Here is a 144179-nt window from a genome sequence, read left to right on the forward strand (position 1 = left end):
TTAGAGCATTGTCGAGACACAATGCTCCCCAAGAAGCCACAAGGGCCACTATATTCTCCTCATGCCCTTACACAATACGAGATGTCATAATTCCACTAGTGGTGCACTTGAAGGCGACAACCTGACCTTTAGAAACAAGGTTGGGGCAATCTCCACAACTCAATTGGAGGCTCCCAACAGAAAAACAAAGCTTTACCATAATGGAATGTGGCTTCCAGGTAACCTCTTCCGTCTAGGGTGCTCAAACACCCAAGAGTAACAAGATCTACAAGGGGTTAGTGGGGGGAATCAAATTTCCCTTGGTGGAAGTGTAGATTGGGGCCCTCTCAAACAAAACCTAAAGTTTCAACAAGATTTATTGGCTAGGGAGAGAGATCGGGCGAAGATGAGCTTTGGGGCTGAAAGTGCATTATATCGACTAGAGGGGGTGAATAGGTGATTTTTATGAATTAGTCCTTAAGAATTTCTGTGTGAGGAAATTGCTGTTGGAAATATGCCGTAGAGGAAATGATAAAATAGCTATTATTATATTTCCTTGTTCAAGATAATCGTTTATCCATGCTAGAATTGTATTGATTGGAAACTCAAATACATGTGTGGATACATAGACAACACACTGTCCCTAGTAAGCCTCTAATGGATTAGCACGTTGATCAAAGATGTTGAAGGTTTCCTGACCATAAACATGAGTTGTCATTTGATAACGGGATCACATCATTAGGAGAATGATGTAATGGACCAGACCCAAACTATAAACGTATCATATGATCGTGTCCGTTTACTGCTACTATTTCCTGCATGTCAAGTATCTGTTCCTATGACCATGAGATCATGCAACTCCCGGACACCGGAGGAATGCCTTGTGTGTATCAAACGACACAACGTAACTGGGTGACTATAAAGGTGCTCTACAGGTATCTCTGAGGGTGTCTGTTGGCTTGGCGTGAATCGAGACTGGAATTTGTCACTTTGTATAATGGAGAGGTATCGATGGCCCCACTCGGTAATACAACATCACAATGAGCTTGCAAGCAATGTGACTAAATAGTTGGTCACGGGATTTTGTATTATGGAATGAGTAAAGAGACTTGCCAGTAATGAGATTGAGCTAGGTATGGAGATACCGTCGATCGAATCTCGAGCAAGTATCATATTGATGGAAAAAGTGAATAGCATACGGGATTGATTGAATCCTTGACACTGAGTTTAAACTGATGAAGATCTTCGTAGAATATGTAGGAGCCAATATGGGCATCCATGTCCCACTATTGGTTACTAACCGGAGAGTGTATCAATCATGTCTGCATAGTTCTCGAGCCCGCAGGGTCTACACACTTAACATTCGGTGACGATATAAGCATAATTGAGTAATTGTGTTGGTGACCGAAGGTTGTTCGGAGTACCGGATGAGACCCCAGACGTGACGAGGAACTCCGAAATAGTTCGGAGGTGAAGATTGATATATAGGATAAAGATCATCAGAGTCCGGAAGTGTTCTGAGGTGTACCGAGGGAATCATGGAGTGCCAAAAGGGGTTTCGGGAGGCCCCGGTAATTGTTGGGGGGCCTCATGGGCCAAAGAGAGGGGGCACTAATACGTCTCCATCGTATCTTCTTTTCCAAACTTTTTGCCCTTGTTTTGGACTTTAATTTGCATGATTTGAATGGAACTAACCCGGACTGACGCTGTTTTTAGCAGAATTGCCATGGTGTTGTTTTTGTGCAGAAATGAAAGTTCTCGGAACGTCCTTAAAATTTACGGAAAATATTTCTGGAAAATATAAAAATACCTGCGCAAATATCCACCGGAGGGGGTGAGCCAGTCGGCCACAAGCCCTATGGCCGCGACCTCCCCCTGGCCGCGGCCACCAGGCTTGTGGGGCCCACGTGGCTCTGCCGCCCCCAATTCCAGCGCTATTTATTCCCTTTCATCCCGGAAAAAAAATAAGGAGAGAAGATTTCATCGCATTTCATGATCCAGAGGCGCCGCCACATCCCGTTCTTGCTCTGGAGGGCAGATCTGGAGTCCGTTTTGGGCTCCGGATCAAGGAGATCGTCGACATCGTCAGCATCAACCTTATTCTCTCTCCAATTCCATGAAGCTCTTCATCGTTCCTGAGTAATATATTTGTAGGCTCGCTGGGCGGTGATGAGTAGGATGAGATCTATCATGTAATCGAGTTAGATTTGACGGGGATTGATCCCTAGTATCCACTATGTTCTCAGATTGATGTTGCTACTACTTTGCCATGCTTAATGCTTGTCACTAGGGCCCGAGTGCCATGATTTCAGATCTGAAATTATTCTGTTGTCACCAATATATGTGTGTTTTAGATCCGATCTTGCAAGTTGTAGTTACCTACTATGTGTTATGATCCGGCAACCCCGGAGTGACAATAACCGGAACCACTCCCGATGATGACCATAGTTTGAGGAGTGCATGTGTTCACCAAGTGCTAATGCGTTGGTCCGGTTCTTTATTAAAAGGAGAACCTTAATATCCCATAGTATCCATTTGGACCCCACTGCCACGGGAGGGATGGACAATAGATGTCATGCAAGTTCTTTTCCCTAAGAACGTATGACTACATACGGAATGCATGCCTACATCACATTGACGAACGGGAGCTAGCCACATATCTCTCCGTGTTATAACTGTTGCATGATGAATGTCATCCAACAAATCACCAATCCATTGCCTACGAGTTTGTCCCACTGCTGCTGTTACTTGCTTTGCTCTACTGCTGTTACTACTGTTGCTGCTACTGTTACTTGCTGCTACTGTTACTTGCTTTGTCCTACTGCTGTTGTTACTTGCTTTGCTCTGTTGCTTCCACTTGCTGCTACTGTTACTTGCTTTGTCCTGCTGCTGCTGCCACTACTGTTGCTACTACTGTTACTTGATGTTGCTGTTACTTGCTACTGTTGCTAGTTGCTACTGCTGTCACTACTGCTGTTCCTTGCCACTGTTGTTACTCGTTACACTGCTGCTACCTGCTACAATACTTTTCTGGCGCCATTGATACAACAGTTAGGAATAGTCTGCCTTGTCAACTAATCGTTTCTGGCACCGTTGCTATCATACTACTTTGCAGATACTAATCTTTCAGGTGTAGTTGAACCGACAACTCAACTGCTAATACTGGAGAATATCCTTTCACTCCCATAGTGTCGAACCAACAAATTTGGGTTGAATACTCTACCATCGAAAACTGCCGCGATCCCACACGCTGGTGGGCCATTGCAAGGCAATTGCAAATTGTTGAGCAACTGGAAGCAACTCTTTTCTGGCGCCGTTTCCGGGGAAGGCATCAAGTCAGGAATAGTTGCACGTCAATAGGCACCGCAACCGACGAGGGGCTGGGCGGAGCCCCTCATCCCAACCCACTTTGGCCAAAGGGGAGTAGGCCACCTCCTAGGGCGCCGATAGCCCAAACATGGGTAACAAGGCACCCAAGAGGAGGAGACACCAACCCTAGCCGCCACACCCCTTGCCCGCCGGCCCCTAGGGGAAACCCTAGGGCGCCCTACCCTCTCCCTTCCCGCTATATATAGAGAGGTAGAGAGAGGGTATCCACATGACAATCTTGCTGTGTCGCTGCACCTCCTCTCCCTCGTAGTTCTCTCCTCCAAACACCCCATGGCAAAGCCCTGTTGAGCTGTCACCACCAACACCTCACCACGCTGTTGTGCTGCCGGAGGGCTCAGGCTGCTACTTCACCATCGCTCGCTGGATCGAGGAGGTGAAGGTGTCGCCAAGATGTATGTGTGTTGAACGCGGAGCTGCCGATCGTTCGACACTTGATCAGGACATCGCGGGACGATGCATTATTGGATCGCCAAGGCGTACCAATACATCAACCGTGTTATTGAATGCTTCCTCTTAGTGATATACATGGGTATGTAGATTCAACCACTCCTCTCGTAGATGGTCATCACCATGGATAGATCGTGTTTCTGCATAGGAAATTTTTTGTTTCCCATGCAACGTTCCCCAACAGTGGTATCAAAGCTAGGTCTATGCATAGATGACATCTCAAGTAGAACACAAAGGAGTTTGTGGGCATTGATATTCAGATTGTTTCGTTCCTTAGTCTTTTCTTGATTCAGTTGTATTGTTGGATGAAGCAGCCCGAACCAACTTTAATCGTCCATGTACGAGAGACCGGTTCCACCGACTGACTTGCAACTTGTTGCATAAAGATGGCTAGCGGGTGTTTGTCTCTCCAACTTTAGTTCAATGGTATTCGACAAAAGGCGTTCCTTGTAGAAGATTAAATAGCAACTTGCATATCACTGTTGTGGTTTTGCATAGGTAAGAAATGTTCTTGCTAGATACCCATAGCAGCCACGTAAAACTTGCAACAACAAATTAGAGGACGTCTAACTTGTTTTTGCAGGGTATGCATGTGATATGATATGGCCAATGACATGATGTGATATATTTGATGTATGAGATGATCATGTTGTAATAGTTCATATTGACTTGCATGTTGATGCTAGGGAAACCAGCAGGAGCCATAGAGTTGTCTTTAATTTTTGAGCGCTTAGTGATGCTTTACTTTATCGCTAAATTAGTAGCAATAGTAGTACAAGCATAGATGGCGCGACAACCTCGATGGCAGCACAATGATGGAGATCATGATGATCGATATCATGGTGTGGCACTGGTGATGATGGAGATCTTACTAGTGCTTTGGAGATGGAGATCAAAAGCACAAGATCATGGCCATATCATATCACTTATGATTTGCATGTGATGTTAATCCTTTTTATGCACCTTGTTTTGCTTAGGACGACGGTAGCATTATAAGGTGACCCCTCACTAAAATTTCAAGATAAAATTGTGTTCTCCCCAAGTGTGCACCGTTGCGAAAGTTCATCGTTTCGAGACACCACGTGATGATCGGGTGTGATAGACTCTACGTTCACATACAACAGGTGCACTACAGTTTTGCACACGCAAAACACTCGTGTTAAACTTGACGAGCCTAGCATGCACACACATGGCCTCGAAACACAAGAGACCGAAAGGTCGAACATGAGTCATATAGTTTATATGATTGTTGGGGAACGTCGCATGGGAAACAAAAAAATTCCTACGTGCACGAAGACCTATCATGGTGATGTCCATCTATGAGAGGAGATCTGGATCTACGTACCCTTGTAGATCCCACAGTAGGAAGCGTTAACAAACACGGTTGATGTAGTGGAACGTCCTCACGTCCCTCGATCCACCCCGCGAACCGTCCCACGAACCATCCCGCGATCTGTCCCACGATCCGCTCTGATCAAGTGCCGAATGGACGGCACCTCTGCATTCAGCACACGTACAACTCGATGACGATCTCCACCTTCTTGATCCAGCAAGAGGGTGCGGAGAGGTAGAAGAGTTCTCCGGCAGCGTAACGGTGCACCGGTGGTGGTGATGATCTACTTCGGCAGGGCTTCGCCTAAGCTCCGCAAAAATACGATCTAGAGGAAAAGTTGCGTGGTATAGGGTTGAGCAGCACGTGGCAAAGTTGTGTCTCAAAAAACCCTCAATACCTCTAGTATATATAGGAGAGAGGGAGGGGAGGAGGCAGCCTCAAACCCTCAAGGTTTGGCCGAAATTGGAGGTGGAGGAGTCCTACTCCAATCCTACTTGGAGTAGGATTCCACCTTCCCACTTGGAAATCTTTCCACCTTGTGTTTTTTCCTTCTCAAACCATACGGACCTTAGTGGGACTTATTCCAGCCCACTAGGGGATGGTTTATCTCTTCCCATAGCCCATGAGGCCCCTTGGGGCGTGACATCCCTCCCGATAGTCCCCAGGATCCCTCCCGATGGTCCCCAGGACCCCTCCCGGCACTCCCGGTACACTACCGATGAGCCCGAAACTTTTCCGATGACCAAAACAGGACTTCCTATATATCAATCTTTACCTACGGACCATTCCGGAGCTCCTCGTGATGTCCTGGATCTCATCTGGGACTCCGAACAACTTTCGGTTACCAACACCTATAACTCAACTATACCGAAACGTCACCGAACCTTTAGTGTGCAGACCCTACGGGTTCGAGGACTATGTAGACATGCCCCGAGGTACTCCTCGGTCAATATCCAATAGCGGGACCTGGATGCCCGTATTAGATTCTACATATTCTCCGAAGATCTTATCGGTTGAACCTCAGTGTCAGGTGTTCATATAATCCCGTATGTCATTCCCTTTGTCCTTCGTATGTTACTTGCCCGAGATTCCATCATCGGTATCCGCATACCTATTTCAATCTCGTTAGTGGCAAGTCTCTTTACTCGTTCTGTAATACAAGATCCCGTGACATACACTTAGTCACATTGCTTGCAAGCCTTGTGTGTGATGTTGTATTACCGAGTGGGCCCCGAGATACCTCTCCATCACACGGAGTGACAAATCCCAGTCTTGATCCATACTAACTCAACGGACACCTTAGGAGATACCTGTAGAGCACCTTTATAGTCACCAGTTACGTTGTGACATTTGATGCACACAAGGTATTCCTCCGGTGCCAGTGAGTTATATGATCTCATGGTCATAGGAACAAATACTTGACACGCAGAAAACAATAGCAATAAAACGACACGATCAATATGCTACGTTCATAGTTTGGTTCTAGTCCATCACATGATTCTCCTAATGATGTGATCTCATTATCAAGTGACAACACTTGCCTATGGTCAGGAAACCTTGACCATCTTTGATCAACGAACTAGTCAAATAGAGGCTCACTAGGGACAGTGTGTTGTCTATGTATCCACACATGTATTTGAGTTTCCAATCAATACAATTATAGCATAGATAATAAACTATTATTATGAACAAGGAAATATAATAATACCTAATTTATTATTGCCTCTAGGGCATATTTCCAACAGTCTCCCACTTGCACTAGAGTCAATAATCCAGTTCACATCATCATGTGATTTTAACGAAGCCAACACCCATATAGTTCTGGGATATGATCACGTCTTGCTCGTGAGAGAGGTTTTAGTCAGCGGTTCTGAATCTTTCAGATCCGTGCATACTTAGAAATCTTTATGTCATCTTATAGATGCTGCTACTATGTGCTATTCGAAAATACTCCAAATATCTACTCTACTATACGAATCCGTTTCACTACTCATAGTTATTCGGATTAGTGTCAAAGCTTGCATCGACGCAACCCTTTACGACGAACTCTTTAGCCACCTCCATAATCGAGAAAAATTCCTTAGTCTATTAGTTTTGACCGCTGCTCAGTGATTCAATCCTGGATCACTCTGTGTACCTCTTAACAGACTTGTGGCTAGGCACACATTAGGTGCGGTACATAGCATGGTATACTGTAGAGTCTATGGCTAAGGCATAGGGGACGACCTTCGTCCTTTCTCTTTCTTCTTCCATGGTCGGGCTTTTGAGTCTTACTCAAATTCACACCTTACAACACAACCAAGAACTCCTTCTTTGTTGATCTATTTTGAACTCCTTCAAAAACTTGTCAAGCCATGCATTTCATTTGAAAGTTGTGTTTAGTATTTTGATCTATCCATAGATATTGATGCTCAATGTTCAAGTAGCTCTATCCAGGTCTTCCTTTGAAAAACTCCTTTCAAATAACCCTTTATGCTTCATAGAAATTCTACATTACTTCAGATCTACAATATGTCAACCACATGTACTTATCAGAAATTCTATACTACTCCCACTCACTTCTTTGGAAATACAAGTCTCTCATAAACCTTGTACAAACCCAAAATCTTTGATCATATCATCAAAGTGTATATTCCAACTCTGAGATGCTTGCACCAGTCCATTGAAGGATCGCTCGAGCTTGCATACTTGTTAGTACCGTTAGGATTCACAAAACCTTCTGGTTGTATCACATACAACCTTTCCTCAAGGAAACCGTCGAGGAAACAATGTTTTCACATCCTATGTGCAATATTACATAAACAATCCAACAACTACTAACATAATTCCAACAGAATTTTAGCATAGCTACGAGTGAGAAAGTCTCAACATAGTCAACTCTTTGATCTTGTCGGAAACATCTTTGCGACAAGTCAAGCTTTTCTTAATGGTGACTTTTCACCATCATCGTATGTCTTCCTTTCAAAGATCCATCTTTACTTAATAGTCTTACTACCATCAAGTAGTTCTTCCAAAGTCTACACTTCCTCTTCATACATGGATCCTCTATCGGATTTCATGCCCTCGAGCCATTTGTCGGAATCCGGGCCCACCATCGCTTCTCCATACCTCGCAGGTTCATTGTTGTTCAACAACATGACCTCCAAGACAGGGTTACCATACTACTCTGTAGTAGTACGTGACCTTGTCAACCTACAAGGTTTGTAGTAACTTGATCCGAAGCTTAGTAACTAGATCCGAAGCTCAATGATCACCATCATCAGTTTCCACTTCAATTGGTGTAGGCGCCACAGGAACATCTTCCTGTGCCCCGCTACACACTGGTTGAAGTGACGGTTCACTAACCTCATCAAGTTCCACCACCCTCCTACTCAATTCTTTCGATAAAAACCTTTCCTCGAGAAAGGACCCGTTTCTAGAAACAAACACTTTGCTTCCGGATATGAGATAGGAGATGTATCCAACTGTTTTGGATATCCTATAAAGATGCATTTATCCGCTTTGGGTTCGAGCTTATCAGACTGAAACTTTCACATAAGCATCACAGCCCCAAACTTTCAAGAAACGACAACTTAGGTTTCTCCAAACCATAGTCTATATTGTGTCATCTGAATGGAAATACGCGGTTCCCTATTTAAAGTGAATGCGGTTGTCTCTAATGCATAACCCATAAACGATAGTGGTAATTCGATAGAAGACATCATAGGATGCACCATATCTAATAGGGCGTGGCTATGGCGTTCGGACACACCATCACACTATGGTGTTCCAGGTGGCATGAATTGCAAAACAATTTCCACATTGTCTTAACTGTGTACCAAAAACTCGTAACTCATATATTCATCTCTATGATCATATCGTAGACTCATCTCTATGATCATATCATAGACAGTTTATCCTCTTGACACGACGATCTTCACTCCGAAATAGCGTTGAACTTTTCAATATTTCAGACTTGTGATTCATCAAGTAAAGACTCGTGTATCTACTCAAACCGTCAGTGAAGTAAGAACATAAAGATATCCACTACGTGCCTCAGCACTTATTGGACTGTACACATCAAAAAATGTATGAGTTCCAACAAGTCACTTTCTTGTTCCATGTGATATTATTTTGCATGTCTCAAGTGATTCAAAATCAGGTGAATCCGAACGTTCCATCCGCATGGAGTTTCTTCATGCGTTTTATAGCAACAGGTGTGGTCTGCATGTCTCAAATGTTTCAAAAATGAGTAAGTACAAAGATCCATCAGCATGGAGCCTCTTCATGCATTTTACACCAACATGACTCAAGTGGCAGTGCCACAACTAAGTGGTGCTATCATTATTACTCTGTATCTTTTGGCACCAATATTATGAACATGTGTAATACGACGATCGAGATTCAATAAACCATTGAGGGTAATTATTCAAGCAAATAGAATAACTATTATTCTCTTTAAATGAATAATCGTATTGCAATAAACATGATCCAATCATGTTCATGCTCAACGCAAACGCCAAATAACAATTATTTAGGTTTTACCACCAATCCCGATGATAGAGGGAGCATGCGATGTTTGATCACATCAACCTTGGAAACACTTCCAACACATATCGTCACCTCGCCTTTAGATAGTCTCTGTTTGTATCGTAGATTTCATTTCGAGTTACTAATCACTTAGCAACCGAACCGGTATCCAATACCCTCGTGCTACTAGGAGTACCAGTAAAGCACACATCAATATCATGTATATCAAATATACTTCTCTCGACTTTGCCAGCCTTTCTGCCAAGTATCTAGGGTAGCTCCGCCTGAGTGACCGTTCCCCTCATAAGAGAAGCACTTAGTCTCGGGTTTGGGTTCAATCTGGGGTTTCTTCATTACAGCAGCAATTGGTTTGTCGTTCCATGAAGTATCCCTTCTAGCCTTTGCCCTTCTTAAAACTAGTGGTTTTACTAACCATCAACAATTGATGCTCATTCTTGATTTCTACTTTCGCAGTGTCAAACATTGCGAATTAGTCAAGGATCATCATATCTATCCTTGATATGTTATATTTCATCACGAAGCTCTAGCAGCTTAGTGGCAGTGACTTTGGAGAACCATCACTATCTCATCTGGAAGATTAACTCCCACTTGATTCAAGCGATTGTTGTACTCACACAATTTGAGAACATGCTCAACGATTTGAGATTTTCTCCTTTACTTTGTAGGCAAAGAATCTTGTCGGAGGTCTTATACCTCTCAACAAGGGAACGAGCATGAAATCTCAATTTCATCTCTTAGAACATCTCTTATGTTCCGCGACATTTTCAAAACATCTTCGACGCCTTGATTCTAAGCCATTAAGTATTGCACACTGAACTATCACGTAGTCATCAAAAACGTGTATGTGAGATGTTCGCAATATCCAAAAACGACGCTCGAGGTGCAGCACACCGAGTGGTGCATTAAGGATATAAGCCTTCTGCGCTACAATGAGGACAATCCTTAGTTTTACGGACTCAGTCCGCAAAGTTTCTACTATCAACTTTCAACTAAATTTTCTCTAGGAACATATAAAAACAGTAGAGCTATAGCGCAAGCTACATCGTAATTCGCAAAGACCATTAGACTATGTTCATGATAATTAGTTCAATTAATCATATTACTTAAGAACTCCCACTCAAAAAGTACATCTCTCTAGTCATTTGAGTGGTACATGATCCAAATCCACTATCTCAAGTCCGATCATCACATGAGTTGAGAATAGTTTCAGTGGTAAGCATCTCTATGCTAATCATATCAACTATACGATTCTTGCTCAACCTGTCGGTCTCATGTGTTCCGAGGCCATGTCTGCACATGCTAGGCTCGTCAAGCTTAACCCGAGTTTTCCACGTGTGCAACTGTTTTGCATCCGTTGTATGTCAACACTGAGTATATCACACCCGATCATCACGTGGTGTCTCGAAACGATGAACTGTCGCAACGATGCTCATTTGGGGAGAACACAATTTCGTCTGGAAATTTTAGTGAGAGATCACCTCATAATGCTACCGTCGTTCTAAGCAAAATAAGGTGCATAAAAGGATTAACATTTCATGCAATTCATAAGTGACATGATATGGCCATCATCATGTGCTTCTTGATCTCAATCACCAAAGCACTGACAAGATCTTCTTGTCACCGGCGCCACACCATGATCTCCATGTCACACCCTGTTTTTGCTATCACTTGTGTGTATTGTGAAATTCTGAGCTTGTTAAAACTTTTTCAAAACTAATGTTGTGAGTGCCATGATTGACATTGTATGCTTGTATGCTTGATCATGTGAGGATTAAAACCCTAAAGTCTTTGGTATTATACTGATTTCCAAAAACCCTTGCTTATTTTTGACCAAGGTAAAACCTACCTTAAGTTACACTACATGTCCTTGATAGCAAGCAGTGCTTCTAATCATATTTGGTAATCTGATTTTAACCTATCTTTATATTTCAAAACCACAAAAATAATTATTTTTGTGATTATTTTCCTAAGTAAATAACGTGTCCATTTCTAAGGTGCGAATTGGTATTCCAACATGGAAAAAATACTTTTTTGCTTTGGAAAAATCTGATTAAATTTAGAGATGATGAGAAGGACATATATTTTCCATACATAGGATTTTAAACCCCATTTTATGTTATATTTATTGATTAAAACGATAAAAGATATTTCTCTCTGTTTTGGCATTTTGAAATATTTCCTTTGGAAATATTCTCAATAAATTCCTAGAAAATTCCAGTGATATCCCTAAGCCTTGTTTGGTGTCCACATAAAGTTTCACTTTGATCATAGGTGAATAAGGACCCCAAATAACCCAAAAACCCTGTCTGTCCAGAATCAAGTTAGAGCAACTCTACATAGCAAAGTTTGTCCAATGATGCTAAAACTTTGCAGGAGTGCCTAATACATCAAATGAGGGTTCCACACCAAAAATGGATTTGTGGGACTGAGTTTGCCCACACTCCCTTTGGAAGGGACAGATCTGGTCATATTGGAGTGTTTTCAAGTTTACAAAGCTAAACTTGTCCTTTGGAGCTCAAAATTGGTGAAACTCCATGGTTTACCACCAAACCCAATCGTGTTAAGTTGCAGCACCACTAGTGGGGTGCAACCACCTTAAGGCACTGTCGAACACCTTCTGACAGATAGGAAAAAGCCACCTTAGCCACAGCTAAACCAAACCCCTTTGCTTCAAACTCATAGATTAAGTGGCCAGCACCTGTGTCTAACCCCAGTCAACTGGCCCCTCAGTGGTTCAAAGTGGGAAGGCCAAAAACCCCCAATTTAGATCTTAGTTCATGACTGACAGCACCAGTATTTCTTGCCTCCCTTGACCAGCCGAAGCTCCCACAAGAACCAAACGGCTAGCCACACCCCCAGCCAGTGCGAGGACATGCTAGACACGTCCAAAGTGCCTCAGAGCGCACCAGCATGCCGTGGCATGCCAAAACTGCGCTTTGGGCACGCTACAGGGAGTCACCGAGGTGGGGGCGATGCCCTTGACCAGTTCCAGCCTCCCCCGAGATGTCCAACCTCTTCCCCGACAACCCTTCTATGTCGAGCAAGCCTCAGGGCCCCTCCTCTCCCGCGCTAGAGCTCGCGCAACGCGTGCCCGCGCGCACTAGAACCGACCAAGGTTGCGCGGCCACGGATGCTCGACTTCCCCCTCTCTCTGTGTGTTGCACATGGTTCGAGAAGTCCAAAACCACATCCTGAGACAGTGGTTTCGACCCGAGCCTCTCTCTGCACCCCCATGCGTGCCACGGTGAGTCACCGGTGCTCCGGAATCTGCTCACCGTCGCGGGCCTATAAATAGCCCTCCCCCTCGCTCTAGCACCCCTCAGATAGCTTCACCACGATCACTAGTACCTCCCTAGCCACCCCAGCAAACCAGCAGAGCCCCGGTGCTCGAGATCGACCGAGGCCCCTCCGTCTCGGAGCTCCGGTCGATCTCCGTCTACACGACGGCTCCTGCGCCCCTCGACCCACCAAACTAACCCTCTCGGTCCCAGGAAGCTTACCCCCAACTCGCCCGAGCTTTTCCGTGTCTCTAGCCACCCCCTCGACTACCTCCCGAAACTCCTCCGCCATGGCCTCCTCGCCGCCGGCGAACCCCTGCCTCCCCGTCGTTGTTTCGACCACCAGCAGGTAGGCGACAGCAAGGCGAACCCATTCCTTTGCTCGTTGGGGCATGAGCGCGTCGGCAACCTCGTCGGCATCCTCCTCCTCCTCTCTGGCCAGAGGTAGTAGACGACCCTGACAGGTGTGCCCCACCTGTCGGTGGCCCAGCCTCCTCCCCCACGCTGACCTCGGCCGCTGACTGCACGGCCCCGCGCGTCAGGTTCAAACCTGACGGCGCGCGCGCCTGGGCAGGCTGTCGGCTAGCCATGGGCCAGGCCGGGAGTTAGCCAGCTTTTATTTTATTTTCAACCATGGTTTCTAAAGATTTTTATAAAAACATTTAACCAGTGTAAAAATATGATTCTTCCACTCTTTTTCTTCTAAAAATGTGTAGTATATAATATTATGTTTGGAGGAATTTTTCCAACAACTATTCTATTTTATATTAATAAAAAGGATTAAATTGAAATAGTTTTGCTTCTGTTTGGTTGATTTCAAATATATTCCATCAAGGAAAATTAAGGCAAATATTTTTAAAATGATACCTTAGATTTATCAGTAATAGAGAACATTTTTAAAATGACTTTGTGGATTGTTTCTGTGTGAGCTATTTCTTAATTACTGTTTTATCGACGATAGAAAATCCGTGTGACGAGGGAATCGGAGCGGAGACCTCGATGACCCCGGATACTTAGCTGACCAAGGCAAGAAGCCCTTTGACCATGACTGAGCATATGTTACTTTGCATGTTAAAATAGAAAGTATTTCCGTTGCATATGATCATAAGTGCCGGTAATCATTTGATATGATTTTACCGAAGGCTCCCTCAGAGAACATGCATTGAGGTTGACTCTACCCCTTGATTGTCATGCTAGTACCATGTTGACAAGTAAAGATAGAAGTAGTATTATCATGAGCATGTTAATGACATAAAGCAAGAGTTTACTAAAACCCCGTCGGGTGCCACTAATGCCCGAGGGTGATGATGAGTAGGTGGTCACTTTTGGGGAAGTGATGCACTCGGTATTTGTGTGAGTATGGTTTCGGAAATGGGAATAGATTTATGATGTGTCGACCGTCCCAACCTTACCAGTACGACCACGTTACCCCTTATGGGATGAGGCTACTTTAATTACTCTAGTCGGTGCTAGCAAAGGGCCACATTACTAGTGGGGGGAGTGATGTGTGGTCACTCTCGTGATGGGGTCGTGCCGGGTAGGACGACTATGCCATTTTTATGAGTTCCAGTCACACCGTTGGTCCCCGCATGGTTGGTACTATCCAGAGTTGGTGCTCGTAAGATGTACAACATGTGGGTTGGGTACCAATCGGGTGGATCTCTTTGTCTAGTATCGTCAGGGGAAAGGCATTGATCGGGTACTTACCTCGGGTATGTGATATACCGCGAGTCGTGGATGACACGGAAGTTTCCCGGATCCCGTGGGTCCAGCATACTACCTCTGCAGAGTGTAAACTATTCGAATAGCCGTGTCCACGGTCAAGGACAGTTGGGTAATCCTGGTTAAACTACGTCCAGTTGTTTCCGCATAAACCAAAGTGTGTGTGTGTGTGGTATTGAGAAAGGTGTTGCTATGATAGCAATGATATGAACAAGTTCGGTGACTTGGCATATAGGGTGAACCCGGATGGATCAGCCCTCGACATATATATTGGTATCTATAACCTATTCTTCAAGAGTAATTCTTTAACTTGATGCGTATTCATGATCCTTCCACCAAGATAAGTTACACTAAAGATGCATGATATTGTTATCCTTCACTTTTGTTGATATTATCATGGGCTGTTTGCGAGTACATTCAAAGTACTCATTGGCTTGCCACTGGTTATGTTATTGACCAGACATGGAGGACCGGAGTTTGGAGATGAGTACGTCTTCGGAGACGCCCCTGCGAACTAGGATGCTTCCAAGTCAGAATGCCTATCGGTGTAGGCTGGATGGCATGGGCACCCGCTTAGCCCATTGTTTTCTGCTATTAGTGTATCCGAGTGATTTGGCCTTAGGCCCTGTCTTGTGAACTTGACTCTTCGGTCATGTGTTGTAATAATCGGTACTTGGATTTAAGACTCTTTTATTCGGTATTTGTGTTCGGTGAGCATTGATCTCTGGGATCACGGAGCACGGCGATTCTCGACTGGTAAGTCAGGGTCCCCATAGAGCTGGTATGAGAGCCATCCTGACTATAGGAAGCCTTAGGTAGCATGGACGATAGCCGAAACGATTAGTGCACATAAGATTGACCCGAGAACCGCACACACTACATATTTCTAACCCTCTCCTCTACACCTTGTAGATGGCCGTCGTACCCGAGATGCTTCTGGAAACGGGCTTTCCTCTGCTTTTGAGTGATACCCTCGAGAAGTGTCAAGTGCGTCGCACGCCCATCTTCCTCTACCACGACCACTGGGTCAACGCCGACACCAAGGAGTATCACATGGACGTGATAGTGAAGGCTAACGACTCCCCAACTAGCTGGTTCTTTGAAGGGCCACAGATGGAGGATCTGATGTTGGTCGTGGAGACTGCAACACGAGAGGCACTCGTGCGACTCCGCGACATCCTTCCTGAGATGGCGGATGAGCCAGCTACTCGTCGCCTACCTTTTGTTAAACATAAGGTAGATGGGAGTTGGACACTCAACCCCACATCCGAGGACGGGATGCCATTAAGGTTTCAGACCTACTTAAGTCTCTCCTCAGACACCTTGACGCATCTTTTACTAAAAGGAGTCGACTAGGATCCGCCAAGAGCTGCACCAAGTCAAGGACCTACTTTGTATGGAGGAGATGAAGAACCGCAATGTGAAGAAAGAAGGAACACCCGTCATATCACATGGCTTTGCTTTCCGAGGAGGAACACCCCCGGTTCAGGCCGTTCCTCTTCAAAGTCGTCATTTAACCGCAGAAGAATACACCGAACTCTTCGCTACCTCGCCAACCAAGACACGTCGAGATGGTCCGCATCCTTCCGCTACTCCCTCAAGGAAGGGAAGCACTAATGATGATGAAGATAGGGAGGAAGTTGAAGATGAAGATCCCACAGAGCCGGCTTGTGAGACCGCGCAGTCGATCACTTAGCAGCGTAGGATGTACCAAGCGTAGGAGTTCTTGTATCAGGATTTTATGACCCTGGAAGTTGTGTGAACCTGTTGGATGCAAGTCGCATTCTGCCTTATGCAGCTTGTGAGCGACTACATCACTTGTTTCAAATTTAATGCAGTAGTTCTTTTCAAAACCATTGTCATAAAAAAATCTTGCACACTAGCATGACACCAGACCCCCCCCCCTCTTTACTAGAACGTCATCCCTTTTGAGTACAACCAGTTTGGAAAAAATTGACCTGTCTGCTCCCCTGACAGGATGGTGCATGCAACTCACAACAGCACCTTTGGCAACCCCGGCTCTGCCTCTTCAGGACAGCAGAAGGGAACCGGAGGGGAAGCTCAAGCTGGAGATCACCACACGCAGCAAGACGATGTTCCACTGCCACCACCTCCCCCTGAAAGCTTGACCATGGCTCAGTCCTTTCAAGCTCTTCGAGAGGAGCGTCAAGCCAACAATGCCGCTATCCGGTAGCTGGCTCAATCCTTGGTAAACCACCCGCCGCAGAACGGGAATGGCAACGGTCGCTCAACTCTCTCTGAGTTTATGCGGACTATGCCACCCATATTCACGGAGACAGATGAACCCTTGGATGCCGATGACTGGATCCGCACTATTGAAGACCTTCTCGTGCAGGTCAAGTGCACTGATGACAATGAGAAAGTCCTCTATGCAACCCACTGTCTCGGAGGCACAGCCAGAGCGTGGTGGGATGGATTTCAGATCATGCGAGCCGGGCAAGTCATCACTTGGGCCGTGTTCAAGGATGGATTCCGCGCTGCTCACATTCCTCCAGGAATGATGACCATTAAGAAGCAGGAATTCCGGGCCTTAAGGCAAGGCAGTGGATCTGTCAAGGAGTATTTGCAGAAGTTCAACCTCCTATCAAGATACACACCTGAAGACGTCAGGACTGAGGCTGCCAAAGTGGAACGCTTTATGGAAGGACTGCAGCAGTCACTCCAGTATCAGCTGGTTGTTTGTGAATGCCGGACCTTGAGTGACCTGGTTAATAAGGCTCTTATGTTGGAAGACAAGCGTCGTGCAATGCACGACACCCGTAAGCGCAAGCTAATGGGTAGTGGAGGACCGATTAGCTTGAAACCACGACCATGGCAGTCAACCCTGGCAGCAGCAACAATACAAGCATCCGACATTTCGCCAGAATTACCAACCTCAGCAGCAAGTCAACACCAAGCCAGCAAGCCCTCCGCCGAACAACGGTGGGGGCAAGACCAACCTTCCAGCGCAAGTTACCAGTTTCGGGTGTGGACAAACATGGCACTATTCCAGGCAGTGCCCCAACAAGAAACCCGATGCTCCGCGCCCCAATGCGCTAAATCCAGGCCAAGGAGCACCAGGCAGGAACCAGACTCTGAGCAATCAGCAGTATCACAGCAAGGGGCGGATTAATCATATTTCTGCAGAAGAGGCACAGGAAGACCCGGACTGCATTCTGGGTACGTTCCTCGTCAACTCTACTCCAGCAACAGTATTGTTTGATAGTGGTGCTTTGCATTCCTTTGTTACACAAAAGTTTGTGGAAAGGTGTGGTCTAGAACCTACCTTGCTTCTTGGGCATATGGCAATTCAAACCCCGAGAGCAGTTTTGAGGACCAACCTAGGGTGTAGGAAGGTCGGGATAGTTATCAATGGGACGAGCTTGTTAGCGGATCTCATTGTGCTTAAGTCACAAGGACTAGAAGTAATTCTCGGTATGGACTGGTTGGCCAAGCAACAGAGTATCTTGGACTGTGCTAACAGGGCCATTACCATGACAAGTGACCAAGGGGTCAAAGTCAAGTATGTCTCTGAGCCAGTACCCACTCGAGTGTCACGAGTTAAGAACCTATCAGAGGAAGGACTCGACCGAGTGTCAATAGTCTGTGAATACCCGGACGTCTTTCCCGATGAGCTACCAGGGATGCCTCCTGACCGAGACATCGAGTTCATCATCCAACTCATGCCCTGATCAAGGCCTATCTATAAGAAGCCTTACAGGATGGGATCCGAAGAGCTAGCGGAGTTGAAGAAGCAATTGGATGAGCAACTCAGGAAAAGGTTTATTCGTCCGAGTGCGTCACCTTCGGGATCACCTGTTCTCTTCGTGTCCAAGAAGGATGGGACAATTCGACTTTGCGTCGATTACCGTTCTCTCAATGAGGTCACGATCAAGAACAAGTACCCACTCCCCAAGATCAAACACTTGTTCAACCAGCTAAATGGAGCCAAGGTATTCTCCAAGATCAACCTCCGATCTGGATATTACCAACTAAAATTCGACCCGAAGACCTACTGAAGACGTCATTTGTGACCCGGTACGGTCTGTACGAATGCACTGTCATGTCCTTTGGAGATACGAATGCCCCAGCTTACTTCATGTACCTCATGAATAAGGTCTTCATGGAATACATGGACAAGTTTGTGGTCGTATTCACTGATGACATATTGATCTTTTCCAAGTCCAAAGAAGAGCATGAGCAACACTTGAGGTTAGTATTGGAGAAGCTTCGAGAGCACCAACTGTATGCCAAGTTCAGCAAATGCCAGTTTTGCCTGAATGAAGTTGGAGTCCTGGGTCATACCATGACAGCAAGTGGATTGGCAGTTGATCCCTCTAAGATTACCACGGTAACCAACTGGGAATCGCCAATCGACGTGAAGGAAGTCAGGAGCTTCCTCGGACTCGCAGGATATTACCGCAAGTTCGTAGAAGGATTCTCCCACATCATGCGACCTATGACTCAGCTCGTGAAGAAAGGCAAGAAGTTCGAATGGACGCCGGAATGTGAAGCAAGCTTCCAAGAGTTGAAGAAGAGGCTAACCACCGCCCCGGTATTGGCCACTCTAGATATCATCAAGGAGTTCGTGATATATTGCGATGCCTCAAGGACCGGGCTAGGTGGGGTTCTAATGCAGGATGGTAGAGTCGTGGCATACTTGTCATGGCAACTGCGCCCGCATGAGGAAAACTATGCCACCCATGATCTCGAGTTGGTAGCAGTAGTGCATGCTCTGAAGACATGGCGACATTACCTTGTGGGGGAAAGATGTGAAATATACACCAACCACAAGAGTCTAAAGTATATCTTCACCCAAAGGTAATTGAATATGAGGCAACGGAGATGGTTGGAGTTACTCAAGGACTACGACCTCAGCATTCAATATCACCCCGGTAAGGCTAACGTAGTGGCTGATGCCTTGAGCCGGAAGACCAACACCTTAAACGTCATGCTTAAGGAAAGGCAGCCCGTCTTATATGAAGAATTGGAGAACTTCGGGTAGGAACTAGTGGAATCTGGATTCCTAGATAACCTCGAAGTCAAACCAACGCTAGAAGATGACATCAAGGGAGCCCAGAAGGGTCACAAGAGCATTGAAGGTATCAAGAAGAAGATTCAAGAAGGCAAGGCCCCAGGATTCTTGGAGGATGATCAAGGAGTGGTGTGGTTTGGGAAACGTTTATGCGTACCCAACAAGGCTGAACTCAAGGATCTAATCCTACGGGAAGCACATGATACACCCTACTCCATTCACCCCGGTGATACCAAGATGTATCAAGATCTCCAAGGAAAATTCTGGTGGCACCGCATGAAGAGAGAGATTGCGATGTATGTGGCCAAGTGCGTTGTGTGCCAGCAAGTTAAGGCTGAGCACCAGCCACCGCAGGGATGCTACAACCTGTCAAGGTACCGGAATGGAAGTGGGACAAGGTATGGATGGATTTCATTACCGGCTTACCAAGGTCTAGCAAGGGCCATAAGTCAACATGGGTTTTATTCGACCATTTGACCAAAGTGGCCCATTTCATCCGTGTCAACACCACATTTGACGGGAACAAGTTGGCTAGTCTCCATATCGAGCGCATAGTAAGCCTTCATGGATTTCCCAAGGAGATTGTATCTGACCGAGGCACGCAGTTCACCTCAAGGTTTTGGAGGAAACTTCAAGAGGCCCTCGGTACCAAGTTCTCTTTCCGCACCGCCTTCCACCCGCAGACGGGAGGACGGACGGAAAGGGTGAATCAGATACTCGAAGATATGCTCTGCGCATGCGTCCTAGCGCATGGAGCCAAATGGGAAGACTGTCTGCCATTCGCTGAGTTTTCATACAACAACAGCTACCAGTCCAGTCTCCAGATGGCCCCGTTCGAAGTACTGTACGGACGGAAATGCCGCACCCCGCTCAACTGGTGTGAAACCGGAGATGGGCTAATTTTTGGACCAGAAGTTTTGCACAGGGCAGAAGAGAAGGTGCAACTAGTCCAAGAAAATCTGAAAGCAGCCAAGTCACGACAAAAGAGTTATGCGGACTCTCACCACAGGGATGTGGAGTTCAATCTCGGAGACCTAGTGTACCTCCGTGTCACACCTCTCAAGGGAACCAAGTGTTTACATGTTAAGGGGAAACTCGCTCCAAGGTTCATTGGGCCATTTAAGATCACGGCAAGGCGTGGAGAGGTCGCTTATCAGTTGGAGTTACCATCGGAACTTTCGGGTGTGCACAACGTTTCCCACGTGTCACAACTTCGCACATGTCTCCAAGCGCCAAGTCGTTCCGATCCTTACAAGGACATTGATCACCAAGCCATTGACCTTCAGTCTGATCTCACCTACCGCGAGAGGCCCATTCGCATACTGGACGAAGCAGAAAGATGCACCAGGAGCCGCACTATCAAGTATTTCAAAGTTCAATGGAGCAACCACACCGAATCCGAAGCTACCTCGGAGCATGAAGACTATCTCCGATCTGAGTTTCCAGACCTTTTTAGCGCCTAGCTTAGGAATCTCAGGGACGAGATTCCTGTAAGGGGGATAGCTGTGTCACACCCTGTTTTTGCTATCACTTGTCTGTATTGTGAAATTCTGAGCTTGTTAAAACTTTTTCAAAACTAATGTTGTGAGTGCTATGATTGACATTGTATGCTTGTATGCTTGATCATGTGAGGATTAAAACCCTAAAGTCTTTGGTATTATACTGATTTCCAAAAACCCTTGCTTATTTTTGACCAAGGTAAAACCAACCTTAAGTTGCACTACATGTCCTTGATAGCCAGCAGTGCTTCTACTCACATTTGGTAATCTGATTTTAACCTATCTTTATATTTCAAAACCACAAAAATAATTATTTTTGTGATTATTTTCCTAATTAAATAACCTGTCCATTTCTAAGGCCAGAATTGGTATTCCAACATGGAAAAATACTTTTGTGCTTTAGAAAAATCTGATTAAATTTAGAGATGATCAGAAGGACATATATTTTCCATACATAGGATTTTAAACCCCATTTTATATTATATTTATTGATTAAAACTATAAAAGATATTTCTCTCTGTTTTGGCATTTTGAAATATTTCCAAAAGAAATATTCTCATTAAATTCCTAGAAAATTCCACTGATATACCTAAGCCTTGTTTGGTGTCCACATAAAGTTTCACTTTGATCAAATGTGAATAAGGACCCCAAATAACCCAAAAACCCTGTCTATCTAGAATCAAGTTAGAGCAACTCTACATAGCAAAGTTTGTCTAATGATGCTAAAACTTTGCAGGAGTGCCTAATACCTCGAATGAGGGTTCCACACCAAAAATGGGATTTGCGGGATTTAGTTTGCCACACTCCCTTTGGAAGGGACAGATCTGGTCATATTGGAGTGTTTTCAAGTTTACCAAGCTAAACTTGTCCTTTGGAGCTCAAAATTGGTGAAACTCCATGGTTTACCACCAAACCCAAACCAGTTAAGTTGCAGCACGAGTGGTGGGGTGCAACCACCTTAAGGCATTGTCGAACACCTTCTAACGGATAGGAAAAAGCCACCTTAGCCACAGCTAAACCAAACCCCTTTTCTTCAAACTCATAGATTAAGTGGCCAACACCTGTGTCTAACCCCAGTCAACTGGCCCCTCATTGGTTCAAAGTGGAAAGGCCAAAAACCCCAATTTAGATCTCAGTTCATGACTGACACCACCAGTATTTCTTGCCTCCCTTGACCAGCCAAAGCTCCCATAAGAACCAAACGGCTAGCCACACCCCCAACTAGTGCCAGGACATGCTAGACACGTCCAAACTGCCTCAGAGCGCACCAGCATGCCGTGGCATGCCAAAACAGCGCTCTGGGCACGCTACAAGGAGTCACCGAGGTGGGGGCGACGCCCTCGACCAGTTCCAGCCTCCCCCGAGATGTCCAACCTCTTCCCCGACAACCTTTCTGTGTGGAGCAAGCCTCAGGGCCCCTCTTCTCCCGCGTTAGAGCTCGCGCGACGTGTGCCCGCGCGCACCGGAACCGGCCAAGGTTGCGCGGCCACGAATGCTGGACTTCCCCATCTCTCTCTCTGCTGCAGATAGTTCGGGCAGTCCAAAACCACGTCCTGAGAACGTAGTTTCGACCCCAGCCTCTCTCTGCACCCCCATGCGCGCCATGCTGGGTGACCGGTGCTCCCGAATCTGCTCACCGTCGCGGGCCTATATATAGCCCTCCCCCTCGCTACAGCACCCCTCAGATAGCTTCACCACGATCACTAGTACCTCCCTAGCCACCCCAGCAACCAGCTGAGCCCCGGTGCTCGAGATCAACCGAGGCCCCTCCGCCTCGGAGCTTCGGCTGATCTCTGGCTACACGACGGCTCCTGCGCCCCTCGGCCCACCAAACTAACCCTCTCGATCCGAGGAAGCTTACCCCCAACTCGCCCGAGCTTTTCCATGTCTCTAGCCACCCCTCGACAACCTCCCGAAACTCCTCCGCCACGGCCACCTCGTTGCCGGTGAACCCCTGCCTCCCCGTCATTGTTTCGACCACCAGCAGGTAGGTGACAGCAAGGCGAACCCATTCTTGTCCTCGTTGGGGCATGAGCGCGTCGGCAACCTCGTCGGCGTCCTCCTCCTCCTCTCTAGACAGAGGTAGGAGATGACCCAGACACGTGTGCCCCACCTGTCGGTGGCCCAGCCTCCTCCCCCGCGCTGACCTCGGCCGCTGACCGCAGAGCCTCGCGCGTCAGGTTCAAACCTGACGGCGTGCGCGCCTGGGCAGGCTGTCGGCTAGCCATGGGCCAGCCCAGCCTCCTCCCCCGCGCTGACCTCGGCCGCTGACCGCAGAGCCCCGCGCGTCAGGTTCAAACCTGACGGCACACGCGCCTGGGCAGGCTGTCGGCTGGCCATGGGCCAGCCTAGCTCTGGGCCAAGCCAGGCCGGGAGTTAGCCAGCTTTTCTTTTACTTTTAACCCTGATTTCTAAAGATTTTTATAAAAACATTTAACCAGTATAAAAATATGATTCTTCCACTGTTATTCTTCTAAAAATGTGTAGTATTTAATATTATGTTTGGAGGAATTTTTCCAACAACTATTCTATTTTATATTAATAAAAAAGATTAAATTGAAATAGTTTTGCTTCTGTTTGGTTGATTTCAAAAATTTAAAATGATACCTTAGATTTATGAGTAATAGAGAACATTTTTAAAATGACTTTGTGGACTCTTTTCTGTGTGAGCTATTTATTATTTACTGTTTTATCAATGATAGAAAATCCGTGTGACGAGGGAATCGGAGCGGAAGACCTCGAAGACGCCGGATACTTAGCTGACCAAGGCAAGCATCCTTTGACCATGACTGAGCATATGTTACTTTGCATGTTAAAATAGCAAGTATTTCCGTTGCATATGATCATAAGTGTCGGTAATCATTTGATATGATTTTACCGAAGGCTCCCCCGAAGCACCTGCATTGAGCTTGACTCTACCCCTTGATTGTCATGCTAGTACCATGTTGACAAGTAAAGATAGAAGTAGTATTATCATGAGCATGTTAATGACATAAAGCAAGAATTTACTAAAACCCTGTCGGGTGCCACTAATGCCCGAGGGTGATGATGAGTAGGTGGTCACTTTTGGTGAAGTGATGCACCCGGTATTTGTGTGAGTATGGTTTCGGAAATGGGAATAGATTTATGATGTGTCGACCGTCCCAACCTTACGAGTACGACCACGTTACCCCTTATGGGACGGGGCTATGTTAATTACTCTGGTCGGTGCTAGCAAAGGGCCACATTACTAGTGGTGGGAGTGATGTGTGGTCACTCTCATGTTGGGGTCGTGCCGGGTAGGACGACTATGCCATTTTTATGAGTTCCAGTCACACCTTTGGTCCCCGCATGGTTGGTACTGTCCAGAGTTGGTGCTCGTAAGACGTCCAACATGTGGGCTGGGTACCAATCGAGTGGATCTTTTTCTCTAGTATCGTTAGGGGAAAGGCATTGATAGGGTACTTACCTCGGGTATGTGATATACCGCGAGTCATGGATGACACGAAACTTTATCGGATCCCGTGGGTCCAACGTACTACCTCTGCAGAGTGTAAACTATTCGAATAACCGTGTCCACGGTCAAGGACAGTTGAGTAATCCTGCGTAAACTATGTCCAGTTGTCTCCGCATAAACCAAAGTGTGTGTGTGGTATTGAGAAAGGTGTTCCTATGATAGCAATGATATGACCAAGTTCGGTGACTTGCATATAGGGTGAACCCGGATGGTTCAGCCCTCGACAGATATATTGATATCTGTAACCTGTTCTTCAAGAGTAATTCTTTAACTTGATGCATATTCATGATCGTTCCACCCAGATGAGTTACACTAAACATGCATGATATTGTTATCCTTCACTTTCGTTGATATTATCATGGGCTGTTTGCGAGTACATTCAAAGTACTCATTGGCTTGCCATTGGTTATGTTATTGACCAGACATGGAGGGACCGGAGTTTGGAGATGAGTACGTCTTCAGAGATGCCCCTGCGAACTAGGACGCTTCCAAGTCAGAATGCATGTCGGTGTAGGCTGGATGGCATGGGCACCCGCTTAGGCCTTTGTTTTCCGCTATTAGTGTATCCGAGTGATTTGGCCTTAGGCCCTGTCTTGTGAACTTGACCCTTCGGTCATGTGTTGTAATAATCGGTACTTGGATGTAAAACTCTTTTATTCGGTATCTGTGTTCGGTGAGCATTGATCTATGGGATCACTGAGCACGGCGATTCTCGACTAGTAAGTCGGGGTCCCCACACTCCATCATCATGATCTCCATCAACGTGTCGCCATCGGGGTTGTTGTGCTACTTATGCTATTACTAGTAAAGCTACGTCCTAGCAATATAGTAAACGTATCTGCAAACACAAACATTAGTTTAAATACAACCCTATGGCTCCTGCCGGTTGCCGTACCATCAACGTGCAAGTCGATATTAACTATTACAACATGATCATCTCATACATCCAATGTATCACATCACGTCAGTGGCCATATCATATCACAAGCATACCCTACAAAAACAAGTTAGACGTCCTCTAATTGTTGTTGCATCTTTTACATGGCTGCTATGGGTATCTAGAAGATCACATCTTACTTACGCCAAAAGCACAACGGAGATGTGCAAATTGCTATTTAACCTCTCCAACGACCGCCTCGATCAAAACCAATTCAACTAATGTTGAAGAAACCTACACCCGCCAGTCATCTTTATGCAACGAGGTTGCATGTCAATCGATGAAACCAGTCTTTCATAAGTGTACGAATAATGTCGGTCTGGGCCGCATCAATCCAACAATACTGCCGAATCGAGAAAAGACTAAGGAGGGCAGCAAATCGAACATCACCGTCCACAAAACCCTTTGTGTTCTACTCGAGATAACATCTACGCATGAAACTAGCTCATGATACCACTTTGGGGAATGTCGCATGGGAAACAAAAAATTTCCTACGCGCACGAAGACCTATCATGGTGATGTCCATCTACGAGAGGAGATTTCGATCTATGTACCCTTGTAGATCGCACAGCAGGAAGCGTTAATAAATGCGGTTGATGTAGTGGAACGTCCTCACGTCCCTCGATCCGCCCCGCGAACCATCCCACGAACCGTCCCGCGATCCATCCCATGATCCGCTCCGATCTAGTGCCGAACGGACGTCACCTCCGCGTTCAGCACACGTACAGCTCGATGACGATCTCCACCTTCTTGATCCAACAAGAGCAGGCGGAGAGGTAGAAAAGATCTCCGGTAGCATGACGGCGCGCCGGTGGTGGTTATGATCTACTTCGGTAGGGCTTCGCCTAAGCTTCGCAGAAATACGATCTAGAGGAAAATTTGCGTGGTATAGGGTCGAGCAGACCGTGGCGAAGTTGTGTCTGAAAAAACCCTCAATACCTCTAGTATATATAGGAGGGAGGGAGGGGAGGAGGCAGCGTCAAACCCTCAAGGTTTGGCCGAAATTGGAGGTGGAGGAGTCCTACTCCAATCCTACTTGGAGTAGGATTCCACCTTCCCACTTGGAAACTCTTTCCACCTTGTGTTTTTCCTTCTCAAACCTTATGGGCCTTAGTGGGAACTTATTCCAGCCCACTAGGGGCTGGTTTATCTCTTCCCATAGCCCATGAGACCCGTTGGGGCGTGACACCCCTCCCGATGGTCCCCGGCACCCCTCCCGGCACTCCCAGTACAATACCAAAGAGCCCGAAACTTTTCCGGTGATCAAAACAGGACTTCCTATATATCAATCTTTACCTACGGACCATTCTGGTGCTCCTCGTGACATCCTGGATCTCATCTGGGACTCCGAACAACTTTCTATTACCAACACCTATAACTCAACTATACTGAAACATCACCGAACCTTAAGTGTGCAGACCCTGCGGGTTCGAGAACTATGTAGACATGCCCTGAGGTACTCCTCGGTCAATATTCAATAGCGGGACCTGGATGCCCATATTGGATCCTCATATTCTCTTCAGACCTTATCGGTTGAACCTCAGTGTCAAGGATTCATATAATCCCGTATGTCATTCCATTTGTCCTTCGGTATGTTACTTGCCCGAGATTCGATCGTCGGTATCTGCATACCTATTTCAATCTCGTTACCGGCAAGTCTCTTTAGTCATTTTGTAATACAAGATCCCATGACTTACACTTAGTCACATTGCTTGAAAGGCTTGTGTGTGATGTTGTATTACCGAGTGGGCCCCGAGATACCTCTCCGTCACACAGACTGACAAATCCTAGTCTTGATCCATACTAACTCAACGAACACTTTCGGAGATACCTGTAGAGCACCTTTATAGTCACCCAGTTACGTTGTGACGTTTGATGCACACAAGGTATTCCTCCGATGCCAGTGAGTTATATGATCCCATGGTCATAGGAACAAATACTTGACACGCAGAAAACAATAGCAATAAAACGACACGATCAATATGCTATGTTCATAGTTTGGGTCTCGTCCGTCACATGATTCTCCTAATGATGTGATACCATTATCAAGTGACAACACTTGCCTATGGTCAGGAAACCTTGACCATCTTTGATCAACGAACTAGTCAACTAGAGGCTCACTAGGAATAGTGTGTTGTCTATGTATCCACACATGTATTTGAGTTTCCAATCAATACAATTCAAGCATGGATAATAAACGATTATTATGAACAAGGAAATATAATAATAACTAATTTATTATTACCTCTAGGGCATATTTCCAACAATGATCAACATGAAGATGTTCACCATTGAAACCAGCTCATCTCACGTGATGATCGGACTTGGGTTGGTTGATTTGGCTCATGTGTCACTCGAATGACTAGAGGGATGTCAATTTGAGTGGGAGTTTTTAGTAATATGATTAACTAACCTCATTATCTTGAACAATAGTCTAAGTAATCTTTGCAAATTTTGTAGATCAATGACTCGCGCAGTAACACCTCTGAATTTTAATGCATTCCTAGAGAAAACTAAGCTGAAAGATGATGGGATCAACTTTGTTGATAGGGCCCATAATCTAAGGCTTGTCCTCATGGTTTCCCAAAAGAGCTATGTCCTTGATTCACCGCTAGGTGATGCACCCCTCTTCCCGGCGCCTGAAGACGTCATAAATGTCTGGCAGTCGCGTCTGGATGACTACTCAGTAGTTCAGTGTGCGATCTTGTATGGCTTAGAATCGGGACTTCAAAGACATTTTGAACGTCATGGAGCATATGATATATTCCATGAATTGAAATTTATCTTTAAGAAGAATGCCCGGATCGAGAGGTATGAGACCTTCGATAAATTCTATGCTTGCAAGATGGAGGAGAACGGGTCTGTCAGTGAGCATGTACTCAGAATGTTTAGGTATGCCAACTGTCTCGCTGAGTTGGGAAATGTTCTCCCGCCCGAGGCAATCACTAACAGAGCTCTCCAATCACTGCCACCTAGCTACAAAAGCTTTTTGCTGAACTACAACATGCAAGAGATGAATAAATAAGTCGGCGAGCTGTTTGCGATGCTTAAAGTTGCTGAGTCAGAAATCCAGAAGGATTATCAAGTGTCGATGGTCAATAAGACCACCAGTTTCAAGAAAAAAGGCAAGGGCAAGAAAGGTAGCTTCAAGAAGAGTGTCCAAGTTGTTGCCCCTCTCGTGAAGTAAACCAAGGTTGGGCCCAAGCCAGAAACAAGATGGCGTCCAACGCCAAACGAGGTATATATGGTATACATGTTATTGATGTGTACCTCACCAACTCGCGCTATAGTGCCTGGGTATTTGATACCGGTTCGGTTGCTCACATTTGCAACTCAAAACATGAACGGTGGAATAGATGGAGGTCGGCAAAGGATGAAGTGAAAATGCGTGTGGGAAATGGTTCCAAGGTTGATGCGATCGCCGTCGGCACGCTCTCACTTCAGTTACCATCAGGATTAGTGATAAACCTGAATAATTGTTATTTTGTGCCTGCGTTGAGCATGAACATTATATATGTATATATTTTATTGTGAGATGGTTACTCATTTAAATCAGAGAATAATGGTTGTTCTATTTATATGAGTAATATATTTTATGGTCATGCACCCAATGTGAGGGGTTTGTTTCTATTGAATCTCGATAGTAATGGCACACATGTTCATAACATTGACCCCAAAAGATGTAGAGTTGATAATGATAGTACCTCTTGTCGCACTGTCGCTTGGGTCATATTGGTGTAAAGCTCATGAAGAAACTCCATGTTGATGGACTTTTGGAGTCACTTGATTATGAATCACTTGACACATGTGAACCATGCCTCATGGCAAGATGACCAAAACTCCATTCTTTGAAACAATGGAGCGAGCAAGTGACTTGTTGGAAATTATACATACTGATGTGTGCGGTCCGATGAGCACTCAGTCGCATGGTGGATATCGTTATTCTCTCACCTCCACCGATGACTTAAGTAGGTATGGTTATATTTACTTAATGAAGCACAAGTCTGAAACGTTTGAAAAGATCAAGCAATTTTAGAGTGAAGTGGAGAATCATCATAACAAGATGGTCAAATTCCTACGAGCTGATCGAGGAGGAGAATATCTGAGTTATCAGTTTGGCATCATCATAACAAGAAGGTCAAATTCCTACGATCTAATCGAGGAGGAGAATATCTAAGTTATGAGTTTGCCACTCACTTAAAACAATGTGGAATTGTTCCATAGTTGACACTGCATGGAACACCACAGCGTAATGGTGTGTCCGAACGTCGTAATCCTACTTTATTGGATATGGTGCATTATATGATGTCTCTTGCCGATTTGTCATTATAATTTTGGGTTTATGCATTAGAGATAGTTGCATTCACTTTAAATAGGGCACCATCAAAATCCACTAAGACGATGCCATATGAACTGTGGTTTGGCAAGAAACCAACGTTGTCATTTCTTAAAGTTTGGGGATGTGATGTTTATGTCAAAAAGCTTCAGCCTAAAAAGCTGGAACCCAAAGGGGAGAAATGTGTCTTCATAGGATACCCAAAAGAGATAGTTGGGTACACCTTCTATCTCAGATTGAAGGCAAAGTGTTTGTCGCTAAAAAATGGAACATTTCTTCAGAAAGAGTTTCTCTCGAAAGAATTGAGTGGGAGGAAGATTGAACTTGATGAGGTTGTTGAACCTTTATTTCAACCTGAGAGTAGCGCAACACAGAAAGTTGTTTCTGTGGAGCGTACATCAATTGAAGAGGAAGCTAATGAAGATGATCAAGAAGCTTCGAATCAAGTTGTTATCGAACCTTGTAGGTCGATAAGGGCACGCACCGCTACTGAGTGGTTTGGTAACCCTGTCTTATCAGACATGTTATTGGAAAATGATGAACCGACGAGCTATGGTGAAGCGATGGTGGGCTGGATTCCAACAAACGGTTAGAGGCCATGAAATCCGAGATGGGATCCATGATAGAAAACAAAGTGTGGACTTTGTAAGAATTACCTAAAGGTCGAAAGGCCATTTAGAATAAATGGATGTTTAAGAAGAAGACGGAAGCAGACGGTAATTTCGATGTCTATAAAGCTCGATTTGGGGCAAAGGGTTTTTCATAATTTCAAGGAGTTGACTACGATGAGACTTTCTCACCCGTAGCGATGCTTAAGTCCGTCAGAATCATGTTAGCAATAGCTGCATTTTTCGATTATGAAATTTGGCAGATGAATCTCAAAACAACATTCCTCAATAGTTTACTTAAGGAAGTGTTGTATATGATACAACCGGAAGGTTTTGTCGATCTAGAGAATGCTAGCAAAGTCTACAAGCTCCGGCGATCCATTTATGGACTGGTGCAAGCATCTCGGAGTTGGAATCAGCATTTTGATGAGGTGATCAAGGCGTTTGGATTTATGCAAGTTTATGGAGAAGCTTGTATTTACAAGAAAGTGAGTGGGAGCTCTATAGTGTTTCTAATATTATATGGGGATGACATATTGCTGACTTGAAACAATATATAATTTTTGGCAAGCATAAAGGATTATTTGAACAAGAGTTTTTCAATGAAGGACTTAGGAGAAGCTGCTTACATATTAGGCATCAAGATCTGTAGAGATAGATCGAGACTATTAATAGGACTTTCACAGAGCACACACCTTGACAAAGTTTTGAAGAAGTTCAAAATGGATCAGTCCAAGAAAGGGTTCTTGCCTGTGTTGCAAGGTGTGAAGTTGAGTAAGACTCAATGCCTAGTGACTGTAGAAGATAGAGAAAAGATGAGTGTCGTCCACTATGCTTCAACCATAGGCTCTATCATGTATGTAATGCTATGCACAATACCTAATGTCAGCCTTGCCATAAGCATGGAGGGAAGGTTTTAAAGTGATCCAGGAATGGAACACTTGACAACGGTCAAGAATATTCTGAAGTACCTGAAAAGGACTAAGGAAATGTTTCTCGTGTATGGAGGTGATCAAGAGCTCATCATAAAGGGTTACGTTGATGCAAGCATTGACACTGATCCAGATGACTCAAAGTCGCAAACCGGATACGTATATATTCTCAATGAGGGTGCGGTAAGCTGATGCAGTTCCAAGAAAATCATTGTAGCTGATTCTACATGTGAAGCAGAGTACAAAGCTGGCTCGGAGGAGGCTGAAGAAGGTGTGTGAATGAAGGAGTTCATGACAGATCTAGGAGTCGTTCCAAGTGCACTGGATCCAATAACTCTGTTCTAACACCGGTGCCATTGCTCTAGCCAAGGAACCGAGGTTTCACAAGAGGACCAGACACATAAAGCGACGCTTCAATTCCATCCGCGATTACATCAAGGAGGGCATAAATATTTGCAAAGTGCACATGGACCAGAATGTTGCAAACCCGTTGACTAAGCCTCTTCCACGAGCAAAACATGATCAACACTAGAACTGTATGGGTGTTAGATTCATTACAATGTACATCAAGTAGTGATGTGAGCTAGATTATTGACTCTAGTGCAAGTGGGAGACTGTTGGAAATATTCTCTAGAGGCAGTGATAAAATAGTTATTATTATATTTCCTTGTTCAAGATAATCGTTTATCCATGCTAGAGTTGTATTGGTTGGAAACTCTAATACATGTGTGGATACGTAGACAACACATTGTCTCTAGTAAGCCTCTAATGGACTAGCTCGTTGATCAAAGATGGTCAAGGTTTCCTAACCATAGACATGAGTTGTCATTTGATAATGGGATCACATCATTAGGAGAATGTTGTGATGGACAACACCCAAACTATAAACGTAGCATATGCTCATGTCAGTTTACCACTACTGTTTTCTGCATGTCAAGTATGTGTTCCTATGACCATGAGATCATGCAACTCCCGGACACCGGAGGAATGCCTTGTGTGTATCAAATGTCACAACGTAACTTGGTGACTATAAAGGTGCTGTACAGGTATCTCCGAGGGTGTCTGTTGGGTTGGCGTGAATCGAGACATGGATTTGTCACTCCGTATAACGGAGAGGTATCATTGGGCCCACTCAGTAATATAACATCACAATGAGCTTGCATGTAATGTGACTAAGGAGTTCGTCGTGGAATTTTGTATTACAGAACGAGTAAAGAGACTTGCCAGTAACGATATTGAGCTACGTATGGAGATACCAACGATCAAATCTTGCGAAAGTAACATAACGATGGACAAAGGGAATAGCATATGGGATTGATTGAATCCTTGACATTGAGGTTTAACCGATGAAGATATTCGTAGAATATGTAGGAGCCAATATGGGCATCCAGGTCCCACTATTGGTTATTGACCGGAGAGTGTCTCAGTCATGTCTACATAGTTCTCGAACCCGTAGAGTCTACACACTTAACATTCGGTGACGATACAAGCATAATTGTGTCATTGTGTTGCTGACTGAAGGTTGTTCAGAGTACCGGATGAGATCCCGGACGTGAAGAGGAACTCCGAAATAGTCAGGAGGTGAAGATTGATATATAGAATGAACGTCATCGGAGTCCAAAAGTGTTCTGAGGTGTATCGAGGGAATGACGGAGTGCCGAAAGGGGTTTCAGGAGGCCCCAACAATTGTTGGGGGGGCTCATGGGCCAAGAGGTGGGGGCACCACAACCCACCAGGCGGATGGGCGCAACTCCTCACACTAGCCCACTTCAGCCGAAGGGGAGGAGGCAACCTCCTAGGGCGCCGCCAGCCCAAACTTGGGTGGAAAGGTACCCAAGAGGAGGGGCCACCAACCCTAGCCGCCTCACCCCCAGGCTGCCAGCCCCTAGGGGAAACCCTAGGGAGCCTTCCCCTCTCCCTTCCCCCTATATATAGAGACGTAGAGAGAGGCCAGCCTGATACCTCTCCAGCATATCTATAATTTTTTATTGTTCCATGCTGTTATATTATCATTCTTTGATGTTTTACAATCATTTTATAGTCACTTTATATCATTCTTTGGTAGTAACCTATTGACATAGTGCCTAGTGCCAGTTGCTATTTTCTGCATGTTTTTTACATCGTAGGAAATCAATACCAAACGGATTCCAAACGCAGATAAACTTTTTGTCGATTTTTATGGGCCACAAGACATCCAATGGGCCAGGAACGCACCTGAGGGGAGCTCCGATGGGAGCACAACCAACCAGGGCGTGCTTGGGGGCCCAAGCGCGCGCCCGTGGGTTCTTCCCTCCTCATTGGCCTCCCAGACCCCCTCTTTTCTCTATAAATACCCCAATATTCCAGAAACCCTAGGAAGGGGGACGGAAATCAATTCCAGCCACCGCAAAGTCCAGAAACACGAGATCCAATCTAGACACCATCACGGAGGGGTTCATCATGTCCATTGGTGCCTCTTCGATGATGCATGAGTAGTTCTTTATAGACCTGCGGGTCCGTAGTTAGTAGCTAGATGGCTTCCTCTCTCTCTCTTGATTATCAATACAATGGACTCTTGGAGATCCATATGATGTAAGTCTTTTTGCGGTTTGTTTGTTGGGATCCGATGAACTTTGAGTTTATGATCAGATCTATGTTTTTATCCATGAAAGTTATTTGACCCTTCTTTGATCTCTTATATGCATGATTGATTATAGCCTCATATTTCTTCTCCGATATTTGGGTTTTGTTTGGCCAAGTTGATCTATTTATCTTGCAATGAGAAGATGTGCTTTGTGATGGGTTGGATCTTACGGTGCTTGATCCCAGTGACAGAAAGGGAAACGACACGTATGTATCGTTGCTATTAAGGATAACAAGATGGGGTCTATTTCTACATACATATATCTCGTCTACATCATGTCATCGTTCTTATTGCATTACTCTGTTTTTCCATGAACTTAATACACTAGATGCATGCTGGATAGCGATCAGTGTGTGGAGTAATAGTAGTAGATGCAGATAGGAGTCGGTCTACTAATCTTGGACGTGATGCCTATATAATGATCATTGCATGGATATCGTCATGATTATTTGAAGTTCTATCAATTTCCCAACAGTAATTGTTTTCCCACCGTTTTGCTAATTTTCTCGAGAGAAGCCACTAGTGAAACCTACGGCCCCGGGGTCTCTTTTCATCATATTTGCCTTTGCGATCTATTTTCCTTTGTTTTTATTTTCAAATTTATTAAACCAAAAATACAAAAATACATTGCTGCAATTTATTTGTTCCACGATCTATTTATCCTATCTACCACTTTTACCTTATGTTATTTGCCTATCTTGAGGCGTCGTACCTAAAAGGGATTGACAACCCCTTTAACATGTCGGGTTGCGAGTATTTGTTATTTGTGTGCAGGTGTTGTTTACATGGTGTGAGGAGGTTCTCCTACTGGTTCAATAACCTGGTCTTGTCACTGAGGGAAATATCTACCATTGCTATACTTCATCATCCCTTCCTCTTTGGGGAAATACCAACGTAGTTCTAGCAGACATCACAGTCACACGACAATATTGCCGCGACGTTGCACCTCCTCTCCCTTGTAGTTCTCTCCTCGAAACACCCCACGGTGAAGCCCTACTCAGCTGTCACCACCAAGACCTCACCACACAGTCGTGCTGCCGGAGGATTCGGGTTGCTACTTCACAATCGCTCGCTAGATCAAGGAGGTGAAGGCGTCACAAAGTTGTACGTGTGTTGAATGCGGAAGTGTCGTCAGTTCGGCACTTGATCGGGAGATCGTGTGACGGTTCGTGATTGGATCACAAAGGCGTACCACTACATCAACCGCGTTCTTGAATGCTTCCTCTTAGTGATATACATGGGTATGTAGATTCAACCACTCCTCTCGTAGATGGTCATCACCATGGATAGATCGTGTTTGTGCATAGGAAAATTTTTGTTTCCCATGCAACGTTCCCCAACAATTGCAAAGTCACGAATAGCTTGCATTGGAATAAGTACTCACGGGTAAGCGTAACATGGAAAAAAGCATGGTCATCATGACGAAATGATGAAATGGAAGGGTTGAGGAAATAGAACCACATACTCAGTGAAGATAGTGATTTGATGACCGAATTCCAACTATTGTGATAGTCATACGTCTGGTTTGGAGCGGCTTGGTATTTAAACCAAAGGACACACAGTCCCAGGACACTAAGCCCTTACTGTATTCTCCTTATTCTAAGGACACACAGTCCTCGCCCAACACTCAAGCTAACTCTTCATCGCAGACTTCCAAACCCTCACAAACTCGGTTAACGAGCAATCAACAATTTACTGTTGGATGCTCTAGACCAGTAACGTCTATCCATCTCAAAGATGCACAGTCTTCAAAGGTAACAAGCGTCGGTTCCACACAGGAACAATCTCCTCAGTGATGCTCAATCACTTTGAGTTTCTGGGTTTTGGTTCGGGTGTTTGGGTTTTTTCCTGAGTGATGATTTTCTCTCAAAGCCTTTGAGGAATGGGTTGCTCTCAAATGACAAGTGTTAATTTCTCTCATGGAGCAGCCAACCAGCTAGTGGTTATGGGTGCGGCCGTTTTTATCCTGGGAGCAAACACGACATGATTTGACATAAATGACCTAATGATATGACCGTTATGTGGATAAGGTTTGGGGACAGCTCGCGCGTGGCGCAGTAACAGTCAAAACTTTCAAGCTATGAAAGTCCTCATGTCTCTCATATTCCTCAGTTATAGGTAATTCAAACTAGCAAAATCCTAATCCTCGGTTAGAGAAATTTCCTCAAAGACCAGAAGATCTTCGTCTCTGTCACTGAAGAAATTGACTAAAGTGCAAAAGGTTTCCAAAGGCTTCACTCGAAGGATTGGGTATGTGTAGGCTTTGAGATGAACATCACTTGGAAACTTTTCCTCAGTTTTGCCTCGACCCCCTTTAATAGTACGATGTTCCTGTGACTCAAAAGAAAGGAAATTAAACAAGGAAAACAAAAGTCTTCATACTTCAAAGTCCTTGCATCAATATATTCAAACACACACCAATTTCCTCGCTTTCAGAGTCTTCGAGGAATTATGAAAGTCTTTAGTCGAAGACATTCATTTTTAGGGGTCGAAATTCTTCGAATAACTCAAACTCCTCGGGCGACTTATAGAGCATGTGTACACTCACAAACACATTAGCCTCTTAACCTATAACTCTTCAATACACCAAAATCACTAAGGGCACAAGATGCACTTATAATCTCCCCCTTTTTGGTGATTGATGACAAATAGGTTGAGTTTTCAACCAGGATAAATATATAAAGTGCAAGTACAAAGTTTGAGGAATTTGATTGCAAGGAAACTCCCCATGAATATTTGCATATTTGAAGAATTTACTTTGGACTACAAATGCACATTATAGGTTTATGCCATGGATACGTCCCCCTATATCTTGAAATCCATGCACACATTTAACATATATCATGAGGAAATTGAAATGCACGATGGAAAGTGGTGTCTCATGAATTTCAGCATGCGTGCATTAATCAACATGAGGAATAAGCATCCAGAGAAAACGGTTACAAAGTGTCAGACCACCATTTGATTTCAATTTACACCTCACACAGTCAAACACTTTAGAAGAATGAGAGTTGCAACTTAACAAAAAATAGCACATAAGGTAGGCTTGCTTGAAGACTAACTCAGATTTCTCCCCCTTTGTCATTAAGTGACGTAAAGGGATGAAACTAAGGACTAACACCCTAAAGAATTTCAACTTGTTGGTGGAGGAGCGCCAGCATTGTCGGCGTCGTTTCTCGTTGAAGGTCCCTCATCAATGTCGTCAGGATCCTCACCTTCATCCCTCGAGCACGACGAAGAAAATGAACTAGTCACCAACATAGGAGCTTGAACCTTCTTGAATTTCTTCTTGGGCGGCCACGACCAATCAATGTCTTGCTGAAATTCCATCTCCTTGAGTTCTTCACGGGTCTTGAGATGAGACAAAATGGCCCATGTGCAATCGAAGATTTCATGAAGATAGTAGTGATTCTTGCGCACATCATTATGCCTCACAGTCATATCAGGCACAATGGCACCAAACTAACGCTTTACCAAGTTGTGATTGCGATCGACCTTTTGATGAAGACTTAGCGGAAGTTCCCAGTCAGTCCTCACGCACGGGGTAGTTTCACGAGGAATATGAGATGAGGCTTTTGTAGTAGAGTCTTGTGATGGAGTGTCATCATTTGTGGAGTAGGATGTTGCTTTGAAAAATTGTTCATCAAGGGGATGAGATCCTTCATCAATAACAATTTTCCCTTGCCTTCAATCATCTCGAAGGATTTCTTGAGGACTTCGAGTGGGGGCAGATAGCTGAAGTGATTCTTGAAATCAGCTTTGTAAGGAATTTAGGGTTTGGTCGTGATGAATTTCAGGATCCATGGCGCATAGGGCTTCAATTCAAAAGGTGACATAGCAATATTGTCCAAAGTCCTCATGAAGAAGTCATGAAGATTTATGGGAAACCCATGAATGATGTTTAATAGCAAATTCTTCTTGATTTCCACCATGTCTTCTTCTTCAGAGTTGTGACCCTTGATGGGGTCGAGGGTTTTGGTCAAAACATGGTACACAGTCCTTGACACATATAGTAGATAGTTGACAAGGAATATGTTCCTTGGTGGCTTGCCAGCAGCCAAAGGCTTCATCAGACCTTGCATCAAGTGATTAGACAGCTCAGGTACATCATAGATGCATCTGGATCCTTCTAAGGGGATTCCAACTAAGACCACACGAAGCAATTCCGCTGCTGGAGCAGTGTAGTGTGTGTATTCGGTCATCGATTCAAGAACCCAAGTGTTGACATCTTGTGCTTCACTAGAAATGTGCAAAGTGGCATAGGATTGAAGAATTAGCTCTTCATTCCAGTCGCATCTATCCATGCAGAACGGCAATATGCCAGCATCATGAAGAATGTTCAGCACTCGTGTGAACCAAGGAATGAATTCATGTCTACATGAGGAATTTGACAATGTTGAAAAAGCTTGTTCTTCCCAAAGAGCACAACACTGTAGAAGTTCATTTGAGTGGTAGCCTAGAACCTCTTGCGCCTAATCCTTGGAGAGTCATACGGATTTGCACCATGAAGAAATGATGTTCATCAAACAATTTCTCCTTGAGGAATTTGGGTCTATTTGTACCTCTAAATGGCTGAAGAGTCGTGGGTTGAACATTTGGCTTATACCTTCCCACAAGTCTCTGGAGCTCTTCTTCACTCGAAGGAACTTGAGCCACAACAACTGCTGACTGAGGATTTTTAACATGAGGCTCATCAGTAGTAACCTCACCTTGAGGAGGACTTTTTTCAGCCACTATTTCTTCTCACTGAGGAATATGCTTTACAAATTCATCAATGACACGAGCAGGAATATTTTCAGTGGCGGTTTGATTCTCTTCAGCTGATGTAGTTGTTTCCTCCTTCGGAATTGATTTCATCAGAGTGTGTGTGTCATCAGACCTAGTATGCATTTCTTTAGTAACATCACGGGACTAAGGATTTTGAGGAAGTGGGGTGGCGAGCAATGAGTTGGGATGAGCTTCTTCCTAAGAATCATCATTGATAACACATGATTGGCAGCCAATATCAACGTCTTCATCCATTTCTTCAACGCCCACCTCTTTAGGAAAGAACTGAGGTGGAGGTGATGATGCTTGAGGAATTGAAGTATTTGGTTCCACTTCAATTTCTTACTCGATCGACTCTATGGAAGCAGTAGATTAATTATCTTCAATTTCTTCATCCCCTTCTAGGATGACATGTTCTACACAAAATAGCACCATCTCGTAAGAGGCTACCGTTCTAATTAGAGTAACATAAATTGGTGCACTTGAGGAACTTGACAAAGTCCTCAAGCATTTGTCTTCTGAGGAATATGTGCTTGTTGATGCTTTCCGCTTCTAAGGGGCTTCCTTTTCAGCAGCCTTTGTTTTCTTCACTTCTCATGTAGAAAGAAGTGTCAGGTTCTTCACTTTTGAAGATTTTTAGAGGAGCAGATTCTTCAGGTATAGCTGATGCAATCGTCCTGGTGGGAGCATTTTCTTCAGGCACATCGGTTTCTTCAATTGGCCTCACAAGTTCTTCACGTGCAATTTCTTCGGCCGTGATAATTTCTTCAATCGGCTCTATGGAGGAGGTGGCCTGACGAATTTGTGGTTGCGGTCGGGCTGCAACTTTGGCGTTATGATCTCTAGTGAATTTGGTAGCAACGTTGACGAATCTGACCTTGGCTACTTTCCAGCCGGCATGATAGCGATTGTATTCTTCACTCAGGTTTTTTTATCTCAGTCCCTGTGTTGGGGATATTATATTGCCGTATGACCCGCCCTGAGAGGCCGAGTTAAGATGATGGAAGCTCAACATTCATACTCAAGATGGGCCCGGACTTACGAAGTAGAAGGCACAAGGCGGTTTACCAGAGAGAGCCTCCGGCGGCCCAAGATACGAAAAGGGCAACTCTCAGCCCACAAGGAAGAAGGTCGCCCAGAGTTTCCTTACTTAAGGAGTAAGGCGGGTTAGAGACATAACGGGTCACGGATCATAATGTGACCCACACTCTTGTAAACCTAGGGTCTCGACTTGTATATAAAGGCGAGTCTCTAGGGCTAGTAGACTTAAGTTACAATCAATCGAGAGCTAGGTTGGGTGAATACACACCCTTGTAATCGATTTCATCATCAGTACACACAAAGCAGGATGTAGGCTTTTACCTCCATCGGAGGGGCCGAACATGGGTAAACTCGTCTCTCGTTCCTGATCAACCCTTTGAGTCATCACCTAGTCGCGATGGCTCCACCACTAAGTCCTTTCACAAGGACATCTGCCGTGACAAAACCACGACAGTTGGCGCCCACCATGGGGCCAGCGCACGGTGGAGTTGAGTTCTCAAAGGGAGCCCTTCCAGGGTTTGGGAGCTATGTGGATGGTCTCCTGACCAAGAGCCGCCGTGGAAAGTGCTACATCGACAACTCGAGTTGGGGTCTCGAGGCCGGTTCAATTGAATCTGGTTACTGGGTCCCCTTCGGCAAGATTCACGTCTTCCTCGCCAAGATCGATGCACCCGTTCCTGAGCCGGACTTCTACACCGACATCGTCGAGCCAGCTCGGTTCGCCCAACCCGCCAAGCATCAGATCAGGCAGCATCACGTCTTTGTTGGCTTTACGCAGGGGGTCATCCTCCCTGATGAGCCGGCGACTAATGGAGACACCCCTGTCAACTCAGACGGCAAGTCATCCATGGGGGACACCGACTCGATCTGCCCTCTCTATGAGCAAAGGCTTGGGGGCTTTCCTAAGGTGGCAATCTCTGAAGGTCTGCAAGAGCCACCTCGCCAGGTCGCCATCTACATGGCAGGGGAAGCGCCTGCTTAGAATCAGCCAGATGAGACGGCCGCCAATGGAGGGAGCGGGTATGGAAAAATGTTGGCCCAAGCCATGACGGATCTGATGGTCGAGATGTCAAAACTCGTGGCAGTCGCCATTACTGCTGACAACCAGGAGAAAATCAACGCCGAGCTGGCAAAACTACATGAAGAGATGCCCAAGATACAGTGTAAGATTGACGCGGAGAACACCCGGATGGTGGATCAGTAGGTTCAAATTAATGAAGAGGTGGAACACTTGAAGGCTGAGGCATGGCGGCTCGAGTGTCAGCGAGTCGCCTCCGATGCGGAGCACCAGAGGAGGCATCAGAGTCGTATCCCAACCAATCTTAACCCCACTCGTTTATTTGACAGCCCACACATGCCTGGTGTGGAGCATAACCCGCCTCGACAGACTAATCAACAGGTTGAGCCGGCTCCTCCGTCGGCGACCCAGCGGCTGGTTCAGCCTCCGCCGGTCCAGCCGTCGGCTCAACGTTTCCAAACACCCCAGGGCCACTTCTCCAATCCCGTAGACAACATGTTCGCTGCAACCCACAACTTGGAGTCTCTCCCCATTCATGGAAACAACCTAATCGAGGTGGAATCAAGGAACGCCATCGAGATGCTGAAGATGGTTGTGGTTCAACAGGCGCAATTTTCTTAAAGTCATGATTGGTTGCACTCTACACCCCACGCTAGTCACCCCAAGAGCCGCCATGATGATCCCCCGGCGGTTTCTAGGAGCGCTCGCTAACAGCAGCCTCACGCCAACCTTCCCGGACTGCCAATGTCGAATGCTCAGGCGCTTGTGAATGTGTCTCGAGACACCCGTGAGGCACACGCACAGGCAGAGACGGCGGTGGCGGGTCAGGTGGTTCTGACTTACATCCAGCCGACACCTGCGTACAGTGCATCGGGAGGAAGGAACATAGGCATCTTCTGCTTGTTGTTTTCTCTTCGCAACAAGCGCATGCCCAAAGATTTCAAAGGCCCTCGCAAGGTGCCCAATTACACACCTGATCTTGAGACAAGTGCGTGTATTGAGAGTTACGAGCTTGCTATCGGTATGCTTGATGCCAACGATGCAGTATATGCCAAATATTTCACGGTGATGTTGGAAGTACCGGCTCGCACGTGGTTGAAAATTTTACCACCCAACTCCATCAACACTTGGGTGTTCATTAAAAACTTCCGAGGAACTAGCAAACGCCCAATGATGATCATAGATCTGCAACATTGCATTCAACGTATGGATGAGTTAGCCCACCATTTGACGCGACGGGTTGCGGAGATTATCCACTCGTCGGGTGGCATCACGGCGGCTCAAGTCGTGCTGACCTTGGAGAAGAAGTGTCACTTTCAACCTCTTATATTAAAGCTTGGTCGTCTTAAGTGGAAGGTGCAGGATATGGGCGAGTTGATGGACACCCTCACTAGATATGCCGAGTCGGACGACACGAAGCATGCCGGCTCAGATGATGATAAAGCCAATGAAGTCAAGAAAGGAGATGGAACCAAGAGTCATCCCCAAGCTCATGGACGCAATGACAATGAGGGAGGTCAAGGAAACAGAAGGCAGCAAGATGGTGTGTCACATTTTGTTGCCAATACCAGCGTCGGGACAAGAAACCAGCGTCAGAATACTAATCAAACTCGGGGCTATAGTGGGAGAAAACCACGTAATTACAAGGAGATGCTCAAGGGATCCTGTCCTAAGCATAGTACCCGGGATACCCCGTCTACCCATTCTTGGGAAAATTGCTTTGTCATGCAGGAATTTCGTCTTCAAGCGTCCAGGCACCACCAAGGGGGGAACGGTGGTCGATATTCGGGTCAGTTTGGTCCTCGTGGATTACAAGGGGTCTCATTCGGTGGGTTCCCTGGTTCTGGTCCTCATGGCCAAGGCGGCTCGAATAATGGCAGTGGACAACATTATGGCCAGGGTATCCTGCAGTACAACAATCATGGTGGTTTTAGCAGCAGAACAACCAAGGCGGTTTTCAGCAGTCGAACAACCAGGGCGGCTTTCAGAGCAACCCTAAGCAGTTGAACAGTGGTCAGTACCATGTTTTCATGTCACACCCTGTTTTTCACCCCAAGTTTTCTGTGTTGCAAAAATCAGAGCTTGTGAAAACTTTTTCAAATAATGTTGTGAGTGCAATGTCATCCATTGTTTGAGTGTATGCTTGCTTGTTTGATGACTCCAACCCATGAAAAACTTATTATTTTGCTCTCATCAAAAACCCTTTTTCCTTTATATCAAGATCACCTTCATCATGTTGGGATACACTACTAGCTCATGAAGCCAAGTGGCACTTCCAACCAAAGTTGCCGATCTGATCCTAATATCATTTTCATTCATTAAAAACATTATTTGGTGATTTAAAATATTATTTTCCTATTTTATATCTATGTCTATTTCTAAGGCCAGTAATGATATTTCCACAAGGAATATTACTTTCCTGCCTTAGAAAATTCTGAGTAAATTCATGGAAGCTCCGAAGGACATATATTTTCCATATATAAGATCTTCAACCCTATTTTATATTAATATTATTTGAGTAAAACCCTGAAAAACATTTCTGTCTGTTTTAGCTTTTTGAGATGTTTCCAAAGGAAATTATCTCAGTAAATCCCCATAAAATTACAGGAGCCCTCCCAAACCATATTAGGTGCTCACCTAAAATCTCACCTTGATCCAAGGTGGGGAAGTGCACTTAAAGAGCCCAAAACTCTCTTTGTCTAGAGTAGAGTTGGAACAACTCTACATTGCAAAGTTTCTCCAGTGGAGCTGAAACTTTGGAGAGGTGTTTAACACCCCAAATGAGGACTCCACACCAAAAATGGGATTTGTGAGACTCTGTTTGGCCACACTTCCTTTGTAAAGGACAGTACTGGTCATTTAGAGACATTTTCAAGTTTGCAAAGCCAAACTTGTTCAATGGAGCTCAGATTTGGTGGAACCCCATGTTTTTACTCCAAGACCAAACCTGTTAAGTTTCATTTACAGTGGTGGAGTGGAAGCACCCCAAGTCACTGTCGAACACCTACTGACAGGAAGGTAAAAACCTTCCTAGCCACTGTTTTACCCAATGTCAAGGCCCCAAACTTGGTGGGTTAGAGCACCAGAACACCCTGAGCACCCAGTCAATCAGCCCCTCCCCAACTCCAAGAACAAGTGACAAGAACTCCAATTTGAGCTGCAGGACAGTACTGGGAACACTAGTGTTCCTTGCTCCCTTGACCAGCTCGAGCTCCCACTAAACCACAACGGCTAGGCACACTCCCAACAACACTCAAGACATGGAGGACATGTCCCAAGTGCCCTAGAGCGAGCCAGCATGCCGTGGCATGCCAAAACTGTGCTCTGGGCGCGCTGCAGAGAGCCACCCGCAAGGGGCCGAGGCTACGGCCGGTCCCAGCCTCCCCAGTTATGTCCAAGCGCTCCCCCGACAACCATTCAGTGCAAAGCTACCCCAGGGACCCTCTCCCCCTCGTGCAAGAGCTCAGGCGACGCGTGCCCATGCGCGCCCGACGCAGTCGAGCATGCACGGTCGCTGCAGCTCGTCCCCACTCGCTTTCCCTCTGCGACCGTTGCACCAGGAGGCCCTAAACCACGTCCCGAACCCGTGGTTTCGCGGCCAGCACCTCACTGTGCTTGCACGCTTGCCACGGTGAGTCACCGGCGTGCCCGAGTCGGGTCACCGTCGTTGGCCTATAAATAGGTCCCCCCGGCACTCCAGCACCCTCCAAGCAGCCTCAGCACAACCAGTAGACACTCCCTACCCGCCCAATCGAGCTCGCAGAGCCTCGGTGCTCGAGATCGACCGAGGCCCCTCCGCCTCAGAGCTCCGGTCGATCTCCGGCTACACGTCGGCTCCTGCGCTGCCCGACCTCTCATTACACTCTCCTCGACACCAGGAACATTTCCGCTAACTCTCCCGAGCACATCCATACCCCTAGCCCCTAGTTCAACACGAACCAGAAACCCTTCCGCCACGAGCACCTCATCGCCAGCGACCCAGACCACCTCCGGTGACGTCCCGACCACGAGCAGGTAGGCGGAGGCACGAGGAACCCGTTCCCGTTCCTAGCTAGGCCTGAGGACAACGGCAGCCTCGCCGGCGTCCATCTACACCTCTCTGGCTGGTGATAGGAGAAGGACCCGAGAGGTGGAGCCCACCTGTCGGTGTCCTGGGGCAGCCAGCGCGCGCAACCGTTGACGCTCACCCCAGGGGCTTGCAGGTCAGGTTTAAACCTGGCCCGCGCGCGCCTGATGGCCAGGCCTGCTGGCTGGGCCGGTTGGATCTGTTTCCCCTGGCCTTTTTCTTTTGTTTTAATCCAGAAACTAAATGATTTTTATAAAAAGATTTAGCGAGTAGAAAAATATAATTCTTCCACCAGTATTTTTCTAAAAATGAGTAGTATTTGATTCTGTAATAGTTGACATTTATCAAACACAGAAACTATTTTGGTATAATAAAATGATATTAAAAAGCACTTGTTTGCTTCTGTTTGCTTTTATATAAATATGCTTAGCTAATAAAACAATAGGAAACATTTTTCAAAATAATATCCTGAATTTATTCAAGCCTTGCAACATTTTTAAAAGCACTTTGTGATCTATTTTAGTGAGAGCTAGTATTTATTTATTCCTTTCTCGATGGTAGAGTTACCGAGTGAAAGAGGATCCGGAGCGGAAGACCTCGAAGACCCCGGATACCTAGCTGACCAATGAAAGCATGCCCTTTTGCCATGACTTAAGTATATAAAATGATGCATGCTAGAATAGCAAGTATTTCCCGTTGCATGTGATCACGATGTCGGTTCATCATTGATGTGATGGTACCGAAGGCTTCTTCGAAGCACTTGCATGTTGATAAGGATATTCACATGGCTCCTCGGAGCACAAACATGATGAGCTGACCCTACCATCTACGAGGATCATGCTACTGTCATGTTGACTAGTAAAGTAGAATCACTGCATTGAGCTTGACCCTACCCCGTGAGGGTCATGATATTATCTTGTTGATAAGTAATAATAGAGCATTTTATCATGAGCATAATGACGAGTTAAATAAAGAGTTTATGAAAACCCCGTCGGGTGCCACTAATGCCCGAGGGTGATGATGAGTTGGTGATCACTTTTGGTGAAGTGATGCACCGGTGATTTTGGTGTGAGTATGGTTTCGGAAATGGATTAGATTTATGATGTGTCGACCGTCCCAACCTTACCAGTACGACCACGATACCCCTTTATGGGATGGGGCTTTGTTGATTACTCTGGTCGGTGCTAGCAAAGAGCCACATTACTAGTGGCGGGAGTGATCGGTGTCACTCTCGTGATGGGGTCGTGCCAGGTAGGACGACTATGCCATTATTATGAGTTCCAGGCACACCGTTGGTCCCTGCATGGTTGTTACAGTCCAGAGTCGGTGCTCGTAAGACGTACAACATGTGGGCTGGGTACCAATCGAGTGGATCTCTTTGTCTAGTATTGTCAGGGGAAAGATGATGATCGGGTAGTTACCTCGGGTATATGTGACATACCACGAGTCGTGGATGACACGGAAGTATTCCGTTTCTCGTGGGTCCAGCGTACTACCTCTGCAGAGTGTAAACTATTCGAATAGCCGTGTCCACGGTCAAGGACAGTTGGGTGGTGCTTCTTAAACTACGTCCTAAGTTTCCGCATAAACAAAGTGTGTGTGCGTGGTGTTAAAAAGGTTTTGTTATAATCGTGATAATCACATTAATATGATCAAGTTCGGTGACTTGACATATAGGGTAAACCCGGATGGTTTAGCCCTCATTAATATCTTGAGGATATGACAAGTCCGATGACTTGGCATATAGGGTGAACCCGGTGTGTTCAACCCTTGACAGATATGTCAATATCTGTAACCTGTTCTTCAAAAGTAGTCCTTTAACTTGTTGCATACTTGATCATACCACCACATTGCATTTCACTAAAGATAACTGTTACTGTTATTCCTTATCATATATACATCATGGGATGTTTGCGAGTACATTCAAAGTACTCACTGGCTTGCCACTGGTTATGTTATTGACCAGACATGGAAGGACCGGAGTTTGGCGATGAGTACGCCGTCGGAGACGGACCTGCCATCTAGGACGCTTCCAAGTCGGAATGCTTGTCGGTGTAGGCTTGATGGCATGGGCACCGCTTAGCCCTTACGAGTTTTTGCTACTCGATGTATCCGTTTTATTTGGCTTTAGGCCTTGCACTTGAACCCGACCTTCTGGTCATTTGATGTAATAATTTGGTACTTGGATGTAAGACTCTATTATTCAGTATCTGTGTTCAGTGAGCATTGATCCTTGGGGTCACTGGGCACGGCGAACTCGACTTGCTAGTCGGGGTCCCCACAGAACTGGTATCAGAGCCATCCTGACTATAGGAAGCCTTAGATAGCATGGACGTTAGCCGAGAACGTTAGAACGCCAGCCTTGCACAAGATTCTTGCACATACAACCTCCTGACTTCTCTCCTATGCCTTGTAGATGGCTGCCGTACCTGAGACGCTTCTGGAGACCGGCTTTCCACTACTTCTGGTGGATTGTCTCGAGAAGTGCCACGTACGACGCACGCCCATCTTCCTCTACCACGAGCACTGGGTCAACGCCGACACCAAGGAATATCACGTGGACGTGATAGTGAAGGCTAATGAATCCCCGTCTAGTTGGTTCTTCGAAGGACCACAGATGGGAGAGCTGATGTTGGCAGTGGAGACGGCTGCACGAGAGGCGCTCATGCAACTCCGCAGCATCCTCCCTGAGATGGCTAATGAGCCTGTCACTCGTCATCTACCTTTCATTAAGGAAGGAGTGGATGGAAGCTGGACACTCACTCCAGCCATGGAGGATGGGATGCGACTAAGGTTTCAGACCTACTTCAGTCTCTCGTCAAACACCCTGACACACTTCCTGGTTAAGGAATCAGTCAAGCTTCGCCAAGAGCTGCACCTAGTCAAAGGCCTGCTCCACACTGAGAAGATGCAGAACCGCAAAGTAAAGAAGGCAGGCGCACCTGAAGGGAGGGCAGCTGTTGCCACTAGGGGTGGTGTGTTACCCATCCAAGCAGTCCCTCTTCGGAGTTGCCGCCTGACAGCGGAAGAGTACACTGAGATCTTCGCCGCCTCGCCCAAGAGACGCCGAGACGTGCGGATTCTTTCTTCCACTCCTATAAAGGAAGAGGATGTCGATGGAGATCAGGATCCTGTTGAGTCCGCCTTTGAGACCGAGCAGTCCGCCGCGTAGGTTTTCGCGTTGGCGATTCGGAGTACCCCAAGTATAGGGTATCCATGTATCCGTTTTTTTTAATTTGTGTATGTGTGCTTGATGTAAGTGACCTATTGCCTTGGGCAGCCTGTAAGTGACTACGTCACCTAGTTGTCATGAATGCAACTTCTAGTTTGTCAAAAACTTTGGTTTTAAAGACTTGGCACATGCACGTATTGGACCCCCTCTTGCTAGGAGCAAATCCTTGTACTCCCGAGCAAGGTAGCATTTTGACCTGTCTGTTTCTATGACAGGATGGTGAACGCAACCCGCAACAGCACCTACGGCAACCCCGGCGCCGGCTCCTCAGGGACGCCGCAGGGAACCGAAGGAGAAGCTCACGCTGGAGGTCACCACGAGCAGCCTAGAGACCTTCCGCCACCACCTCCTCCTGAGAACTTGACGATGGCTCAGTTCCTTCAAGCTCTTCGAGATGAGCGTCAAGCCAGCAATGCTGCTATCCAGCAGCTGACCCAAGTCCTGGTGGACAACCCGCCGCGGAATGAGTATGGCGGTGGTCGCTCTACTCTTTCTGAGTTCATGCGGACTACGCCCCCCATATTCACGGAGTCGACTGAACCCCTGGACGCCGATGATTGGATTCGCACCATTGAAGACCTCCTTGCGCTGGTCAAGTGCACCGATGATCATGAGAAGGTCCTTTATGCTTCTCACTGTCTCGGAGGCACCACCAGGGCATGGTGGGATGGATTCTAGATCATGCGGGCAGGGCAAGTCATCACGTGGGAGATGTTCAAGGAAGGATTTCGCGCGGCTCACATTCCTCCTGGACTGATGACCATTAAGAAGCGGGAATTCCGAGCCTTGAGGCAGGGCAGTGGAACTGTTAAGGAGTACCTGCAGAAGTTTAATCTCTTGTCAAGGTATGCACCAGAAGATGTTAACACTGAGGCCGCTAAGGTGGAACGCTTCATGGAAGGGTTACAGCAGTCCCTGCAATACCAGCTGGTGGTTTGTGACTGCCAGACTTGCAGTGAGTTGGTTAACAAGGCGCTTATGCTGGAAGACAAGCGTCGTGCAATGGACGACATCCGCAAACCCAAACTGATAGGCAGCGGAGGACCCGGTAACGCAAGACCAAGACCGTGGCAGTCAGCACCTGCAAGACCCAACTTTCAGCAGCAACAGTCAAAGTACCCGGTGTTCCGCCAGAATTATCAGCCTCAGCAGCAAGTCAAGCCAGTAGTCAAACCATCGAACAACGATGGAGTCAAGACCAACCCTCCGGGGCAAGTCACCTGCTTTGGGTGTGGTCAGACTGGGCATTATTCCAGGCAGTGCCCCAACAAGAAGCCCGACGCACCGCATCCCAATGCACCCAACCCCGGTCAAGGTGCACCAGGGAGGAACCAGGCCCCCCACAACCAATAGTTCAATGGTAGGGGCCGGATCAATCACATCACTGCAGAAGAAGCACAGGAAGACCCGGACTGCATTCTGGGTACGTTCCTCGTCAACTCAACTCCAGCAACAGTGTTGTTTGATTGTGGTGCCTCGCATTCTTTTGTTACTCAAGGGCTTGCGGAAAAATGCGGTTTAAAACCCACTTTACTCCGCGGGCATATGGCAATCCAAACCCCGGGAGCAGTATTAAGGACCAACCTAGGGTGTAGAAGGGCCGAGATAGTTATCAATGGGACGAGTTTCTTGGCAGACCTCATTGTGCTTAAATCACAAGGTGTGGAAGTAATCCTCGGTATGGATTGGTTGGCCAAGCACCAGAGTCTTTTGGACTGTGCCAACAGGGCCATCACCATGATAAGCAACCAAGGGGTCAAGGTCAAGTTCGTCTCCAAGCCAGTATCGGCTCATGCACCTCGAGTCAACAGTCTCTCCGAGGTAGAGCTTGATCGAGTGCCTATAGTTTGTGAATACCCGGACGTCTTTCCTGACGAGCTACCGGGAATGCCTCCTGACCGAGACATTGAGTTCATCATTGAGCTTATTCCCGGATCGAGGCCTATTTATAAAAATCCTTACAGGATGGGTTCCGAGGAGTTGGCAGAGCTGAAGAAGCAGCTGGATGAGCAACTTAGGAAAGGGTTCATTCGTCCGAGTGCGTCACCTTGGGGATCACCTGTTCTGTTTGTTTCAAAGAAGGATGGTACCATTCGATTCTGCGTCGACTACTGTTCCCTTAATGAAGTCACAATTAAGAACAAGTATCCACTCCCCAAGATCGAAGACCTGTTCGACCAGTTAAACGGGGCCAGGGTATTTTCCAAGATCGATCTCCGATCGGGATACTACCAGTTGAAGATCCGACCAGAAGATATACCCAAGACTACATTCCTGACCCGGTACGGTCTATATGAATGCACAGTCATGCCCTTCGGTTTGACAAATGCCACAGCCTACTTCATGTACCTCATGAACAAGGTCTTCATGGAATATTTGGACAAGTTTGTCGTCGTGTTCATCGATGACATACTAATCTTCTCCAAGTCCGAAGAAGAGCATGATAAACACCTGAGGCTAGTTCTGGGAAAGCTTCGAGAGCACCAACTTTACGCCAAATTCAGCAAGTGTCAGTTCTTGCTGAACGAAGTTGGATTTCTGGGTCATACCCTGACGGCACGCGGTTTAGCCGTGGATCAGTCCAAGATTTCTATAGTGACCAACTGGGAATCACCCAAGGACGTGAAGGATGTTAGGAGTTTCCTTGGGCTCGAGGGATACTACCGCAAGTTTGTCGAAGGATTCTCCAGCATCGCTCGACCTATGACTCAACTCTTGAAGAAAGGTCGGAAGTTCGAGTGGACACCGGCGTGTGAAGCAAGCTTCCAGGAGTTGAAGAAGAGGCTAACTACCACCTCGGTATTGGCTACTCCGGACATCAACAAGGAATTTGTGATATATTGTGATGCCTCGGGAACCAGGCTCGGTGGAGTCCTGGTGCAAGATGGCAGGGTCGTGGCGTACTTGTCATGGCAATTGAGACCGCATGAGGAGAACTATGCCACCCATGATCTCGAGCTAGCAGCTGTAGTGCATGCTCTGAAGACGTGGCGACATTACCTTCTGGGAAAGCGATGCGAGATATATACAGACCACAAGAGTCTGAAATATATCTTCACCCAGAGGGAGCTGAATATGAGACAGCGGAGATGGCTTGAGCTAATCAAGGATTACGACCTCAGCATTCAGTACCATCCCGGCAAGGCGAACGTGGTAGCCGATGCCTTGAGCCGAAAGGCACGCTCCTTGAACGTCACGCTCAAGGAAAGGTTACCCGTCTTGTGTGAAGAGATGGAGGGCTTAGGACTTGAGATAGTCGAACCAGGGTACCTGGCCAACCTCGAAGTCAAGCCTACTCTGGCAGACGACATCAAGAAGGCCCAGAAGGGGCACAAGAGTATCGAAGGCCTCAAGAGGAAGGTGCGAGAAGGCAAAGCCCCAGGATTCTCGATTGATGAGCAAGGAGTATTGTGGTACGGGAAGCGCTTATGCGTACCCAACAAGGCCGAACTTAAGGACTTGATCCTACAGGAGGCACATGACACACCATACTCTATCCATCCAGGTGGTACCAAGATGTGCCAAGACATCCGAGAACGATTCTGGTGGCCTGGCATGAAGAGGGAAATTGGCTCCTATGTCGCTAAATGCGATGTATGTCAGTGAGTCAAGGCGGACCACCAGCGACCCACTGGATTGCTACAACCTCTTCAAGTGCCGGAATGGAAGTGGGATATAGTCGGCATGGACTTCATCACCAGGTTGCCCCAGTCGAATAAGGGTCATAACTCCATTTGGGTCATAGTTGATCATTTGACCAAGGTGGCCCATTTCATCCCCGTTAACACCACTTACGATGGCAGCCAACTGGCCAGTCTGTACATTCATCGAGTGGTGAGTCTCCATGGAGTTCCCAAAGAGATCGTGTCCGACCGCGGCACGTAGTTCACCTCAAGATTCTGGAAGAAGTTTCAAGAAGCTCTCGGAACCAAACTCTCCTTCAGTATGGGTTTCCACCCGCAGACGGGCGGACAGACCGAGAGGGTAAACCAGATACTTGAGGACATGCTCCGCGCTTGTGTTTTGGCCCATGGTGCCAAGTGGGAAGACTGCCTACCATTTGCTAAGTTCTCTTACAACAACAGCTACCAGTCCAGTCTTCAGATGGCCCCATTCGAAGCATTATATGGGCGGAAATGCCGCACCCACTCAATTGGTCCAAAACCGGTGAAGGACTAGTTTTCAGAACAGAAGCACTGCAGGAAGCAGGGGACAAGGTTCAGCTTGTCCGGGAGAACTTGGAGGCAGCTAAGTCAAGGCAGAAGAGCTATGCGGACCCTCGCCGCAAAAACGTGGAGTTTGTTCTCGGAGACCAGGTGTACTTGCGAGTCACGCCTCTCAAGGGGACCAAGCGTTTCCACGTCAAGGGGAAGCTAGCTCCAAGGTTCATTGGACCCTTCAAGATCACAGCAAGGCGCGGGGAAGTAGCTTATCAGTTGGAGCTACCTCCTGAACTTTCGGGTGTGCACAACGTGTTCCACGTGTCACAGCTCTGGAAGTGTTTGCAAGTGTCGAACCGTCTCGATATTTACAAGGACATTGATCATCAAGCTATTGACCTTCAACCGGACCTTACCTACCGCGAGAGACCGATCCGCATTTTGGACGAAGCAGAGCGTTGCACCAGAAGCCGCACCATCAAGTTTTTCAAGGTTCAGTGCAGCAACCATACCGAAGCAGAAGCCACATGGGAACGTGAAGACTATCTCCGATCAAAATTTCCCAAGCTGTTTAACGCTTAGCTTAGGAATCTCGGGGACGAGATTCTTGTAAGGGGGATAGGTCTGTCACACCCTGTTTTTCACCCCAAGTTTTCTGTGTTGCAATCCGAGCTTGTGAAATTTTTTTCAAATAATGTTGTGAGTGCAATGTCAGCCATTGTTTCAGTGTATGCTTGCTTGTTTGATGACTCCAACCGATGAAAAACTTATTATTTTGCTCTCATCAAAAACCCTTTTCCCTTTATATCAAGATCACCTTCATCATGTTGGGATGCACTACTAGCTCATGAATCCAAGTGGCACTTCCAACCAAAGTTGGTGATCTGATCCTAATATCATTTTCATTCACTAAAAACATTGTTTGGTGATTTAAAATATTATTTTCCTATTTTATATCTATGTCTATTTCTAAGGCCAGTAAAGATATTTCCACAAGGAAGATTACTTTCCTGCCTCAGAAAATTCTGAGTAAATTCATGGAAGCTCGAAAGGACATATATTTTCCATATATAAGATTTTCAACCCTATTTTATATTAATATTATTTGAGTAAAACCCTGAAAACCATTTCTGTCTGTTTTAGCTTTTTGAGATGTTTCCAAAGGAAATTATCTCAGTAAATCCCCATAAAATTACAGGAGCCCTCCCAAACCATATTAGGTGCTCACCTAAAATCTCACCTTGATCCAAGGTGGGGAAGTGCACTTAAAGATCCCAAATCCCTCTCTGTCCAGAGTAGAGTTGGAACAACTCTACATTGCAAAGTTGTTCCAATGGTGCTGAAACTTTGCAGAGGTGTTTAACACCCCAGATGAGGACTCCACACCAAAAATGGGATTTGTGAGACACTGTTTGGCCACACTTCCTTTGTAAAGGACAATACTGGTCATTTAGAGACATTTTCAAGTTTGCAAAGCCAAACTTGTTCAATGGAGCTCAGATTTGGTGGAACCCCATGTTTTTACCCCAAGACCAAACCTGTTAAGTTTCATTTACAGTGGTGGAGTGGAAGCACCCCAAGTCACTGTCGAACACCTACTGACAGGAAGGTAAAAACCTTCCTAGCCACTATTTTACCCAATGTCAAGGCACCAAACTTGGTGGGTTATAGCACCAGAACACCCTAAGCACCCAGTCAATCAGCCCCTCCCCAACTCCAAGCACAAGTGACAAGAACTCCAATTTGAGCTGCGGGACAGTACTGGCAACACTAGTGTTCCTTGCTCCCTTGACCAGCTCGAGCTCCCACTAAACCACAACGGCTAGGCACACTCCCAGCAACACTCAGGACATGGAGGACACGTCCCAAGTGCACCAGAGCGAGCCAGCATGCCGTGGCATGCCAAAACTGTGCTCTGGGCGCGCTGCAGTGAGCTACCCGCAAGGGGCCGACGCTCCGGCCGGTCCCAGCCTCCCCAGTTATGTCCAAGCGCTCCCCCGACAACCATTCAGTGCATAGCTACCCCAGGGACCCTCTCCCCCTCGTGCAAGAGCTCACGCGACGCATGCCCGTGCACGCCCGACGCAGCCGAGCATGCATGGTCGCTGCAGCTCGTCCCCACTCCCTTTCCCTCTGCGGCTGTTGCACCAGGAGGCCCTAAATCACGTCCAAACCCGTGGTTTCACGGCCAGCACCTCACTGTGCTTGCACGCATGCCACGGTGAGTCACCGGCGTGCCCGAGTCGGGTCACCATCGTTGGCCTATAAATAGGTCCCCCCGGCACTCCAGCACCCTCCAAGCAGCCTCAGCACAACCAGTAGACACTCCCTAGCCGCCCAATTGAGCTCGCAGAGCCCCGGTGCTCGAGATCGACCGAGGCCCCTCCGCCTCGGAGCTCCGGTCGATCTCCGGCTACACGTCGGCTCCTGCGCTGCCCGACCTCTCATTACACTCCCCTCGACACCAAAAACGTTTCCCCTAACTCTCCCGAGCAAATCCATACCCCTAGCCCCTAGTTCAACACGAACCCGAAACCCTTCCACCACGAGCACCTCGTCGCCGGCGACCCAGACCACCTCCGGTGACGTCCCGACCACCAGCAGGTAGGCGGAGGCACGAGGAACCCGTTCCCGTTCCTAGCTAGGCCTAAGGACACCGACAGCCTCGCCGGCGTCCATCTCCACCTCTCTGGCTAGAGGTAGGAGAAGGACCCGACAGGTGGAGCCCACCTATCGGTGTCCTGGGGCAGCCAGCGCGCGCAGCCGCTGACGCTGACCCCAGGGGCCCGCAGGTCAGGTTTGAACATGGCCCACGCGCGCCTGGTGGCCAGGCCTGCTGGCTGGGCCGGCTGGATCTGTTTCCCCTGGCCTTTTTCTTTTGTTTTAATCCAGAAACTAAATGATTTTTATAAAAAGATTTAGCCAGTAGAAAAATATAATTCTTCCACCAGTATTTTTCTAAAAATGAGTAGTATTTCATTTTGTAATAGTTGACATTTATCAAAAACAGAAACTATTTTGGTATAATAAAATGATATTAAAAAGCACTTGTTTGCTTCTGTTTTCTTTTACATAAATATGCTTAGCTAATAAAACAATAGGAAACATTTTTCAAAATAATATCCTGAATTTATTCAAGCCTTGCAACATTTTTAAAAGCACTTTGTGATCTGTTTTAGTCAGAGCTATTATTTATTTATTCCTTTCTCGACGGTAGAGTTACCGAGTGATAGAGGATCCGGAGTGGAAGACCTCGAAGACCCCGGATACCTAGCTGACCAAGGCAAGCATGCCCTTTTGCCATGACTTAAGTATATAAAATGATGCATGGTAGAACAACAAGTATTTCCCATTGCATGTGATCACGATGCCGGTTCATCATTGATGTGATGGTACTGAAGGCTTCTTCGAAGCACTTGCATGTTGATAAGGATATTCACATGGCTCCTCGGAGCACAAACATGATGAGCTGTCCCTACCATCTACGAGGATCATGCTACTGTCATGTTCACTAGTAAAGTAGAATCACTTCATTGAGCTTGACCATACCCCGTGAGGGTCATGATATTATCATGTTGACAAGTAATAATAGAGCATTTTATCATGAGCATAATGATGAGTTAAATAACGAGTTTATGAAAACCCCTTCGGGTGCCACTAATGCCCGAGGGTGATGATGAGTTGGTGATCACTTTTGGTGAAGTGATGCACCGATGATTTTGGTGTGATTATGGTTTCGGAAATGGATTAGATTTATGATGTGTCGACTGTCCCAACCTTACCAGTACGACCACGATACCCCTTTATGGGATGGGGCTTTGTTGATTACTCTGGTCGGTGCTAGCAAAGAGCCACATTACTAGTGGGCTCGGTACCAATCGAGTGGATCTCTTTGTCTAGTATTGTCAGGGGAAAGATGATGATCGGGTACTTACCTCGGATATATGTGATACACCGCGAGTCGTGGATGACACGGAAGTATTCCGTTTCTCGTGGGTCCAGCATACTACCTCTGCAGAGTGTAAACTATTCGAATAGCCGTGTCCACGATCAAGGACAGTTGGGTGGTGCTGCTTAAACTACGTCCTAAGTTTCTGCATAAACCAAGTGTGTGTGCGTGGTGTTAAAAAGGTGTTGTTATAATCATGATAATCACATTAATATGATCAAGTTCGGTGACTTGACATATAGGGTAAACCCGGATGGTTTAGCCCTCATTAATATCTTGAGGATATGACAAGTCCGATGACTTGGCATATAGGGTGAACCCGGTGTGTTCAACCCTTGATAGATATGTCAATATCTGTAACCTGTTCTTCAAAAGTAGTCCCTTAACTTGTTGCATACTTGATCATACCACCACATTGCATTTCACTAAAGATAACTGTTACTGTTATTCCTTATCATATATACATCATGGGCTGTTTGCGAGTACATTCAAAGTACTCATTGGCTTGCCACTGGTTATGTTATTGACCAGACATGGAAGGACCGGAGTTTGGCAATGAGTACGCCGTCGGAGACGGACCTGCGATCTAGGACGCTTCCAAGTCGGAATGCTTGTCGGTGTAGGCTTGATGGCATGGGCAACGCTTAGCCCTTACGAGTTTCTGCTACTCGATGTATCCGTTTTATTTGGCTTTAGGCCTTGCACTTGAACCCGACCTTCTGGTCATTTGATGTAATAATTCGGTACTTGGATGTAAGACTCTATTATTCAGTATTTGTGTTTAGTGAGCATTGATCCTTGGGGTCACTGGGCACGGCGAACTCGACTTGCTAGTCGGGGTCCCCACATTTCACCACCAACACCTATAAAAGGGACAAGAAAATCAAACAAAGGTCGATCAACATGGCTGAGCTGGCGGTTCCCAGATATCTCAATTGGTCTGGACAGCCCATCACATGGAGTAGAGCTGATCACCCACCCCAGGTTGATAATCCTGACGACTTAGCATTGGTGGTGGCACCACAAGTTGGGGGATACACCCTCTCCAAGGTTCTCACAGATGGAGGCAACAACATCAACATCTTGTACTATGATACCTTCCGGCGGATGAATTTTTCGGAGAGTGACTTGATGCCTTCGACCACGGTCTTTCATGGCATTGTCCCAGGCAAGTCGGCTTATCTAGTTGGGTGAATCGAGTTAAATGTTGATTTTGGTGATGAATCCAATTATAGGAGCGAGGCTCTCATGTTTGTGGCGGTCAAGAACAAGACCCTTACCATACTCTGTCCGGGCGGCCGGCTTACGCCTGCTTCATGGCCCACACCTGCTATGTGTACCTCAAGCGCAAAATGTCGGGTATTAAAGGTACCATCACAGTCAATGCGGACCGAAAGATAGCACAGGAATGCGAAGAAGGAGACGCTGCCTACGCTAAGTCGGCATGCACCACTGGAGAGTTGAAGTTTCACAAGGCCAATGTGGACCCAGCCAACATGAGTCCGCCCTAAAACCAACTGTTGATACTAAGCCGCCCCTCAAGTTCAAGCCGGTAGATGACATCAAGAAAGTTGATTTCACCCGAGGCGACTCTTCTAAGAAGTTTACTATTGGGACAGACCTGGATCCCAAATAGGAAAGCATGCTCATTGAATTCATCTGTGAGAATAGGGACATTTTTGCATGGAAGCCTTCTGACATGCCAGGAGTACCGAGAGAATTCGATGAGCACCACCTCAATGTGGATCCCAAGATGAAGCCGGTTCGACAGTACCTCCGTCGTTTTAACAATGAGAGACATAAAGCAATTGGGGAAGAATTCGTCGGGTTCATCATCGCTGCCGGGTTCATCATCGAATTTTTCATCCTGAGTGCTTTGCTAACCCAGTCTTAGTTCTCAAGAAGAATGGCACTTTTTGCATGTGCATCGATTATACACATCTCAATAAAGCTTGCCCGAAGGATCCTTTTTCGCTCCCCATATCGATCATATCATTGACTCTATGGCGGGTTGCGAGCGTTTGTGCTTTCTGGATGCGTACTCTAGTTACCAGCATATGTAGGATTGAAAGTATGTCTAGAGGGGGTGATTAGACTACTTGACAAGATAAAAAATTGCCTTTTTCCAAATTTTACATGAGAGGGAGCTGCTACAGTTATAACAAGTCAAGTACACCCTACACATGCAATTCTAATAGTATAGCAGCGGAAAGTAAAACATGCAAGTGTAAAGTAGAGGAGTAAGGTAGGGAGATCAAAAGCATGAGGTTGACACGGCGATTTTTGGCATGGTTCCCATAGGTGGCGCTATCTTACGTCCATGTTAGTGTAGACTTCAACCCACGGAGGGTAACGGCTGCGAGAGTCCACGAAGGGATCCACCCACGGAGAGTCCACAAAGAAGCGGCCTTGTCTATTCCACCATGGCTTCCGTCCACGGAGGACTAGCCTTACTCATGGTAGATCTTCACTAAGTAAGCGATCTCCTTGCCCTTACAAACATCTTGGTTCAGCTCCACAACACAAAGTAGGAGGCTCCCAAGCGACACGTGACCAATCTAGTAGGCACCACCCTCCAAAAGGTAATAAATGTGGTAGATCAATGAACTCCTTGCTCTTGTGCTTCTAAAGATAGTCTCCTAAACACAAAGCACTCTCTCATAGAATATGCATGGGCAGGAGAGGTTGATTTGGTGGAAAGCAGTTTGGGGAGGCTAGAGATCAAGTTTCAAATGATAGGATTGGAATAACTTGGTCTCAACACATGAGTAGGTGGTTCTCTCTTACAAAATGGATCTGGCAATGAAGTGTGTGTTCGGAGTGCTTCTCCCACGAATGAGAGGTTCGTGAGAGGGTATATATAGGCAGCAGCCAAAATCCAACCGTTACACACAAAAGGGCAAACTCGGTGACACCAAAGTTGAAAACTCGGTGGTACCAATTAGCACAAAGGTTTGAACTTTTGAATCTCGGTGAGACCGATATACTAAACTCGGTGGCACCGAAACGGTGACTAACGGTCATATGGCCAAACTCGGTGGCACCGATACTCAAACTCGGAAATTCCGATTTTGTGTATCTTGGCAACAGAATGTTGGTCACACTAAACTCGGTAGCACTGACTTGGTTTCGGTTGCACAGATTTGGTGGGAATGGCTAGGGTTTCTGTCTGAGGTCAAACTCGGTGGGTCCGATATGAAAATGTTGGTGACAACGAATTTGTGTATGTGGATCTTGACAGAGTGGATATGTGGAAAAATGATTGAGTATTTTGGGGGCTAACTTTGAGCATTTGAGCAATGAGTTCATTTTACTACCCACCCCCTTTTAATAGTATTGGCTTTTCCTATGGACTCAAAAGTGATTTCTCACAAAGGTAAAATGAAGAGTCTTCTAGCTTGAAGCTTGAGCCAACATTGTTCCTTTCTTGCATCCAGGGGAATCTCCACATAAACCTTAAGCCATAACATCTTTTGAACTTTTTCTTAAATATACTTGGAAAACATAGTAGTCCAATGATGCATATGTTGTGATAAATTATCAAAACCAACCTAGGGAGCAATTGTGCTTTCTATCTACACCTTTTTGGTAATGGATGACAACATATAGATCAAAGTTTCGACAACAGATATAATCAATTATTAGCATCGACACTTTGAGAAGTATGTGAAAAGCAAGAGCTCCCCCTAAATTTGTGTCACACCCTGTTTGTACTATCACTTATCTGTATTGTGAAAATCTGAGCTTGTTAAAACTTTTTCAAAACTAATGATGTGAGTGCCATGATTGTCATTGTATGCTTGTGAGTGTGATCATGTGATGATAAAAACCCCATTTCACAATATTGAATTATTTCTAAAAACCTTTACTTGATTCTGATCAAGGTAAAACCCTACTTTGAGTTCACTACTTGTCCCTGATGGCAAGGTTGGTTTCTACTCAAAGTTGGTGATCTCATTTTAACTTATCTTTATATTCCAAAACCACAAAAATAATTGTTTTCCTAATTTAATTGCATGTCCATTTGTGAGGCCAGAATTGGTATTCCTACATGGAAAAATACTTTTCTGCCTTAGAAAAATCGGATTAAATTTGGTGATGATCAGAAGGACATATATTTTCCATACATAAGATTTTTAACCCTATTTTATATTATAATTATCGAATAATACTAGGAAAGCTCTTTCTGTCTGTTTTGAGCTTTTGAAATATTTCCAAAGAAAATATTCTCAACAAAATCCTAGAAAATTCCAGTGGTATCCCTAAGCCATATTTGGTGTCCATAGAAAGTTTCACCTTGATCCAAGGTGATTAAGGACCCCCAAATAACCCAAAAACCCCTTCTACGTAGAAAAGTTTATCCAATAAGGCTGAAACTTTGCAGGAGTGCCTAATACCTCAAATGAGGGTTCCACACCAAAAATGGGATTTGTGGGACTTGGTTTGCCCACACTCTCTTTGGAAGGGACAGATCTGGTCATATTGGAGTGTTTTCAAGTTTACAAAGCTAAACTTGTCCAATGGAGCCCAAACTTGGTGAAACCCCATATTTTAGCACGAAACCCAAACCTATTAAGTTGCAGCACAAGTGGTGGGGTGCAACCCTTCTCAAACGACTGTCGAGCACCTTCGGACAGATGGGAAAAAGGCATCTTAGCCACAATTAAACCCAACCCCTTTTCTCCAAACTTATAGATTAGGTGGCCAATATCCATATCTAACCCCAATCAAGTGGCCCATCACTGGCTCAAAGTGGAAAGGCCAAAAACCCCAATTTAAGCTTTAGTTCAAGGCTGACCAGCCGAAGCTCCCAGAAGAGCCAAACGTCTAGACACACTTACAACGAGTGTCAAGACACGCTAGACACGTCCGAAGTGCCACAGAGGGCACCAGCATGTCGTGGCATGCCAAAACTACGCTCTCGACGCACTACAAGAAGACACCAAGGTGGGGGCGACGCTCTCGGCCAGTTCCAGCCTCCCCCGAGGTGTCCAACCTCTTCCCCCACAACCCCTCTGCATCGAGCAAGCCTCAGGGCCCCTCCTCTCCCGCGCTAGAGTTCATGCGACGTGTGCCCGCACACACCAGAACTGGCCAAGGTTGCATGGCCACGGATGCGCGACATCCCCCTCTTTCCCTCTGCAGCAGATGGCTCTGGTAGTCCTAAACCATGTCCTGAGACCGAGGTTTCGGTCCCAGCCTCTCTCTGCACCCCCATGCGCCCCACGGAGAGTCACCCGCGCTCCCGAATTGGCTCACCATCGCGGGCCTATAAATAGCCCTCCCCCTCGCTCCAGCACCCCTCAGATTGCTTCACCTCGATCACTAGTACCTCCCTAGCCACCCCAGCAACCTAGCAGAGCCCCGGTGCTCGAGATCGACCGAGGCCCCTCCGCCTCGGAGCTCTGGTCGATCTCCGCTACACGACGGCTCTTGCGCCCCTCGACCTACGAAACTGATCCGCTTAGCCCCAAGAAGCTTTCCCCCAACTCGCTGTCGGGACCCCAGTCCTAAGCCATAGGAATCCAGCCTGTAACACATCGTATCCCTTTGCGGTCTCACGCACGGTTAACTCCACGGCTGCAGCCTTACCTTAGCCGGGACCGTTTGCGTCTTTTGACTCACGTATGCAATAGTGTCGCTAGCATTCCAATGTCAAAGAACCCGGATCGACAAGTCTAGTCATAAACCAAAGTGGCAGTACCGCACAAGGACACGCATACATGACCCAACAAAGCAGGTGTAGCAAGCTACCAGGACTCCATTACATCGCGTGAAATTTCCCCAAAGGGGACAGACACAGCAGGTAAGAAGGACACATGCCGGTCAACCAATGTGTCCAGAGCAGTAGCGAGCTACCATGGCTCGTTGGATCACAAAGGGGCATTTCCCTGTAAGGAGTGCTACTAAAATTCACGACTAGGTAATCGAACCCCATACATATCAAGTACGACACACGTACGCATGGCATACCGATATGTATAGATACATCGATGGCATCACAACATAACCATAAACATACAAGCTTTATTTAAGAGGCTCGGAAGAGCCACACACATAATATTACAATGTAAGGGTCTCACGACCCATAATAACAGTCATTCAGTTACAAGCCAGCGGAAGAGTTTAAATCTGTCTGAGTACAGACAGGTGAAACTAGAAGGCACATGGCCTGACTATACTACAGACCCAACCTAGGGCCAGATCGTAGCTGGGACACCAACTACTCGTCGTCGTCGATGTCTATGAAGAACCCTCCATTAGGGTCATTAGCAACCTCTGCAACATTTATTAAGCAAACATGAGTACGGAGGTACTCAGCAAGACTTTAGGATAACTAACTACTCATGCAATGTATCAACAAGGTATGGTGGGGTTTCATGCGGAAAGCGAGCATTTGACTCGTGGCTAGACAAGTTGCATTTTTAAATAATTTTGACAACTTGATTTCTCGCACACGAGTCCACTAACACCACAACAATACACCATCGTGGAATCATTCCGTCTCCATACGGAAATGCCGTCCATGACACTCACGCTTATCTTGACAATTTTATGAGTAGCCATTGAAGTTATCTATGAACAACATATGTCTCCAAGTAGTCCATATCCGCGGTCGCGGCTATTCGAATAGATCATAACCCTGCAGGGGTGTACTTCGTCACACACGCTCTCGCCACTTATTGCCATGTGCACGTCATGCACCTCGGCAACCTTCAAGCGGAAGCCCAGCGAGGGAGTCGGCCACGACCGTTAACCACGTTAATACCTAGTCCATGTTTATCGCCTGTCTGAGAGTAACCCGTATGGAAGTCCGGCCGAGGTTTCTGCCACGGCCTCAAACGATGTGCGCATGGTTCCCAAGCCCACCATTCGGGTGCCACTTGGTACACCGTGCCACTGCCTACCGCATCACAGCCCACCTCTCAGGTCAGCACCATGCACGGCCTCCAGCATGACTATAAACACCAGAAACTACTTGCAACTCCTGGACCGAGTACTAAGCGATTAATAAGTCGAGCGGGGTCATATTTCAGGGCCTAGCATGTGGTAGTATCTCGTCTTGGATTACATACACGAAACTCAGTTCCTAAGGATGGTTCCAATGAAACAACCCGCTATTTACTCCTACACAGCCTTTCACCGGTACCTTTACCAAATCAAGTTCAACACACAACCTTTGCTTACTGAACACATTCTCACAATTCTGTTCATCTCCCGGATGACAGACCATACACAACTCTAAGCATAGCATGCATAGTAGGATAAGGCACATCATGGCTCAAGCAACTACCACGTATGCTAGGTTGCAAGGTTCAGCTATTTACTCTGACAAGGATAGGTCATGCAAAGGAAGTGGGTTCAACTAACGTGGCAAAAGCAGTTGAAGCATTTGATCCTAATGCAATAAGGAAGTGCAGGAGAAAGAACATGGGATTTATCGGGATGATCAAAATGGTTGCTTGCCTTGTTGCTCAGAGGAGTGACAATATCCGTCAGATGGATATTCGGTGGAACCCGGGGGAGCGGAGCCTACCGAAAGGAATGACAACAATCAATATCAAACATATGCAATCAAGATGATGCATGAGCATGGCATGAGGATGCAAGGTGATATACTATTATAGCTAACATGTATTTAGGTTTGAAGTTGATTTGAATCAAATTCAAATATCACTTCGAACGAGGTATTCTCGGATACCATTTTAATTGATTCGACCTGATGCTCAGATGAACTTGCTTTTAACATGCATGGGATGACATGTTAGGTTGCTGGTTTGTAATTAGGACAGTGTTTGATCATGTCATTTATAGTGAAATTTAAATATTTTCCAAATTCCATCTACAAAGTATTTATAAGAATTAACTTATTCATTAATCTACATGTTTGAGTTCTGTAACATTTTCAAACAGTTTTGAAAATGACATATTCAGATTCCTTGACTTTTTCTGATACTTCTTCATATATAAATTATTTTCATTGGAGTTACAAATTATTTTCTATGAATTTTAGAAGTTTTATCATTTTTCTGGAATTCTTTTAAATCAGAAAACTCTTTATTGCATCAGCATGACATCAGCAGGTCCAACTGGCCGTTGAAAGTCAAACCTGACCAGTGGGACCCACTGGTTAGTGTCTCTGGTCAGTTTTAGATTAGAATTAATCTTAATTAGCTAATTAATCTCACTGGACCCACATGTCAGTGACTTATCAAATTAAATAATTTATTTTTGTTAATCCTAAACTCCTAGAGGCTGGCCCCACGCGTCAGTGGCTCAGGCCAGCTGAGATCCACCGGCGGCGAGGTCGTCCTCGCTGGCGGGTAGCCTCCGGCGACCACCAGTACGTCGGAGGGGCTCGGAAACGGCGCACAGGGGGCCAAACTCTGCGCGGAGAGCACCAGAGGAACGACACTTCTACCGCGGGTTCATTTCTGCACTTAGCCGGGGCTGATCTGGCCGGAGATGACGCCGGCGACGAGCTTGTCGGCGGCCAATGTTCGGGAGTCATCGGGGTCATCGAAACAGAGGGAGCTACGCACGGGGCTCAGCTCCTACGGCATCTACGCGACGGCCTGAAGCTACTGGTGGCCTCAGAAGGACGAGCTGATCACCGGAGGGCTACCGGCGACGAGCTCCCGCGGTGGATCTCGTCGGGCTCTAGTGAAATCATGCCTAGAACAAGGGATCAAAGGGGGAAACATGGGGGAAAGCTGCGCAAGCTCACGGGGACTGCAGTGGTGGCGCTAGCTTGCTCGTGGACGGCCTGGAGAGGAAGAACGTCGGCGACGAACTTCGGTGACCCGAGGAAGAAGATGATTGCGTCTCGTCGTTTCACTGCATCTCGGCGTCGGGCTCGTGGCTAGAAAGCTTCAGGGAGTTGCGGCGGACCTATTGCGCGGCTCAGGAGGGAGAAAGGTAGGCTAGAATGACGGCGAGCTCGAGCTCTGCTCGGGCTCCAATGGCGGCAGAAGCAAACGAGGTAGAGGGGGAGAATTAGGAGAGGATGAGCTCGGGCACGCCTCGGGAGGGTTATCCCCTCGCGTGCCAGCGCAGATCGGCGGCCAGGCAGGCGCACAGGTGCGTGGCCGCGCCGGAGTACGCGGCGGCCACCTCCTGCCGCCCACTGGTGAGGGAGGAAGACGACAGGAAGAAGCTGGGCCGGGCCAGGTGAGCGACCGGTAAGACCTTTCTCATTTTCTTTTTTTCTTTTTTGTTTCTGTTTTGCTATTTCATTGATTTACTATTTATTTCAGCTCCCAAATAGTTTGTAAAACCTATGTTGAATACACCAAAATATTTGTTGGAATATATCCAACCATTCCTGGAGTTTTCAAATTTTTTGAAAATTTAAAGTTTCTGATTTCAAATTTTAAACTTGAAACCAGTAGCTTTTTGCATTTATTTAAAATGCTTAAAGTATCAAGAAAATGGTCTTCTTCATTGTTTATTTACTTCCATGATTTCTCAGAAAGATTGAACTTTTCTTGAGACCATTTTGGGTTCATTGATTTTAACTAGTTTGGAATTTCCTTTAATTTGAGAAGTGGCTAGGGTTTTAGAATTTTCCTTCACCACTTGCTTTGTTCTTGTTGAAAATTTCCTAGATGCAATGCAAAGAAAACATGAGCACAAAGCTAACTTGCTTAAGGTGTCAGGGATGTGACAACTCACCCTCACTCAAAAGAATCTCATCCCGAGATTTAGAAGTCGTCAGAAATAACGCAGGATACTCAAGTCGGAGACGATCCTCTCTTTCCCAAGTTGCCTCTTTTTAGAATGATTTGACCATTGAACTTTAAGAAACTTGAGGTTTCGACGTCGAGTGGTACGCTCAGCTTGATCAACAATACACACGGGGTATTCTCGGTATGAAAGGTTATCTTGGAGATCAAGCGTTTTGTGGTCCACTTCACGGATAGGATCCGAAAAGCAACGCCTGAGTTGCGAGACGTGGAAGATATCATGAACCTTGGAAAGATGCGAAGGAAGTTCCAACTGGTAGGCAACTTATCCTTCTTTGGCAAGAATGCGAAAAGGACCAATGTAACGAGGAGCCAACTTGCCCTTGATACCGAATCGATGGGTACCTTTCAAAGGAGTAACCCGAAGGTAAGCCTTCTCGTCAACTTCAAAGGTCACAACCTTATGATGACGATCATATTGGCTCTTTTGACGAGATTGGGATGTTTTCAACTTTTCACGAATAATGCGAACCTGCTCTTCTGCATCCTGTATCATATTCGGGCCAAAGAGTTTCCTCTCTCCGGTTTCTGACCAATTAAGAGGTGTTCGACATCTTCGTCCATAGAGAACTTCAAAAGGAGCTTTGCCCAAGCTTTATTGATAACTATTGTTATAAGCGAATTCGGCGAATGGAAGGCACTTCTCCCAATTCATACCGAACGATATAACACAAGCTCGGAGCATATCTTCTAGGATTTGATTCACTCTTTCTACTTGACCACTTGATTGGGGATGGAAAGCAGTGCTAAAAGATAAGTGAGTCCCCATGGCATTCTGAAAACTTTCCCAGAAGGAGAAGTAAAGATACTCCCACGGTACGAGTTAATCTCCAAGGGAACACCATGAAGAGACACTATTTGAGAGATATATAACTCCGCTATCTGGCTAGATGTTATACTCGCACGAACGGGAAGAAAATGAGCCACTTTGGAAAGACGGTCAATGACCACAAAGATAGCATTATTTCCTTTCTTGGTCTTGGGAAATCCGGTAATGAAATCCATACTAACTTTATCCCATTTCCATTCAGGAATAGCTAGAGGTTGAAGGGTGCCAGCAGGCCTTTGATGTTCTGCCTTAACTCGACGACAAACGTCACAGTTAGCAACGAACGTAGCAATTTCTCTCTTCATCCTAGTCCACCAGAACCTCTGGCGTAGGTCCTGATACATCTTAGTACTACCGGGATGAATGGTGAGAGGAGAATCAAGGGCCTCCTTAAGGATTAACTGCCTTAGATGTAGGTTCTTAGGAACCACTAGACGATTCTGGAAGAACACAACACCTTGATCGTTCATGGAAAATTCTTTAGCGTTTCCGCTAAAAATATTCTCCTTGATCCGTGATATACCCTTGTCACACTTTTGGCCAGCTACAATTTGATCCTTAAGGGTAGGCTTCGCCACCAGGGTAGAACGGAATCCTTGAGGAACAATATGAAGATTCAACTTCCGAAAGTCCTCATAGAGATGTGGTTGACCTTGTTGTAGCATCAAATTGTTACAATAAGATTTACGACTTAGTGCATCGGCCATAACATTGGCCTTTCCCGGGGTGTAAGTTATCCCTAAGTCGTAATCCGAGATCAACTCAACCCACCGTCTTTGCCTGAGATTCAAATCCGGCTGGGTGAAGATATATTTCAGACTTTGGTGATCAGTGAATATTTCGCAACGATTACCTAGAAGGTAATGTCGCCAGGTTTTTAGTGCATGGCCCACGGCTGCAAGCTCAAGGTCATGTGTGGGATAATTATCCTCATGTGGACGCAACTATCGAGATGCGTATGCGATCACATGACGATCTTGCATGAGAATTCAACCTAATCCTTGTCGCGAGGCGTCGCAATAGATAACAAAGTCCTTAGAAAAATCTGGTGGTAGCAACACAGGTGCGGAAGTCAGGCGTCTTTTCAGTTCCTGAAAACTATGCTCACACTATGGTATCCGCTCGAACTTTTTATCCTTCTTGAGGAGTTCAGTTAGAGGCTTTGCAACCTTGGAGAAATTCTCGACAAAGCGGCGACAATAGCTCGCTAGACCAAGAAAACTCCTAACTTGCTTAACTGATTCAGGTTGATTCCAATCAAGGACAGCTTGAACTCTCTCGGGATTGATAGCAATACCCTTACCAGAGATTATCTGACCTAGATAGGTCACTTCTGGTAACCAAAATTCACATTTTGAGAACTTGGCATAAAGGCGATGCTCTCGAAGTTTCATCAATACCAGCCTTAGATGCTCGGCATGTTCTTGTTCGTTCTTCGAGTAGATGAGAATATCATCGAGGTATACCACGACGAATTTATCCAAATACTCCATGAAGATTGAATTCATCAAATGAGAGAAGGTGGCTGGGGCATTGGTTAAACCGAAGGACATGACGGTGTACTCGTATTGGCCATAACGAGTAACAAAAGCCGTTTTTGGAATGTCCCCGTTCTTGATCTTGATTTGATGGTATCCCAACCTCAAATCCATTTTGGAGAAGACTGAGGACCCAGCGAGCTGATCGTACAGATCGTTGATCCTGGGGAGCGGATACTTGTTCTTTATGGTGACCAGATTAACTGGTCGGTAATCTACAACCATCCGATCCGTTCCGTCTTTCTTCTTGACGAATAGGACGGGAGAAGCCCAAGGAGAAGAGCTAGGACGAATGAAACCTTTATTCAAGGCCTCATCTAGTTGCTTCTTAAGTTCGGCTAGCTCCAGGGGTGTCATCTTATATGGTCTTCTGGCTATTGGGACAGTTCCTGGAACAAGATCTATCACAAACTCTACATCTCTGTCAGGTGGAATTCCTGGCAGTTCCTCTGGAAAGACATCCGGAAAGTCACGGACTACCGAAGTGTCTCTAAGTTCCGGAAGAGGGTTGGCATTTAAGGAATAGAGTTGGCATTTGGCAATCCGAGTAGAGACATTTACTATCTCACCCGAGGGATGGGTAAGCTGGACATTTCTAGAATGAGTATCAATCTTGGCATAGTGAGCTGACATCCAGTCCATACCCAAGATGATATTAATATCCGAAGATTTCAAGGCTATCAATGAGGCTAGAAAAACTAGCCTGTCTACTAGAATTTCATTGTCATAGGTTATCCTAGAGGTTTGCCATTTACTACCAGGAGTTTGGACAACCAAAGGAATTGGCATATCCCAAAAAGACATGTTATGCAATTGTGCATAACTTTCTGAAATGAAGGAATGAGAATACCCAGTGTCAAAGAGAACAGACGCTGGGTGATGATTAACAAGAAGCATACCCAGCATGACGTCGGGATCCTCTGCAGCTTCTTCTGCTGACACATAGTTCACACGGCCACGTGCAGGAGTTGGCTTCACATAGTAACTTTGCCCGACTTGCCTTGCCCAACGGACTTTCCGGGTTGCTTGACACCCACATTTTGAGGACACTCACGGGAATAGTGCCCTGGTTCTCCACACTTCTAGCATATCACTTGGTTGGCACGTGGTGCAACATTGCTAGCTGGACCACCATAAGTTTTTGCTGGAGGGTTGGTCTGATTCGTCGGAGGCGCCACGTAGGATGGCCTCAGAGTGTATCTTGGCGGCAGAGAACTGTTCAGAACCCACAACCTGCGTTTTGGAAACACGGAACCAGAAGACGAGCCAAAGTCACGGGAGTGCTTCCTTGTGGCTTCAGAGTCAGTATGACCAGTCTCGGCACTGATCGCCTTGTTGACCAGGGCTTGAAAGCTTGCACACTCGTGGAGGCGCAGATCACGACGAAGCTCAGGGCTCAGACCCTTACGGAATCTTGCTTTCTTCTTTGCGTCAGTAGACACCTCCTCTGTTGCATAGCGGGCGAGGTTACCGAACTCGCGGCTATAGGCATCCATAGACAACTTGCCCTGAGTGAAAGCACAGAACTCCTCTCTCTTTCTGTCCATCAGGCCCTCTGGAATATGGTGCAGACGAAAGGCTGCACTGAAGTCTGCCCATGTGGCTGCTGGATCAGCAGGATGCATAGCTTCAAAGTTCTCCCACCACAGATTGGCGGGTCCTTCCAGGAAATACGCCGCAAAGGTCACCTTATCGGCCTCAGAAACATTCGCAGAGCGAATCTTGCGTGAGATGCTGCACAACCAGTCATCAGCGTCGAGGGGGTCGACGGAATGATGAAACTTTGGAGGATTCAGCTTCACAAAGTCGTTGAGGGACACTGCAGCATTCCTAGGCTGACGAGCCGTATTCTGCTCAATATGCTCTAACAGTCGGTTGGTCTCCCTTTTGTTTCTCTCTGCCTCTAGCATAACTTCCGCCAGAGAGGGTGGGTGAGGCGGGTCTTCCTGCGACGCTTGACTACGCTCGCCTTGCTCATGAGCAGGGGCACGGTTCAACCTGGTGAACACCATCCTGACAAACAAACTCACACCTTAGACCAATATCATATCAATACTAGCTATGGATTAAGAATGTACTGAACACACGGAATGCGGAAATGAATATTCGAACAGCATGGTAACAAGCAACTGATATATATACACCATGGTTCATACACACCCTTACATAGTTCAGTACAACCTTAACCGAAGAGCAAACTACTGAAATTATGAAACTACTCATCAGAGGCTTACAAGCTTCCTATACATTATTTATCTAGGCCTCCGGAATTCATTTCACATCACAGGAATACTTCACAAATCACGCAGGACTGTGAACGTACGGCTACTACCATACTATCCTTCCGCTCACAGATCAGGCATCCGCATAGAACATCTCATAGAGATTACCTCCATGACCTGGAAGCTCAACCTGCGGACCAGGAAACACTCTAGCCTGAGATCCCTAGGATCCATAAGGACACAGATGTGGCCTTGGTCCCCTGACTGGTGGTAAGAGGGGTCCCCGAAGAGGGGTGACTCCTCCTATAGCTGGCCAGTCAACGTGGGCCGGAAGATGGGTCCTAATAGGGTTCAGCATCTCCATATCTCCGTACCCTGTCTGGACTACCGGTGCCAGCTGCGTCAAAGCCGTCCACAGACGGTCATGGGTAGCATAAATCTCCATGCGGAGAGCACGAGCATCCCTGTCTCTGTTCTCTAGCATCTCAACAGTGGACTGCAGTAGTGGATCCTCCATAGAAGAATCAAAATAGACTCCACTGAGGTATCCCTCTTCACCAGGCTGAGAGGCCGGAACATAGCAGAACTCTGAATTCTGCAGCAGTGCATGTCTCGCTCTCATAATGGTCAGCATTGAATAGGCAGCATCTTGTACTGCCATGTCAACAGTGACTGCCAACCCATAGGACCCATGGGTTGGCTCCTCAGCTCCAGGGTAGTCTGGAAATACCCTGACAGTGGAGATATACTGGCTCTGGTTGAAGTCTCGGTACTGTTCCTCCACTGTGTACTCGGGGTACCAGCGGTAACCGCACACCGACATCACCCTGACCAGCATGGCCGTATGACCCGGTACATCAATGCACCTGGTCAGACGTACCACCTGATGAGAAGGACGGCCAGGCATTTGTAAATAGAGAGTAATGCAAAAGCATTAGAGCTCCGAATGCACAATTGGGCAGCATAACGACTGTAAATGCTCAAAAACAAATTTCGAGACAACCCAGAATGGAATAGCGTAACCACTCAACTATCAAGTTCAACTCTCTGATCATCAAACTTACTTCCTTTTTCCTCGGAATGAAAGAAACCCAAATATCTCTTGACTCGTAGTCCTATAATCTACCGATCAGAAACACGAGCCTAGAAGAAGATGAGTAATCCTAGTCCTTAATTCCCGCAGAAAAGACGAGGATGACCAGAATAGAATAACTTGAGAAGAGAACAAGAGTCTTACGTTCCCTTCCACAAACAATTCCCTTATATATAACTAAAGCAATTCTAGACTCAACTTCGACCAGTTTGGCTTAGTAATCCTACAGTCAGTCAACCTGGCTCTGATACCAACGCTGTCGGGACCCCGATCCTAAGCCATAGGAATCTAGCCTGTAACACATCGCATCCCTTTGCGGTCTCACGCACGGTTAACTCCACGGCTGCAGCCTTACCTTAGTCGGGACCGTTTGTGTCTTTTGACTTAGGTATGCAATAGTGTCGCTAGCATTCCAATGTCAAAGAACCCGGATCGACAAGTCTAGTCATCAACCAAAGTGGCAGTACCGCACAAGGACAGGCATACATGACCCAACAAAGCAGGTGTCGGTCACCAGCGAGTGTAGACGAGTCGTAGCAAGCTACCAGGACTCCATTACATCAAGTGACATTTCCCCAAAGGGGACAGACACAGCAGCTAAGAAGGACACATGTCGGTCAACCAATGTGTCCAGAGTACTAGCGAGCTACCATGGCTCGTTGGATCACAAAGGGGCATTTCCCTGTAAGGAGTGCTACTAAAATTCACGACTAGGTAATCGAACCCCATACATATCAAGTACGACACACGTACGCATGGCATACTGATATGCATAGATACATCGATGGCATCACAACATAACCATAAACATACAAGCTTTATTTAAGAGGCTCGGAAGAGCCACACAATTAATATTACCCAGTAAGGGTATCACGACCCATAATAACAGTCATTCAGTTAATAGCCAACGGAAGAGTTTAAAACTGTCTGAGTACAGACAGGTGAAACTAGAAGGCACATGGCCTAACTATACTACAGACCCAACCTAGGGCCAGATCGTAGCTGGGACACCAGCTACTCGTCGTCGTCGATGTCTATGAAGAACCCTCCATTAGGGTCATTAGCAACCTCTGCAACATTTATTAAGCAAACATGAGTACGGAGGTACTCAACAAGACTTTAGGATAACTAACTACTCATGCAATGTATCAACAAGGTATGGTGGGGTTTCATGCGGAAAGCCAACATTTGACTCGTGGCTAGACAACTTGCATTTTTAAATAATTTTGACAACTTGATTTCTCGCACACGAGTCCACTAACACCACAACAATACACCATCGTGGAATCATTCCGTAACAATACCGAAATACCGTACACGACACTCACGCTTATCTTGAAAATTTTATGAGTAGCCATTTAAGTTATCTATGAACAACATATGTCTCCAAGTAGTCCATATCCGCGGACGTGGCTATTCGAATAGATCATAACCCTACAGGGGTGTACTTCGTCACACACGCTCTCACCACTTATCGCCATGTCCACGTAATGCACCTCGGCAACCTTCAAGCGGAAGCCCAGCGTGGAGTCGGCCACGACCGTTAACCACGTTAATACCTAGTCCAGGTTTATCACCAATCTGAGAGTAACCCATACGGAAGTCCGGCCGAGGTTTCCGCCACGACCTCAAACGATGTGCGCAGGGTTCCCAAGCCCACCATCCGGGTGCCACTTGGTACACCGTGCCACTGCCTACCGCATCACAGGCCACCTCTCAGGTCAGCACCATGCACGGCCTCCAGCATGACTATAAACACCAGAAACTACTTGCAACTCCTGGACCGAGTAATAAGCGATTAATAAGTCGAGCGGGGTCATATTTCAGGGCCCAGCATGTGGTAGTATCTCATCTTGGATTACATACACGGAACTCAGTTCCTAACGACGGTTCCAATGAAATAACCCACCATGTACTCCTACACAGCCTTTCACCGGTACCTTTACCAAATCAGGTTCAACACACAACCTTTGCTTACCGAACACATTCTCACAATTCTGTTCATCTCCCGGATGACAGACCATACACAACTCTAAGCATAGCATGCATAGCAGGATAAGGCACATCATGGCTCAAGCAACTACCACGTATGCTATGTTGCAAGGTTCAGCTATTTACTCTGACAAGGATAGGTCATGCAAAGGAAGTGGGTTCAACTAACGTGGCAAAAGCAGTTGAAGCATTTGATCCTAATGCCATAAGGAAGTGCAGGAGAAAGAACATGGGATTTATCGGGATGATCAAAATGGTTGCTTGCCTTGTTGCTCAGAGGAGTGACAATATCCGTCAGATGGATATTCGGTGGAACCCGGGGGAGCGGAGCCTACCAAAAGGAATGACAACAATCAATATCAAACATATGCAATCAAGATGATGCATGAGCATGGCATGAGGATGCAAGGTGATATACTATTATAGCTAACATGTATTTAGGTTTGAAGTTGATTTGAATCAAATTCAAATATCACTTCAAACGAGGTATTCTCGGATACAATTTTAATTGATTCGACCTAATGCTCAGATCAACTTGCTTTTAACATGCATGGGATGACATGTTAGGTTGCTGGTTTGTAATTAGGACAGTGTTTGATCATGTCATTTATAGTGAAATTTAAATATTTTCCAAATTCCATCTACAAAGTATTTATAAGAATTAACTTATTCATTAATCTACATGTTTGAGTTCTGTAACATTTTCAAACAGTTTTGAAAATGACATATTCAGATTCCTTGACTTTTTTTGATACTTTTTCATATATAAATTATTTTCATTGGAGTTACAAATTATTTTCTATGAATTTTAGAAGTTTTATCATTTTTCTGGAATTCTTTTAAATCAGAAAACTCTTTATTGCATCAGCATGACATCAGCAGGTCCAACTGGCCGTTGAAAGTCAAACCTGACCAGTGGGACCCACTGGTTAGTGTCTCTGGTCAGTTTTAAATTTGAATTAATCTTAATTAGCTAATTAGTCTCACTGGACCCACATGTCAGTGACTTATCAAATTAATTAAATTTATTTTTGTTAATCCTAAACTCCCAGAGGCTGGTCCCACGCGTCAGTGGCTCAGGCCAGCTGAGATCCACTGGCGGCGAGGTCGTCCTCACCGGCGGGGAGCCTCGGAAACGGCGCACAGGGGGCCAAAATCTGCGCGGAGAGCACCAGAGGAACGACACTTCTGCCGCGGGTTCATTTTTGCACTTAGCTGGGGCTGATCTGGCCGGAGATGATGCCGGCGACAAGCTTGGCGGCGGCCAAAGTTCGGGCGTCATCGGGGTCATCGAAACAGAGGGAGCTACGCACGGGACTCAGCTCCTACGACATCTATGCGACGGCCTGAAGTTGTTGGTGGCCTCAAAAGGACGAGCTAATCACCGGAAGGCTACCGGCGACGAGCTCCCGCGGCGGATCTCGTCGGGCTCCAGTGAAATCATGGCTAGAGGAAGGGATCGAAGGGGGGAACTTGGGAGAAAGCTGCGCAAGCTCACGGGGAGTGCAGTGGTGGCGCTAGCTTGCTCGGGGACGGCCTGGAGAGGAAGAACGCCGGCGACGAACTTCGGTGACCCGAGGAACAAGACGACTGCATCTCGTCGTTTCACTGCGTCTCAGCGTCGGGCTCGTGGCTAGAAAGGTTCAGGGAGTTGCGGCGTACCTATTGCGCGGCTCAGGAGGGAGAAAGGTAGGCTAGAATGACGGCGAGCTCGAGCTCTGCTCGGGCTCCAATGGCGGCAGAAGGAAACGAGGCAGAGGGGGAGAATGAGGAGAGGATGAGATCGGGCACGCCTCGGGAGGGTTATCCCCTCGCGTGCGAGCACAGAGCGGCGGCCAGGCAGGCGCACAGGTGCGTGGCCGCGCCGGAGTACGCGGCGGCCACCTCCTGCTGCCCACTAGCGGGGGAGGAAGACGACAGGAAGAACCTGGGCCGGGCCAGGTGAGCGACCGGTAAGACCTTTCTCATTTTCTTTTTTTCTTTTTTGTTTCTGTTTTGCTATTTCATTGATTTACTATTTATTTCAGCTCCCAAAGAGTTTGTAAAAACTATGTTGAATACACCAAAATATTTGTTGGAATATATCCAACCATTCCTGGAGTTTTCAAATTTTTTGAAAATTTAAAGTTTCTGATTTCAAATTTTAAACTTGAAACCAGTAGCTTTTTGCATTTATTTAAAATGCTTAAAGTATCAAGAAAATGGTCTTCTTCATTGTTTATTTACTTCCATAATTTATCAGAAAGATTGAACTTTTCTTGAGACCATTTTGGGTTCATTGATTTTAACTAGTTTGGAATTTCCTTTAATTTGAGAAGTGGCTAGGGTTTTAGAATTTTTCTTCACCACTTGCTTTCTTCTTGTTGAAAATTTCCTAGATACAATGCAAAGAAAACATGAGCACAAAGCTAACTTGCTTAAGGTGTCAGGGATGTGACACTCGCCCGAGCATTTCCGTGTCTCTAGCCACCTCCTCGAGCACCTCCCAAAACTTCTCCGCCACGGCCTCCTCGCTGCCGGCAAACCTCTACCTCTCCAACCTTGTTCCGACCACCAACACGTAGGAGACAGCATGGCGAACCCATACCAGTACTCGTTGGGCCTTGAGAGCGTCGGCAACCTCGCCGGTGTGCTCCTCCTCCTCTCTGGCCAGAGGTAGCAGACGACCCCCACAAGTGAGCCCCACCTGTCGGTGGCCCAACCTCCTCCCTTGCGCTGCCCACAGCCACTGACCGTAGGGCCTCGCACATCAGGTTCAACCTAATGGCGCGCGCGCCTAGGTAGGCTGTCGACTGGCCATGGGCCAGCCCAGCTCCAGGCCGAGCCAGGCGAGGAGTTAGCCGATTTTCTTTTATTTGTAAAACCTGGTTTCTAAGATTTTTATAAAAAACATTTAACCAGTGTAAAAATATAATTCTGTCGCATTTATTCTTCTAAAAATATGTAGTATTTAATAAAATGAATGGATGAATTTTTCTACAACTATTCTATTTTACAATAATAAAAAGGACTAAATTGGAATAATTTTGCTTCTGTTTGGTTAATTTTAAAAATGTTCCTTCAAGAGAAACTGAGGCAAATATTTTTCAAAGTGATAACTTAGATTTATCAATAATAAAGAACATTTTCAAAATGACTTTGTGATCTGTTCCTGTGTGAGCTATTTCTTATTTATTGTTTTATCGACGATAGAAATCCGTGTGACGAGGGAATTGGAGCGGAAGACCCCGGATACCTAGCTGACCAAGGCAAGCAGCCCTTTGACCATGACTGAGCATATGTTACTTTGCATGATTAAAATAGCAAGTATTTCCATTACGGGTGATCATAAGTGTTGGTAATCATTTGATATGATTTTACCGACGGCTCCCCCGGAGCACATGCATTGAGCTTGATCCTACCCCTTGAGGGTCATGCTAATATCATGTTGACAAGTAAACTAAGAAGTATTATTATCATGAGCATGTTGATGACACAAATCAAAGAGTTTATGAAAACCCCGTCGGGTGCCACTAATGCCCGAGGGTGATGATGAGATAGGTTCTCACTTTTGGTGAAGTGATGCACCGTGTATTTGTGTGAGTATGGTTTCAGAAATGGGATTAGATTTATGATGTGTCAACCGTCCCAACCTTACCAGTACAACCACGTTAACCCTTATGGGACGGGGCTATGTTAAATACTCTGGTCAGTGCTAGCAAAGAGCCACATTACAAGTGGTGGGAGTGATGTGTGGTCACTCTCGTGATGGGGTCGTGCCAGGTAGGACGACTATGCCATTTTTATGAGTTCCAGTCACACCATTGGTCCCCGCATGGTTGGTATTGTCTAGAGTCGATGCTCGTAAGACGTACAACATGTGGGTTGGGTACCAATCGAGTGGACCTCTTTGTCCAGTATCGTCAGGGGAAAGGCATTGATCAGGTACTTACCTCGGGTATGTTGTATACCGCGAGTCGTGGATGACACAGAAGTTTCCCGGATCTCGTGGGTCCAGCGTACTACCTCTGAAGAGTGTAAACTATTCGAATAGCCGTGTCCACGGTCAAGGACAGTTGGGTAATCCTGCTTAAACTACGTCCAGCTATTTCCGCATAAACCAAGTGTGTGTGTGAGGTGATGAAAAAGGTGTTGTTATGAGTAATAGTATGACCAAGTTTGGAAACTTGGCATATAGGGTGAGCCCGGATGGCTCAGCCCTCGACAGATATATTTATATCTGTAACATGTTCTTCAAAAGTAATTCTTTAACTTGATGCATATTCGTGATCATTCCACCAAGATGAGTTACACCGAAGATGCATGATATTGTTATCCTTCACTTTCATTATTCATATCATGGGTTGTTTGCGAGTACATTCAAAGTACTCATTGGCTTGCCACTGGTTATGTTATTGACCAGACATGGAAGGACCGGAGTTTGGAGATGAGTACATCTTCGGAGACGCCCCTGCGAACTAGGACACTTCCGAGTCAGAATGCTTGTCCGTGTAGGCTTGATGGCATGGGCACCCGCTTAGCCCCCTATGATTTCCACTACTAGATGTATTAGAGTGATTTGGCCTTAGGCCCTGCTTTGTGAACTTGACCATTCGATCATGTGTTGTAATAATCGGTACTTGGATGTAAGACTCTTTCATTCGGTATCTGTGTTCGGTGAGCATTGATCTCTGGGATCACTGAGCATGGCGATCTCGACTCGTAAGTCGAGGTCCCCACAGAGATGGTATCAGATCCATCCTGGCTATAGGAAGATTTAGGTAGCATGGAAGGTAGCCGAAACGATTAGTGCACATAGTCCTTAACCTGAGAACCTTCACCCTCTAAAAACTTTCTAACCCTCTCCTCTACATCTTGTAGATGGCCGCCGTACTTGAGATGCTTCTGGAGACGGACTTTGCTCTACTTTTGAGCGATAGCTTCGAGAAGTGTCAAGTACGTCGCACACCCATATTCCTCTACCATGAGCACTGGGTTAACGCCGACACCAAGGAATATCACGTGGACGTGATAGTGAAGGCTAACAACTCCCCGACTAGCTTGTTCTTTGAAGGACCACAGATGGAGGATCTGATGTTGGCCGTGGAGACTACAGCACGAGAGGCGCTCGTGCAACTCCGCGACATCCTTCACGAGATGGCTGACGAGCCATCTACTCGTCACCTACCTTTTGTTAAGAATGGGGTAGACGGGAGTTGGACACTCAACCCATTTTCTGAGGACGGGATGCAACTGAGGTTTCAAACCTACTTCAGTCTCTCCTCCAACACTTTGACGCACCTTTTGATCAAGGAGTCAACTAGGATTCGCCAAGAGTTACACCAAGTCAAGGATCTACTTTGCATGGAGAAGATGAAGAACCGCAAGGTGAAGAAGGAAGGAGCACCCGTAGGACCACCTGGCTTTGCTTTCCGAGGACGAATACCACCACTTCAGGCCACTCCTCTTCAGAGTCGTCGCCTGACCGCAGAAGAGTCCACCGAACTCTTCGCTACCTCGCCGACCAAGAGACGCCGTGATGGTTTGCTTCCTTCCCCTACTCCTTCAAAGAAGGGAATCACTAATGAAGATGAAGATGAAGACGAAGACCCCGCAGAACCCGCTTACGAGACCGCGCAGTAGGCCGCTTAGCTTTAGCAGCATAGGCAATTAGGATGTACCCCGAGTGTAGGAGTTCTTGTATCAGTTTGCATGAACCCGGATGTTGTGTAAGTCTGTTGGATGCAAGTCACATTCTGCCTTAGGAAGCTTGTGAGCGACTACATCGCTTGTTTTCAAATTCAATGCATTAGCTCTTTCAAAATCACTGGCTTCAAATTTTCACACTAGCGCAACACCAGACCCCCTCTTTACTAGAGCATCATCCCTCATGATTTCGGCCAGTTCGGCAAATTGACCTGTCTACTCCCCTTACAGGATGGTGAATGCTACTCGCAACAGCACCTTCTGCAACCCCGGCTCTACCTCTTCAGGTCAGCAGCAGGGAACCGGAGGGGAAGCTCAAGATGGAGATCACCACGAGCAGCAAGACGATGTTCCACCGCCACCGCCTCCTCCTGAAAGCTTGACTATGGCTCACTTCCTTCAAGCCCTTCGGGAGGAGCGTCAAGCCAACAATGCCCCTTACAGGATGGTAAACAACGCACCGCAGAACGGGGATGTAAATGGTCACTCAACTCTTTCTGATTTCATGCAAACGACACGACCCATATTCACGGAGACGACTGAACCATTGGATGCCGATGACTAGATCCGTCCTATCGAAGACCTCCTCGCACTGGTCAAGTGCACTGATGACCATGAGAAAGTTCTTTAGGCTTCTCACTGTCTCGGAGGCACGGCCAGAGCTTGGTGGGATGGATTTCAGATCATGCGAGGAGGGCAAGTCATCACTTGGGTTGTGTTCAAAGATGGATTCCGCGCTGCTCACATTCCTCCTGGAATGATGACCATTAAGAAGTGGGAATTCCGAGCCTTAAGGCAAGGCAGTGGATCTGTCAAGGAGTATTTGCAGAAGTTCAACCTCCTGTCAAGGAACGCACCTGAAGATGTCAGCACTGAGGCCGCCAAAGTGGAACACTTTATGGAAGGACTACAACAGTCACTCCAGTATCAGCTGGTTGTTTGTGAATGCCGGACCTTCAGCGACCTAGTTAATAAGGCCCTTATGTTGAAAGATAAGCATCGTGCCATGGATGACACCCGTAAGCGCAAGCTCATGGGTAATGGAGGACCGAGTAACACGAAGCTACGACCATGGAAGTCAGCTCCAGCAAGGCCCAACTATCAGTAACAGCGGTACAAGTATCCGACATTTCGCCAGAATTACCAGCCTCAGCAGCAAGTCAACGCCAAGCCACCAAGCAATCCACCAAACAATGGTGGAGTCAAGACCAATCTTCGAGCGCATGTTACCTATTTCAGATGTGGGCAAACATGACACTATTCCAGGCAGTGCCCCAACAAGAAACTAGATGCTCCGTGCCCCAATGCGCCAAATCCAGGCCAAGGAGCACCATGCAGGAATCAGGCTCCCCGCAATCAGCAGAATCACAGCAAGGGGCGAATTAATCATATTTCCACAGAAGAGACACAGGAAGATGATGACCCACAAGTATAGAGGATCAATCGTAGTTATTTCGATAAGTAAGAGTGTCGAACCCAATGAGGAGAAGAAGGCTTTGATAAACGGTTTTCAGCAAGGTAATAACTGCAAGCACTGAAAGTAGTAGTAACAAGTGATGGTGTAGTGAAGTGAAATGTAGCAAGCGAAAAGTAACAAGTAAGAAGTAATAGCAATGGTTCAGAAAAGTGTCCCAATCCCTTTTGTAGAAAGGGACAAGCCTGAACAAAGTCTTATAAGAGGAAAAACGCTCCCGAGGACACACGGGAATTTCTGTCATGCTAGTTTCATCATGTTCATATGATTCGCGTTCGTTACTTTGATAGTTTGTCTTGTGGGTGGACTGGCGCTTTGGTACTGCCCTTACTTGGACAAGCATCCCACCTATGATTAACCCCTCTCGCAAGCATCCGCAACTAAAAAAGAAGAATTAAGACAACCTCTAACCATAGCATTAAACTAGTGGATCCAAATCAGCCCCTTACGAAGCAAAGCATAGACTGGGGTTTAAGCTTCTGTCACTCTAGCAACCCATCATCTACTTACTACTCCCCAATGCCTTTCTCTAGGCCCAAATAATGGTGAAGTGTTATGTAGTCGACGTTCACATAACACCACTAGAGGAAAAACAACATACAACATATCAAAATACCGAACGAATACCAAATTCACATGACTATTATTAGCCTGACTTATCCCATGTCCTCAGGAACAAAAGTAACTACTCACAAAGCATAATCATAATCTTGATCAGAGGTGTAATGAGTAGCATCAAGGATCTGAACATAAACTCTTGCACCAAGTAATCCAACTAGCATCAACTACAAAGAGTAATCAACACTACTAGCAACCTTAAAAGTACCAATCGGAGTCGCGAGATGGAGATTGGTTACAAGTGATGAACTAGGGTTTGGAGATGAGATGGTGCTGATGAAGATGTTGATGGAGATGAGTCCCCTCCGATGAGAGGAGTGTTGGTGATGACGATGGCGATGATTTCCACCTCCGGGAGGAAGTTTCCCCGGCTGGATCGTCCTGCCGGAGCTCTAGATTGGTTCTGCTAAAGTTCTGCCTCGTGGCGGCGGAGAATCCACGAAAAATCTCCGCCCTGATTTTTTTCCGGACGAAACCCTTCATATAGCAGAAGAGGGGGGCCAGTGGGCCACCAGGGTGCCCACAAGCCCTGTAGCCGCAGCTAGGGGGGCAGGCCGCGGCTACCAGGCTTGTGGGCCCCTGGCAGCTCCCCTGTGACACTTCTTTCGCCCAGTATTTTTATATAATCCCAAAAAATTCTACGTTGATTTTCACGGCATTTGGAGTTGCACAGAATAGAGGACTCAGACTTGCTCCTTTTCCAGTCCACAATTCCAGCTGCCGGTATTCTCCCTCTTCAAATAAACCTTGCAAAATAAGAGAGAAAAGGCATAAGTATGGTATCACAAGGTATAATAAGAGTCCATAAAGCGATAAATATCAACATGAAAGCATGATGCAAAATGGACGTAACAGAAGACCCGGACTGCATTCTGGGTACGTTCCTCGTCAACTCTATCCCAACAACAGTATTGTTTGATTGTGGTGCTTCGCGTTCTTTTGTTACGCAAAAGTTTGCGAAAAAATGTGGTTTAAAACCTACCTTGCTTCGTGGGCATATGGCAATTCAAACCCTGGGAGCAGTTTTGAGGACCAACCTAGGGTGTAGGAAGGTCGAGATAGTTATCAATGGGACGAGTTTCTCAGCGGATCTCATTGTGCTTAAGTCGGAAGGCCTAGAACTAATTCTCGGCATGGATTGGTTGGCCAAGCATCAAAGCATCTTGGACTGTGCCAACAGGGCCATTACCATGACAAGTGACCAAGGGGTCAAAGTCAAGTATGTCTCTGAGCCAGTACCCACTCGAGTACCACGGGTTAACAGCCTGTCAAAGGAAGGACTCGATCGAGTGCCAATAGTCTGGGAATACCCGGACGTCTTTCCTGATGAGCTACCAGGGATGCCTCCTGACCGAGACATCGAGTTCATCATCGATCTCATGCCCGGATCAAGGCCTATCTATAAGAAGCCTTACAGGATGGGATCCGAAGAGCTAGAGGAGTTGAAGAAGCAACTCGATGAGCAACTCAGGAAATGGTTTATTCGTCCAAGTATGTCGCCTTGGCGATCACCTGTTCTCTTTGTGTCCAACAAGGATGGGACCATCAGACTTTGCGTCGATTACCGTTCTCTCAATGAGGTCACGATCAAGAACAAGTACCCACTCCCGAAGATTGAAGACTTGTTCGATCAGTTAAATGGAGCTAAGGTATTCTCCAAGATCGACCTCCGATCTGGATATTAACAACTGAAGATCCGACCCAAGGACATACCCAAGACTGCATTCGTGACCCGGTACGGTCTGTATGAATGCACTGTCGTGTCTTTTGGGTTGACTAATGCCCCAGCTTACTTCATGTACCTCATGAATAAGGTCTTCATCGAATACCTGGACAAGTTCGTCGTCGTTTTCATTGATGACATATTAATCTTTTCCAAGTCTTAAGAAGAGCATGAGCAACACTTGAGGTTAGTACTGGAGAAGCTTCGAGAGCACCAACTTTATGCCAAGTTCAGCAAGTGCCAGTTTTGGCTGAATGAAGTTGGATTCTTGGGTCGTACCATGATAGCAAGTGGATTGGCAGTTGATCCCTCCAAGATTACTACGGTAACCAACTGGGAATCGACAATGTACGTGAAGGAAGTCAGGAGCTTCCTCGGACTCGTGGGATACTACCTCAAGTTCGTAGAAGGATTCTCCAGCATCGCTCGACCCATGACTCAGCCCTTGAAGAAAGGTGAGAAGTTCGAATGGACGCCGGAGTGTGAAGCAAGCTTTCAAGAGTTGAAGAAGAGACAAACCACTGCCCCGGCATTGGCCACTCCAGATATCAGCAAGGAGTTTGTGATATATTGTGATGCCTCTAGGACCGGACTCGGTGGGTTTTTTATGCAGGATGGCAGAGTTGTGGCGTACCTGTCACGGCAACTGCGCCCGCATGAAGAGAACCACGCCACCCATGATCTCGAGTTAGCAGCCGTAATGCATGCTGTGAAGACGTGGCGAAATTACCTTCTGGGAAAGCGATGTGAAATATACACTGACCACAAGAGTCTGAAGTATATCTTCACCCAAAGGGAATTGAATATGAGGCAACGAAGATGGTTGGAGTTAATCAAAGAATACGACCTCAGCATTCAATATCACCCCGGTAAGGCCAATGTAGTGGCTGATGCCTTAAGCCGGAAGACCAGCACCTTGAATGCCATGCTCAAGGAAAGGTAACCTGCCTTATATGAAGAATTGGAGAACTTCGGGTTAGAACTAGTGGAATCAGGATTCCTAGATAATCTCGAAGTCAAACCAACGCTGGCGGATGATATCAAAGAGGCCCAGAAGGGTCATAAGTGCATTGAAGGCATCAAGAAGAAGATTCAAGAAGGCAAGGCCCCAGGATTCTCTGTGGATGAGCAAGGAGTAGTGTGGTTTGGGAAACGTTTATGCGTACCCAACAAGGCTAAACTCGAGGACTTAATCCTACAGGAAGCACATGATACACCCTACTCTATTCACCCCGGTGGTACCAAGACGTATCAAGACCTCCGAGAGAGATTCTGGTGGCATGGCATGAAGAGGGAAATAGCGTCTTATGTTGCCAAGTGCGACGTGTGCCAGCAAGTCAAGGCCGAGCATCAGTGACCCGCAGGACTGCTACAACCTCGCAAAGTGCCAGAATGGAAGTGGGACAAGATAAGCATGGACTTTGTTACCGGCTTACCAAGGTCAAGCAGAGGCCATGACTCTATATGGGTTATTGTGGATCATATGACCAAAGTGGCCCATTTCATCCCTGTCAACACCATTTATGATGGGAACAAGCTGGCTAGTCTCTATATCGAGCGTATAGTAAGCCTTCATGGAATTCCCAAGGAGATTGTATCTGACCGAGGCACGCAGTTCACCTCGAGGTTTTGGAAAAAGTTCCAAGAAGCCCTCGAAACCAAAGTCTCCTTCAGCACAGCTTTCCACCCGCAAACGGGCGGACAAACGGAAACAATGAATCAGATACTCGAAGATATGATCCGCGCATGCGTCTTGGCGCATGGAGCCAAATGGGAAGACTGTTTGCCGTCCGCTGAGTTTTCATACAACAACAACTACCAGTCCAGTCTCTACATGGCCCCATTTGAAGTATTATATGCACGAAAGTGCGGCACCCCGCTCAACTGGTCCGAAACCGGTGAAGGGCTGATTTTCGGGCCGGAAATTTTGCACAAGGCAGAAGAGAAGGTGCAACTGGTCTGAGAAAATCTGAAAGCAGCCAAGTCGCGATAGAAGAGTTATGTGGATTCTCGCCCAAGGGGTGTGGAGTTCCTTCCCGTAGATCTGGTGTACCTTCATGTCACACCTCTCAAGGGAACCAAGCATTTCCATGTTAAAGGGAAACTCGCTCCAAGGTCCATTGGACCTTTTAAGATCACGACAAGGCATGGAGAAGTTTCTTATCAGTTGGAGCTACCTCCGGAACTTTTGGGTGTGCACAACATCTTCCACGTGTCACAACTTCGGAAGTGTCTTCAAGCGCCAAGTCGTCCCGATCTTTACAAGGACATTAACCACCAGGCCATTGACCTTCAGCCTGACCTCACCTACCGCGAGAGACCGATCCGCATTTTGGACGAGGCAGAGCGTTGCACCGGAAACCGCACCATCAAGTTTTTCAAGGTTCAATGGAGCAACCACACCGAAGCCGAAGCTACATGGGAGCGTGAAGACTATCTCCGATCTGAGTTTCCAAACCTTTTTAACACCTAGCTTAGGAATCTCGGGGACGAGATTCTTGTAAGGGGGATAGGTCTCTCACACCTTGTTTTTACTATCACTTATCTGCATTGTGAAAATCTGAGCTTGTTAAAACTTTTTCAAAATCGATGATGTGAGTGCCATGATTGTCATTGTATGCTTTTGAGTGTGATGATGTGATGATAAAAACCCCATTTCACAATATTTAATTATTTCTAAAAACCTTTACTTGATTCTGATCAAGGTAAAACCCTACTTTGAGTTGCACTACTTGTCCCTCATGGCAAGGTTGGTTTATACTAAAAGTTGGTGATCTGATTTCAATTTATCTTTATATTCCAAAACCACTAAAATAATTATTTTTATAGTTGTTTTCCTAATTTAATTGCATGTCCATTTCTGAGGCCAGAATTTGTATTCCTACATCGAAAAATACATTTCTGCCTTAGAAAAATCTGATTAAATTTGGTGATGATCAGAAGGACATATATTTTCCATACATAAGATTTTCACCGTATTTTATATTATAATTATGGAATAAAACCAGGAAAGCTATTTCTGCCTGTTTTGACCTTTTGAAATATTGCCAAAGGAAATATTCTCAATAACATCCTAGAAAATTCCACTGGTATCCCTAAGCCATATTTGGTGTCCACATAAAGTTTCACCTTGATCCAAGGTGATTAAGGACCCCAAATAATCCAAAAACAACTTATGTCCAGAATAAAGTTAGAGAAACTCTACATAGCAAAGTTTATCCAATAAGGCTGAAACTTTGCAGGAGTGCCTAATACCTGAAATGAGGGTTCCACACCAAAAATGGGATTTGTGGGACTTAGTTTGCCCACACTCTCTTTGGAAGGGACAGATCTGGTCATATTGGAGTGTTTTCAAGTTTACAAAGCAAAACTTGGCCAATGGAGCTCAAACCTGGTGAAACCCCATGTTTTAGCACCAAACCCAAACCTGTTAAGTTGCAGCACCAGTGGTAGGGTGCAACTCCCTCAAACCACGGTCGTGCAACTTCTGATAGATGGGAAAAAGCCATCTTAGCCAGAGTTAAACCCAACCCCTTTGCTCCAAACTTACAGATTAGGTGCTCAATATCCATATCTAACCCGAGTCAACTGGCCCCTCACTGGTTCAAAGTGGAAAGGCCAAAAACCCCAATTTAAGCTTCAGTTCAAGGCTCACAGCACCAGCATTTCTTGTCTCCCTTGACCAGCCGAAGCTCCCACAAGACCCAATCGGCTAGCCACACTCCCAGCCAGTGCCAGGACACGCTAGACACGTCCAAAGTGCCATAGAGCGCACCAGCATGCCGTGGCATGCCAAAACTATGCTCTGGGCGCGCTACAGGAAGCCGCTGAGGTGGGGGCGATGCTCTCGGCCAGTTCCAGCCTCCCCCGAGGTGTCCAACCTCTTCCCCGACAACCCCTCTGCGTCGAGCAAGCCTCATGGCCCCTCCTCTCCCACGCTAGAGTTCGTGCGATGCGTGCCCGCGCGCTCAAAAACCGGCAAAGTTTGCATGGCCACGGAAGCGCGACTTCCCCCTCTCTCCCTCTGCAGCAGATGGATATGGTAGTCCAAAACCATGTCCTGAAACTGTGCCTCTCTCTGCACCCCCATGCGCCTCATGGTGAGTCACTGGCGCTCCCTAATAGGCTCACCGTCGCGGGCCTATAAATAGCCCCCCCTCGCTCCAGTACCCCTCAGATAGCTTCACCTAGATCACTAGTACCTCCCTAGCCACCCGAGCAACCCAGCAGAGCCCCGGTGCTCGAGATCGACTAAGGCCCCTCCGCCTCGGAGCTCTGGTCGATCTCCGGCTACACGACGGCTCATGCGCCCCTCGACCTACCAAATAGATCCCCTTAGCCCCAGGAAGCTTTCCCCCAACTCGCCCGAGCATTTTCGTTTCTCTAGCCACCCCCTCGACCACCTCCCGAAAATCCTCCGCGACGGCCTCCTCGTCGCTGGCGAACCCCTGCCTCTCCGACCTTGTTCCGACCACGAGAAGGTAGGCGACAGCATGGCGAACCCATTCCAATCCTCGTTGGGGCTTGAGAGCGTCGGCAACCTCGCCGGCGTGCTCCTCCTCCTCTCTGGCCAGAGGTAGCAGACGACCCCGACAGGTGATCCCCACTTGTCGGTGGCCCAACCTCCTCCCTCACGCTGCCCACAGCCACTGACCGCAGGGCCCTGCATGTCAGGTTCAAACCTGACGGCGCGTGCGCCATCGGCCAGCCCAGCTCCAGGCTGAGCCAGGCCAGGAGTTAGCCGATTTTCTTTAATTTAAAATCCTGGTTTCTAAGATTTTTACAAAAAACATTTAGCAAGTGTAAAAATATAATTCTTTCACTGTTATTCTTCTAAAAATATGTAGTATTTAATAAAATGAATGGATGAATTTTTCTACAAATATCTATTTTACAATAATAAAAAGGACTAAATTGGAATAGTTTTGCTTCTCTTTGGTTAATTTTAAAATGTTCCTTCAAGAGAAACTGAGGCAAATATTTTTCAAAATGATAATTTAGATTTATCAGTAATAATGAACATTTTTAAAATGACTTTGTGATCTGTTCCTGTGTGAGTTATTTCTTATTTATTGTTTTATCAATGATAGAAAATCCGTGTGACGAGGGAATTGGAGCAAAGACCTCGAAGACCCCGGATACCTAGCTGACCAAGGCAAGCAGCCCTTTGACCATGACTGAGCATATGTTACTTTGCATGATTAAAATAGCAAGTATTTCCGTTGCATGTGATCATAAGTGCCGGTAATCATTTGATACAATTTTACCGACGGCTCCCACGGATTACATGCATTGAGCTTGATCCTACCCCTTGAGGGTCATGCTAATATCATGTTGACAAGTAAAGTTAAAAGTAGTATTATCATGAGCATGTTGCTGACACAAATCAAAGAGTTTATCAAAACCCCGTCGGGTGCCACTAATGCCCGAGGGTGATGATGAGATAGGTGGTCACTTTTGGTGAAGTGATGCACCGTGTATTTGTGTGAGTATGGTTTCGGAAATGGGATTAGATTTATGATGTGTCGCCTGTCCCAACCTTACCAGTACGACCACGTTACCCCTTATGGGACGGGGCTATGTTAATTACTCTGGTCGGTGCTAGCACAGAGCCACATTACCAGTGGCGGGAGTGATGTGTGGTCACTCTCGTGATGGGTTCATGCCAGGTAGGACGACTATGCCATTTTATGAGTTCCAGTCACACCGTTGGTCCCTGCATGGTTGGTACTGTCCAATGTCGGTGCTCGTAAGACGTACAACATGTGGGTTGGGTACCAATCGAGTGGACCTCTTTGTCTAGTATCGTCAGTGGAAAGGCATTGATCGGGTAGTTACCTCGGGTATGTTATATACCGCGAGTCGTGAATGACAAGGAAGTTTCCCGGATCTCGTGGGTCCAGCGTACTACCTGTGTAGAGTGTAAACTATTCGAATAGTTGTGTCCACGGTCAAGGACAGTTGGGTAATCCTGCTTAAACTACGTCCCGCTATTTCCGCATAAACCAAGTGTGTGTGTGTGAGGTGATGAAAAAGGTGTTGTTATGAATAATAGTATGACCAAGTTTGGAAACTTGGCATATAGGGTGAGCCCGGATGGCTCAGCCCTCGACAGATATATTGATATCTGTAACCTGTTCTTCAAAAGTAATTCTTTAACTTGATGCATATTCATGATCATTCCACCAAGATGAGTTACACCGAAGATGCATGATATTGTTACCCTTCACTTTCATTATTCATATCATGGGCTGTTTGCGAGTACATTAAAAGTACTCATTGGCTTGCCATTGGTTATGTTATGGACTAGACAAAGAAGGACCGAAGTTTGGAGATGAGTACGTCTTCGGAGACACCCCTGGGAACTAGGACGCTTCTGAGTCAGAATGCCTGTTGGTGTAGGCTTGATGGCATGGGCACCAGCTTAGCCCCCTATGATTTCTGCTACTAGATGTATGAGAGTGATTTGGCCTTAGGCCCTGCTTTGTGAACTTGACCATTTGGTCATGTGTTATAATAATCGGTACTTGGATGTAAGACTCTTTTATTCAGTATATGTGTTCGGTGAGCATTGATCTCTGGGATCACTGAGCACGGCGATCTCAACTCGTAAGTCGGGGTCCCCACAATTTGTGCTTTATTTGAAATTTGTGTTTGAATGCAAATGCACAATTGCTTAGGATCGTGGGTCACTCTTCCATGTCACATACATCTTGTTGGTGCACATACAAAATAGGAATGAATAGAAATGCACATGGCACCAACAAGATAAGTGAATGATCATCACAAAGATAGCTAAGAGATGATAGTGTAGCATCAAACAAGCAAAGTGTATGATCAATCACACAGATAGGATAAAGTTATCCAAAAGACGAAGCTTTTTAAAAACCAAATGAGATAAAATAAGATCAAAAGCTCTCTCTCTCTCTCTCGAAGTCTATGATCTATACATTTCTCCCACTTTGGCAACAAGTTACCGAAAAGTTTAAAAGTGCAGAACTACTCGTCGCTTTGGGCAGCTGATGACGGAGTTGACAGAAGAGCATCCACGAAGGCTTCTACTGAATGTCCTCGAGCTGGAGGAGTTGATATTGAAGGTGCTTGAGCTGGAGCTCGTGCTGAAGGTGCTGAAGCTTGTGCTGAAGATATTTGTCTTCTCTCCTGAGCAACTACAATAGTTGACCTAGGCCTGGTGTTGAACTGAGTAGTAGTGGGAGGAGGAGACTCTTCCTCCTCCTCCTCCTCGTCCTCATCATCATCATCATCATCATCATCATCATCATCATCTTCCTCATCTACCTCATCTGAGCGCGAGATCTCCACTGAGTCAACTTCATGTTGAAGTTGTTTGACAATACTTCTCAACTTAGAAACCTTCACATCCATGTCATGAAACTTAGTTTCCACGACTCTCTCAAGGCTTTTCTGATTTTGCAGTATCTCCTGGATGTTCTTCTCCATGCCTTGGACAGAGCTAACTAGAAGTGCTATTTCCTCAGCTTGAGTTCTTAGCTGTGGAACTGGTGGTGGCCTATTTCTAGCAGCCTCAACTTCTGTTGCATGTGCTGTCATTCTTGTTGCAGCTGAGTTGGGATCATTGTCGTCCATTACCACTTCATTGTCTTCAAACTCTGGTTGAAGAGGTAGATGGGAACGATCAAGTGGATATGCATGCTTGCCTAGCTTGGCATTGAAAAGCATTTGAATGTAAGGAGCATATCCACATGATCTCCTCTGATCAGCAGCAGCCCTCCGGATAGTCTCTACTATCAAATCCATCACTCTGAATCTGGTATGGGTGTCTATCAGGTGCACCAGGTTGATGGAATGTCCTCTGATCATATTTTTGTCTCCTTATTTAGGCATCAGGGTGTGTCTCGGAATAGTTTTTGTAGTAGGAATGCCTTCTTGCAGAAAGTCCACGGAACCCATTTTGTGACTAGCCAAGTACTTGTGTGGAATTATCTTATACATATTGTCCATTGAGTTGTGACTCTGTTTCACTTTTGAGTACACATCTACATCTCGATCTTCCTGCTTGGGGCACCAATGATAGAAGCCCATTCATCAATTGTGGTTTCATACTTGTGACTATTAGTCATCAATACTAAAGAACCATTTCCATAGAAATGAGCAGTTGCATAGAATTGCATGATTAGCTCGTCATTCCATGGGGTCATCTCCTTGCCAACAAACATTTCAATGTCCACTAGCCTGAAGTTTTCTTGGACATGGGGAAAGAAATTCTCATTTTCCTTGATATATGCCCAGCCGACATACCTCATATCATTGACAACAAGACTCTTGTCAAACAAGATAGACTCATAAAAATCATGTTGTTCCTTGGTGTGAAACCTTGGATCAACAGCAGTTCTTCTCCTGATAGCATATTGATCATTATCTCCCCACTTTCATAGTCCGACATCCTTCATGTTCTTCATATCTTCTTCTATTGGATGAGCAACATTGTGAATAGGCAGGGTTGGTCTAAGCTTCTTGAGAATTGGCACATTCTCATCTTCTACCTCCTCTACAGCATGGGCACCGGATGGAGGGCCTTTCCTCTTGGCAGCTGCAGGTATGTCCTTTGTAGTCCTTCTCGGAGCTACAACCTTCTTTGCTTTGGCGGGAGGCTTAGGAGCAGATTTCCTAGCGTGAGCCATCATCTTCTTCTTCTTGGGAGTAACTGGGTTCTCTTCGGGAGCTTCTTCCTCAGCAGCTTCTAGGTCTTCATACATTGAAGTCTTTCTTCCAACAAGATGAACATTTCTCTTCCGGGATCTCTTCACACCAGCCTTCTTGGCAGGTACATCACTCATAAGTGTTGTGCTCTTCCTGACTTATTCAGATGCTCTCAGGTCAGCAGGGGTAGCGGTTACCTTCCTGACACCCTTCCTTGGAGCCTTCAAAGGAGCTGAAGTTTCCTCTGGCATAAAGTTTGAGTCATGTTCATCAGAATCTAGCTTCTTCCTTTTCCTGGTGGCTGCCTTGTGCAAACCATGGGAGCTGGGAGAACTTGGGTCAGAGGCAGACTTCTCTAGACTAGTGCCTGGGTCCATCTCTATGTTCTTCTCTCTGAAGTCATTTTGACTATCTTCCGAACCATACATATTTGACACGCAAGCACAAACTCAACAACAAACAGCAAAACATGTGAAGTGGATATATGAAAGACAGAAAGGATGAGCATCACAAAATTCAGATGTTTTTGAAATTTTGAATAGAGAAATCCTTAGTTTTAACTTCCTTCAGAACACATATCGGTGGAACCGAGTTTGAACTTTTGGAGTCACCGAGACACATGAAGTCCTTAACAGAAAGTTGGTCATCGTTTTGGTGGTACCAAAAATGACAACTCGGTCTCATTGAGTTCATTCTCAGTAACCCTATGTCCAAAATCGGTAGCACCGAGTTTTGCAACTCGGAGGCACAGAGATGGGGCGTGCGGATGGTTAACTCTAAAAATTTCCTAGTTATCTAATATATGGATTCATCTGTTGGATGGAGAGGATGCACACGGTGGTTTGTGGTTAAATCTTCCCATTGCATAAGAATTAGATGGAGGAAGACGGAGGGGATCCGAAGCATACCCTAACTTGGCGGTGGTCCAGCTACGACTGCGACGGTGGTGAGGAATCCATCGGCGGCGGCGATTCCCAACAGCGGAGACGCTCGGGGATTCAAGGGCTGATGACCAGGGGTCCACAGACATGTAGTGTTTTCGGACGAAATGGCTTTAACGAAGTGAAATCAAAGATTCGGTCCTCTGGGATATATACCCATTCGTTGTTGGTGTCACTGAGATTACGAAATCGGTGTCACCGATACTGTCAGTTGACACGAAAACTCGGTGGAACCGAGTTTGTGATTCCAGTGGTACCGAGATGGAAAATCTAGATCAACTGTGGAATTCGGTGGAACTGAGTTTGTGAAGTTGGTTTCACCGAGTTCATTCACACGGAGGTTTTGGAGGTCAGCCATTGACGATACGGAACTCCGAGTGCACCTTCACACAGAGGAATCGACAAGTTCTTGTTGAAGTTTTGTGATGAATCATGAATAGAACTTGAGATGAGATAGCATAGATAGCTAGAGAAGGGTCCTAGGCATTCTTGTTCATCCAATTGGTAAAATATAAATCAAAAGCCAAATAACAACAATTGGATGTCCTCGAGTGATCAAACAAATGCAGACCAACATGCTCACACAATAAGAATGATAGAGAAAAACATGGTGAATGTGCACAATCATCCTAGCAGCTATAAAGCACTTGGGCGATGACAAAGTCATCTATATATGAGTATATTGACATAGGAGCCAAGTAAGAATACTTGATCATAGGTCATACTCATCGTTAAGCACAAGTGGGGTTACCATTTTTACATAAGCATTAATGTGATATCCTTAGGAGATGCTTATACTCAAGTATTAGAGTAAAGCTCCCCCTTGATATGGCATCCCCACTAAGAGGAATCAACTGACCTTGGGTTTTGTCATAGAAGACTTCAAGTAGGTGAAGTAATGGTGGATGCTCAATGTTGATGAATATCATCTTGAGTTGGAAGCAATCCTTATTGTTTTCATACTCTTCTCACCTGCTTGGTTTAGTCCCAAAGCATGGGGAACATATGCAAGAATATCTATGGGCATGGAGTGAGACAGAAATGGGATGATGTCCAAAGATGCATTAATTACCTTGTTCCTTGCTTACCTTTGAGAGAATGTGTGACTCCTTCAACTAATGCATATGGTTGAGGTTGATTGCAAATATTTCTTTCCAAAATGAATAAGAATGAATTTCATTGGAGGAGTCATCCCTCAAGAACTTCCCTAGGAGTTCCTCTTGGAGATCCACATCATATTGATGGGAATATGTCACATCCCTGGTTTCATTACTTGGTGCCTAGTTAGAGTGTGCATCATATCCTTTTTTGCATTGAAGTGAAATGGGGATTAAGAAAACCCTAGCACCTCACTCTAATATAAGAAATTCAACTAAGTGTGATTTCCAACTAACCCAAAATGGTTTAAAAAATGTTCATCTTTTCTGATAAATGTTGGTAACAACATTTTAGGGATGGACTTTATTATTCAAACACTTTTGGTATTTTAATTAATCCACAAAAGCCACTGAATTGGTCAAAATAAATAACCTATAAATACTTAGATCACTCAAAATGGTTGAAATATTTTAAGGAGTTTGCAAATATCCCAAATATACTTCCTATTTATTTCCAGAGTTTTTGGGTTAGGATTTGAGCCCAAACAAATTAAAACACATGTCAGTAATAGAAAACAGAATAGAAAAAGAAAAGAAAGGAGAAAGAACTTACCTAGCGCTTGGCCCAGCCCACCTGGGCCTCCGTGTCGTCTTCTACCTCTGCCAGTAGGCAGAGTAGGAGCTGGACGCCGCCTGCTGTGCCTCCGGCACGCAGTTGTGTGCTTGCCTGGCCCTCCCCGTCGTGCTGGAGAGGTGGATAGACTCCACATGAGCCGTCCCCATCGCTCCATCCTCGCCATCCTCCCCTCTCCTCTCTTCTCCCCTCTCTCCCGCCATGGCCGCACCTCGGGCTCGTCGTCGCTAGGTCAATCCCGCTGTTCCCTCTCGACCCTTAGATGCTCAAACACTTCGCCTCGTCGCACTGAAGCTCCACGCCAGAGGAACCGAACCCAAGCGCCTCCAATCGTCGTTGCGCCGTCGTCTTCCACCTTCGGTCACCGAGGTCACTCTCGTCGAATTCTCCATCATCGGGCCATTTCCGAGCCCGATCTCGACGCCTCTGCAATCCTCGTAAGTCGTTGGATCCATTTCCCCTCTTTTTACCTTTGTTCGCGAGCCATAGCTGCCATTTCCACCGACGACCGAAGAGCTCCACCGCAGGAGCTCATTGCTGGTGAGGTTTCGGTGGTCGTGGAACCCAACCGAGGCCACCAATGGCTTTGCATTGTCGCGTAGGTGATATATGTGCTTTGCTCCGGTCCTTTTGCACTCTGTTTCGTCGAGCTGGATGAAGGCCCAACTTCGGTGGCTGCCTAAGTCATCGCCGGCGTCGTCTGTGGCCACCCTAGCTCGTGTGACTTGCTCAAATGGATGCGCGAGCGAGAGGCCAATCCATCCATGATCTCATCCGCCCAAATGTTTGCCGAAGGTGGGTTTCCGATCCACTCCGACGTCCCTGGTGCTGGCGGCTACTCACCGCAATTGGGTTTGACCCCATCGACCAGGGTTTGACCTACGTGGGTCGATGACATGTGGGGCCAGCCTCCTGATTAGTTATACTAACTATTTTTGTATTCACTAACCTAATCACTCAGTAACTAGTTGTCCCAGCCCTGCTAATTAGCTATTTACTTTAGTTTAACTCTCTTAGTGTTAGTGTCACAGACCATTGGATCCCACTGGTCAGGTTTGACCTGCAACGGTCAATTTGACCACCTGAGGCAATGCTGATGTCATGCTGGTGCAATAATTCATATTCCGTAATTAATAAAATTCCAAAAATAGTTACGAAGTTCTCAAAATCATATAAATTAATCTGTAACTCAGATTAAAATAATTTATATATGAAAATTCAAGGAATCCATTGGTGCTATTTCCATACATGATAGAACAAGCTATACCTGAGCATGAGGTAAAATCAATTAAAGGCAATTTAAAAATACTTTATTTGAAGTGCCATTTGAATCTTTGATTCAAACCAACTTCAACTAATTCAATATTAGATGCATTATCTCATCCATCATATTCATGTCATGCCATGATCATGCATCATATTGTTGCACTTGCCGTGTATTGATTGTGAATGTTTGTTTCGGTAGGCCATCTCCACATGATACTCACGAGTATCCGGCTGAAGGAGTGTATTGCTCCGCCGATCCACAAGGCAAGCACCCCTTTTGAGCATTCCGATAAAAACCCATGTTCTCTCTCCTTCTCTCATTTATTGCATTAGGGCACATCGTGATAAATTATTTTGCCTCGGTAGTTGAACCTATTCCTCTGCATGACCTATCATTGTCACTATAAATATCTAAACCTTGCAACCTAGCATACATGGTAGATGCTTGAGCCATGATTTGCTTTACCCTGCTATGTTGTTATGCTTCGAGTTGTGTCAGGCCTGTTTCATCTGGGTGATGAACTGGAGTGAATAAATGTGTTCTGGTGACAAAAGTTAAGTGCTGAACCTGATTTGGTAAAGGTACCGATGAGAGGTTGTGTAGGAATACATGGCGGGTTGTCTCATTGGAACCGTTCTTAGGAACTGAGTCCCGTGTATGTGATCCAAGACTAGCTACTACCACATGCTGGGCCCTGAAATATGACCCCGCTCGGCTTATTAATCACATAGTACTCGGTCCAGGAGTTGCAAGTAGTTTCTCGTGTTTGTAGTCATGCTGGAGGTCCTGCACGGTGCTGACCTTAGAGGTGGGTTGTGACACGGTAGGCAGTGGCACAGTGTACCAAGTATCACCCGGATGGTGGGCTTGGGAACCCTGCACACATCGTTTGAGGCCGTAGCGGAAAATTCGGTTGGACTTCCGTGCGGGTTCAGTCTCAAATAGGCGATAAACCTAGTCTAGGTATTAGCGTGGTTAACAATCATGGCCGACTCCCTCGCTGGGCTTCCGCTTGAAGCTTGCCGAGGTGCGTGAAGTGCACATGGTGATAAGTGGCGAGAGCGTGTGTGAAGAAGTACAACACTCCGGGGTTATGATCTATTCGAATAGTCGCATCCACGGATATGGACTACTTGGAAACATATGTTGTTCATAGATAATTTTAATGGCTACTCATAAAAGTATCAAGATAAGTGTGATATGATGGATGGCGTTCTCGTAGGGATACGGTAAAGAATCCATGATAGTGTATTGTTGTGGAGGTAGTGGACTCGTGTACGACTTATCAAAACTTGTTCAAAATACTTGTAGTCGTAGTATAGATTAGCCAAGAGTCAAAACTGGCTTGCTGCATGAAACCCCACAACCCCCTTTGTTGATACTTGTGGATGAGTAGATAGATCTGATTTAAAGTCTTGTCAAGTACTTTCGTACTCATGTTTGCTTAATAACTGTTGCAGAATATACCCACGAACCATCTGGTGGGTTCTACCTAGACGTCGATGATGACGAGTAGCTGGTGTCCCAGCTACGACCTGGCCCCTTCAGAAGGGATCTGTAGATAGTCACGCTTTATGCCTTTTCCTTTCATCTGTCTATACTCAAACAGCTTTAATGCTTCTGCATGGCTTGTATGACTTTGTGCATATGACTTGAGTGTCGGGTGATGTGACCCCTACCTGTATGAACTTATTATGTGAGGCTCTTCTGAGCCTTCTAAATAAATGTTGTGATGTTGTATGGTTATGTTGAGATGCCATTGTTGTATCTATGCATATTGAGTATGTCATGCATACACCTAGTTGTGCGCCTTAAGTAGTACTCTTTACACAGAAATGCCCCTTTGTGATTCCATTGAGCCTTGGTAGCTGGCTACTGCTCCGGACACATTGGTTGAATGACATGTATCCTTCTTAGTTGTTATGTCTGTCCCTTTGAGGAAATCTCTCGCATTGTAATGGAGTCCTTGTAGCTTGCTACGACTCGTCTACACACCCTGATGACCGACACCTACTTTGCTGGGTTATGTATGTCTGTCTCTATATGGATGTGCCACTTGGGTCTATAGCTAGTTATGTCGACCTGGGCTCTTTGACATTCGAATGCTAGCGACACATTGCATACGTGAGTCAAAAGACGCAAACGGTCCCGGCCAAGGTAAGGTGGCAGCCGTGGGGTTAGCCGTGCGTGAGACCGCAAAGTGATGTTCTGTGTGACAGGCTGGAATCCTATGGCTTAGGATCGGGGTCCCGACATAATCCTTGGAGTTGTGGTAGCACCTGTTGAGGTAGAGCTAGTAGTGTCCTTGGGAACCCACTTGACCTTGGCTTGGGGTTCTTCTTCAAATAGGTCAATGTCATCTTGAAGCTTATCGTTGCCTTTGTGGTCTTGTGTTAGAACTCCATCTTGTGAGTTTGTTCCTTTGGGAGGAGTGGGATCACACCTCTCCTATTGGGGAACAAACTTAGGAGTGGGATATGGACCTTCTTCCCTATCATCTCCGTTGACGTTGAAGTAGCCAATACCTTGTTTTCTCCAATGTCCTCCTTGCTTGCGCACAGTTTCCTCGACTTTTTTACTTCCGGCAAGGCTCTTGAAGACACATTTCTCTATAATCCCTTACAATAGATCATTTTCTTGCTCAAGTGTAACTTGGCTAACAGAATCGTTAGTGGAATCAATAGAGCTACTAGCAACAACATTCTTGGATTTAGCTTAAGCATAGTTGTTACTAGATGAAGAAACCTTCTCGCCTTTGTTACTAGTATTCCTAGGTTTAACTTGTGGAACAAAGTTGGACAAGAGTAATCGTTTGTCTAGATAAGAAGAACTCTTCTTTCGAAGATCATCATTGATCGCTTTTAAGAACTCATGGTCTTGCTCCAAGTTGAGCTTCTCGAAGCGTAGCTTCTCATGGGTTCTTGCAAGCTCTCTATGATCTTCTAGAGTAGTCTCATGAGCTAACTTAAGAGTTTTTAATTCTTGACTTAGTCGTTCAATTTATTTCTTATCATCGTCATTCGATTTCTCTTGACTACCATGCTAATTAGCAAGTTCATTTGCAGTGCACTCACTAGTTTTATCAAGAAGCAAGTCATCTTCTCGTAACAAGTCGTCCTCATCACTATTAAAATCAATATACTCGGGATGTGATACCTTGGGGCCTTTATCCATGAAGCAGTTTCCGACTCCCTCATTTGGTGAATCAAATAAGTCGTAGGAGTTGGTGCTTGACTATAGTCGGAGTTGCAGTGATAGATTCTCCCAGAGTGATGATCAGACTCGAATCCAGACACTGATTCACCAACATGAGCTTGATGACTTTCTCTTGAACTGCTCTTTGTGTATTTGTCCTTCTATTCCGATTCCTTACCTCTCCGTGAGTGTCTTTGTTCATAGTGATCTTCTCTGCTCCTTCTCTCTCTGGGAGGTGACTCATTTCTTGAGCTTCGTATTCGAGGTGACTCTTCCCTTCTTTTGTAGGGAGCCTAACACTCATTTGAGTAGTGTCCGGGCTTCCCACAATTGTAGTAGTTTTGGTCACGACTGGACGAACGCTTCTCTTCGTGTCTCGAGCTTGAGCTTCTGTCTTTGCCTCTACTCTTATAGAACTTGTTGAATTTTCTGATCATGAGGCTTATCTCTTCACAGTGATAAGATTGTCCTTTGAAGTAGTCGGAGCATCACATGAAGCTCTATAAGCATCGCTTGACTTGTTGTGCAGCTCATCTTTGTCCTTGAGTGACATCTCATGAGACAATCCTACCAATGACTTGAGTTGAATTGAGATCTTTGTAATTTGGCATCATTTGGATCAATGTGCACACTCTGTCATACTTGCCATCGAGATCTCTAAGTATATTCTTGATGATGAATTTTTGGTCATCTCTGCGCTTCCTAAGCCGACAATCTCATTGGTGATGAGAGCTAGCCTAGAGTAAATTTCAGCGACACCTTCACCATCCTTCATCTTGAACTTGTCAAGCTGACTTTGAAGCACATTCGACTTAGATTCTCTGACAGAATCTGTACCTTCGTGCATATCAACCAAAGTATCCAAAATTTCTTTTCCAGAATCTGATTTTATTGAATTCTTCGGGGCATAGGCAGTTGAAGATGATGTCGCAGGCTTGAGAATTAAGTTGCAACATCTTCATTTCATCAGGTGTCGCATCACGATCTGGATGATGCCCTTCTCCAAAGAAGTTACCTTGCACACCAACACGAATAACAGCCCAAACATGAGGACTAAAGCCAAGAATATGCATTTTCATTTTATGCTTCCAACTAGCAAAATTAGTGCCGTCGAAATATGGACCTTGATGACCCACAAGTATAGGGGATCAATCGTAGTCCTTTCTATAAGTAAGAGTGTCGAACCCAACGAGGAGCAGAAGGCTCTGATAAATGGTTTTCAGCAAGGTAATAACTGCAAGCACTGAAAGTAGCGGTAACAAGTGATGGTGTAGTGAGGTCAAACGTAGCAATGGTGCAGCAAGTGGCCCAATCCCTTTTGTAGCAAGGGACAAGCCTGAACAAAGTCTTATAGGAGGAAAAACGCTCCCGAGGACACACGGGAATTTCTGTCATGCTAGTTTCATCATGTTCATATGATTCGCGTTCGTTACTTTGATAGTTTGATATGTGGGTGGACCGGCGCTTGGGTACTGCCCTTACTTGGACAAGCATCCCACTTATGATTAACCTGTCTCGCAAGCATCCGCAACTACAAAAGAAGAATTAAGACAATGTCTAACCATAGCATTAAACTAGTGGATCCAAATCAGCCCCTTACGAAGCAACGCATAGACTCGGGTTTAAGCTTCTGTCACTCCAGCAACCCATCATCTACTTACTACTCCCCAATGCATTCCTCTAGGCCCAAATATGGTGAAGTGTTAGGTAGTCTACATTTACATAACACCACTAGAACAAAAGACAACATATAGCATAACAAAATACCAAACGAATATCAAATTCACATGACTATTATCAGCATGACTTATCCCATGTCCTCAGGAACAAAAGTAACTACTCACAAAGCATAATCATAATCATGATCAGAGTTGTAATGAATAGCATCAAGGATCTGAACATAAACTCTTCCACCAAGTAATCCAACTAGCACCAACTACAAAGAGTAATCAACACTACTAGCAACCTTACAAGTACCAATCGGAGTCGTGAGACGGAGATTGATTACAAGAGATGAACTAGGGATTGGTGAGGAGATGGTGTTGATGAAGATGTTGATGAAGATGCCTCCCCTCCGATGAGAGGAGCGTTGGTGATGATGATGGTGACGATTTCCCCCTCCGGGAGGGGAGTTTCCCCGGTAGGATCGTCCTGCAGGAGCTCTAGATTGGATCTGCTCAAGTTCCGCCTCGTGGCGGCGGTGAAACCAAGAAAAAGCTCCCTATTGATTTTTTCTAGAACGAAACCCTTCATATAGCAAAAGAGGGGGCTAGTGGGCCGTCAGGGAGCCCACAAGCTTGCCCTCTGCCACCAGGGGGGTGGCGGTGGCACGGCTTGTGGCGCCCTGGCAGCCCCCCTCTGGTACTTCTTTCGCCCAGTATTTTTTATATAATCCCAATAAATTCCACGTAACTTTTTAGGGCATTTGGAGATGTGCAGAATAGTGGACTAAGATTTGCTCCTTTTCCAGTCCAGAATTCCTGCTGCCTCAATTCTCCTTCTTCAAATAAACCTAGAAAAATAAGAGAGAAAAGGCATAAATATGTTACCACAAAGTAATAAAACAGCACATAAAGCAATAAATATCAACATGAAAGCATGATGCAAAATGGACGTATCAAACCTCGACGATGATAATTTCTCTCACTAGATGCCATACTCCCCTAGGCTATTAAACCAATGAAATGGAGAACAAAGCTCTTATACCACTTGTAGGATCGAAAGTATGTCTAGAGGGGGTGATTAGACTACTTGACAAGATCAATTTTTTTGCTTTTCCCAATTTTACTTGGGAGGCAGCTACGACAGTTATAACAAGTCAAGTACACCCTACACATGCAATTCTAATAGTATAGAAGCGGGAAGTAAAACATGCAAGTGTAAAGTAGAGGAGTAAGGTAGGGAGATCAAACGCATGAGGTTTACATGGCAATTTTTGGCATGGTTCTGATAGGTGGCGCTATCGTACGTCCATGTTAGTGGAGACTTGAACCCACGGAGGGTAACAGCTGCGAGAGTCCAAAGAGGGCTCCACCCACGGAGAGTCCAGAAAGAATCGGCCTTGTCTATTCCACCACAGCTTCAGTCCACGGAGGACTAGCCTTACTCACAGTAGATCTTCACGAAGTAGGTAATCTCCTTGCCCTTACAAACATCTTGGTTCAATTCACAACACGAAGTAGGAGGCTCCAAAGCGACGCCTAACCAATCTAGGAGGCACTACACTCCAAAAGGTAATAGATGTGGTGGATCAATGAACTCCTTGCTCTTGTGCTTCTAAATATAGTCTCCGATTTTGTGTATCCTGGCAACAGAATGTTGGTCACACTGAACTCGGTAGCACCGACTTGGTTTTAGTTGCACCGATTTGGTGGAATGTGTAGGGTTTTTGAGGTCAAACTCGGTGGGCCCGATATGAAAATGTTAGTGACACCAAATTTGTGTATGTGGATCTTGACAGAGTGGATATGCGGAAAAATGACTGAGTGCTTTGGTGGCTAACTTTGAGCATTTGAGCAATCAGTTCATTTTACTACCTCACCCCCTTTTAATAGTATTGGCTTTCCTATGGACGCAAAAGTGATTTCTCACAAATGTAATATGAAGAGTCTTCTAGCTTAAAGCTTGAGCCAGCATTGTTCCTTTCTTGCATCCAATGGCATCTCCACATAAACCTTAAGCCATAGAATCTTTAAAAAAAAATCTGAAATATACTTGGAAAACATATTAGTCCAATGATGCATATGTTGTGATCAATTATCAAAACCACCCTAGGGATAAATTGTTCTTTCACCAGATCAAGATGGCCAAGGAGAATCAGGAGAAGATGGCTTTCATAACTCCCTTCAGTGCTTTCTGCTATGTCTCTATGCCCTTTGGTCTTAAGAGCGTGGGGGCGACTTATCAACGTTTTATTCAGAACTGTTTGCATAGTTAGGTTGGGCGCAATGTTCATGCCTACATTGATGATATCGTGGTGAAATCCCAGAAGAAGGAAACGCACGATCTCGAGGAGACATCTGATAACCTTCGCGTGTACCAGGTGAACCTTAACCCGATCAAATGTGTTTTTGGTGTTCCTGCAGGCAAGTTATTGGGCTTCCTAGTGTCAGAGCGAGGCATTGAAGCTCACCCGAATAAAATCAAGGCGATAACCTCACTTGGTATGTCGGCCAACATCAACCAGGTCCAGCGCATGGCGGGTCGTATTGCGGTGTTGAGCTGTTCCATAAGCCGCCTCGGTGAGAAGGCCATCCCCCTTTACCAGTTTCTCAAGATAATGGATTATTTTGTTTGGACGGATGCAGCTAACGAAGCTTTTGAAGCCCTCAAGAAACAACTTTTTGAGACACCTATGTTAGCCGCCCCGACTGATAAGGAACATATGCTCCTTCACATTGCTGCTAATTAAAAGGCAGTAAGTGCGGCGGTGGTTGTTGAGCGCAAGGAAGAAGGCGAAGAATACCCGGTTTAGCGGCTGGTGTATTTTGTTACTGAGGTGTTGGCTTTGTCTAAGCAACGGTACCCACATTGGCAGAAGATGGTCTTTGGGATTTTTATGGCAAGCCAGAAGCAGAAGCACTACTTTCAGGAGCACCCAATCACTATTGTCAGTTCGGCGCCAATTTGGGACATTATACAGAACCAAGAAGCTACTGGGTGGATTGCTAAATGGGCAATTGAGCTTGGTCCCCACCATTTCAAGTATATGCCCCGCACGGCCATCAAGTCTGAGGCTTTGGTGGATTTCATCAATGATTGGACCGAGTTGCAGATTCCAGAAGATAGGCCAGATAACACGTACTAGACTATGCACTTCGACGGTTCTAGGCAGTTGGAACGCTCGGGAGCTGGCGTGCTGTTATCTTCTCCACGAGGTGACAAGTTTTGCTATGTCTTTTGTCTCATGTTTCCTTGCACCAACAACGCAGCTGAGTATGAGGCTCTGCTCCACGGACTCAGAATAGCTAAGGAGATGAACTTTAGCCAGGTCAGATGCTTGGGCGACTCAGATTTAGTGGCTAAACAAGTCTCTAGAACTTGGGACTCCAAAGATCCACCAATGGTGGCTTATAGGCGTGAAGCAATCAAGTTGGCGGGTCATTTTAACGGCTACCAGGTTGATCATATTGATTGTTGTCACAACGAGGTGGCTGATGCTTTATCATGACTCAGATATCAACGCAAGCCTGTCCCCCTCCCCCCAATGTGTTCTTGGATGTCTTGCATAACCCTTCTGTGAAGTTACTTTCTAAAAGTGGAAATAGCAGTTCCTGACCTAGAGCCGCAATAGGCGGTGGCTCTTCGGGCGATTCCTGACTGGACAGTTCCTTATATGGCTGATCTGGCCCGAGGCGAGTTGCCAGCTGATGAAATCTCCACTCGACAGATAATACGATGGTGCAAGTCTATGGTTATCCATAAGGGTGAGTTACACAAACGAAGCACATGTGGGGTCTTTCAACGATGTGTTTCCTCCGAGGAAGGACGAGAAATGCTCAATGAGATACATGCTAGCAACTGTGAGCATCACGTCGGGTCACGATCCTTGGTGTCAAAAGCTTTTCGCCATGGGTTCTACTTGTTGATGGATCATGCTGACGCGGAGGATATAGTGTGCAAGTGTGATGGGTGTCAGAACTTTGGCCGCCAAGTACACGTGTCGGCTCAGGAATTGCGCATGATCCCAATCACATGGCCTTTTATGGTCTGGGGACTTGATATGGTCGGCCCGTTCAAGAGGTCTTCCGACAAAAAGACTCATCTATTGGTGGCAGTTGACTAGTTTACCAAGTGGGTTGAAGCAGAGCCGGTCAGCAATTCCGAGGCAGAGACAGCAGTCAAGTTCCTCAAAAAGCTGATTTTTCATTTTGGTTACCCTCACAGTATCATCACTGATAATGGTACCAACCTATCCAAAGGCGCCATGAAGGAGTTCTGCGAGTGGGAGCACGTCTGACTTCACCTGTTTGCGGCAGCACATCCAGAGTCCAATGGTCAAGCTGAGCGAGCTAATGAGGAGATCTTGCATGGGATCAAGCCCTGGCTTATGTTTCCTTTGCAGCGCACTCCGGGTTGTTGGGTGGACGCCTAGCAGATCCACTGGTTAAATGCCCTTTTTCCTTGTCTATGGGACCGATGTAGTTATTCCAAGCGATATAAGGCATGATTCTTCTCGAGTCTCCGCATATGAGGAAGCACATAATGAGCAGGTGTGTCAGGATCCCTTGGATGCTTTAGAGGAAGAACGTGATTTGGCTGCAGCACGGTCAGCTATATATTAACAAGACCCGCGTCGCTATCACAGTCGATGGGTTAAGAGCCGGATTTTCCAAGAAGGCGACCTAGTGCTTCGATTGATTCAAGATGACATGGGCATGCACAAGCTATCACCTTCATGGGAAGGACCTTTCGTCATCAGCAAAAGGCTTCATAATGGCTCCTATTATCTGATCGACCTTCGGCCAAACAAGCCAACCTTGGAGGAGGAGCCGACCCACCCATGGAACACCGCCCACCTTCGACCTTACTACACTTAGAGCCATCGGCTCCTTATCCATGTACATAGTTTAGTATTTTTGACTATCTTTATCAATACAATAAAGCCGGAACCCGCGAAATTCGGGGTCTTTGCCGTTTCAGCCTATATATTGAGCATGAGTCTTCATTGTTTCTATAAGCCGCCTAAGAGGATGAGCCGCCACCAAGGAGGTCATTGGAACATGGGCGCTATTAGTATCAAAGAGGATGAGCCGCCATGTTGTGATCATTCTAACATGGATGCTGATAAGCCAAAGAGGACCAGTTGCCATGACGCACGATTCAAACATAGGTGCCAATTTATGATCTTGGGAATCAAGCTGGCTTATGTGGGGGATATTAGTCCCCATGTTGTTTAGCAGTACTAGCATTGTCTTCTGCAATCCTATGCTCGGCTTTTCTGTGATCATAGGTCACTTGGGGGCTTCCAACTCATTGAGTTCACCTTTCTTACCCTCTTGGCTTGCGAACAATTACCGCTTTAAAATGGTTATACTGGACTGTATGTCTTTGCGACTCGACCTATTGGCCACATGTACTCTTGGCGAGTAAATCCATTTTGGACCCGCGCTTGCCAATGTTAAAACATCGAGGTGTCGAGCGAGAGCCAGCATATGGAGAATAGATAAACCATGGGTTCATAGAAGATGCTTCATTGAAGCCTAACTTGAGCCTGATCCGCCAGTCTAAGTTATAAAGGTTATTGCACAAACCTCTTAGGGTACGACTAGAGCCTTGCAAGCCTGTCGGGGATATACCCCGCAGTGTAACCCGGCTTGGAGTATGACCCGCCAAAGGACTTGGCGACTCACCGGCGACTCAGCAGTGACCCGGCGGGCGACTCATACTTGTCCCCACAGGCGACTTAGATAAATGACGAAGGCCCAAGGCCCAGCGTGTACCCTGGCATAAGGCGACTCATAGAGAGGCCAGGAGGGCCGACTCACAAGAGAAGGCCCAAGAAGAGGAAAGACCCCCACAAGAAGGAAACAAGACCCGGATTAGGATTCAAGAGAGACTAGTCCTATTCCTACTCCTAGTAGGACTCTACATGTAAACCTACCCCTTCCACCTATATAAGAAGGGGTAAGGCACCCCAAGAAGGGACAAGATTCACAACTTACGTCTAGACAAGACAAATAATGAGATAGACAGATTAGACACCCACGAGATTAGAGGTGGCGAGTTTGCACCCGTGTAATCAAGATCATCATCTTCATCAATGAAACACAAGCAGGACATAGGCTTTTATCTCCATCGGAGGGGCCGAACCTGGGTAAGCACGTGTCTCTCGATTCCGACCAACCCCTTCAAGTCGCCACATGTTTGCGATGGCCTCACATCTAAGTTCTCTCACGAGGACATCTGTCGTGACAAAACCACGAAAGTTGGCGCCCACCGTGGGGCCAGCGCACGGTGGAGTTGAGTACTTGAAGGGATCTCTCCAGGGATCAAGAAGCTCGTGATGGATCAGATAAAGAAGGCTCGGCATGGAACAATCTATTCCGCCGCCGCCGTCTAGAAATTTTTTGGTATACTCTGAGGCACAAACCAAGGCACAAACCGAGTCGCTGAAAGATGCTCCATGTCAGCGAAGGCGACTCCCACCTCGCAGATCGCGCAAAAGAGGAAGCAGTCAAAGCAGAAAAGATTAGATGCATACAGAAAACAGAGCCAAATTTTTCTACTGGAATCCGTCAAATTTGCTAGTTGGAGCAGCTCCATTGTCTAATCCAGATATCCCATGGTCAAATCCGTTTTGGTCTCAATCTCATCAAGCTCCACGTAACCAAGTATTTAGCATGAGTTAGCTGGATCCGTTCTCAAGGAAAAGAAGACCCACGTGATGTCAGAAATACCACCTCATGAGGATCATCAAAAGGCCATGAACGCATGCAAATCTGTTTGCGTGACGAAAAGAACAGAAGAAGCTACTCGGCGAGTTCATATCTGATTTCAATACGAGGATAGCCTCGGTTTAGAGAAACGGTGACCCGGACATGGCGACAGAGGAGGACTCCTGGGACTCTATGATCTTCGGCACCGCCACCAGAGACAAAGGTGCACTGCCACCACCAGCCACTCGACGGCCATGGACAGAGGCACGACCACAACACCACACATCCATCTATCGACGCAGCAAGCGCATGTGCCAACCAGGGGATCGATCTGATCGAATCGGCCGAAAGTCAACGAGCAAGCTAGGCTACCCTCTCTTGCGGATGGTCGGGAGGAATCGGTCTGGCCGACGACGTACATACGCGAGGAGCACGTACATATGCATCGCAGATTTCTCTCACGAGCTTGACACGATATGGAATTTGCCATAGAAGGCCACGATCCACAAAGGGACCACAGTCCGAGTCAACCTCGTTGTTCCTCGTCGGCTCCTGTCTGGCTGACTTCGCTGCACCTAACCGGCTCCGCCCCATACAAAGTCGGATTCAGCACCCCGCTGTTTCCAAGCCGCCTCTGCACTATTGCGCTAGTCCTACCGCCGTGCTCTCATCCCTCCGCGCTCGCCTCGAACCGCCTCGCTGTGCTGGTCATACCAAACCGCCGCTGTGGCCTCATTTGGAACCGCCTCCGTCTCGCACTATCTTCACGCCGCCTCCCCCATTGCCTCGCTCGGCCATTGATTCTGCTATGGCCTCCGCCACGCTGCTCCGCCTTGCGCTCGCGTGCGTTTATGCCTGACTGATTCTGGCCCGCCCCTACTTCACCGTCGTGTGCATTTGCGCCTGGCCGGCTCTGGCTCATTTTCACCTCACCTCTGCTCGACTGAACAACTTCGCCTCGCCCTCGCGTGTGCTCTCGCCATGGCCATCCTGTTGGACTTAAGTAGTTCCTTGCCTGGGTTTTAGATAGGCTAGTTTTGCTTTCAAAATAAGCCACCTGATCAAACCTCTTCGAGAGTTAGTTCAGGGGTAGACCGATTCTTAGGGTTTCTGTTAGTTTTCCTGTTAGCTAGTTAGCTAGGTGCTGCCGGGATAAGCGCATGGGATGGCATGCGAGACTTGCGCGGCAAGCACATCACTCACGCGATCCGAGCGTCGTGGGATGGCACGGCCGGTTTGCTCCGGTGTGGGTTGATCCGTTCTTTGTAACTCAGTTTATATTCGGAATAGAAAGAGAGAAAAGCTGTACCACTTCACAGCACAAAAACCTCATGTTTCTTCTTCTTCCTCCCGTTCTTCGTCAGAGAACCATCGCGAGAGAGAGAGACTTGCACGTAGATTTGGCTAAGAGCCCGCCGGAGCTCCTGGTTCCAACAAGTGGCATCAGAGCCACGTCGATCTAACGGGAACCATGGCCGGCGCGACATCCCCGGGAGGCACTCCAACGACTGCAAACATCACGACGGCGAGGGGCACTGCTGGAGGGAGCGGCAACGATGGTGCCCGGTCTGTAATTCCAGACTGCGGTCGTAGCTGTGGTCGCAGTCGCAGCCGCAAGCGTGGCAAGGAGATCGTCGTGCACGAAAGCACGATCCAGGAGCGCCTCGTTCCGGGCGGCACCGCGGTATGGCCGATGCTCACACCAACGAATTACTTTGAGTGGTCCATGTTGATGCAAATTAATATGGAAGCAAACCTGATGTGTAATGTTGTCGAGGGAGAACCCTCCAGCGTTCCCAACGACAAGGCGGCGCTGGCCGCGATCCTTCGATCTGTTCCACCCGAGATGGTAGGAGCAATCGTAGTGAAGAAGACGGCGAAGGAGGAAATAGCGCAGCGACTGCGTTCAGAGTTCGAGGCGATCACCTTCCGGGACGGCGAGACGCTCGATGCATTCGGCATGCGGATCACATCGCTCTGCCAACAACCTCCGCTCCCTCGGCGATGCTATGGAAGAGGTGAGAGTGGTCCAAAAGTTCCTGCGCGTCGTCCCATCTCGTTACATGCACATCGCCCTCGCCATCGAGACGATGCTCGATCTCAACACACTCTCTGTCGAAGAGCTGCTCGGCCGCCTACGGTCTGCCGAGGAACGCTACCTCACCAACGATCAAGGTGGAGGCAGCGGCGGACAACTGCTGCTGACAGAGGCACAGTGGCACGCCCGGAAGAATCAGCACGGCCAGGGCCAGAACGGCGGCCAGGGTGGCGGCAACGGCTCTGGCGCACTAGCAGGGCCGGGCGGGCAAGGCGGCACACAGAATCGCCGCCGACGCAAGCAACAAAACCGCCGAGGCGGAGGCCAAGGCGGCGGTGGAAGCGGCGGGCGTGAGGGCGCGCCCAACGGGGAGCGAGATATGTCCGAGGTCAAGTGTTACAATTGTAACAAGCTTGGCCACTTCTCCAAGCACTGCACCGAGCCACGACGGGAGGGCAAGGAGCAGGCAAATCTGGCGCGCGGTGAAGGGGAGGACACGGAGATGTCCCTCCTTCTGGCCACCGTCAGCTCCCTTTCACAGCACCAGATCACCCCGTCGAACGCGTCCTCCTCAACGAGGAGCGCTCCCACGTGCACGCAGCTCCCACCAACGAGCCCTGCGACTTGTCCTAGTACCTGGACACTGGTGCAAGCAACCACTTGTCCGGGTGCCGGGAAATCTTCTCCGACCTCGACTCTGGCGTACGCCGGTCAGTGCGGCTCAGCGACGGCAATGACGTGTAGATCGAGGGAAGGGGCACCATTCTGTTCGAGTGCCGCAACAGCGAACACCTGACGCTGTCGGAGGTGTACTTCATCCCTCGACTCCGGAGCAACATCATAAGCATGGGCCAGATGGACGAGCTCGGGTGCGAGATCAACATTCGCGGCGGCTTGCTCCGACTCCGTGACCAGGAAGGCCGCCTCATTGCTCGTGTTCAGAGGAACGGGGGCCGGTTGTACGTACTCCACCTGACGGCAGGTCGCCCCGTCTGCCTGCTGGCGCGCGGCATGGACGAGGCGTGGCTATGGCACAGACGCTACGGTCACCTAAATTTCCGCGCGCTGCGCGATCTGGGTCGCCTGAACATGTCAAACGGGATCCCCGCCATCGACCGCGTCGACCAAATCTGCGACGGCTGCGCCCTGGGAAAACAGCACCGACTGTCATTCCTGCATAGCACGGCGTACCGGGTGGAGCACGCTCTGGAGCTCGTCCACAACGATCTCTGTGGGCCGATCAAACCGGCGACAGTAGGGGGAAATCGCTACTTCCTCCTGATCGTGGATGATTACTCACGATTCATGTGGCTTGAGGTGCTGCAAACCAAGGACGAGGCAATTCATCGCTTCAAAAAGATCAAGGCACGAGCTGAAGCCGAATCCAACTGCAGCCTGCTTGCGTTCCGATCGGATCGAGGTGGGGACTTCAACTCGATCGCCTTCCGCAAGCACTGCGACGACGAGGGAATTAAGCACTGCACCACCGCGCCTTATACACCCCAGCAAAATTGGGTGGTCGAGCAGCGGAACCAGACGGTGGTCGAGATGGCGCGCTGTGTGCTGAAGGCCATGGATGTACCGGCGACATTCTGGGGAGAGGCAGTGAAAACTACGGTATACCTCCTCAATCGGGCACCCACGCGAAGCCTCGATGGAATGACAGCATACCAGGCCTGGCACAAATGGAAGCCAGCTGTGCATCACCTCCGGGTGTTCGGCTGCATAGCACATGTGAAGCGACTCGGCCCCGGCATCGACAAACTAGCCGATCGCTCAACGCTGGCGATTTTTGTCGGGTATGAGGAGGGATCCAAGGCCTACAGGGTCTTTGATCCGGCATGCAATCGGGTGATCATATCCCGCGATTTCACCTTCGAGGAGCAAAGGAGGTGGGACTGGACGACCACGACCAACGAAGGAGGTGCACCTTCCGTCGAACACCTCGTGGTCACCTACAACGACGAAGAACCCACCCCATAGTCCTCACCAGCACGAATCAGCACCCCGGCGGCCCTGCTACTGCAACGCCCGTCAGAGTTGGTCCCTCTTCCTCTGGAGTCGCAGGCTCGCCCCCAGTGATCTCAACAGGGGCGTCACCTATCTCCGTCGAGGATGGTTGGGCCACGCCGCCGGACAACGACGACGACCGCCACGATCTGGATCACACTCCGGCCCACTACCGCAAGATGAAACACGTTCTTGTGGAGCTGGACGCGGCTGCGAGGGAAGACCAGGTCGGGCTATGCCTGATGGCTACTGAGGAACCAGAAAGTGTGGAAGAGGCGCTCGACGAAGTGCACTAGAAGCGCGCCATGGACGCTGAGCTCAAAGCGATCCGGGACAACCAGCCATGGGAACCTGTTGCACTAACCCACGCCCACAGAGCTATAGGGCTCAAGTCGGTTTACAAGATCAAGCGGGACGCCGCCGGCAACACAACAAAGTACAAGGCCAGGCTGGTGGTGAAGGGGTACGCGCAATGGCAAGGCGTGGACTACAACGAGGTCTTCGCTCCGGTGGCACGCATGGAAACGGTACGGTTGCTGCTAGCGCTTGCTGCTCACCAGGGATGGCAAGTTCATCACATGGACGTCAAGTCTACTTTCCTCAACGGCGTCCTCCAGGAAGAGGTGTACGTGCATCAGCCGCCAGGATTTGTGATCGGCAGCGACGAAGGAAGGGTTCTGCGGCTCCGAAAGGCGCTATATGGCCTGAAACAAGCACCGAGGGCGTGGAATGCTAGGCTCGACGCGTCGCTCGTGTCACTCGGCTTCGAGTGCAGCCCCCTTGAGCATGCCGTATACAGGAGGGGGACGGGGACGACAACACTACTGGTTGGCGTCTATGTGGACGACTTGATCATCACCGGCGCCGACAACGACGAGATCACAGCATTCAAGGAGCAGATGAAGGAGCTGTTTGACATGAGTGATCTCGGACTCCTGTGCTACTACCTCGGCATAAAAGTGCAGGAGAGCGCCGACGGAATAACCATCTGTCAGAGTGCGTACGCAGCCAAGATCTTGGATGCTGCAGGAATGAGGGGTTGCAATCCTGTAGATACCCCGATGCAGGTGCGTCTGAAGATTGGCAAGACCGGCGCCCGCGAGCTAGTAGACGCCAAGCGGTACAGAAACATTGTAGGGAGAGTGCGATATCTCTACAACACAACGCCAGATATCTCCTTCTCCGTTGGGATTGTAAGCAGGTATCTGGAGGCACCTGCGGTGGCGCACTGGGCGGCGGTAAAGCAAATACTGCACTACGTCAGTAGCACAATGAACCATGGCTGTTGCTACAAGATAGGAAAAGCAGCAGCGTTGGAGGTGATCGGCTACAGCAACAGCGATCACGCCGGCGACGTTGACGATCGGCGGAGCACGACGGGGTGATCTTCTTCCTCAACTCCAGTCCGATCACGTGGACATCTCACAAGGAGAAGGTGGTCGCCATCTCTTCCTGCGAGGCTGAGTATATGGCGGCCGCAACCGCAGCCTGCCAGGGCGTGTGGCTTTGTAGACTCCTCAGGGAGCTCACCGGCGACACTCCGACGAAGGCAAAGCTGCGCGTCGACAACAAGTCGGCGATACCACTCAGTAAGAACCCGGTGCATCATGACAGAAGCAAACACATTGACATCCTCTATCATTTCATTCGTGAGTGCATCCAAGACGGCAAGGTGGAAGTCGACCATGTGGGCACTGTTGGACAACTTGCCGATTTTCTCACCAAGGCGCTAGGGCGGATCAAGTTCATGGAAATGCGACAGAAGACCGGCGTCGGGACGGTGAGCTCCAGGCTTCGGAACTAGGAGGTGAAATGTTGGACTTAAGTAGTTCCTCGCCTGGGTTTTAGATAGGATAGTTTTGCTTTCAGAATAAGCCACCTGATCAAACCTCTTGGAGAGTTAGTTCAGGGGTAGACCGATTCTTAGGGTTTCTATTAGTTTTTCTGTTAGCTAGTTAGCTAGGTGCTACCGGGATAAGCGCATGGGATGGCATGCGGGACTTGCGCGGCAAGCACATCACTCACACGATCCGAGCGTCGTGGGATGGCACGGCCGGTCTGCTCGGGTGTGGGTTGATCCGTTCTTTGTAACTCAGTTTATATTCGGAATAGAAAGAGAGAAAAGTTGTACCAGTTCACAGCACAAAAACCTCCTGTTTCTTCTTCTTCCTCTCGTTCTTCGTCAGAGAACCATCGAGAGAGAGAGAGAGACTTGCAGGCAGCTTTGGCTAAGAGCTCGCTGGAGCTCCTGGTTCCAACACATCCTCCTCGTGTCATGGACTCACGTCTCCGCTGCTGTTGTGGGCTCTGGCTGGTGTTGCTGTTTGTGCTATAGCTGCTCCATGGCAATATAAAGAAAGGGGGGCTCTTGTGGTATAAAGAAAGATAACAGAGATGGAGAGATAAGGTTCGGTGTGGGCTGGCTGGTGGAGCTGCTGCATGCCCGTATGAGAAGAGACAACGTCTGGGTGCATCACGAGCGAGTTATGTGGGCAGACATTGAAGATGCGGTAAAAAATAAATTTATATGCGGTCGTTCCTACGTGGTCGTCCAAATACATCAGGTGATATCTGCTCAGTCTATTTTATTAACACCTATTATTTCCTGTGAGAGCAATTACTCTGCCATGTGCTATTTTTATGCAGGACAAATACAAAGCTCGTATTATATCGCGAATACGAAAGATGCGGCGGCATCGTTCTACAATGGTATTTCGTCCATGCCATGCAGTTCGTCAAATTCACACATCGATCCCGGAATACGAATGGCACCATCAACTCGCCGCCCGTGTCGATTTATAATGACGCTGCTAACTCTCACAACCGCGCATCAAAACGGTTTACGAAGTACTCGCACACCGGTTTAAAATGCAGTGATCAACTCATCATGAGCGCCAGCTTACAATGACACGGCCAAATTTCACATCTACGCGACCAAGGCAACTTACAATGATGCGGCCCATTCCCATGTCCGCGCGACCAAGACGGCTTACAATGACGCGGCAAACTATCACGTTCGTGCGACCAAGATCGTTTACAATGAGGCGACCAACTCTTACATCCGCGCGACCAAGGCCACTTACAATATCGTGGCCAACTCTCACGTCCGCATGATCAAAGGCGGCTAACAATGTCGCGGCCGATTCTCGAGTCCATGCCAAAACGCGAGACAACTCTCGCATTCAAGTCGCCGCCCCCATCAACATGCCGGTGCAGTGCTCGCATGTACGAGCCGCCCAACAGAAGGACGCAAGTCGCCGCCCTCACGGCCCGGATTACATCAACCTGCCGGTGCAATGCTCGCCTGTACGAGCCGCCCAACAGAAGGACGCAAGTCGCTACCCTCACGGTCCGGACAACATCAACTTGCCGGTGCAGTGGCTTTATATCTCGGAGATGGAGCGAGTACCAGTATCTTTTCTCTACCGGTTTATGCCACAATCAAGTATGGAGACTCTCAAGCCGCCTCCTTGAGTGGACTTAAGACTAAGGGGCTACATGGACATGGCTCGGCAGACTCAACTGGGATGAAAAATTCAAGAACCCTGGGTCATTACAGAAAAATTAAGCCGGTCTCGGAGGCTGATGCCTCATTTGACGAGAAGATTTAAGAATCGCCAAGAAGACAAGTCACCATGATGCGATCGCCCAAACATGGGTGCCCGGCCTTATTGGCGGATGATTCATAAAGTCGTCCAAGCATGGACGCTATCAGTATCAAAGATCATAAGTCGCCATGCTGCACTTATTTCAAACTGGATACTGGTAAGCCAAAGAGGACCAAAGTTGTCACGTTGCACGGTTCAAACATGGGCGCCTTATATGATTCTGAGAATTAGGCCGGCTTACTTGGGGGCTATTAGCTCCCAAGTCATTTTGTGGTAAGAGCGTATACGCTTCTACAATCCTATGACCGGTCTTTCCCCTAATCATAGGTCACTTGGGGGCTTCCTCTCAGTGAGATCAACCTTACTACCCATTTGGCTAGCGAAAAATTACCGCATTACAAATGGTTATACTGGACTGTGTGTTGGCCGAATCGCCATATGAACCCATGAACTCTTGGCCAGTTACTCCGCTCTATGGACCCTGAACTCGCCTTGGTTAAAACATGCATGGTACCGGCTAGCGCCCCACATGAAGAATAGAGAAACCATTGGTTCACTGAACCTGCTTCACTGAAGCTTGACTCGAGCCTGATCAGCCGGTCTAAACACAGCTAAGGCAGCTACAATAGCCTCTTGGTGTAGCACTAGAGCCGTATGAGCTCGTCCTACCCGCCATGACTCACTGAGCCGGCTTATTTAAAATAGCTTGATGCCATGCTTTTCATATCATATACATGCATCATATTGCATTGCATCATACATCATACATACATATCATGCCGGTCTTCAAACCGGGTCAAAGCATAAATTCTTGCAGGTGCAAATAAATCTTTGAATAGCCAATTTGGCTGGATTTTTATCATGGTTTATCATGACCAGTGTTAAATGATTGGGGTTTTTAAAGCCAGCTCGGAAGAATTGACTATTGTCAAAGAGCCGCCCTATCACATATAATGCCGAGTCATCTAATTGACCGGCCCTTGGATTTCTTCAACTTGTGGTCTGTAGTAAACTACAACACTTGGATTTCTCCGACATATGGATTTCTCAAGGATATATTTGCCGGGTTACATTGCAACCACGGTCAAGGATTTCTTTTATCACAAAGGCATCATCAGCTCACAGAGTGGATATGATTTTATTCTACAATGGAAGGAATAGCCCCGAGTCGCTACAGGCACACAACCCGACACTTGGGGGCTACATTATTCAAATCAAGATTACATCAAAGTATGAAAGTCCCATGTCGCTGCAAGCATACACCATGACACTTGGGGGCTAATGCAATCCGCTTTTCAAATCATCACATCATCAACAGACCCGGCTACCTCAAGGAGATAAGACGACCTTGGTGGGCTACATACCACTCTTTATTCAAGCAAGACAACCCGGCCCTTGGGGGCTACATCACTAAGTTGTTTCATAGATCATGAGGTTCAAATTGAAGACCCGGCCCATCACACACTGATGACCCGGCCCTTGGGGGCTACAGTTGAAGCATTGAAATACCGGCTCAACATCACACGGATTTGTCAATTGGAGTTCAGTTGTTTGACGGGGCACTACTAATAATCATGACCCGCCAATAGCAATCATGACCCACCATTGTCAATCATAACCCGCCGAAGCAAGAGAAGCTGGTTCAACATTGTGTGGATTTCTTATTTCCCAAGTTTTCATCAAGCCAAAGCATTGGCGGCCGACTCAATGGCATATATATATTTTATTGGAAAAGACACGTACCTACGAGATGATTGAAGGCGGCTCGAAGAAACACGGATTTTTCAAGGAGCCACTTCAGTAAATCAAGCCGGCCAGAGGAGCAAGCCAGTCCCTTAACTTATTTATTATTCTTATTTCAGGAACTTACCATGAATAAATTCAAGCTAACCTTGGGGGCTAATGTCGGGGATATACCCCGCAGTGTAACCCGGCTTGGAGTATGACCCGCTAAAGGACTTGGCAACTCACCGGCGACTCAGCAGTGACCTGGCAGGCGACTCATACTTGTCCCCACAGGAGACTTAGATAAATGACGAAGGCCCAGCGTGCACCCTGGCATAAGACGACTCATAGAGAGGCCAGGAGGGCCGACTCACAAGAGAAGGCCCAAGAAGAGGAAAGACTCCCACAAGAAGGAAACAAGACCCGGATTAGGATTCAAGAGAGACTAGTCCTATTCCTACTCCTAGCAGGACTCTACATGTAAACCTACCCCTTCCACCTATATAAGGAGGGGTAAGGCGCCCCAAGAAGGGACAAGATTCACAACTTACGTCTAGACAAGACAAATCATGAGATAGACAGATTAGACACCCACGAGATTAGAGGTGGCGAGTCTGCACCCGTGTAATCGAGATCATCATCTTCATCAATGAAACACAAGCATGACGTAGGCTTTTACCTCCATCGGAGGGGCCGAACCTGGGTAAACACGCGTCTCTCGATTCCCACCAACCCCTTCAAGTCGCCACATGGTTGCGATGGCCTCACACCTAAGTTCTCTCACGAGGACATCTGCCGTGACAAAACCACGACAAAGCCCGTCTACTCGTCGTAACTCACCGAGCCGGCTTATTTATAACAATTCAATACCCTATATGATGTTATCTTTTTCAGGCAAGGATTCAATGTTCTTACCAGCTCATGCAAAGCATGGTGACTATGAACTCCTTTTTCTCATAAAGGGAAAATCCAAATTGCAAGGCAATAAAGCTCAGAAGGGTGTCTTATATTAAAAGGTAATGCCAAAAGCTTCAGCATCCCTAATGATATTGTGCAATCAAAGCAGATTTTTACACCTAAAAATATTACATGGCTCAAGAAGGCCAAAGTTTTCTTTGCTACATCAACCCGGTGGCCAGTTCCTTCGGGTTAGTATCCTCCGGGTTAATCATGGGGAGACATCTTGGTTAAGCCGCCTCTGGGTTACCTTATGCCAAGCCTTCAGGGTCTTGGATCTAGAAGTTGCCCATATACGAGTTGCTAATGATTAAAGCATGGAATTCAGCTTCTTCTATCAAGATGGTCGACGGATCAGCATCAGGTGCAAAAAGGTGCTTGCGGCGCTGAGTAAGGTCCACTGGTGCAAATGTGGGAGGTCGCACATGCTTGTTGCTCTCATCATAGGTCGTTTGATACTTAGTTAAATCAAGACCTTCAGCAAGCTGACTCGCCTATGGACGAGCCGCCCTCATACAATGGGAATAGTCCTCTTGAGTGAATTCTGATCCATCGTCCTTGTATTCAGGAAACCCGCCTGCTATCTCCTCTGGCTTGAGTTCCGGTGCATAAGCCAAAAAAGGGATTTGAGCAATAATTAGCCCTTTATGTGCAGCTGATTTCTTCAATTCTTCGATCTACTTAGGCATGGTCTAGAGGCGCCTCAGCATGTCAGTGACGAACTTCACCGGCTCTTTGTCACCCATAACAGCTTTGATGGTGAATAAGCCGTCAGCATAAAGTTGCTCTTTCAAGGTATACGAAGCTTTCAGTTTTAGCACACAGTCATCTTGAAGATTGCCCGATCGAGGGCCTGCAACAGAAAAATTATGGAATGTGAGTCACCTGGCGGGTTTCTGTTCTTAACAATGGTTGCAATTGCCAATCTTACATACAAAGTACTTACCGAACACATCACTGATCATCCTGGAGATATGTCGTTTCAGATGAGTTAACTCTTTAGTAGACAGATTCAGCCGACCCTCGGCGTCTTCATCACGTTTCAACACGGAGGCTTTGTCAGCTTTGGCCGTCTCTTTATATAACGTTTTCTCAGTCCTGATTTTTTTCATTTCTGCCAAGGAAATCCTAAGTTTTTCCTCAGCTTCAGCTCTGGCGTCTTGCTGCAGTGCCAGATTTTTCTTCATAATATTCAAGTATGAGTCAGCTTGGCCCAAAGATTCCTATACAGTCAAAACAAGATGGGTAATTAGCTCAAAGCTGAGCTGCCAATATGGATTATAAAAGTCTTTTCTACTTGCATACAAGATTGGTATCAAGTCTCAAGCAGATTGCAAGCGATATACTTGACACTTGGGGGCTAATGCATTTTAGTTTTGTTTCACATTATTTATAAATACCCGGCTCAACTTCAGGAAGATGACCCGGCCCTTGGGGGCTACAGGTTGAAGTTTCAAGTTAATACTGACAAGACCCGGCTTATCTTCAAGAATATGACCCGGCCCTTGGGGGATAGAGGTTGAAGTTTCAAGTTAATACTCACAAGACTCGGCTCGTCTTCAAGAAGATGACCCGGCCCTTGGGGGCTACAGGTTGCAGTTTCACGTTAACTTTGACGAAGACCCAGCTCGTCTTCAAGAACATGACCCGACCCTTGGGGCTATAGGTTGCAGTTTCACGTTAATTTTTACAAAGACCCGTCTCATCTTCAAGAAGATTACCTAGGCCTTGGGGGCTATAGGTTGAAGTTTCACACAAATATCAACAAGACCCGACACATCTTCAAGGAGATGACCCGGCCCTTGGGGGCTACAGGTTGAAGTTTCACACAAATATCAACAAGACCCGGCACATCTTCAAGAAGATGACCCGGCCCTTGGGGGCTATATGAGGATATATGGAATGAGTTATTTAAGAACAACATACCTCATATCTCTTCTTCATCATATTAACCAGGTTGGCTTCCATATCCCGGCTCAGGGAGAGGCGGCTCAGATATCCAGCATGCAGTTCTTCAAAGTCAAGTTTCTCAATATTGGGAAGCTCAAGTTTCGCTTTCCCTTTCTTCACTTAGGTTGTCGCACCCTTGGCAGTATGCTTAGCTAGCACCATGTAGATGGGAGTTGTGTAACCCATCTCAGTAATGACAACTCTCTCGTCATCGGACATAACATCTTTGGTTGTCTCTGGAGGACTCCGTGGCTTAAGATCGTTTTCCTTACTCGCCTCCATGGCCGTATTGTCAAATTTTGTCCGGTCAACTTGGACATCAGGAAGATCGCCAATAACATTTGTATAAGTTTCAAGAAGCTTGGTACGAGTGTTAGCTGGTTCAACCCGAGCTTCCGGGATAGTAATATCCATTTCCTCCTCTTCAGGCACTTCAGATGGTGCGGTGACCCGCCAGTTCTTCTTTTCTTGGCCTGAGCCCTGAAGCATAAAGGTTGAGACATATATAATGAAGTATAAGTGTTGAGGCAAGTGTTAGATATACAAATAAGGGCTTACCCTGGGAGACGCACAAGAGGTGGCAATTTTGAAGTAGTCGAGCCGCCCGATGAAGGTGGTGATACCTATTAAGGTGAAACCCAGAAAGTTTGAGTAATCAACAAACAGAATTTACTGAAAAGAAAGGAAGAGTTAGGCTGAAAGGCACCTCATTGGCGTTTACGACTGGCTGTTTTCTCGGGCAAACCCACCATAAGATCTCCTGAGGAACTATGGGTGTGGCGCTTTGGAGTATAAATAGCCTTCTTCAAAAGGAAGTCAGGATCCAAATAAGCATCCGGATGAGTCATAGGAACTTTCCTACAAACCCTCCTTGGAGGCCTTGCGAAGGAAATATCTGAGTCGGAAGAGATTGAAATTACCTCGACATCTTCATCTTGGCTCTCAGCGTCATCCTCGTGAGATTGAACAAAATATTTAGTACAACACACGTCAAAATAAAGGGATAGATGAAACATTTACCTCATATCTGTCTTCAGCGGTATGTGACTCTCCCATAACATATGACTCGTCAATAGCTGCTTTGTTCTTCCTTTTCTTCCTCAGGGTGGCTTTGACCTTCTTGACAGCCATTTTCCCTGGTTTCCGCTTCCAGAAGGGCAAGTTTTTCTACAACAATATTGAAAAAAAAAATCAAGTTTCAAAGGCGTAAAGGAAAGAATAAGCAAGGCGAGTAATGGCTAAAGATATCCACTTCAGGAGCCGGGTTTTGGATACATAATGGCTTCAGTCCAGTTTTGGAATAGATTTCTTAGGGCTCGCCAGATAGCTTCTTCACAATGTTATTAACTTCATCAGAGTCAAGCATGACATTGGTGAAACGTTGTGCATTGTTTAAATCACCGTCATATTTGGACATCAAGCCACCCCGGCGGCTCAAAGGCATAATCCGCCACTCCACCCAGCATCAGATCAAGTCAATCCTAGTTAAACCATTGGCAGTGAAGGCCCTAAGCTTCGGCCAGACGAAAGCAAGGGTGGCATGTTCTTTGGTAGTAAGTGAACTAGGAAGTTTAAAGCCCATCAGAAGGCGCTCCTCTCTAAACCCTGGAGGGCATTCTCGTTGGCGGGTGCAATATTTTTGCAGTAAAACCAAGTTTTTCCCCAGCCCTTGGGTGACTGGGCAGGGTAACAGCAGGAAAGCCACATTCTCGCCACCTTTGAATTGTGACTCCACCAAGTTCTAAGCTGGGTCCATCGGCACATTCCGTCTGGCGGTTCAGGTAGAAGAATTCCCTAAACAAGAGAACAGTGGGCTCTATCTCCAAGTATGCTTAACAGAAAACTTGAAATTGGCATAAATTGCTGATTGAGTTGGGGCCCGGGTCTTGAGGGTGAATACTATAGAAGTGCAAGACGTCTCAAAAGAATTTTGATCCAGGGGTGAAAAGCCTCGTTCAAGGTGATCGGTGAAGACCACAACCTCTCCTCCGGCGGGTTGCGAACGTACTTCTCCAGTGGCAGCTCGCCATCTGATTTCTTCCTTTGGTGACAAGACTCCTAAGGTCACGCATTGCTGAAGGTAGACACCAGAAATTTCCGGTGGCAGCTAGTCGCATTTGGAAGGCTTTGACATAATGACAGGTTCAGGAAGGAAAAGAGTTGCAGAAATATGTTTGCCGGGTTATCTGGATGAACGGATTTGTTTTGAAAAAGCTAGGGACTCGAGAAAGAAGGTAGCCTACAATGTTCAAGTCGCCCTAACATAAAGATGGTTTACCAAGATGGCAAGTTACAATCCTATCAAAGAAGTCGGTGTGAGCATAAAGGCGGCTTAAGGGAGAATAGTGACTTCAAATTCTACAAAGTGTGGGACAAACATATTTCTACCAAAGGGCATAAAAATATGGATCTACCAATGGTTCAATAAAAAGAAAAAAATAGTGGCTCCTGGATGATAGTAAAATATGGAGCAACAACAGTTCATTATTTGAATAAAAATTCCACAAGGCATTTCAGAAGAGTTACAGGAAAATGGATCCCTACATTTACCGCAATGTAAACAGTGGGCAAAGGTTCATCGAAGAACTAAGTAAGTTTGCAATAGCTATGAACACGGATAAACTTCGACGACCCCTACTAAACCATGGTAGATTAACAAGTGGATCTGGGAAAGAAGAGAACTTACCTGACAATGCTGATGGTGGCGGAGAAGACCCGCAACTCGAAGGAGACGTTGTACGGTGAAGGGTTCCTGGATCAGATCGCCTGATGATGGGGGTTGCACGGCGGTGGCGTGGTGAAGGTACGGGCTCAAGCAAGAAGAATGAGATGGGAGCGAGGAAAAATAAAATATGCCCTCGTGGGTATTTAAAGGCCAGAACGGAAGTGAAAATGGTAGGAGCGGGAATCCAGGAGGCACAATAAACTTTGGAACTTATGGTGCCTTGGTTTTCAGGCTAAATGGAGAAGCCAAGAGATCTATTGGAATGACGTCACTAATATCCCTAAAATATTGGGGCGGATGACGTCACTGACAGATAGAGCAAGAGCTTCAGGGGACATTTGGAGCCGACATTTTCTGCTTTGGAAGACAAAACATGGGTTCCATATGAGCCGCCATGATTAAAAGTAAAGTCTATTGACACAAATAAATTCAAGTCAATCTGGGGCCTAATGTTGGGGATATTATCCCGCTGTATGACCCCCCTAAGAGGCGGAGTTAAGATGATGGCGGCTCAACGTTCATAGTCAAGATGGCGCAAGGCGGTTTATCAAAGAGAGTCGGCGGTGTCCCAAGATACGAAGAGGGCGACTCTCGGCCCACAAGGAAGAAGGTCGCCCAGAGTTTCCTTGCTTAGGGAGTAAGGCGAGTTAGAGACATAACGGGTCACGGATCATAATGTGACCCGGACTCTTGTAAACCTAGGGTCTCGACCTGTATAAAAAACGAGTCTCTAGGGCTGGTAGACTTAAATTACAATCAATCGAGAGCTAGGTCAGGCGAATATGCACCCTTGTAATCGATTTCATCATCAATACACACAAAGCAGGACGTAGGATTTTACCTCCATCGGAGGGGCTGAACTAGGGTAAACTCGTCTCTCGTTCCCGATCAACCCCTTTGAGTCGCCACCTAGTCGTGATGGCTCCATCACTAAGTCCTTTCACAAGGACATCTGTCGTGACAATACCATGACAGTGTGGAAACAAATTGTTCAGGGGTCAAGGAAAGGAGGTTGTTCTTTAGAAACCTCTCCTTCTGAGTATGTTTCTTCCTGGCCCTCTTCGCCTTCTCAACTTTCCATTCTCTTGAGAAATAAATGCCGCTAACAGATCGCTTGGCCCAGGTGGAAGCTGCAAATCGTCAATCGGAGTGTGAGGATTTTGATACCAGAGGTCGATGAAGTCTAACACCATCCTGGGATCCAGCATGAGTGTAATATTTGTGCCTTTAGATTGAGCAACCCTCTATTGTTTGTTTCTGATGATTTGAGCTAATTCCTCATCATTGGCCTCATCTTCCTCATATCTAGAGGGAATATTGAAGACCACCTTGTTAGGGCTTGGTCTTTTTCCTCGCCCAACAATCATCTTTTTCTTCATGGTTGCACTTGAAGAAGTGTGCGCAGAGCCATAAGCATAGGGTCTTAAGGGAATTGCAGTTCCCATTGTTTGTTGACTTGTTTCCAGATGCACTGGTATTGAGTACTTTGCGGTAGTCGGTGAGGACATTGCAACCAAAGTTGGAGGTGGTTGACGATTTGGCCGCGAGGATGCGAAGTTGAGGATTTTGTCTTCACAGCTGATTTCTTCACCAGAGCTCGCTTTGCAGTAGTTTTTGTGCTAGAAGCTTCAGCTCCACAGGAGGTGGCAGCAGCAGCTGCACCAGCAGTTTCCGAGTTGAATCTCCTCACGGCATATTTTGCAGTCTTTTTTGCCTGATGTTTAGCCCATTCAATAGGAAATTCCTCACTACTGATAAGGCTAGTGGGATCAGCGACTTGGCCTTCAACAAGAGTAGGTCTTCGGTATGGAGGTTTCAGTGCGAAATTCTTCATATATTTGGGAGTGACATATCTCTACTCCTTCCATTCTCTGGCCCATCTCCTCTCAATTTTCTGTATGCGCATCTTGCACTTCTCTTTAGTTTCCTTTCCATATATTTCCTCATCTGGTGTGCAGTATTCATCATAAATTCCTCAGGGATTTGAAAGGCAGTGTTGGTCTCTAGCTTCTTTCCAACTTTCTGCTATCTCTTCCCTTCAGCCATTTTCTTCACTTGAGGAATTTGAACTTTTGAGTATTCTTAGGAGGTGTGCAAATTTTTTTCAAGAAATGTTGCAAATGAACTAGGTTGTTGAGAACCTAGAGATTCGTCTGTAGATATTTTGTACTTGTGAACAGAGTGTAGGTGCGAAGAATTTTCAAGAGGTCGGATGCATTCTCACAAGATTCTCAAAAGTAAATCAAGTTGAGGAATTTGACCAATTATGTCTTGAAGAATTTCACTAAGTGTTCTTGACTTAGGTTCTAGAGTTGTGCACATCAAAAATTCACACAATTGAGGAATATTTTGAAAAATAACATACCTTAGTGAAATTTATAAAGAGATCCAGGCATAGGAACCTGTTGAGGAATAAACACTTTTTGAAGACTTCACAGAAATAGAAAGATCTACAAGGGCAGTAAAATTAGATTTTAATTACCATTGCCGACGAACACGAAGAAGTGGGGATAAGTTCAGCGTGTTAGATCTTCAGCACCCAAACTCAGCGACACAAGAGAGCTATGGCGGTGGCGGAGTGAAGATTTTCACGATCGGCGCGAGTACGACAATGAGGAGGTCGAGGCAGTGAAGCTCTTCCTCTCCAGCGGCGATGATTTCCAGCGGTAGTGCTAGGTCTAAGCTTCGAGTAGTGAGAAGTGAGATCGAGAGGAAGAGAGAGTAACTAAGGGGAGTGAAGGGGTATTTATATCCCAAGTGAAAACGGTCCAGCCATATTATTTTAGACCAAACTGCCCCTAACTCTTCCTCTCCGCTCGACAAGTATCACCCATGTATTAATAGGTGGAGTTAGTGGGAAATCGTTGGTTATCCACACATGGGTAGTGGGAGCGGCTTGAGCGGCAACGGCCTAAAATTTTGAATTTTTTTAAAGATTTTGTTCGCAACGGGTTTCGAATATCACGCATATGAAGAACTTGAGAACAGACTCGGTTGAGCTTAGCATAAGGTGGAACGGGTCTGCTCACATTCACTTAGAAGAAAAACCAACTTCAAAACTTAGCAGTAAGTGAATGTTGTTGAGGACATTGAAAGCTCAAACACAAATATATATGTATATAGTCAATGAAGAACATATGTTGAAACTTTTGAAGAATTTGAACTTTTTAGGAATTTGAAACCTTGAGGAATTTGAAAATTTGAAGAATTTGCAAAAATCTCAAATTTGAAGAATTTAATCATTGGTTGGTGGCGTAACCCACTAGATATGAATGATGATTTCACAAACAGTGTACAATTGTTGTAAGGTCATGAGAATCAAACACTTCATTAATTTCTTCACACTTAGCATGTTAGTATTCTTTGATTGAAGACAAACATTACTTCATGTGTTCTACATCTAATCATCAATTTTGCATAAGTGTTAGGATGCGTGTCCTTTCATAGAACATTGGAAGATTATAAAATATTTAGCTCACATCGCAACTTAGAAAATCTCTTTTCATCCAAGGTCTTAGTGAAGATATCTTCTAGTTGCTCTTCAGTCTTCATGTGGACGAGCAAGATGTTGCCGTGGAGTACATGATCACGAATAAAATGATGATGAATCTAGATGTGTTTGGTCTTTGAGTGTTGTACTGGTTGTTTGCAATCTTGATTGCACTCTCAGTGTCACCTAGAGTGGCACATTCTTCACATTGAGCCATCGTCCTTGAGGGTTTGCTTCATCCATAGTAGTTAAGCACAGCATGAACCAGCAACAATATACTCAACTTCAGCAGTGGAGAGCGTCACGTAGTTCTGTTTCTTTGAGGACCGATAAACTAAGGATCGTCCGAGGAAATGGCAAGTGCATGATGTTGACTTGCGATCCACACGGTCACCAGCATAGTGAGAGTCAGAATAGCCAATGAGATGAATATTTGAGCCCTCTGGGTACCATAATCCAAGCGTTGGTGTGTGAGCTAGATATCGAAGAATATGCTTCACGACCTTATGGTGTGATTCCTTCGGTGTTGTTTGCAAAGGGGCACACGTGCAAACACTATGCATAATATCTGGCATAGATGCACATAGGTGAACCTAATGTTCTCACAAACCCAGTTACTACAAAATTTCTAATATTGCCACAAAGCAACAAAATGCTCTTGAAAATCTTGATAAACTGCTAGACAAAAGCGATGACCTATTGAACGAGGAAATGGATCGGACTCAAACCCTAATTGATGATGTTCAACATCTTCAGTCTAAGTTTGATAGTCTTCAAGAGCACCATGACGCTCTCTTAGCTGATCATGAGAAACTTTCTTATGAATTTCTTCAAAGAAAGCAATATATTGAGAAACTAAGAGCGTCTCATGATGATCTTCAAAGCAAAGATGATTCTTTGCTCGCTCAACAAATCACTTCCGCTTGGGAAGAATTCATTCCACCATGCATGAAATGAATTGAACGTGAATCTGCTAATTCTTCACCTGAAAGTTCAAATGCTTTTATTGCTACAAATTCTTCAACTATGTGTGTGGTCACAAATTCTTCACTTCAGGAACCCACAAATGTCACTAATGAAAATGCAGGGTTGAAGGAATTGTATGTGAAAGGCATATACAGAAGTCCCAAAGGGCATCAACCCTTTGCGATGTGCTCAAAAAGCAGATTCTGAATAGAAACCCTAGAAAAGAGGGTATTGCATTTGAGAATAAATTGAATGTCGATGGATCATACTGGAAATCTGAGCAATATCCCAAAACATCAAGGGTTGCTACAAAAGGACCTCCTAGTGATCCATCTACATTATGAGGCTTTGCGTGTGAAACTTCATATTCCTCTGGTTAATCATTTGATTCCAACTATAAACTATTCAAAAATTAGAATGGTGAAGTATTTGCTAGATATGTTCGAACTAACTTCAGGAATGGACCACCCTTGAGGAAAATATGTGTTCCTAGAAGCAGCTTGGAAAGTCTTCACGTGAATATCCTCATGACACCGCTTGTGAAGAACAGGAACCCCACATCAAATTCCTGAAGTGGACCAAGTCTTCACGAGGATCAAATTCCTCGTATGGTCAAAATTCTGCTCATACTCGTGCTAATGCTTCTAGCATGTAGGGAAACTACAAGGGTCATGAATACGTGAATTATTCCTCAAATCATTATGTTCATAAATCCTCGAAGAATTTCTCTACATATGCATTAGAGTACACTAACCCCCTCCTATGAAACGAAGTGCATTAGCTTCAATGCCAAAATTCTCATATGGTGCTTGCAGGATGATGACTCTTTGCCACCCCTTCATATGTGGGTGATGAAGAAATTGAACTAACCGCTTATGCCGGTCAAGTCCCCAGACGAACATGATCATCTGAAGAACTTTAAGGAGGCCTAAGGAAATGCTTGAAAGGAGCAAGCTAATCATGATGAAATGATCATCATTTCATACGTCATCATGTTATCTTAACTATACACTATGTGATGAAATTTAAATCTGATGAAATTCATATACTATTCTTCACTCTCGAGCATATGAGATGGTAAGTTGTACTAATTCATCTGCAGGATGACAACCCCAAAGCCACTGAGTGGGTCCTTGGTAGTGGATGTACTAATCACATGACTGGTGGCAAGAGTCTATTGGTGAACATTCCATTAACTCCATCATCACTGAAGCATATCACCTACATTGACAAAGGAAAAAAAGGAAAGTATTGGGTCTTGGTAAGGTTGCTATATCCAAGGACCAACACATGGACAAAGTCATGCTTGTTGAATCCCTTCGGTTTAACCTCATGTATGTCTCAAATGGATTGTGATCTTGATATGATTGTCATCTTTGGCAAATATCATTGCATCATCATCATGGAATACGACAAATCCAAAGTCTTCGAAGGCTTTAGGAGAGGAGACTTTTACATTGTTGATTTCTCTATAGGTCCACAACCGGCCATGTGCCTACTTGCAAAAGCCTCAGAGGGCTGGATACAACATCGACGACTTGGTCATGCAAGCATGAGAAATCTAGACACTCTTGTGAAGAAGAAGCATGTCATTGGCATTGAGGGTGTCAAATTCATCAAGGATCATCTGTGCGGGGATTGGGAGTCTGGAAAGATGACTAGATCCAAGCACCCCTTGAAGACTATCATGACCACCACTCGTCCTTTCGAATTGCTTCACATGGACCTCTTTGGACCTACTCATTATGCTGCACTAACCAATGCAGCATCACTATATGGCTTTGTCATTGTTGATGATTATTCACGTTACACTTGGGTGCATATTATCTGTTACAAAACTGAAGTGCGGGAAGTCTTCAATCGATTTTCCTCAAGGGCCTCGATGAACTTCAGCATCAAGATCAAGCACATCAGGAGTGATAATGGGACAGAGTTCAAAAACACTAGTCTTGATGATTATCTTGATGAACTTGGTATTAATCAAGATTTGTCTGCCCCATATACTCCTGAGCAGAATGGCGTCGTGGAGTGCAAGAACAAGACTCTTGTTGAGATGGCTTGTAATATGCTTGAAGAATATCAGACCCCTCGTCGCTTCTGGCCTAAGGCAATCAACACTGCCTCCCACATCGTCAAGAGGGTATATCTTCACAAATTCCTCAAGAAGGCCTCATATGAACTCCTCACTGACAAGAAACCTAATGTAAGTTATTTCAAAGTCTTCAGTGCAAGATGCTGGAAGACAGCACCTGCCTCCTGTGCTAGATGAAATGCCTCCTGAGGAATCCATTAGACTCAAGGCTACTGAAGATATAATTCCCTTGGAAGATCCTCTGCATGTTGAAGAAGTCATCCCAAACAACGAAAAAAATCCATACTAGTGCACCTGAGGAAATGGCTACTCATCAAATTCGTCAACTCGAACAAAGTCTTCAACCTGCACATCCAAAGGTTGCAAATGAAGTGCAAACTGACAAAATCCTCGATGACATCAATGCACCAGGTCCCCTCACTCGCTCAACAGATTCATATTTAACTAACTTTTGTGGGCACTCTTCCTTTGTGTCTAGCACAGAACCCTCAAAGGTTGATGAAGGCTTCATGGAGCCTAAGTGGATTAAAGCAATGCAGGAAGAACTACATCAATTCAAGATCAACAATTTGTGTGAACTTGTCAAACGACATGATCCTCACAAGAACAATATCATCGATACCAAGTGGATCTACCGAAACAAGCAAGACAAAGATGGTCAGGTAGTGAGGAATAAGGCACGACTTGTAGCACAAGGCTACACACAGGTTGATGGAATTGACTTTGATGAAACTTCCTGTAGCTATACTTGAAGCTATTCATATATTGCTTTCCTATGCTAATCATCAGAATATCAACTTATATCAAATGGATGTGAAAAGTACATTCCTCAATTCTAAGCTTGAGGAAGAAGTATATGTTGCTCAGCCCCTAGGTTTTGAAGACCCATAACATCCTCACAAAGTCTTCAGACTTAACAAGGCTCTCTATGGCCTCAAGCAGGCCCCTCGGGTGTTGTATGACACGTTGACGGAATTCCTCGTGAAGAAAGGCTTCAAACCCGGTGCACTTGATCCAACTCTTTTCACAAAATCCTATGACAATGAACTATTCGTGTGCCAAATATATGTAGACAAAATATTCTTTGGTAGCTCTGACAAACGTTACAGTGACGAATTTGGCTACATGATGGGTGAAGAATATCAAATTTCCATGATAGTGGAGTTGAAATTCTTCCTAGGTCTTCAAATTCATCAACAACACAATGGCATGTTCATCTCTCAAGAGAAATACCTCAATGATGTCCTGAAGAAGTTCGACATGCAAGACTGCAAAGGCGTCAAAAGTCCAATGCCTACCAACGGCCACCTCTGCACTCATGAAAATGGTAAAGAATTTGATCAGAAGGTATATCGCTCCATGATTGACTCTTTATTATACATATGTGCATCTAGGCCAGATATTATGCTTAGTGTTTGCCTATGTGCCCATTTCCAAGAAACACCGAAGGAATCACACCATAAGGCTGTGAAGCATATTCTTTGATATCTAGCTCACACACCAATGCTTGGATTATGGTACCCCAAAGGCTCAAATCTTCATATCCTTGGATATTCTGACTCTGACTATGTTGGTGACCGTGTGGATCGCAAGTCAACATAATGCACATGCCACTTCCTCAGACGATCCTTAGTCTGTTGGTCCTTGTAGGATCGAAAGTATGTCTAGACAGGGTGATTAGACTACTTGACAAGATAAAACCTTAGCCTGTTCCTAATTTTATTTATGGGCCAGTTTTAGCAACTATGACTAGTCAAGTTCACCCTACACATGCACATCTAAGAGTATAGCAGCCAAAAGTAAAGTCATGCAAATGTAATGTAGTGGGTAAGGTAGGAAGATCAAACGCAAAGGTTGACACGGTGATTTTTGGCATGTTCCGATAGGTGGTGCTATCGTACGTCCATGTTAGTGGATACTTCAACCCACAGAGGATAACAGCTGCAAGAGTCCATGGAGGAATCCACCCACGAGGGATCCACGAAGAAGCAACCTTGTCTATTCCATCACGGCTTCCATCCACACAGGACTAGCCTCACTCACGGTAGCTCGTCATGAACTAGGCGATCTCCTTGCTCTTACAAACTTCTTGGTTCAACTCCACAACATGAATTAGGAGGATCCCAAGCGACACCTAACCAATCTAGCAGGCACCACCCTCCAAAAGATAATAGATGTGGTAGAACGATGAACTCCTTGCTCTTGTGCTTCAAAAGATAGTCTCCTCAACACTCAATCACTCTCTCGCAGATTTGGCAGGGGTAGGAGAGTCTGGTCTTGTGGAAAGAAACTTGGGGAGGCTAGAAATCAAGGTTAAAATGGTTCTATTAGAATCTCTTGATCTCAACACATGAGTAGGTGGTTCTCTCTCAGAAAATTGGATCTGGCAAGTGTGTGTGTGTGTGTGTGTGTTTTGATTGCTTCCTCTATGAATGAGAGGAGGTGGATGGGGGTATATATAGGCATCAACCAAAATCCAACTGTTACAAAATTATTGCCCAACTCTTTGACACCGAAATGAATCTCGATAGTACCGCGTTGCACTAAATGTGGCAACTTTTGAATTCTCTATGAGACCGATATATGAATCTCGGTGGTACTGATATGATGACCTAGACCAGTTTCCAAATCTCGGTGAGACAAATTTCAAAGTCGGAAATTATGATTCTAGAAATCTTTTCAACAGAAAGTTGGTCACTGAATCTCGGTGGGACCAATATGAAAGTTGGTGGTACCGAGATGGTAGGGTTTGGCATAGGATCTGTGTGGTGGAAAATTGGTAGGGTCGAGTGGAAATAGTTAGTGGCACCGATTCTGCTAGTATAGCTTTGGATAAAAATATTTTGTGGGAGAATGGTGAGTGTTTTTGGTGGCTATCTCTAAGCACTTTAGCAACCAATTTATCATGATACCTCACCCCCTTTTAATAGTATTGGCTTTCCTATGGACTCAAAGTGATTTCTCACAAATGTAAAATGTAGTCTTCTAGCATGAAGCTTGAGCCGATCCTATTACTTTCTTGCATCAAGGGGCTTCTCCTGACAGTCCTATAGCCAAGGCATCTTTGAAATTTTCTGAAATATACTTGAGTAAGATCATTAGTCCAATGATGCATATGTTGTAATCAATTATCAAAAGAATCTTAGGGAGAAACTGAGCTTTCAATCTCCCCCTTTTTTGTAATTGATGACAACATATATGTTGGTGTTCCTAGGTCGACACCTATGGGAATTAATGTGATACTCTTATGATCGTAGAGCGGAGAAAGGCGATGTTAAGAACAGAGCTAACAATCAACGCCCAGCAAGCCTTTTTCCCAGGTTCGGGTCGCTTACGCGTAAAACCATACGTCCCGCTCATCTGATCGTATTAAGCGTTTCATTGTTCGTTACAGTGACTAATGGTAATCGTCTTCTGGCCAATGTCCAAGAATTCTAAGCCCTTGTGAATGAGCTAAGGACCTCCTTTTATAGGCAAAGGGGTCACCTACAGTGCTTGGTGGTAGGTTCACGAGAAGTTACAGTGAACCTAGAGCGGTGCTTATCCATCTATTGTTGTGAGGTGCATTAAATGCACGTCTTGTCCTTGTCAGCGACGTGCGGGCGAAGACATGTATCCAGGCGTTTCGACACCTAGACGCCGCGTTGGCGCATGCGGAATGCGCTGGAACTTGGGGGCGGTGGCACTGTGGCAAGGGCGGTTGCCCTCCAGTGCCTAGCCCGTCATCCCGGCAAGGGAGCTTGTCGGGGCCATGGGTCATCGTTCCGGCAAGGAATCTTGCCGGGGGCTTCGGTTGTCGTCCCGGAAAAGGAGGTTTGCTGTGCCTGGTGAGTTCATCACGCCCACTAAACAGGCGTGGCCTTGGTTATCCTCCCAGCAAGGCAGGCTTGCCGGGGCCTTGGTAATCTTGGGGCGTATCCCGTCTGGACTCTGCCATGCCCTCTCATCAGGGGCCCTTTGCGCCCATGCAAAAGTCTGGGGCACTAGGGACCCCAGTCTTTAGTGCACCGTTAGGAGCCCCGGGGCCTGGGCCACACACGCGCGTGGAGAGTTGTTGGGCCAGACCCAAGGAGGTGCACGGGCCTTCCTGGCTGGATCTGCTCGCGGTTACCTTTCCCCACGTCGCGCATCGGATGCGCGAAGTGGTAGGTCGTGCACGGAGTGGCCTCTCCACCTCCTGAAACGCCTCTGCCACGCGTGTGGCATGCGCAGTCATGGATGGACACGTGGCAGACGAGGCCTTGAAAGGCGCAGTAGTGACTGGGCCCACCCGTGCATGCATTGGCGCATAAGGGCGGTTCTCTGTTCGCCCGTGAGCTCGAGCGATTAGGCGCGAGGGGTGGTGGCTTCTGGAGCAAGGGAAGCTAGCCCCCGCGCCCCATCCGATAAATTGGGATGGTTTGCGAGGGGTTTTCTCACCCAACTGCGTGTGAATCCACCAATTCCTCGATCTTGGCCTTCAGAATCTTCTCCTGTTTGTAGGTGGCGCTCGCCCCTAACCATGGTTAGGGGACGAGGTCGGCCACCGTCGGCCACCAGGGCGGCGAGGGGACCCCGTTCAGATCATGCCACAGCTTCTGGGGGTGCCGAGGCAAAAGACAGCCCGAACGCCCGTGGTGGATGAAGGGCGAGGGGCCGAGGTCGCCGCGGAGGTCGAGGCCGGGGAAGGCGGAGCGCTACTCCAACGCCTCTGCCTTCCCCGGGGGTTGCTCCTGTGGCGGCCCTCCATGTTGTTTTAGGGGCCCCCATGTGTGCTTCTCGACTGCTGCGAAGGTCGCTCGAGCGGCATTGGGAGCTCCACTTCGAGCGACGGTGACGAGGGGGGCAGCAACGGTAGTGGCGCTCCTCGCAGGTCAGGAGCCCGGGGGGTCAAGTCGGAGTACGATCCCCGAGCCCCGACTGACTGTTGGCCTTGCCGCCGACAGTCGCTCGCGCCTCTCTCCTTCCTTGCCGGGGCCCGCATCGACGTCTTGTCTTCGAGGCGGTGCGACCATTGGACCTGGCACCTTCACTTCTTCCGGCATTGCTCTCCACTGTGCAATGCTGGTCCAGGAGGGGCCAACCTCGGTTGCGCAGTGGGCCGGCCCGCTTTTTGTCTTTTTGAACTTCGCTCCTTCTCGTAGGTAGATCCTCGTCAAAAGACACAGTCTTTGAGTCAGGATATCGATGCTATGTAAGCAAAGCCAAATGTATCCATTCATACGAATGAAAAAGACTGTTTTCCCTTTTTCTGACTCTGTTCTTTGTATGATCCATTTTTGTTGGAAATATGCCCTAGAGGCAATAATAAAATTGTTATTATCATATTTCCTTGTTCATGATAAATCGTCTATTGTTCATGCTATAATTATATTAAAAGGAAACAGTAATAAATGTGTGAATAAATAGATCACAATGTGTCCTAGCAAGCCTCTAGTTGGCTAGCTCGTTAATCAACACATGATCATGGTTTTTGATCATGGACATTAGATGTCATTGATAACAGGATCACATCATTGAGAGAATGATGTGATCGGCAAGACCCAATCCTAAGCATAACACTAGATCGTATTGTTCGTAAGCTAAAGCTTTTCTAATGCCGAGTGTCTTTTCCTTCGACCGTGAGATTGTGTAACTCCAAGATACCGTAGGAGTGCTTTGGGTGTATCAGACATCACAACGTAACTGGGTGACTATAAAGGTGCACTACGGGTACCTCTGAAAGTGTCTATTGGGTTGGTACGAATCGTGATCGGGATTTATTACTCCGTGTGACGAAGAGGTATCTGTGGGCCCACTCGGTAGAACATCATCATGAGCTCATTGTGACTAAGAAGTTAGTCACAGGATTACGTGTTGCGGAACAAGTAAAGAGACTTACCAGTAACGAGATTGAACAAGGTGTAGGTATACCGACGATCGAATCTCGGGCAAGTTCTATACCGACAGACAAAGGGAATTGTATACGGGATTGATTGAATCCTTGATGTCTTGGTTCATCCGATGATATCATCGTGGAACATGTGGGATCCACCATGGGTATCCAAATCCCGCTGATGGTTATTGGTCGGAGAGTGTCTCGATCATGTCTGCATGCCTCCCGAACCCGTAGGGTCTACACAATTAACGTTCAATGACGCTAGGATTATAGGGAATTGTTATACGAGGTTACCAAAGGATGTTCGGATTCCCGGATGAGATCCCCGATGTCACGAGGAGCTCCGGAATGGTTTGGAGGTAAAGATTGATATATAGGATGGATGGGTTTGGACGCCGGAAATGTTTCGGGCAACACCGGCAAAGTGACGGGACCACCGGAAGGGTTCCGGAGGCCCACCGGGAGGGGCCACAAGCCCCGGAGGGCTACGTGGGCCAAGTGCGGGACGGACCCAGACCCTAGGTGGTCTGGTGTCCCCCCCACACCCAGCCCATGCGCACCAGAGAGGGACGGAGGGGAAACCCTAGGCGCTGGGGGTGCGCCACCTAGAGGTGCGCCACCCCCTCTCCCTGCCCTGGCCGTCGCCCCCGTCTCCCATCCACTATATCATGTGACTATATGATTGCATGTGACGTTTATCATGTTTTTCATCTTATTGCTTAGAACGACGGTAGCATAATAAGATGATCCCTCTTAAAAATTTCGAGAACGTATTCCCCTAGGTGTGCACCGTTGCGAACGATCGTTGTTTCGAAGCACCATGTGATGATCGGGTGTGATAGATTCTAATGTTCGCATACAACGGGTGTAAGCCAGATTTACACACACGAAACACTTAGGTAGACTCGACGAGCTTAGCATGTACAGACATGACCTCGAATAGAAGAGACCGAAAGGTCGAACATGAGTCGTGTGGTTGATACGATTAGCATGAAGTTGCTCACCATGACGACTAGTCCGTTTGACGTAATGATCGAACACGGGTTAGTCAACATGGATCATGTATCACTTAGATGACTAGAGGGATGTCGATTTAAGTGGGAGTTCATATTTAATTTTATTAAATGAACTCAATTGTCATGAACTTAGTCTAAAAGTTGTCTTTATAAATATTGTAGATGGCCAACGTCAACCTCAATTTCAACGCATTCCTAGAGAAAAACAAGCTGAAAGATGATGGTACCAACTATGCGGACTGGGTCCGCAACTTGAAGCTCATCCTTGAAGCAGCTAAAAAGGCTTATGTCCTTCATGCGCCTCTAGGTGACACTCCTGCTCATGTAGAAGCCCAGGACATTCTGAACGTCTGGCAAACGCGGAGTGATGACTACTCTCTGGTTAGGTGTGGGATGTTATAAAGTTTGGAAACGGGGCTCCAAAGTTGTTTTGAGCAACACGGTGCATATGAGATGTTCCAAGAGCTGAAACTAGTTTTTCAAGCTCATGCCCGTGTCGAGAGATATGAAGTCTCCGACAAGTTCTTTAGCTGTAAGATGGAGGAGAACAGTTCTGTCAGTGAGCACATACTCAAAATGTTTGGGTTACACAGTCGTCTGACTTCACTTGGAGTCGAACTTTAGGATGACGCTATAATTGACAGAATCCTCCAGTCTCTCCCACCAAGATACAAAGGTTTTGTGCTGAACTACAACATGCAAGGGATGGAGAAGACCATTCCCAAGTTGTACTCGATGCTCAAGTTTGCAGAAGTAGAAATCAAGAAAGAGCATCAAATGTTGATGGTCAATAAGACCACGAGTTTCAAGAAAGGCAAGGGTAAGAAGAACTTCAAGAAAGACGGCAAAGCCGTTGCCGCGCCTGGTAAGCCAGATATCGGGAAGAAGAAAAAGAATGAACCCAAGCCTGAGACTGAGTGCTTCTATTGCAAGGGAAAAGGTCACTGGAAGCGGAACTGCCCCAAGTACTTAGCGAACAAGAAGGCCGGCAACGTTAAAGGTACCTATGATATACATGTTATTGATGTGTACCTTACCAGCGCTCGTAGTAGCTCCTGGGTATTTCATACCGGTGTTGTTGCTCACATTTGCAACTCAAAGAAGGAACTGCGGAATAAGCGGAGACTGGACAAGGACGAGGTGACGATGCGCGTCGGGAATGGCTCCAAGGTCGATGTGATCGTCGTCGGCACACTGCCTCTACATCTACCGTCGGGATTAGTTTTGAACCTTAATAATTTTTATTTAGTACCAGCTGTGAGCATGAATATTGTATCAGGGTCTTGCTTAATGCGATACGGCTACTCATTAAGTCAGAGAATAATGGTTGTTCTATTTATATGAGTGATATGTTTTATGGTCATGCTCCGCTGGTGAATAGTTTATTCTTGATGAATCTTGATCGTGCTGTTACACATATTCATAGTGTGAGTACCAAAAGATGTAAAGTTGATATTGATAGTCCCATATACTTGTGGCACTACCGCCTTGGTCATATCGGTGTTAAGCGCATGAAGAAGCTTCATACTGATGGACTATTAGAGTCTCTTGACTTTGAATCATTTGACACATGCGAACCGTGCCTCATGGGCCAGATGACTAAGACTCCATTCTCAGGAATAATGGAGAGAGCGACCGACTTATTGGAAATAATACATACTCATGTGTGTGGTCCAATGAACGTTGAAGCTCGCGGTGGCTACGAAAAGTTCAAGGAATTTCAGAGTGTGGTTGAGAATCAACGTGGCAGAAAAATTAAGTGTCTACGATCTAATCGTGGAGGAGAATATTTGAGTCACGAGTTTCGCACACACCTAAGGAAGTGTGGAATCATTTCACAACTGACGCCGCCATGCACACCGCAACGCAATGGAGTGTCTGAACATCGTAATCACACTTTATTAGATATGGTACGATCTATGATGTCTCTTACTGACTTACCGCTATCATTTTGGGGATACGCATTAGAAACTGCAGCATTCACTTTAAATAGGGCACCGTCTAAATCCGTTGAGACGACACCATATGAACTATGGTTTGGCAGGAAACCTAAGCTGTCGTTTCTTAAAGTTTGGGGCTGCGACGCTGATGTGAAGAAACTTCAACCAGAGAAGCTCAAACCCAAAGCAGGGAAATGTGTATTCATAGGATACCCTAAAGGAACTATTGGGTATACCTTCTATCTTAGATCCGAAGGTAAAACCTTTGTTGCCAAGAACGGATCCTCTCTAGAGAAAGAGTTTCTCTCGAAAGAAGTAAGTGGGAGGAAAGTAGAATTTGATGAGATAATTACACCCCCTCTCAAACCGGAGAGTAGCGCAGCGCGGGAAATTGTTCATGGGGCACCTACGCCAAGTAAAGAGGAAGTTAATGATGATGATCATGAAGCTTCGGATCAAGTTGCTACTAAACCGCGAAGGTCCACAAGGGTACGCTCCGCACCGGAGTGGTACGGCAACCCTCTGATGCAAATCATGTTGTTAGACAACGGTGAACCGTCGAACTATGAAGAAGCAATGGCGGGCCTGGATTCCAACAAATAGCTTGAGGCTATGAAATTCGAGATAGGATCCATGTATGAGAACAAAGTATGGACTTTGGTGGACTTGCCCGATGATCGGTGAGCCATAGAAAATAAATGGATCTTCAAGAAGAAGACTGATGCAAACGGAAATGTGACCATTTATAAAGCTTGACTTGTCGCAAAGGGTTTTCGACAAATTCAAGGAGTTGACTACGAGGATACTTTCTCTCCCGTAGTGAAGCTAAAGTCAGTCTGAATCATGTTAGCAATTGCCGCTTTTCATGATTATGAAATTTGGCACATGGATGTCAAAACAGTGTTCCTTAACGGGAATCTTAAGGAAGAGTTGTATATGATGCAACCAGAAGGTATTGTCGACCCTAAGGGTGCTAACAAACTGTGCATCCTCCAGCGCTCCATCTATGGGCTGGTGCAAGCATCTCGGAGTTGGAACATTCGCTTTAATGAGGTGATTAAAGCGTTTGGGTTCATACAGGTTTATGGAGAAGCCTGTCTATACAAGAAAGTGAGTGGGAGCTCTGTAGCTTTCCTCATACTGTATATGGATGACATATTATTGATGGGGAATAACGTAGAGTTGTTGGAGAGCATAAAGGCCTATTTGAACAAGAGTTTTTCAATGATGGACCTTGGAGAAGCTGCATACATATTAGGCATCAAGATCTATAGAGATAGATCGAGACACCTCATAGGTCTTCGCAAAGTACATACCTTGACAAGATATTGAGGAAGTTCAATATGGAAAACTCAAAGAAGGGGTTCTTGCAAGTTTTGCAAGGTATGAGATTGAGTACGACTCAGACACCGACCACGGCAGCAGACACAGAGAAGATGAGTACTGTCCCCTATGCTTCAGCCATAGGCTCTCTAATGTATGCCATGCTATGTACCAGACCTGATATAAACCTTGCCATAAGTTTGGTAGGGAGGTACCAAAGTGATCCCAGTATGGAACACTGGACAGTGGTCAAGAATGTCCTTAAGTACCTGAAGAGGACTAAGGAGATGTTTCTCATTTATGGAGGTGACGAAGAGCTCGTCGTAAAGGGTTACGTCGATGCTAGCTTCGACACAGATCCAGATGACTCTAAGTCACAGACCGGATACGTGTATGTTTTGAATGGTGGGGCAGTGAGTTGGTGCAGCACCAAGCAAGAAGTTGTGGTAGCATCTACATGTCAAGCGGAGTACATAGCTGCTTCAGAAGCGGCTCATGAAGGAATTTGGATGAAGGAGCTCATCACGCGCTTGGAGTGGTCCCAAGCGCGTCGGGACCGATGACACTCTTCTATGATGACACTGGGGCCATTGCCATAGCCAAGGAGCCCAGGTTTCACCGGAAGACCAAGCACATCAAACGCCGCTACAACTCCATCCAGGAACATGTCCAGAGTGGAGTAATAGATATTTGTAAAGTGCACACGGATCTGAATATTGCAGACCCGTTGACTAAACCTCTTCCTCGAGCAAAACATGATCAACACCATAATGCTATGGGTGTTCGATACATCACAATGTAACTAGTTTATGGACTCTAGTGCAAGTGGGAGACTATTGGAGATATGCCCTAGAGGCAATAATAAAATAGTTATTATCATATTTCCTTGTTCATGATAATCGTCTATTGTTCATGCTATAATTGTATTAAAAGGAAACAATAATACATGTGTGAATAAATAGATCACAATGTGTCCCTAGCAAGCCTTTAGTTGTCTAGCTCGTTAATCAATAGATGATCATGGTTTCCTGATCATGGACATTAGATTTCATTGATAACGGGATCACATCATTGGGGGAATGATGTGATGGACAAGACCCAGTCCTAAGCATAGCACTAGATCGTATTGTTCGTATGCTAAAGCTTTTCTAATGTCAAGTGTATTTTCCTTCGACCGTGAGATTGTGCAACTCTCGGATACCGTAGGAGTACTTTGGGTGTATCAAACGTAACAACGTAACTGGGTGACTATAAAGGTGCACTAAGGGTACCTCTGAAAGTGTCTGTTGGGTTGGTACGAATCGAGATCGGGATTTGTCACTCCGTGTGACGGAGAGGTATCTCTAGGCCCACTCGGTAGAACATCATCATGAGCTCAATGTGACTAAGGAGTTAGTCACAGGATGACGTGCTGCGGAACGAGTAAAGAGACTTACCGGTAACGAGATTGAAAAAGGTATAGGTATACCGACGATCAAATCTCGGGCAAGTTCTGTACCGACAAACAAAGGAATTGTATAGGGGATTGATTGAATCCTTGACATCGTGGTTCATCCGATGAGATCATCGTGGAACATGTGGGAGCCACCATGGGTATCCATATCCTGCTGATAGTTATTGGCCGGAGAGTGTCTCGGTCATGTCTGCATGCCTCCCGAACCCGTAGGGTCTACACACTTAAGGTTCGGTGATGCTAGGGTTATAGGGAATTGTTATACGAGGTTACCGAAGGATGTTCGTAGTCCCGTATGAGATCCCGTACGTCACTAGGAGCTCCAGAATGGTCCGGAGGTAAAGATTGATATATAGGATGGATGGGTTTGGACGCCGGAAATGTTTCGGGCACCACCGGCAAAGTGTCGAGACCACCGGAAGGGTTCCGGAGGCCCACCAGGAGGGGCCACAAGCCCCGGAGGGCTACGTGAGCCATGTGCAGGAGGGAACCAGACCCTAGGTGGGCTGGTGTGCCCCCCACACCCAGCCCATGCGCACCAGAGAGGGAGGGAGGGGAAACCCTAGGTGCTGGTGGCCCTAAGGCCCACCTAGGGAAGCGTCAGCCCCTCTCCTTGCCCTGGCCACCGCCGCCGTCTCCCATCTGGGCTTCCGAACCACCTAGGGTGGGAACCCTAGGGGTGGTGCACCCCCCTCCCCTCCTCCTATATATAGAGAGGGTTTGGGGGCAGTTTGACACACGGTTTTCCATCTCCCTCGGCGCAGCCCTGCTTCCCTCCTTCCTCCTCTCCCACGGTGCTTGGCGAAGCCCTCCCGGGAGACCTCGTGTCTCCATCAACACCACGCCGTCGTGCTGCGGGAGATCTTCCCCAACCTCTCCCTGCTCCTTGCTCGATCAAGGTGCAGGAGACGTCACCGGGCTGCACGTGTGTTGAACGCGGAGGTGTTGTGGTTCGGCACTAGATCGGAATCACACCGCGATCTGAATCGCCGCGAGTACGACTCCATCAACCGCGTTCCAGCAATGCTTCCGCTTAGCGATCTTCAAAGGTATGAAGATGCACTCACCCCTCTCTCGTTGCTGGTCTCTCCATAGGAAGATCTGAATATGGCGTAGGAAAATTTTGAATTTATGCTACGTTCCCCAACAGTTTTTGCATAATCTGGGAGCTTGCCGGCAACTACCGGCAAGGCTCCTTGCCATGTCCGGTGCAACCGTGGAAATCGCGAAGTGCAGCTTGAGACGAAATCAGGTGCTACGTAGCCTCTTGCTCTGTTGATCAGGTTCGCAATTTTTTGAAGGCGCTCTATGGCCATTCAGGTCATTTGAACGAGTTCGAAACAAAGACAAGGTCCACCGAACTTTGGGAAGGTCCCACTATGCGCAAACTCCACACATAAAGACTAGAAGCTTTCGAAGGGAAAAAGCAAGGGATCTATCTACTTCAGATCTGAATCTTACACTTAAAAACTTATATGTTCACGCCGTGGTTGCATGGCGCTTGAGTCTTTTGCCAAGGCGTCGAAGCCCTCGGCAAGCAGGGAATCACCGCTCCCGGCGGCTTTATCCTCCAGCAAAGTCTTCTTGCCGATGGTCCTTGACCGTCGTTTGGAGGAAAAGTCGACCGGGGTGTAACCCCTTCGCTTTTCTCTTGCTAGGTTGTGCTTGCGGAGCCCCCGAGCCCGTCCTTGGGCGACTATGTGCTGCTCTCAGGGGTGCAACACTCGCACTGGAGCACGCGTCGGGGCTTCGGGACCATGTGGCGCATCGTCAACGAGTATGCATCGCTCCACGGATGTGCGTCCGCCGGAGCATGCGTTGGGGCCTCTGTGAAGTGCCCAGGCACGCCCTCGACAACTGCGCATTGGCCCCCAAGCGACGCATCGGCCTGTCGACGCTGCTCTTGGAGCCTCCGCCTCCCTGCCCCGCGCGCGCGTCTAGCAACGCGCTCGCGCAGGCCTTGGGAAGTCGTAGCAGAACAGGGCGCCTGCCGTGGTACCCTGTTTCTGGGGGAACGCGGCATAGCGCCCAAACTTCAATGGAGTCGGTGCTGAGTTTGCTCCGATTCACGTGTCCCTCCACCGCCCCCTACCTAGCGCGTCGAAGATGTCGGCGTTGCTAGGTCGACACCTATGGGAATCAACGTGATACCCTTGTGATCGTAGGGCAGGGAAAGACGACATTAAGAGCGGAGCTAACAATCAACGCCTGACAAGCCTTTTTACCCAGGTTCGGCTCGCTTACGCGTAAAACCCTACGTCTTGCTCGTCTGATCGTATTAAGCGTTTCGTTGTTTGTTACAGTGAAGTATGATAACCATCTTCTGGCCAGTGTCCAACGAGTCTAACCCCTTGTGTATGAGCTAAGGGCCTCCTTTTATAGGCAAAGGGGTCACCTACAGTGCTCGGTGGTAGGTTCACGAGAAGTTACAGTGAACCTAGAGCGGTGCTTATCCATCTACCGCTGTCAGGTGCACTAGATACACGTCTTGTCCTTGTCAGGGACGTGCTGGCGAAGACATGTGTCCAATCGTTTCGACACCTGGACGCCGAGCTGGTGCATGCAGAATGCGCTGGAACTTGGGGGGCGGTGGCACTGTGGCAAGGGCGGTTGCCCTCCAGTGCCTAGGCCGTCATCCCAGCAAGGGAGCTTGCCGGGGCCTTGGGTCTTTGTCCCGGCAAGGAAGATTGCCGGGGGCTTTGGTTGTCGTCCTGTCAAAGGAGGTTTGCCGAGACCTCGTGCCTCGTGAGTTCATCACGCCCACTAAACGGACGTGGCCTTGGTTATCCTCCCGGCAAGGCAGGTTTGCCGGGGCCTTGGTAATCTTGGGGGAGCATCTCGTCTGGACTCTGCCATGCCCTGCCGTCAGGGGCCCTTTGCGCCCGTGCACAAGTCTGGGGCACTAGGGACTCCGGTCTTTAGTGCACTGACAATATAGATCAAAGCTTCGACAAAACATATAATCAATTATCAGCATCGACTCTTTGAGAAGTATGTGAAAAGCGAGAGCTCCCCCTAAATTTGTGCATTATTTAAATTTGTGTTTGAATGCAAATGCACAATCGATTAGGATCATGGGTCACTCTTCCATGTCACATACAACTTGGTGGTGCGCATGAATGATATGAATGAATAATAATGCACATAACACCAAACAAGCAAGTGAATGATCATCAAGTAGATATCTCAAAGGTGATAACGTGGTAGAAGAAATCAAACAAAGTATTTGAACAAACACTTCTCCCAAACGGATAAAGTATTCTAAAACACCAAAAGTTTTGAAAAACCAAAGGAGAGCAAATAAAATGCAAAGCCCTCCCTCTCGAAGCCTATTTGATCTATACACTTCTCCACCTTTCACAACAAGTTATCAAAAAGTTCACAGGTCTAGAACTAATCACCTCTCTGGGATCGATCTCCTCCGGTAGTTGATGATGGGATGGATAGAAGAGGTTCAACGAAGGCTTCTACAGATGTCCGTGGAGGTGGAGGTGTAGACACTCGAGGTGCACGAGCAAGAGCTGAAGGTGCTGAAGC

The sequence above is a fragment of the Hordeum vulgare genome, chromosome 1H (assembly GCF_904849725.1).
Source record: "Hordeum vulgare subsp. vulgare chromosome 1H, MorexV3_pseudomolecules_assembly, whole genome shotgun sequence".
Classification (NCBI taxonomy): Eukaryota; Viridiplantae; Streptophyta; class Magnoliopsida; order Poales; family Poaceae; genus Hordeum; species Hordeum vulgare.